At 48.9% G+C, this 141,831-nt stretch overlaps 5 protein-coding genes across 17 annotated transcripts in view; 1 reads left to right on the forward strand and 4 right to left on the reverse strand.

The window, feature by feature from the left end:
• Positions 1–4,018: 4,018 nt before the first annotated feature.
• On the reverse strand, positions 4,019–30,864 carry HPS4 (HPS4 biogenesis of lysosomal organelles complex 3 subunit 2). 4 transcript variants are annotated; one of them, XM_061168882.1, is made up of 15 exons: positions 30,813–30,859; positions 30,047–30,107; positions 28,817–29,321; positions 26,613–26,703; positions 24,634–24,777; positions 19,984–20,091; positions 19,412–19,528; positions 17,815–17,909; positions 16,292–16,364; positions 14,342–14,378; positions 13,572–13,668; positions 12,058–12,970; positions 7,413–7,545; positions 6,850–6,958; positions 4,019–5,195 (listed from the first exon to the last, which is right to left on the reverse strand). In XM_061168882.1, the coding sequence occupies exons 3-15, from the start codon at positions 28,855–28,857 to the stop codon at positions 5,024–5,026; spliced, it is 2,130 nt and encodes a 709-aa protein (XP_061024865.1). In that variant the 5' UTR covers positions 28,858–29,321; positions 30,047–30,107; positions 30,813–30,859; the 3' UTR covers positions 4,019–5,023. The 4 variants fall into 4 exon arrangements, with proteins under 4 accessions (XP_061024865.1, XP_061024863.1, XP_061024864.1 ...); XM_061168880.1 differs by lacking the exon at positions 30,047–30,107 and having other exon boundaries at positions 30,813–30,864; XM_061168881.1 differs by lacking the exon at positions 30,813–30,859 and having other exon boundaries at positions 30,047–30,285.
• A 45-nt stretch (positions 30,865–30,909) lies between these two features.
• Positions 30,910–70,567, forward strand: SRRD (SRR1 domain containing). Of its 6 annotated transcripts, none has more exons than XR_009697397.1 (8): positions 30,910–31,088; positions 45,491–45,531; positions 47,090–47,349; positions 47,436–47,534; positions 49,228–49,382; positions 49,880–49,925; positions 50,343–51,012; positions 70,349–70,567. XR_009697397.1 is itself a non-coding variant. In XM_061170079.1 (7 exons), the coding sequence occupies exons 1-7, from the start codon at positions 30,910–30,912 to the stop codon at positions 50,553–50,555; spliced, it is 993 nt and encodes a 330-aa protein (XP_061026062.1). In that variant the 3' UTR covers positions 50,556–51,509. The 6 variants fall into 6 exon arrangements, 1 of the variants encoding a protein (XP_061026062.1); XR_009697401.1 differs by lacking the exon at positions 70,349–70,567 and adding an exon at positions 57,960–58,010; XR_009697399.1 differs by lacking the exon at positions 70,349–70,567 and adding an exon at positions 57,891–57,951.
• TFIP11 (tuftelin interacting protein 11) lies at positions 45,995–73,674 on the reverse strand. Its single transcript, XM_061170078.1, has 13 exons — positions 73,591–73,674; positions 71,693–71,913; positions 59,839–59,992; positions 59,375–59,531; positions 58,083–58,210; positions 57,540–57,692; positions 55,446–55,973; positions 55,219–55,325; positions 54,395–54,563; positions 53,739–53,982; positions 53,142–53,284; positions 52,532–52,697; positions 45,995–51,053 (listed from the first exon to the last, which is right to left on the reverse strand). Exons 2-13 carry the CDS (start codon positions 71,902–71,904, stop codon positions 50,698–50,700), a joined length of 2,517 nt encoding a protein of 838 aa, XP_061026061.1. The 5' UTR covers positions 71,905–71,913; positions 73,591–73,674; the 3' UTR covers positions 45,995–50,697.
• Positions 73,675–78,494: 4,820 nt separating this feature from the next.
• TPST2 (tyrosylprotein sulfotransferase 2) lies at positions 78,495–134,966 on the reverse strand. 5 transcript variants are annotated; one of them, XM_061169208.1, is made up of 7 exons: positions 134,889–134,966; positions 99,156–99,227; positions 93,837–94,730; positions 89,622–89,820; positions 84,152–84,202; positions 80,558–80,606; positions 78,495–78,979 (listed from the first exon to the last, which is right to left on the reverse strand). In XM_061169208.1, the coding sequence occupies exons 3-6, from the start codon at positions 94,664–94,666 to the stop codon at positions 80,565–80,567; spliced, it is 1,122 nt and encodes a 373-aa protein (XP_061025191.1). In that variant the 5' UTR covers positions 94,667–94,730; positions 99,156–99,227; positions 134,889–134,966; the 3' UTR covers positions 78,495–78,979; positions 80,558–80,564. The 5 variants fall into 5 exon arrangements, with proteins under 5 accessions (XP_061025191.1, XP_061025189.1, XP_061025187.1 ...); XM_061169206.1 differs by lacking the exon at positions 134,889–134,966 and adding an exon at positions 123,737–123,881; XM_061169204.1 differs by lacking the exon at positions 134,889–134,966 and adding an exon at positions 104,918–104,997.
• Positions 134,967–141,690: 6,724 nt separating this feature from the next.
• CRYBB1 (crystallin beta B1) overlaps positions 141,691–141,831 on the reverse strand; it is a 12,951-nt gene continuing 12,810 nt past the window's right edge. The window contains exon 6 of the mRNA XM_061169362.1: positions 141,691–141,831. This exon is cut by the window's right edge and continues 134 nt beyond it. Within this exon, the coding sequence (XP_061025345.1) occupies positions 141,782–141,831 (50 nt within the window). The 3' untranslated portion in view covers positions 141,691–141,781.

Genomic DNA, 141,831 nt, shown 5'->3' on the forward strand with positions numbered 1-141,831 from the left:
ACAGAAGCCAGCTGTCCCAGCTCCCGGCTCAGCATCCCTGGGCTTTTGAACTCCGGTCGTGTGTTCAGGCCTCTCTCTCCACGGCGGGCAGAGGGACCCCCCTGGGGAGGCCGTTTGCCTTCTCAGGACACACACACCGAGCCCCACTTGCTGTGGGTCCACGACATGCCACACTTTTACGTACATCGCCTTTCCTCTCCGTTTTAAAGAAGATACTGAGAGTTTCCAAAGCACTACGTGGTAGAGCTGCGATCTGAACCCTGGTCTCACACCAAAGCCGCGTGCTCCTACTGCCCCAGGAACCAGCTGGGGCTGGTTGGAGAGCAAGGACACACCCTCTGAGCACACGGGAGAGATGGAGCGGGGAGAGGGCTCGTCTCACCCTCCCTGTGCCCCACGCCCTTCCCAGGGATCACTCGGTCCCGCTGAGTAGGAGGGCAGGGCAGAGAAGGGCTAGCACTCAGCTTGGACCCGAGCACACTCAGGCTATCATGAAATGGCCTCTTCTTGGCGCTTGACAGGATTCAAAAGGCACTCTGGGTTTTGTTCCCCAGAGAAACACAGCTGGTTTCAATTTCAGACATTGAAAATAAACAGAGAGGAAGTGTCCTTTTTCAGCCTTGAAGCCCTTAGAATCTTCACCTTAAGCTTCCCAAATTCAATGAATGTACTGAGAAAAGATCCAGAGTGTCTGTCTTTCCTGAGCTAGGATGACGAGTGTGGATCTTACACCCCGCCCTCCCCAGGGGCAGGGGACAGGGTACTTCCCCTCCCGCTGCTCTTTTCCCAGGACAATCCACAGTGAAGGGGGTGTGTGTGTGTGTAAGGCAGGGGGTGGGGGTGAACAGATGCTAGCGTTGCACGCAGTTGGAGAGCGTCAGCCGTCGGTTCCCTGCTCACCCCCGTGGACCCCTTATTAGCAGGGGTCTCCCTCTCTGCCTCGTGGCTTCCTCCGCCTGGAGACAGTGCCCATCATAAAGCAGGCACATCCCTCTATCTGCCCCAAGTGAGGCGCTTCCAGTCTCCCAAGTAGCCCTCAAATCTGCCCATTTCTCTCAGTCATGTCACCTCCCTGCTCCGCGCCACTAACCCTTCCCACCTGGACAGCCACAGCCTCCTGGTGGTTCCACTCCTGCCCTGCTTCTCACCCATCTGAGAGCCAGTGACGCTTCCAACGAGAACCAAATTGAGTCACTGCTCTGCTTAAAGGCTCCCCTTTGCCCAGTGTCTCAGCCACCTTGCAAGGGCCTTCACGGTGCGAGCCCTCGCTCCCCGCCCGCGCTCCGTGGCACCGCACGGTTGAAAGACAGAGGCTTGGAATGGCGGGAAGGACAGACACATCAAGTTTGCAGGGTGGGCGCGTTAGTTTCCCATGGCTGCTCTAACAAACTACTACGAACCTGGTGGCTTAAAACAACCGAACTCGTTCGCTCGTGCTTCTGGAGGCCGAAGTCGGTGCGTTGCCAGAGTCCTGCTCTCCAGGCTAGAGTCCGTCCTTGGCCCCTTCTGCATCTTGTGGCCGCATCACTCAGCCTCTGCCTCCGTCCTCACTTCTCCTTCTCTTCCGTGAGTCACCTTCTGCCTCTCTGACAAGCACACTTGTGAGGGCACTCGGATGACCTGCATCTCAGGATCCTTAATCACACCTGCGCGACCCTGATCACATGACGTAACGCTCACAGGACCCGGTTGGTATCTTTGGGGGCCACCGCTGGGCCCACGACACAGGGCCCGTGGCCTGGTGTGAGGATGCGCGCTCAGCGGGGAGCAGTCGCGCCCCACTTCCTGCAGGAGGGGTGTGAGGAACGCAGTAACTGGGGGAGTGTGAAGAGTGTCTCGGCCACATGAGAAAGGCCCGCCGTGGGGCTTCAGCGCTCGGGAGAGGGTGACTGCAACCCAGAGCCAGTCTCCACTGGCTGTACCGTCAAGGTGACAAGAGCCAGAAGCCTAGATGCTTCCCTCCAGCGGGAGGCGGTTTGATTAGGCTCAACATCCCTCCGGGGACCAGAGAGCCTTTCCCGGCAGGAGTCTGATTGATTGCCACTGTTAATCACGCCATGGGACCTTTTTCCCTGAGGTTCGCAGGTGGCAGCCACTGGGCAGCCGCAGAGACTGAGCCCAAACAGAGCCTCTCACTTCTCTCCCTCCTCCCGTGTTCGCCGCTCACTGGCGGGAGGCAGTTGTCCTGGATGATGGGGGCACTCTGGGGTCTGCCGTAAACCAGGGCGTCCTGCAGACACCGCCGTCCCTGGGGGGCACTGGTGTGCGGGACTGGGGCTCGCCCCCGCGGGAAGGATCGGACTCTGGAACTGGCAGGAAGAAAGGGGAGGGAGCGCTCAGTTTCTGCCTTAGTGGTGCCGCCCGCTGGGCGAGCTGGTGGCTGGGATACGGACCGAGGCTTCGTCCCGCATTTGGCTGAAGGGTCCCCGGGCCAAAGCTGTAGGGAACCTGGTCGGGGGGTAAGATATGGGCTTGCGAGTGTACTGTCCATTTCTGTGACAGATCACCCCAAGAGTGGTTTAAAACAACACACATTTATTATCTCCCACACTTCCTGAGGGCTAGGAGTTCAGAAGTGGTTCGGCTTGATGGTTCTGGTTGTTTCTTACGAGGTTGAGTCACATGTCGGCAGGGGCTGCAGTCCTCTGAAGGCAACTGGGCTGGGAGACCTGCTTCCAAGAAGGCTCACTCACGTGGCCGTGGGCAGGAGACCCTCACCACGAGGGCTTCTCCATAGGGCTGCCTGGATGTCAGCTTCTCCCCAGAATAGGTGAACTGAGAGAGAGGTGGCAGCTGTGATGTTTCATAACCTACTCTCAGAAGTCACACTGTCATTTTTGCCACATTCTAGTCATTAAAAACGAATCACTAAGTACAGCCCACACTCAAGGGGGAGAATCAGGTCCCTAATTTGTAGCAAAGAAATTGTGGACTTATTTTAAAATGGCCGTCGCACGCAGGTCTCACATTCTGCTGTGCGGACCTGAGATCACAGGACCTCATACCTGTGATCGCTGAGACTCAGCTCAGAGGGAAGCACCGGGCTGCCTCGAGCACTGATTCTCAGAAACAAGCATTTTGTATTACACACATTTTAGGCTCAACAGCAGTCCTGGGAAATTAGATGGGAAGAGAGGTTTCTGAAAGCAAAACAGAGGAGATTAAGCTCTGCCAATGGCCTGACAGCCAGGAAAGGGCTCACAGACAGGCAGGAGATTTCCTTGTGAAGCAGATCTTGTTTGGAAGAGTCCTTGAGCCCAGGTAGTTAGCTGAGGTACAGGGGGGCAGATGAAAATGGGCTCGGGGGCTCCAAGTTCTGTCCTTGTGTCAACACGTAACAGGTCAGAATTTCACCAAACTCAGGACTTGGAGATCTCACAATTCTGGAGCATCACAATTCCGGCAAGAGGAAAAAAGTGTGGATGCTTGAAAATACCCCAGGACAGAAAGGGAACATGTTCTGTGTTAAGTCAGTCATGGGAATGTTCCTTGAGAGCTTGGCCCCGGGATTTGTAAGGGACTTTTCCTTGGAGAATCAGGCAGAGAAGTAGGACATTGTACATTTCTTCTAGCCTGAGGTGTGGTCCTCCTCCATCTGGGAAGCTCATCTCTTAGGCCAGCCAGTGGCAGGAGGGACCCCAGAGAGGTGACAGAAAGGGTAACATGGGCCTGGTGTGCGGTCCAGCCACGCTGCAGCTGGTGCTCCCTGGAACAGCCCGCCACCCTCGCCCAGACCGTTCTGACATGCCCTCTTCCTCGCCTGGCCAGGCTGGATCAGGCAGGGCAAAGAGAAACGTGACCACGTGAAATATACACATATGTACATATATACATACATACCTTCATCCTTACTTTGTCACTAGAGATGTTACTGTTACTCAGAACTCATTAGTGTTTTTGGCTATTTTATTTTTAGCCCTTAGAAACTTGTTTCGAGAAAAAGACACCATGTCAGAAACATGAGATAATGGTTCACTGACATGAAGTTATTAACATCACAATTTTCAAATGGAATCTCAGGTACTTCCAGTAAACATCTGGTTAGGATTTTGCAAAATATTTTCATCCTGTGACCTGCATCACATCATCATAAAATGTCAGACTATAAACGTAACAGAACTGACGTTCTAGTACTACTCCAGCCCAGAAACATACAAACGAATGCTGTTCCCTTTCACGCAGCCACCGCTGAAAAGCACAGTTCTGCTTTTGCACCAAAACCTTTTAGAAACTCCCGTTTGGGACACTCACTCGGGAGGAAGCAGCAGCACAGCCCACTTCCAACCAAGGGGCCCAGTCTGGCCTGTCGTCACGCAGCTCTCGGTCCCGGCACCCCAAACTCCCTCCCACGTCATTGAGATGTGCCCCCACTGCGAGTAAGCCGAAGAACAGGCTCCTTGTTTTGAACATAGTTCCAGAAGATCCAAACAAGGTGGTTTCAGCATCCCTGCTGCTTCGCTGCACTAGGCGTCCCGACCTCCCAGAAGGACTGCTCTGAAGATAAGCTGAGAAGTGGGAGCTCCGGTCTGCTCGCTGACAAATCCGTCTCCTGGCTGCGCAGTCACACCTCAGACCGGCCCCCTGGACACAGGGCTGGACAAATACTCTAGACAGGGCCAACCAGGTTCTAGAAAAAACGCCAACCTGGGTTTTTGTGGTCCTAGTTAAGGCTGGGGTGGAACAGCAGCAAGAAATGTCAGGTGCCCGGGGCTCCGTGTGACAGGGGGACTCACTGGCCCTGTGCCCCTTGGGTGTAAGGAGCCAAGGCGCCCAATCTGGCCGCAGTGCTGCCCACATCATCAAGTTCTTTACCACGTGCTCTAGGTCTGCTGACCCGGAGAGCTACCTCCTCCAACCCCAATCTGCAGAAGGGGCAACAAACACTCAAATATCATTACATTCCTAAAAACAAGGGACTATTCCAAGGAAAACAAAATAGAGGGACTTTTCCATTTAACAAGGCAGAGCTTCCTTTGCTGGGATTCGATGTGAGAGTCATCTGCTGGGGTCATGAACCCACGGTTCAAAGTAAGTTCACCCCATGCTTCAGCAGCTTCTGCTTGGCTTTGCCCGGGAGGCTGAAGGCGCTGTCCTGTGGACTCGGGAAGCCGGAGCTCCGCCCCGCCGACGCCAGCTGCTGGAAATAGGTTTCCTGGACGGGGCTGCAGCAGGCGTACACAGCCGTGGAGGCATTCCTGTTGGAGGAAGAAAGGAGACCACAGTCCGACGCTGCCTGTGAGCCCTCAGAGCCCGGAGACCCCCAGAGGCGCTGTCAGTGACCCGGCAGGACGAGTCATGGACCAGTCACTACGGCCATGGAGAGGGGGCACCTCGGCCTGCGGGTAACGAGCACGGATCTGGAGTCACACAGACCTGGGTGCTCATCCCACCCCTGCGACTTCCTGGCTGTGTGCCCTTGACTAAGTTGCTCCAGCTTTCTGAGTCTTAGCTTTCTCATCAGTAAAATGAATATGACAACAGTAAATTCCCTCACTGAGATTTTATAAAGAGAGTAAATGAGTAGGAATATATACAAATTGCTTAGCCCATGGTGAGTGGTTAAGAAATGGAGCCTGTTTTTTCTGTTTCTATTATTCAAATGAGCTACATATCCCAACGCTAAAACCCTCTCAGCTCCAAGGAAGATGAAATACTACAGGGCCACAAGGTGGGTGATGGATCTAGGTTGCCAGCGTGGGGCAGCTGTGACTTAAAGCCAGAGGAGACACATTTATTACGGAAAGATATACAGAAATATTGGCTGGAGATGGCGCTGGGCAGCAGAAGTGCCCGCATTCCTGTGTGGCAGGTGACAGGCATTAGAACCTGGTCAGCACCAGAGCCGAGCCCAGAGCCCACACGCCTCCTTCTCAGCCACACTGTCCCCGGAACTGGAAACGTGTGTGGCGGGGGGGACATGTGCTTAGAGCTGAGACACCTGGGCTCAAATCCTGACTCAGCCAATGAGTAAGAATGCGACCCTGGGGCGAGTCGTTCATTCTGTTTGTGCTTCAATTTCCTCGTCCATAAAATGAGGTTCAAAAGAATGCGCTCGACCAAATCATTCCAAGGACTTAACTGAGTGATATACACAGAGCAGGCACCCCCCTTCTGACCCTCTAACTTGCCTTCTTTTCTGCTACCGGTTTCATAAGAGAAGCGTGTAGAGAGAAAAAGTAGAAATTCGGTTGGTTAAAGATTGTAAATGACAATAGTAATAATAGATCTAGATCCGCTGGCACAGCGGTGTTCAGGGCATGCAACAAGGTGAAAAAAATAAACTTGTAAAACGGCACATTAGTATGCTCCAGTTTTCTAGAAGAAAGACCATTAAATAATCAAAAATTCTAATCGTCTATCTTTTATATGCAAAAAATAAAAACGAAAACCAACGAAACCTGGAGTAACATACACCAAACTATTAACTGTGGGTATCTTTGGGACATATTGTCGGCGATGGGATGACAACATTTGACTTGGGAGACTTGGTCATGAGCACGTGGGACTTGTTAAGTTAGAAGATGGAAGACAGCACTTCAGCATCGTTTATGGCAGAGACCGAGGCCCCTCCTCCCTCCCCAGTGATGGATGGAAGCACTGAGGTGGTGAGGGCCTTAGGTCTCCTCCCTGCTGTACCCCAGTGTGTAAAGCAGTCCGAACCCCAGGATGGGACCCAGCAAATACATGACATGGGAAGCACAGGGGCAGATGAAAGCAGCCACCGGAGCAGATCAAAGTCCTGACTGGTTCCTGGACTGTCCTTCATTCGGTTATGAATGAGGCTCTCTGCCCAGGACCCCGGGAAGGCGGCTCCTGGCGCAGGGCTGTCAGTGAGTTGGGGACGCTCACCTGACGGTCACTTCGTACAGCGCGGGCAGCCGGGCGAAGTCGGAATGCATCAGGCTGACGGCCTGGAGGAAGCGGCGGTCCTGGGCTGTGGCCACCTGCGGCAGGTTGGCTTCCAGAAGAGGACACACAAGTCGTGAGTGGCAGACCGCCCCCCTCCACCAACATCCCCCAAACCCAGAACCATAAACTGGGACAGGGTGAGGCGCTGGCCTGGGGTACGGGTGCCCAGGGGCAGCGGGACAGAGGCCGGGGTGCTGGGCCCTCCAGCTGCGCCCCGCCACGGAGCACACGCTGCCCCCGATGGTGGGCAACACCGATCTCTGCACACGAATGTCCGAATCGGGAGGCGACCTCGTCACAGATATTTGAACGTGTGTGTGCTTCTCTCAAAATGTTGGAGAAACGGCCAAAATAAGATAAACGAGAAAAGAAGTGTTTGCCAGGAGAATTTAAACCCCGTGGGAGCTGGGCTCCAAGTGAGAAAGCAGCATCCTGACTGCAGGGCACTCACCCCGTGTGCTGGGCCCCCATTCCCACTCCCACCCACCGGAGGCGCCCCTTACCCGCCAGCACGTTCTGGACGCGGTCGTAGTGCGCGAAGCCATAGGCTCTGGCCGCGGGGGCCGCCTGGTCCCGGGGCAGCGTCTCGTTCAGGTGCACCTCCAGCCCGTTGAGGGACGCCAGGCTGCCGTGGTACTGCGGGGCAGGGAGGGGACAGGCCGCCGCTGAGCAAGCCACCCAAGGGATATCTGCGTGGCTGCCTGACTTAGCAAGAAGGACTCTGACCAGTGCTTTGACCTGTTGTTAGAGAAGTCCTGACTTCTGCCCTTATGTCCTAATGCATTTCAAACTTGTAGAAAAATCAGAAAATAGGGGGGAGCAGAAAAATAAAAGAAAAAAAAAAAAGCAAGGAAAAATGGCCCAGAATCTCACCATCCAGGCAGAGCCGCTGGTGGCGCCCTGGTGCATCTCCTAACCACGGCTGGCGTTTGTGCCCCCTCTCCTCCTCCCCCATCCCGTGCTTCTAGACTGTCTGCAGCGAGGCCACCTCCCTCCCTGTACCTAGAATGGTACCAGCCACTGTTCTCGAAGGACTGAGAAGTGTGGGTGAAATGGTTTTCTGTGCTCTCTGGCTCAGAGGAGGAACCCAGCTGAGGAAGGCTGTCCGGGAGGTGAGGCCCAAACACCTGTATTTTAAAACACCTCCCAGGGGATGTCACCTGCAGGTGCAGTTGGGAACACTGGACTGTCCCATTTTGTACGATTTGTTGTTTATAAACTAAAGATGGAGTCAGACCATAAATAACGACTGATACTAGTTCTGTGACCTAACGATATAGCATGAACTTTGTCCTTCATCCTTGAACTATTTTCCCGCAACATCATTTTCAAACGGCTGAACTCCATCTTGGGCCCCGCCAAGTACGTCCGTCACGTCCAGATGGACTCAGCCTGAAACAGGGCCTCCTGGGGCTGCCCCAGGCTGCTAAAGCCACAAGGAGGCCGCGGGCTCCGGGCCGCAGCTGGCGCCCAGGTGAAGGACCTCCTGGCTCAGCCTCTTCCCGGCCAGATGACCAGGGGCAAGTTACTGGCTTTTCTGCGCCTCGTTTTTTTTCATCTGCGAAATAGGGATGCTACAGGGCTGCTGAGTGGCTGAGGTCAAATAGCATCTATCCATTCTGTCCGCTCTGAAGTGCCGGGAGCGAACGCATTTTCTTAAAGTCAAGAATATGAAAACTGTCGTTATTAAAGAAGTGGGACCTCTTCCATGAGCTCGCGTCCCTGGACTAATATGACTTGTCTGTGGGTTGACTTATTTCACAACAGCTGTGTAAAAAAATAAGCTCGCATAAAAGGACCAGAGATGCAAAGAGAATGTCCTGAGGTGAATGTCATGAAACTCAAGTGTTATTTTGGGGAGTGTCCTGGACTTAAATTAGCATTTCTATCCCATGTCGTAGAAATGGTACTTAAGGGCATTAGGTTTGGCACCAGGGTTTACGTGACACCCTCATCTCTGCGTCCCCAGGGCCCAGCAGCGAGCCTGGCTCCCAGGAGGTGCCGGGCAACAGCCACTGGGTGACTGGACAGCGAGTGTGACCGACACGAGGCACCGTCCACCACCATCTGTGCGGGCTGAGTCGAGGGTCCACAGTAACGGGACAGGAGGACAGGCACGCTGTCCCCTGCTCAGATCCCTGGAGCGGCCTCACCAGCGCGGTTAACAGAGGCAGATGAGGCCGCGCGCGCGTGTGTGTGCATGTGTGTTTGCGCGTGTGCGCGCATGTGTGTGTGTGTGTGTACGGGATTTACCACGAAGTCAAACCACAGCCTCGCTGAAAGTTTCTGGACCTCAGGAATCTGCAACAGTCATCCCTCCATCCCCAGCGGGTGCCCAGGGGAAGGGGAAACGGGGACAGAATGAGCCATGCCAAACCCTGAGCTTTCTCTGTAGGCACCGAGCCACTTCCGGAATCTTCTGCCTATCTTGTACTCAGGATAAAATCACTTAACCATCGACGCAGTTCATCATAAGATGCTATACCAGATGACACGTGGGCAATTTTCTACTGGTAACCAAGTGCTTTCATATATACGAGGGGTCAGCAAACCATGGCCCGTGGACCAAATCCAGCTTACTGACTGTTTTTGATAGCCTGAGAACTGAGAATGGTTTTTATATTTTTGTATGGTTAGGGGAAAAAAAGTCAAAAGAATAATATTGTTATGTGAAAATTATATCAAGCTTCAATTTTTGTGTCCATAAACAATGTACTGGAACACAGCCACGCCGTTTATTTACATATTGTTTATGGTTGTTTTTGTACTACAACAGCAGATTCGAAGAGTTGTACAAAGCAGAAAACACTTGCTATGTGTTCCTTTACGTTAAAGTTTGCCAACCCAAGACACACTACCACATACGAGATCCTCACAGCAGCCCTAGGAGACACGGAGCCGGGGCTGTTCTTGCATCCTCCGCCTTCTAGCCCACAGCAAAGCGCGTGGCTCAGTGTCAGTGTGCCCCAAACACGCAGAAGAAACGATGCAGGAACACACATTTACTCAGAAGCACCAGTTTCACGGGAGAGGGGTGCTTTTTTGTATTTTATGCTAACACACTAAACCCAGTCTTTGTCTACTGTACACATAGCTCCGTGTCCTACTGTAGTGATGAATAACAACGTCAGTGAGAGGATTATCTTGGGTTTTGAGCAGGAACTATCAGCGGCTCTCTGCTGCCCCCTGGCGTGAGCCTACTCTGCTCCTCTGAATCAGTGCCACCCTCTCCTGGCTGCTCCCTCCATCACCCACTTCACCCAGCTCCCGCCCGCACCCTCAGCAAACAGAAAAGGTGGCAGTTGAGCCACTGAAAGACGTGATGGCAAAATGACCCAGGGAGCCGTGGTGATGTGTCTTTCCCAAGGGGGGCTGTGCTCACGGTCACTTCTGAGCTGTCGTTTACCATGCTGCAGGGGTTGGCTTTTTCTAGACAGCAGCAGAGGGTCTGGAGGGAAATCAGGTCGACTGTTTTGTGTGCAGAACCGGGACAAAAAGGCAGTGAAAGCTCTCTGCTGATTATAAAATAGACGGCCTTTGGGTTTGATCAACCGACTCCACTCGCAAACCAGCAAGCTGATCAAAGTTCGTTAACACCCTACTCTTCTTAGAAAAGACTAGTTTTCTTTTTCCATAAAATTGCGTTCTCTTTCCTGCCCAACACCAAACCCTACTTTCCATGAAAGCCCAGGGAGGTCGTTGCCCTGACAACAAGGATGGGCTGTGACAGACCAAGTCCCATGTCCGAGTATCAAGGGCCACAGAAGGCAGGGCTTTTACTCCTTCACCTTCCCACCTACCATGCCAAGGTCAGATCCATGAGGGACAGAGGGTTGAGGGTGGGAGACAAGAAACAGGCAGGAATCCTGGACCCCACCATGTGCGTTAGGTCTTGATCTCAAAGAGGCGGTTTTCTTAAGGGCAAAATGGGAGTTACCGTGCCTGCCCCCAGAGCTAGCTGTTCCAAGGCTTGGCTAAAGTAGCAGATGTAAAGTATTTACATATAGCGAATGCAGAATACATCTTAATTTACCTTCTTCTCCCAGAGCGGCCTGCACTAGTTTTTCTTTTTCTTTTTGGGGGGAAAGTAAAAATAGAGGGGTGGTATCCACTTTACTGCATGCCAACACTGGGCCTGCAAAATGCCGCGTCTAAGCTCGGCGCTAAGCAGGACAGACCATGAAACCAAGGCATTGGCCGGGAGATGGATGCACAGAACTGCAGCCCTGGACCCCTGAGCTGTTGTAAGGAGGAGGAGCCTTGGGCAAGGAAGTGGCGGGAAGCCCCACTCGGAGAGGGTGCTGCGGGGCCTGTGGAAAGGGGAGAGGAGCCAGGTAGGTGCGAGAGGCGCAGGCTCTGTCTCCAGGCTCCGCGCAGAGGACCTGCCGCCCTCCTCCAGCGCGTTCCAGGGGACCCGCTCATTTACAGAGGGCCACGGGCCCTGCCTGCTAATACGATGGGCTTAGAATAATATAGATTTAAGAACAGAAACAAGGCAAGCCCCAGGACACCATTCACCCTGCAGCAATTTCAACCTGCTGTTTTTATCGCTGCCGTTGCCCGGCCAACTAAAGCAAGGCTGTTACTATGGCAACTGGATCCAGCGTGGGCCCAGGCCCCAGAGAAGGTCAGCTTACCACTCGAAGTGGGGAAGGGGCTGCAAGGGTTTGAGAGGAGCCTTCTGGATCCAGTTAGCATTTCAGACGTCCTGGGCCTTCTAGGAAGGAGCTCCAGACGGAGGGAAAGTCAGGGCTGGCGGAAAACTCCCAATCCAGGCGGTGACACGCACAGACTCCGGCCACACAGAGCCTAGAGCTGCCGGGCTAGGGAGTGAGGCCGTGTGTGGTCATGGCCTGCGTGGCTGCACTGCACCCCACACTGCTGATGATGAACCAGACGCGCTGAGAAAATGGAAGAAGCTGGAAAGGGCAAGACTTGTGGATGCCTTTGCACTTGACTCTGTGCTCAGCACTGGATGCTCACTCACCCCCCACAAACAGCCGAGGAGGTGGGCACCACCGGCACCCCACTGTATGAACAAGGATGTTTGGCACGAGGTTGCAGAGCTGCTGGCCGAGCCCCCCTGCCTATCCCTGCTCCGAGGAGGCGGGGGCGGGCCACCAGGGGCCAGGGGGTCTGCACACTCACCACGTCCTCGACGGCCGCGCCATCTCCCAGCAGCGGCTCCTCAGCCAGCAGCAACAGCACCAGGCCTCTGACGCTGTGAGTGTAGAGGTTCATCCGCACGAGCCGCGTGCGGGACGCGGGGGTCGCCCTGGACCCGGTTCTGTCTGCGGAGGGGCCGTCGCCTGGAGGGTCTGCCGAGCCCGAGGTGCGTTCCGGGCCCGAGGCCGAGCGGCCCTCAGGAACCCCATCGCCACGCTGCCCCTCGCCTTGTTCCCCCACGGGCAGCTCAGTCCCCGTCTGCCTCGAATCCAAGCAAGGCGACGGTAACGGCCCGCTCGCCGGGCCGAGGAGGTGGTCCCTGGGGACGGGGGCTTGGCTGCTGTTGCCGGGAAGGTCTCTGGGCCGTTCTAGGGCTCCGTTCTGGGTGAGCATCCCAGGAGTGGAGGGAGGGAGGGGGCCGCCCATGGCTGTGCCTACAGGCAGGGCCTCGGGTGGCTTGCTTCTGGGGTTGCCAGAGTCACTGACAGATGCCCTGCAGCCAGGAGGCCCTCCATCGGAGGCAGGATAACCCAAGGATGCTCCCGTGTCCTGAGCTTCTGGAACGTGGATTTCAGACAAGCCCAGTTCCTCTTCCCCCCTGGACAAACCGGTTTCCTTCACCAGGGAGAGGCCGAGCCCAGGCCCCTGGCCCCTGGTGGTGTGGTGCGGTGTTGGGGGCTTGATGCTCTTCAGATCACAGCCAGACCAGTGTCCGTTCTCCCCGCTGCCATTTGGCCAGGTGACGTCAGGAGACCTGGGCTCAGGGGTGGTCGCTGAGATCCGAGCCGTGGATCCCACGTGTCTGGGGGCGTTTTCTTTCGGGGCAGATGTGTTCAAACCCTTTGGAGGGCGCTGGGCTGGGGGCTCCGGGAGTCTGGCTGGAGATGCCAGAGTGCTGGCGAACAAGACGGGTGTGAGGAAGGGCAGGCGACTGAGCGTGGGCAAGGGCCCTGCCCTGGGGGAGACTAAAGCAGTGCTTCCCTAAAAAGCACGGGCATTGGTGACAAGTGTGCTGAGGCCACAGAGCCTAAGAGGTCATGGTCAAAGCACAGGAGGAAACCTAGGGCAATGCCTGGGCCTCGGGGCTTCACACAGTGACACCGGGATCACCTACAGGAAACGGCAGAGCCCACTGAATCAGGGACACCCACGTTTGGAGGCCGACTGTGAGTCAGGCCCTATACTGGGTGCTACACACATAATATTCCCAACTTTTCTGGGTCCATTTTACAGATGAAAAAACTGAGGCTCAGGCAGGGAGTGGACTTGCCCAAGGTCACAGAGCTGATAGGCAGCAGATCTGGGATTTGAAACCTACGCTCATCTCACTCTGCCAGATGCCTCTGATCTCTATGCTGAAGCTCCAGATGCCCCTGCCAAGGCAGAGCGCGGAGAAGATGGAATCAGTTATCAGATACCAGGGGCTCACCTGGATAAATCCGTGGGAGGGAGTGCCCAATGCATGGGTTAAGAGGAACCCCTGTGAGCTCCCTTACCTGGTCGTGGGCTCCCGGGGGAACTCACGGAGACTGACGGCTTCCTCTTCGGTCAGGAAAACAGGCACAATCTGGACGTCTGGAGGGAGTGCTGCTCCTAGAATTGCAAAGCAATGTGGCCAGGGCCCTCCCCTGGGCCAGAGAAGACAGAGGGGGCAGGGACTGTTCTTGGGGTGACGCATCCAACCCACAGGCCAGCTCAGAGAGCAGCTCTGGGCTACGTTCCTCAACCCAGAACAAAAGCCACAAAACTGCAGCTACAACTTCAGCCATCAGCAAGGAAAAGCCCGTGTAGGCAACTCTGCACCCAGGGTGATGTTTGGTGGAAGAAAATTTAGTGGCACTTAAAAAAAAGACAGAAGCTGGAAAAAAGCACTTCCACCTGACCAAACGGGTCTGCCCCGACTTATGATTCAAAATAAAACAAATCCCCCTCTTGGGGGCACCTGCACTGCTGCAAAAGGTCTTCCTGGCAGTGGCCGCCGATGGCACCCTCTCCTAATCGTGACCTTCTGGAACTCATCTGAGTAGTCTCATAATGGGGAGTTAAGGAGGATCTGAAAACGGGGATTTAAGAGGTGTGCCTAAATCAGGAGCTTTACAACTGCGATTTTGATGGGTAACTTTGTCCTTGAAGCTCTATATATTTTCCTAATCTCACGAGCCGATGGAATAACCATATAGGACTACTCGGCCTTTCACGTGACTTGGATAGGGCCAGGCAGCTTAAAGACCATTCCCAAGATGTAACAAGGCACCTGATTACTTACCATGTTCCTGCAGGGCATCCCCTCCTATAGGTTTTCTCTGAAAATAAACACACAGAGAAGTTGGTGCTGGGCACCGCGTTCTCCCCCCGACCTAACCATCAGGACCGCGCAGTGCCATCTGTTCGTGAAATGTAGCCAGGCCCAGGATGCTGGTCCCAGCCGCACGCCAACAGCAAAGCAGATGGAACAGAAGCTCCCCGAAGCTGCCTGCCCCCCGCCGTGGCTGGGGTCAGCCAAGAGCCGGGCCCACACTGGCTGGGGCGGCCACACCACCCAGGCTCACACCAGGCTTCTTCCCATTCTGATTTCTCAGTTTCTCCTCTCTGGGAATAACAGCAAGCATTCATTCATGTTACTTCTCAGACCTCCAGGGAAGTCATCTCCTGGAATAAAGCCACATCTGCCACAGCCCTGGCCTAGAGCTCACACAGATCCCATTATAACAAAAGTGTGAAGGGCCTGTGACCCTCACAAGGGAAGGATTCAACCTAAACCAGATGTGAGGTCAGATCTCTTGTTCTGATTTACAATCAAGGTGAGAAACCCAGGAATCTCCTCAAAAGAGCTTTCCAGCCATCTCCACCTAAAGGTTCCAAAAGGACCCACCAAAACAAAACAAAAACTGCTCTTCTCACCAAAATGACTTTCACTCCTAAGAAGTGTTGTGGCTTTCTTTTTTTCTTTACATAAACTAACTCTAGACAAAAATTCTTTTCCAAAAAAATCACATATAATTCCCTCACCCGCAAGCTAATCCTGTTAACATTGGGCACATTTTCCTTTAAGTCTATGCATTTTTTTTATACTCTGAGGCCACATTACGTAAAACTTTTTCTGCTTGAAAGACTGACACACAATTTCTGTCATTAAAGCATCTTTGGCCATTTTCAATGGCTGACTAAAATTTTATGAAGTTTACAGTGGTGGAGGAGAATTCATCGTTTCCCTACTTGAGACCAGCAACTGGCAACCAGTCTGTAAATGGCGAGCTAGTGCATATTTTCGGCTTTGCGGCCATACAGTCTCTGTGCAGCTACTCAACCTGCAGGTGTGGCTCAAAAGCAGGCCAAGAAAATTCTGTCTGTAGGCGACTGGCCCACAGCCCATGGTCTGCCAGCTCCTACCGTAGACATTTAAGTTATATCTGATTTTTCACTTTCGTAAATCCTGTTGCGATAAGTTTTGAGTATAAACCTTCTTCAGCAGTCAGATGATTTCCTTAGTATTGATTCGTAGTGCTGAACTATGAGGAAAAAGGAAAGGGCATCCTCAAGCCTCTCATTATCAAATAGTTTACCAGGAAGGCTGTTCTAACGACCCCTGCATCACGGTGGGAAGGAGCCGGCTAGAGCCACACACGTGTTTTAAATGTCTACTGATTTAATAAGTGTAAAAAGCTAGCCTGATGACACATTTAAAACCAGAGTCTCGCACAGTAAGAATCAACTAGTAAAACAAAAGAAAAAAGAACTCAAAGGAAATATGCCAGATGCTAGCAGTGATTATCTCTGTGCAGTCCAGTTGTGGGCAATTTTATTTCCCATGAGCACATATGACTTTTCCTTCATTATAAAAACAGTTAAGTAAATATAAGATGGAAGTATTTTTAAAGTTTCTGTTGTCCTAAGCCATCTCTTACAGTCTCTCTCTCTCTGAAAAATCCAACATCTCTTTGACATAAAGCCCATCCTTGAGGGAAGTCAAATTCTCATAGCTCCACTTGGATCGAAGAAAAACCAACCAAGTCTACCACGCAGAAGACAACATTTTCTTTCAGCTTTGCCAGTGACCTCACTCGAAGGAAACCACATGGATGGACCTGGGGTCCTGAGAAGGACAAGGCAGCAACAGCCACCCCCATCCATCTAGCACTGGGGATCAGCCTTGCCCGATACAAAGACAGACTCGCCGGATGAAGCATCCCAGCCAGCGGGGCGGGCTTTGCGATACCTGGTCCCGACGTGCAGCTCGATGAAGCAGGACCTTGGCTGTGACAGAGGGTGGGAGCTGGGTGCTAACGATCCTGGGGGGGTCAGACACAGGAACAAGGACACCGTGAGAAGAAACACACTCAGGACTCTGAATTGGAAACATTCCCGACACCCTGTGGTGGCGAGGCTCTCGGGGACACAGCTGGTGGGAGTTTCAACTGGGAAAGCCCTCGTGGAGGGCACCCTGTCTGTTCCCTCAAAGTTTAAAATGTCCAAACCCTTGGACTCGACTTGTATCAAGATGTGTGCTTAAGAATATTCTCGACAGGGGAAATGGTAAAATCATTTTTTAATGGGTAAACAATTTAAATGTCCATCAAAAAGAGAGTAAATTCATCATTTTTTGTTTTATGACACCGAAAAACGTGCAGCTGTTACAAGAGTGAGGTGGACCAATAGGGACTGATAAAGAAATCCCTACTATACACATTAAGGTGAGGGACCATATGATCCCATTTACAAAGACAGCAGAAATAAGCAAAATCAATACACGCGTATATGTGCAGGTGTGTGAAAACACACAGAACAAAAAGGATGCTCAGCAAACCGCTAACGGTGGGGATGGCTGAGAGGGAGGGGGAGGGGAGGGGAAACTTTGTGCGCTGCATGTTTCTCTTGGTTCATTTTTTTTACCATGAGAATGTGTTCACGCATTAGGTGTATGATTTAAAAATAATTAAGAAATGCAAAATAAGAAAAAAAATATTATCTTTGACACCATGTTGCTGGTGAGCCTGGCAGCACCACAAGCTGATTCAGAGCCGTCATTGTGAAAAGAAAGGGGAGGTCATGTGTTGAGGGCCACTGGGAACAGGGACTGCACCCCATCGGTCATCTCATTTCCTTCTCCACCAAGTATGTCTACTTGCCAGAGGAGGGAGTGGAGATGAGGCAAGATCACCGGGGCTGGGAAGAAGCGCAGCCAGATCCCGCTGAGTGCCTGGAGATCTTCTCCAGGGCCCATCCCTCTGGGATCAGAGAGCTCTGGGCACAGAGCACCAGCTCTCCTGCCTCAGGCTGTGAGAGCCGAGCCTCCAGCCTCCGCGGAGCCTGGAAGAGGCGTGGAGAGCTCTTGGATGCGCAAGCTCACTAAGAGGCCCTCCAGCTGTGTGAAGAGCTGCAGTGAGACCTCAGAGGCCAACTGGAGATGGACCCAGCCAAGAGGCTGCAGGAGCCTGAGCTGAAGCTACGGCCAGCACACCAGGGCCCTGGGCAGCAGGGGAAGGTGCTGTGGGCCTCCATGCCCCATCTGAGAATTTCACGGATCTCTTCAAAGCTGCCTTTTATATTCCCAACTCCTTTCTGGACACAACAGTTCGCAATTTCCCAGCTCTGCCCAAAGACAGGCAGGGACACTATATCAAATCTAAAGTACCCGCTAGTTGCCAAACAAGACCACCTGGAACTGGCCACACACCGCGATCGGGGTGGTCAGCCCTGCAGCAGGGGGAGGGCTGGAGGAGCGGCATCCGGATTACTCACAGTCCCTTGTAGAGGATGCAGCCGGCTAGCACGTGGGGCGAGCGCTGGCAGGTCTGCAGAATGAGGGCCGCCTTCAGCAACAACAGGGGCTCCACCTGTGCCGGGCAAGAAGCATGCCACAAAGTCAACATGCGTACCGTCAGCGAAGGAGGAACAGGAAGGGGGCTCTGGAGAGCAGATGCACAGCTCAGAGCCCAAGCCTGGGCGGAGAGCGTGCCGCACAGTGACAGCTACGCCACGCCTCTGACACCCAGAACGGCTGCCACCACAAATGCCAAATGCTGGGGACAAGGAGGCCTCTCTGGAAGCTGGCAGGTACAGCAGATATGGCATATGGCTCTTCACAGGCGACAGTGCAGATGGCCAAGGAGACCCTGACGATCAACGCTGAGACCAAAAGGCAGCAGGAGAGGAGAACCTACCTCTCAAATTCAGGTCATGGTGCCGGTGAACCCACCCACCCATCCTCCACCGTCCGCTGAAGCCCAAGCACCCCTGTGACACAGCTGGCTTGATGTCTGACCAGGTCCCGTAACTCTGTTGTGTAACAGAAAATGATAACATCATGGCCTTTCACTCAGGCGTATATGCCTCAGTCCACGGTCCTTGTAAAAAGTCCCGAAAAAGACCAGAAAAGGATCTGACCCTGGTCAAGAATGGCCAGCAATAACCAAAAGCCTCTTCCTGCTTCCTGCTGGGCAGTGGTTAGAACCGAGTGCTAAGGAGCCAAGCATGCAGTTGAGTTAATTCTTTCACGGCCTCAAGACGCGCCCAGGCCCAGCCAGCCAGTCTGGAAAGCTCTGGGCCAACTCCAAGCAGCCCTCCAAACAGGAGCGGGAAACCCGTCCCTGTTTCTAGCAGCACCCCAGTGCCACATCCCTGTTAAAGGGACATAGTCAACGACAGCAGCGAGACCCAGCCCACACACAGTGGAAGACTCCCGTCCCCCGAGATGCTCAGGGCACGGGCGGGCAGTTCTCAAGGGGCAGTGCCGCGCATCTCCCTTTGGCTACCTGACTGTGAGGATGTGATGCTCATCAAGGCCACTGAGCAAGAGGCAGTGCAGGCGGCCGGGCCAGCCACGCAGGTGGCCTCCTGTCACCGCGTGCCAATGGCAAAAGCGACGGCTCAGGGACAAAACACCTCCCAGCCCCGCAGCCCCAGATATGGCAACCCTGGTTTTAAAATGTCAGCCCTGGGCCTTTTTGGATGTCAAGAATAATTAAATCACATAATGGTACTATCGAGAAGGGGACCTTCAGATTACTGAGTTCAACACTCCTGGGCATTAGCAAAACAGTAACACCCTTTACTGAGTATCTGCTTTCTGTCATTTACGTACTGTCCCATTTCATCATCAGAACAGCTCTGGGAGGCAAGTTTTATGCTGTGGCCATTTTACGGGTAAGGAGAGTGAGGCTCTGGGAGGTGACCTGACTTGTCCAAGCCCACACAGCTCGTGAGGGCTGCGTGGAATCTGAGTACAGGTCTTAACAGCTATGTGCACTGAGATGCAGCTCATTCAAGGAGGAAACATGTGTCCAGAAGCCCTCTTCCTATCCATGCACCGAGCAGGGGGCTGAGCCTAGCCTGTTACTTTCGTTCGGTCCAGGTTCCAGAGGGAGTTGAATATCCTATGCAGGTCACCAGTGTTTCTCAGGATCTGGTCGATGAAGGTGTCCCACTCCCCGCTCAGCTCTTCCCGAGAGCAGCTCTGAAACAGAACAGCTGGGGGTCAGCACGCAAGATTCTGAGAGACACACTCTTCGGCAGGGACTCCGACCACTAACAAAATTGCTCCTACACGAAAACCTGGCCAGAAGGGAGGGCCTGTTCTGAACTTCCCATCCAGGCGAGGCCCCACCTCCTGCCCCTGATAACCTGCCCCCCACAGACCAGGGCCCCTGGGGCGGGGAGTGGGGGGAGGGCGTGACCAGGCCCTGCTCTTCCCAACCATCCTAGGAAGGAGAGAACGGGCATAAACATTTGGGTGAATGGGACTCAGGCCACCGGGGAAGAAAGGCATCTGAGAGGGGCTCCAAGGGCCCATGACCTTGTCGCTGACACGACGTGTTTATGTCAAGCGTACCAGACCCCTGGGTGAAAGCTGTGTTCTGCCGATACCGATTTTGCTACGGAGGTTCCACGTAAGACTCCTCAACACCATACCTTGTAGGCCAGAGAAACAGGCCCGTTGTAAAAATTAAAGAAGCCGATGAGCTGATCCAGAAGCTGCTTGCAGCTGACATCAGGGAGCTCAACAGCACAGCCCAGCACCTGTAAAGGAGGACAGGCATCTTCCTTTTCTCTGAGGCCAAGCTCAGAATCCTGGCATCCAGGGCTCACTAAAGCTGGACTCCACTGGCCCATCAAACTCCATCTTCTGCTGTGTGACCCCACACCCTCCACCAGCCACGCTGGTCTCCACAGGAAACAAATACTTTTTGTACCTACTCATGTTGCCCAAGCTGAAATCGCCCCGCCTCCCATTCTTGTTCATTTGCCTGGGACTCCCCCCCTGCCTTCCCCCCCCACCCCCGTGCCCCCCACAGATGCCAGCCCCCGCAGGATGCCTGTTTTCATCACTCCAGACAATGCCGACCTGTTTCCTGATCCCTTGTATTGTTAGCACTGTTATTTGGACACTGGATGTTTCATTTGGGTTTCACAGCAAACACTGGACCCAGACCGTTTCATGAATGGCCATCCCGTCTCTCCAGCTGGATGGAGTGCTTCCAGAACGGGGACCGACTGCATCATCGCGCCAGCCACAAAAGATAAACACTTGCTCAGTTAGGAAATAATCTGGGCCTATGTTTAAAGAGCCTGAAAAAACTTCGTATTCTTTGACTCAGTAATTCTACCTGTAGGAATCCTTCCTAAGGGACTCATCAGAAACTTAAACAAACCAACCCTGAAAGAAAACAAATAAACAAACAAAAATGCTCTCTGAATGTAAGCTCCACTGAGGCAAGGATCTGCATTTTGTTCACTGATGTAATCCAAGTGCTGACAACAGTCTGGCACCCAGTAGGTGCTTATGTCTCCCCTAATTAATCTATAGAGGGAATGAAATCCTAATAATCCCACCAGCTTTTCTTTAGAAACTGACAAACTGATTCTACAACAGAAATACAAAGGACCTAAAATATCCAAAGCTGGCTTGGAGAAGAATAAGTTTGGAGGACTTCCACCATCTGATTTTAAGACTTATTATAAAGCTACAGACATCAAGACAGAGTAGTACTTGTATAGAATCTTCAGAAAGATCAATGGGAAAGAATAGTGAGCCCAGAAGTAGAGCCACACTTAAATGGTCATTGATCTTCAACAAAGGAGCCACAGGAATCTAATAGGAAAAGGAAAGTTTTCAACAATGGTGCTGCATTAACTGGACATCCATATGGAAAAAAGGACCCTTGACCTCTGCTTCACACCATACACAAAGATATATCCAAGGTGGATTACAGACCTAAATTTAAAAGCTAAAACTGTGAAACTTACAAAAAAAAAAATTGGAGAATGTCTTCTCCAATGGGTTAGGCAATGGTTTTAGACAGAATACAGAAAGCAATAACCATAAAAGATAACACTGATAAATTAGACTTCCTTAAAACTAGGGGTTCCCTGGCGGTGCAGTGGTTAAGAATCCGCGTGCCAATGCAGGGGACATGGGTTTGAGCCCTGGTCCGGGAAGATCCCACATGCCGCAGAGCAACTAAGCCCATGTGCCACAACTACTGAGCCTGAGCTCTAGAGCCCACGAGCCACAACTACTGAGCCCACGCCACACTACTGAAGCCCGCGTGCCTAGAGCCCATGCTCCGCAACAAGAGAAGCCACCGCAGTGAGAAGCCCGCACACCACAACGAAGAGTAGCCCCCCGCTCACTGCAACTAGAGAAAGCCCGCATGCAGCGACGAAGACCCAACGCAGCCAAAAATAAATAAATTTACAAAAAAAAAAAACTAAACTAAAAACTTCTCATCAAAAGACATTATTAAGAAAGTAGGCACACAGACTGGGAGAAAATATCTTTAAAATGTATATCTGACAAAGAACTGGTATCCAGGATGTATGAAGAAACCTACAACTCAAGAAAAAAAGAAAACCCAGTTTAAAAAATGGGCAAGAGCTTTGGACAAATACTTTGCGAAGGAAGATATACAAATGGCCATGAAGCACATGAAAAAGCCTTAATATCACTAGTCATTGGGGAAATGCAAATTGAAACCACAATGAAATACCACTTCACATCCAGCAAAATGGCTAAAATTAAACTAACTGACCACATTACTGCTGATGAAGATGTGGCAGTATCTGGAATTCTCATACACTGTTGGTGGGAATGTAAAATGGTACAACCGCTCTGGGCAAAAGTCTGGGAGTTTCTTGTAAAATCAACACACACCTACCCTATGACCCAGCAATTCCATGCCTAGATATTTACCTATGAGAAATGAAAACATATGTCCACAAAAAGACTTGTATAGGAATGTTTCTAGAGCCTTATTCCTTTTTTAAATTTTATTTTCTTGAAGTACTGTTGATTTACAATGTTGTGTTAATTTCTGCTGTACAGCAAAGTGATTCAGTTATACATATATATACATTCTTTTTCAGATTCTTTACCATTATGGTTTGTCATAGGATATTGAGTATAGTTCCCTGTGCTATACAGTAGGACCTTGTTGTTTATCCATTCTCTGTATAATAGTTTGCATCTGTTAATCCCAAACTCTCAATCCTTCCCTTCCTCTATCCCCCTCCCCCTTGGCATCCACAAGTCCGTTCTCTATGTCTGTGAGTCTGTTTCTGTTTCGTAGATGTTCATTTGTGTCATATTTTAGATTCCACATATAAGTGATATCATATGGTATTTGTCTTTCTCTTTCTGACTTACTTCACTTTCTGACTTACTTAACTTAGTATGATAATCTGTAGTTCGATCCATGTTGCCGCAGATGGCATTATTTCATTCTTTTATGGCTGAGTAGTATTCCGTTGTACATATCTACCACACCTTCTTCATCCATTCATCTGTCGATGGGCATATAGGTTGTTTCCACGTCTTGGTTATTGTAAATAGTGCTGCTATGAACACAGGGGTGCATGTATCTTTTTGAATTAGAGTTTTGTCCAGATATATGCCCAGGAGTGGGATTGCTGGGTCATATGGTAATTCTATTTTTAGTTTTTTAAGGAACCTCCATACTGTTCTCCATAGTGGCTGCACGAACTTACATTCCCACCAATGTAGGAGGGTTCCCTTTTCTCCACACCCTCTCCAGCACTTATTATTGGTAGACTTTTTTTAAAAAATTAATTAATTTATTTATTTTTTGGCTGCGTTGGGTCTTCGTTGCTACGCGCGGGCTTTCTCTAGTTACGGCGAGCGGGGGCTACTCTTCGTTGCAGTGCACGGGCTTCTCATTGCGGTGGCTTCTCTTGTTGCGGAGCTCAGGCTCTAGGCGCACAGGCTTCAGTAGTTGTGGCATACGGGCTCAGTAGCTGTGGCTCAAGGGCTCTAGAGCACAGGCTCAGTAGTTGTGGTGCATAGGCTTAGTTGCTCCGCAGCATGTGGGATCTTCCCCAACCAGGGCTCGGACCCGTGTCCCCTGCATTGGCAGGCGGATTCTTAACCACTGTGCCACCAAGAAAGTCCCATTATTGGTAGACTTTTTGATGATGGCCATTCTCACTGGTGTGAGGTGGTACCTCATTGTAGTTTTGATTTGTATTTCTCTAGAGCCTTATTCTTTTTTTTTTTTTTAATATTTATTTATTTATTTATTTATTTGGCTGCACCACGTCTTAGTTGCAGTGTGCGGGATCTAGTTCCCTGACCAGGGATTGAACCCGGACCCCCTGCATTGGGAGCACGGAGTCTTAACTGCTGGACAACCAAGGAAGTCCCTCTAGAGCCTTATTCTTAAGTGCCCCAAACTGGACACAGTTCATGTGTCCACAAAAAGGAGAATGAATAAGTGATACATTCAGACTATGGAATACTGCCCAGCAATAAATAGGAATGAACCGCCAGTACGTGCAACAATGTGGATGAATCCCACAAATGTTAAAATAGAGGATAAAGGGATGAATATATAAATGTGTGATAAAGCAACTATAATGAAGTATTCTGTAGAATCTAGGAGCTATGTGAGTATTCACTGTAAAATTCTCTCAACTGTTCAGTATGTTAGAAAATTTTCATAACAAAATGTTGGAAATAATACCTACGAAGGTGAAGATACTTCCTCACACTTAAGCATCCCATCCCCTCAGGAATAAGTTTAAAATGAGAGGAGGCATGAGACAACAGTTCTTTAGAGTCCATGGTACTACTAGCTGTAAATTGTTCTTTTTTTTCGTAATGGTTCTTTGAAACCTAACATATATGCACCAGTGTCTTCGAGTTTCTGGCTCCCTTCCCCAGTAAGCGTGGAGAGTATAGGGAAGTATAGGGAGTAGAAACAAGAAAAGATGGAGATTTAAAACTCAATTTGCATCACAGAGCAAAGAGAATTTCCAGAGGATGACCTAAGTCTTTCAAAAGAGAGGAGAGAGCAGGCGTGTGCCATGCAGGATGTGTCAGCAGTGTTTTGGAGAGAGCACTCAGTTCTGACGGGCACCTGCAGAGAGTGACACGGGAAGCGCGGATGACGGGGCGCAGCACACGCGGGGAGAGAAGGAGGTTCTAGGCTCGAGAGCCGCGGCAAGCATTATTTCTAAACCCTAGCATCGCAGTACTTCTCACCAAGACAAAAGACTCCTGGTAGAGGCTGCCCTGCAGGCACTGGTTCAGCCTGGTAAACTTACCCAAAGGTAATCGCCGTCAACCTTTATGGCAAACTTAAGTTTCCGCAGACGGACGACGGTGGGAGGAGAGCCGGAAATGTCAGAAATGCAGTGGACAACCCCGGCGATCTGTCCACAGAGCAGCTCCTGTTGGTCAAGCAGGGTCTAGGGAAAAGAGCCAATTCCAGACATGAAGTTGAAGTTCCCGAACTCCTGTGTCATTCCTTAGAGCAGGGGTTGGCAAACTATAGCCTGGAGGCCAGATCGACTCTGCTGCCTGTTTTTATATAATCCGGGAGCTAATGATGGTTTTTACATTTTTTTAAGGGTTGTCAAAATAACAACAAAGAAGAAGACGTGATAGAGACCTTATACGGCTTGCAGAGACCAAAACATTCCCACATTGGCCCTTTTGAGACAAAGTTTGCCAAACCCTGCCTGAATTGTCACAAAACACCCACAGTGAATGCATAAGATGATTGCCCAGAACTACGTTTTTGTTCCTAGGATTATAGGCCTGTGCATGGGTAGAAGAGTGAGCCTTTATCCCTATTCAAATCCCCTGCAGAGTGGCCAGAGCAGCCTAGACTAATCCCCACTCTCCAAGTCAAGTGTGATCACATGAGTGAATACACAGGCCTCCTAATCGATCTTCGTGTTAACTAAACCGTGGGGCAGACAGACATCATGTGATGCAACGGAAAACGGAGAACTCTTGACTAAAAGAGCTGAACTTGAACCTAATCAAGGCTCTAGATCTTACTACTAGTTTAAAGGAAATGCACTGGGTAGAAAGCATTAAATGATACCATCGTGAGGAAGTAATCAGCCCAATCCGGAGTGGGGGACGTGCTGACATTCTACTGCATAAGAGACCTGGTTTCTTCAATAATTCAGTGGCACAGGGGGAAAAAAGGATGGGGGGAGGGGTGAGGAGTGTTATATGATAAAAGGGACTTGAAACACAAAAGAACCAAATGGGGTATGTGGACCTTGCTTGGATGCTGATTAGGAGAGGGAGGGAGGGAGGGAGAGAGATGGGGGGCAAGGAAGGAAGAACTAAGTAACATATAAGATAATAAAGGCAAAATTTGAATATAGACTGTATCAGATGATATTATTGTTACTAATTATTGTAACTTTTGCTGAGTGGGATGTTAACAAAATACACCCTTTTCAGTTAGAGATGTTACTTGATACTGGTGAGATGACACCATGTCTAGGATTTGCTTCAAAATACTTCAGGAGCAGACTTCCCTGGTGGCGCAGTGCTTAAGAATCCACCTGCCAATGCAGGGGACACGGGTTTGAGCCCTGGTCTAGGAAGATCTCACACGCCGCGGAGCAACTAAGTCCGTGTGCCACAACTACTGAGCCTGTGGTCTAAGGCCTGCAAGCCACAACTACTGAGCCAGTGTGCCACTGCTACTGAAGCCCCCGCGCCTAGAGCCCGTGCTCCGCAACAAGAGGAGCCACTGCAATGAGCAGCCCGCGCACCGCAAAGAAGAGTAGCCCCCGCTCACCACAACTAGAGAAAGCCCACGCGCAGCAATGAAGACCGAACGCAGCCAAAAATAAATAAATACATTTATTTAAAAAAAAATTCTCCAGGAAAAAAAGAGTGGGGAGGAGTTAGGATAGCTCATATCACATTAGTCAAGTGTTGATTATTGTTGAAGCTGGTGATGGGCACGTGAGGGCCGATGATTCTCTCCTCTTTACTTTGGTATATGTTTGGAGAAAAGTTTTTAATCCAGTGGGGCAGACAGAAAATCATGACGGTAACAGAGAGCTAGAGAAGGCGGAAGTACTGGGCTGCCTGGGCACTTCAACACCAGAACAACAACAAATAATACCACTAAGAATAAGAGAGTAGAAGTGGCGAATGCCTGGACTACGCAAAGAAAACTGTCCATATGTAACCCTCCCTAGACCTTTGAAAAGTCACCACTTTGAGGCAGTGGGATCCCCACCAAACAAGAAAATGCGGTGTGGCTTACCTGAGGGGGAAAAAAGTAACAGATGCCAGCTCTGGTTGGATCTCCTTCTCCCTTCACCTTGGAACCATCATAAAGGAAAAAATAATTCCACCTGTCAAGAGAACAGAAGGGAGCCGTGTTTCCTTCCATCCGGTGAGCAGGGCCTTGTAAAACACAGCTTCCTTTTGCCCAGCCGGAGAGGGGCTCATGATTCGGCATTTGAAAAGCCTTCTGGTGGCCCCAGAGGAGAAGGAAGCCAAGAGCTACAAAGAGATAAAACCATTTCATAAGTGCAGCCAAGTCAAACTAAAAATACGCCTCTGTCCAGCCGTCAGACCATCTGCCCCAAAAGACAGAAGAGCAGCTAAGGCAAGACGGGGCACCCACAATGATGCCTCTTATTTGAGACACTGAACCTTAACTCTATAACCATGTGGTTTGATCAAGTGTCTTTTAAGGCTCTGATAATGAAGTAAGTTAGGGATGTCTTAGTTGCCCTCATAACTGCTGGGCACGAGGTCTCTGGAAATTGCCCTTCTACCAGGAATTCATTTAACACACATTTGCTGAGGGCCTGTGGTGTGCGCTGCGTTTGCCAGCCCCGGGGGCCATCGCGAGGAAAGGGAAACAGGAAACATGCAGTTTGCCCACAGGGCAGCGAGTCTATAACGGGAAAAGCGGGGTCATCTGAGAGCTCAGAGAGGCACCACACCCCTCCTTTAACACGATCCCTCATCAAACTTCTGATTCCCTCCCTGCAGAGGAAGCTCTCTCCTCAATACCCATAACCCTCCGCTCCTCCCTACAGACTCGGGGTCTCCTCTCTGGTGTAACTACAATTACTTCTTTAAGACCGCAAAGCAAACTACCCAGGCTGGACCTGGGTTTTAATCTCTCAGTCTCCGAAAGCACACCACCCATCAGGCCAGAGCAGTGACTCCTCTGTCACCTGCACTCTTCTCCCCTGATCTACGCCCTCCCCGGCTCCCACCTTATCTTCCTGATGACAAGCACTAACTCTGTTTCTAGCACAATCCGCTTTCCCGAGTTCTAGGTCCCGACGTGCAGCTGGCTGCAGGGCACGGACAGATCAAAGAGCCTCAAAAATGTTTCAAGCCCAGCTCGGAAACCCCACTGCCAGGTGGTGAGCATATTGTAATGTATAGAAATAGCAAATCACTACGTTGGGCACAGTGTTATAGGTCAATTATACTTGAAACAAACTCATAGAAAAAGAGTTCAGATTTGCAGTCATCAGAGGCAGGAGGTGGGGGAAGGGGGGTTGGATAAAGGTAGTCAGAAGGTACAATCTTCCAGTTATAAAATAAATAAGTACTAGGGATGTAATGTACAACATGATAAATGTAATTAACACCGCTGTATGTTATATATGAAAGTTTTTAAGAGTAAATCCTGAGTTCTCATTACAAGGAAAAAATTTTTCTCCTTTTATTTTGTATCTGTATGAGATGATAGATGTTCACTAAACTTGTGGTGATCTTTTCATGATTATGTGTTACAGTGCCGTATGTCAACTATATGTCACTAAAACTGGAAGCTAGATAGATAGATGAATAGTTGAATGAATGAATGAAACCCCACTGCGGGGCCCCATTCTTCCGTTTCCTTATGTTCCCTGGGTGAAAGCGACCCCACTTTTACGGGCACACAGAAGAAACCCTGAGTGTCGTTTTGAAGTGCACACATACAATCAGTCATAAATCCTGCTCATTCTATTGAAACCATGCCTCTCACTTTCCTCTCCTTGATTAATGTTTGCTGAACCAAATTAAGACAGGCTTAACCCATTTGCGGTTGAGAAGGGAACTGAGTTTCAGGCAGACATTGTGTAATACCCTTGAAGAGCCAGTCTGGCCAGACCTCTTCTCGTGGTGTAATTCTGCACCGCCACAGCTTCTTGTCTCTCACAAGTGAAGACTTCGGTGCCCACGGTATTATCAAGGCCGGCTGCGGGATCCAGCCATGGCTCTCTTTTCTACCTTCTACCAGCCATGCTGGACCCGTCAAACCCTGCAAGAGGCTCGTGTGGTTACAGCACATCAGCTTTGGAGAGAAATGGCCCTTGATTCGCTGCTCTGAGGAAAATGGTATTTTTTTTTTTTCTTAATAAAATCAAGACAATCTGGCTGGGGATTCTCAGTTCACCCAAAACATCCGTGCAGCAGCCTGGCAGGAACTAAACCCCTGCAGGCCCTGCTACTCACCAGGAGGCTGACTTGGTCTCTGTCGAGGTGGAGGTGGCCATTTACTCTTCGGTGGCCTTCATTCTCTTTATTTGGGTTTTCTTTTCCAGTCTGGCTTCTTTCTCCCCAGCAGTGACAGTTCCTCCGCTGAATCCGGATGTGGGACGTTTAGGTGTTTTCAGTCTCCAACAGTCACTTGTCTAGTTTTCATTCAGCATGAAAGTGCTGCTTCCCTTCCTTCCAGGCCCTTCGGTCCCATCAATACCTCCAGCCTCTCAGAGCTCTGGGAAAAAAATCAATAAAGCAAGAGAATTCTACCAGAAAGTCAAATCCACCAATCTGGTTCCGTGAGCATCGGCTCCCTGGCCCTCTGCAGAACGACCCCTTTGCCAGGGAAGCCTGACAGGGCAGATGCATGCTGAAGGCGGCGCTCTGAAGCGATGTCTAGCTTGTCTGGTTCAAAGCCATTCTGAAGGTTTCTTTAAAAAGTTTTGAAGCTTTCCGTTCAAACATCAGTCCCTTGACCCTAAAATAAACAAAAGGAATAGATTATTTCAGAATCCCATGAGTGAGCATGTGACCCAGCAGGGTTAAGCAAATGGTATGCTTCAAAAGAGTTTTCCAGAAAGCTGAAAAGTGTGTTTCAAAATCCAAAAGAGAGGGGAGCAAAACTTCAGAGTAAGTCCCATAGTTAACGTGAAGAGATATGTCACACAGAAGATAGAATTAAATAATCGGTGTGAAAAAGCTCTGGGTGTCAAGGACAGCTATACAAATAAGGCAGTTGGTGTAGTAATAATGGAACTCAAATTAAGGAACTGTCACCTTGACAGCCCAAAATTAATCTTAACATGTAAAATCCCAGAGCTGGGCAAGTTTCCAAGAGACAAAAAGAGAATTTAACAAGTGGCTTTCAAACTCCCACAAGAGGAAAGAGAACTCAGAGTATCAAGAAATTTCAGGCTCAGAAGGGACGCTGGCATCACACACTCTAATCCTTACTCTCCTTCAAAAACTACCTTGACTGGCTCTTGCTTACTCCCTCCAGAGGTAGGCAGTTCTCAGCGTTCAGTTTATCCTTCCACCAAGCTGAAACTGGCCTCGCAGTAACCTCCACACACTCTCCAGGAAGACAAAACAAGGTCTCATCCTTCCACAAGTCAACCCTTTGGTCACTTCAAAACTGTATCCCCACTGTCACTTTCTCCAAGCTTAATGTCCCCAGCGACATGGTTTCAAAAGCTTGCTCACCATCTGCCATCCTCCTGGGAACACGAGAGTTTTTTTAAGCTCCTCTGGTAGAGGGAAGTCCCTAGAGAGGACACCACCGAATCTTTGATGGCCTGTAAAACCTCTATCTTTTCTCAGCTCTGGGTATCTTGGGGTGGGCCTCCCTAGGGTCATACTCATATTCGGATGCCTGTGGAGGCGGCATCTAAGCCCGTGGAACCAAGGACTGCAATCTGAAACCCCCATTCCTTGTTCCCATAGGACTGGGCCCTACGCTGCCAAGGTCCACTCGCTTATCTCTGAAAGGTCCAGAAGAAGCCGGTAATGGTCCGGCGGGGACAGGGCAGGTGTTGGGATGTGGCCAGAGAAGGCTGTGGCCTGGGAAGTGGCAGTAACGATCGGGGGAGTCGAGACGTGGCTGGCAAAGGCCTGGGGGTGGTGGTGATGGTGTAGGAAGTGGCCTCAGTGTGTCAGCAGAGCAGGAAAAGGGGCGCTAATGATTGCGATGGGCCAGGAAGCGATCGGTAACCGCCGGCAGCAGTGGGAAGTGTCTGGCCTCAGCTCCAGGGGTCTGGGACTGGTGGGCAAAGGTGCGGGGATCAATCGGGGCCGGGTCACAGCGCGGAGGGGCCGCCAAAAGGGGCTCTCGGCCGGGGTCCCGCCCTTTGGTGTCCCCGCGCCGCCGGGCGCCGCCCACCCGCCGGAGTAGCCAGGCAGCCCGGGGATCCGGGATCAAGGTTCGGGACTCGGGACCCGGAGGTCCCAGCGACTCCCGCCCGATACCTACGCGCGCGGCGGAGAGGCCCCAGGGTCACGCGCCACCTGCGCTTACCGCCCCCTAAAGTTCCCGCAGAGTTGGCGCGCGCCGATGACGTCAGAGACTAATGGCGGCGGCGGCGGCGCTGGAAGCCTGGCAGGCGGCGTCTCGTCGGAGAAGGGGCTCGGCGGCGATGCGTCCGCGGCGTAGGGAGGCGGCGGCGGCGGCGGCGGCGGCGGCCTGGGCCCCGGGAGCCCAGCCCGAGGTGGACGGCGGAGTCGTGCTTCGTCGCATCCAGGAAGCCAGGTGAGTACGGGCTCGGTCCTGGGTCCGAATCTTCACGCCCGTAGGAACCTCCCCAAGCCCCAGTCTCGCCATCTGTAAAGTGGGAATAACTGCAAACCCTTTAAGGGTTATGGTAGGATTTAACGGAGGTAAAGAGCTCATTACAGACTGGAGCATAGTAAGCGCTCAATAAAGTTTGTCATTCCTCTTATTGCAGTTGTAGCTGCGTGACCTTGGGCAAGGTATGTAATCTTTGTGCCTCAGTTTTCTCATCTGTGAGATGGACGTGGAACTAGTACCTATATAGGCTTGTTTTGAGGATTCAGTGAATTAGTCAATGGTTTACCATCCCCAGTAGTGTCTGGCGTGTGGTAAGCGCAATACCAGTGTTTGGTATTAATATTATGTTAATGTTGGTTACTAGCGGTTTTGCTCACACCATGGCCGCAGCCTGCACACGTGATTGTCATCACGCGTTAATTGAGGAGCTGCTACGTGCCTGGCGCTGGCTTGAGCTCTCAACACACTTTGTCAGAATGAACATCTCAGCCACGCTAGGATCCTGGCAGGGCGCCCAGTCTCAAAGAAACATAGGTAATGTGTGGAACCAGGTTTCAAACCCATGTCTTCGGTAACTTCAAAACCTGTGCTTAAAAGCTCTCCGTTATTCTGGTTTATCCCACCCCTCCCCCCATCATCGCTCCGTGCCTTGCTGTGTACCTTACATAGTGTTGGGGAGGAAAAGTTTTTCCTCTACCCTTCTAGGTTCTTTTGGCTGGTCTAATAAGAAAATTGACACAAGACAGGTTAACAGGAGGGAAAAACAAATTTAATCAGGAATGTGCAGGAGTCCCATAATAACATGGCACCCAAAAAAGTGGCCAAATCAGGCAGCTTTTATATCTTTCAGACAAGGAAACAATTATTTGTTAGAAAACAAAGGGGCTTGGACTTAGGGTAGCAAGTTCATGAAGTAACAAAGTGTGTTTATAAACCGTTCTTAGCCTTGACTCATCTATCTCTGGCGATAAAGATGCCTTCTATTCTCCTGGTATATGAGGATCTTTTCATATGGGAGATTTATTTCCTGCCTTCAGGAGAACAAAGGAGGGTCAAAGTGTTCTTGCAGTGAATGTTTCTCAAGTAACTATAATTCCAAATAATCAATATGCCACAGTGGCATATTGAGGGGCAGCCTGCCCTGAACCCCATCAATAGCACTTAGAACAGTGCCTGACACCCAGGAAGCACTCAATAAATGTTACCTACTTTTGTTATTCAGCATTGTGCCTTTATTTTCAGTCCTTTAAGGGCTCAATAAATAACAGCTTTTGTTAGTGCTTCTTCGGATCAACAGCTGAAGGACCTTCACAACTGAGAGAAATGAGACTAATTTTATGTATTCCCCTCCCCCAGAATTAGGGCCTAGAGTCAATGGTGACTGAGCCTGAAAAAAAAGCATCAGTGACTTTTTCTAGGATCTCAGGTGATGCCAGTGAGAATGAGTGTGCCTCGGGGCTTGGAGATCTCTTAAGAGGTGTCCTGACACTGTTATTCCTCCTCAGCTTCTTCAGTATCCCCTGGAATTCCCTGCTTCTCCCTGTAGCCCCAGGTGTGGTGCAGTCCCCATTGCCCTGAGTAGAGAAGAGCCCAGCACTTTACACTCTGTTCTCCTGTGCACACACTCGCCAGTTTACAAAGCACTCCCTGTACATTACAGCCCTCCTTTACCCTCTGGGCAGAACCTGAGGGCAGCCTCTTCAATTCTGTCTCCTTTCTGAGTCCCCTGAACACTGGCTTCTGGCTTGTCGGTTCAAATCCAACAAGTTCAGTTTTTTTTTTCTTTCAATTTTTTTTTTTTTTTTTTTTTGTGATGAGAGCTTAAGATCTGTCTTAGCAACTTTCAAGTACACCATACAGTATTTTTAACTGTAGTCGCCGTGCTGTACATTACATCCCCATGACTGATTTATTTTATAACTAGAAGTTTGTACCTTTGGGACCCTCTTCACCTGTTTCACAGCGCCACCCCCCTCCCCACCCCCCACCCCCGCCCTTAGCAACCACCAGTCTATTCTCTGTATCTGTGAGCTTCATGTGTGTTTGTTATATTCCTCATATAAGTGGGATACAGTATTTGCCTTTCTCTGACTTATTTCACTTAGCATAATGCCCTCAAGGTCCATCCATGTTGTCACAAATGGCAAGATTTCATTCTTTTATGGATGAATAACATTCCACTACATATATACACATATAGTATGTGTGTGATACATATATATATATATATATATATATATATATATATATATATATATATCACGGTTTCTTTATCCATTCATCCATGATGAACACAAAGGTCGTTTCCACATCTTGGCTATTATAAATAGTGCTGCAATGAACATGGGGGTGCATGTATATTTTCAAGTCAGTGTTTTCATTTTCTTTGGATAAATACCCAGAAGTGGAATTGCTGGCTCAAATAATAGTTCTGTTTTTAACTTTGTGAGGAACCTCATACTGTTTTCCATAGTAGCTGCACCAATTGACATTTCCACCAGTGGTACACCAGGGTTCCCCTTTCTCCACATCCTCACCAACACTTACTATTTCTTGTCTTTTTGATATAGCCATTCTAACAGGTATTAGGTGGTAACTCATGGTGGTTTTGATTTGCACTTCCCTACTGATTAATTATGTTGAGCATCTTTTCATGAACCTGTTGGCAATCTATATGTCTTCTTTAGAAAAATGTGTATTCATATCTTCCGCCCATATTTTAATTGGATTGTTTGGGGTTTTTTGGTATTGAGTTGTGTGAATTCTTTGTTTTGGATATTAACCCCTTATCAGATATATGATTTGCAAATATTTTCTCCCATTCAGTACGTTGCCTTTTCATTTTGTCAATGATTACATTTGCCGTGCAGAAGCTTTTTAGTTTGATGTGGTTCCACTTGTTTATTTTTGCTTTTGTTGCTTTTACTTTTGGTGTCAGATTTTTAAAAATCATCGCCAAAAAAATAAAATTAAATTAAATTAAAATTAAAAATAAAAAATCATCACCAATACCTATGTCAAGGAGTTTACTGCCTGTGTTTTCTTCTAAGAGTTTTATGGTTTCAGGTCTTATATTTAAGTCTTAAGTCCATTTTGAGTTAGGTTTTGTGTATGGTGTAAGATAGTGGTCTAATTTTACTCATTTTTTGTATGTGGCCGTTGATTTTTCCAAACGCTGTTTATTAAAGAGACTGTCTTTTCCATTGTATATTCTTGGCTCCTTTGTCATAAATTAATTGACCATAGATGCATGGGTTTATCTCTGCTCTCCATTCTGTTCCATTGATCTGTGTGTCTGTTTTTAAGCCAGAACCATACTGTTTTAATTAATATAGCTTTGTAATAGAGTTTGAAATCAGAGAATATGATGCTTCTAGGTTTGTTCTTCTTTCTCAGGATTACTTTGGCTATTTGAGGTCTTTTGTGGTTCCATACAAATTTTAGGATTGTTTGTCCTATTTCGTTAAAAATGCCATTGGAATTTTGATAGGGATTGCATTGAATCTGTAAATTGCTTTGGGTAGTGTGGACATTTTAACAATATTAATTCCAATCCCTGAGCAGGGATATCTTTCCATTTCTTTGAGTCATCTTCAGTTTCCTTTATTAATGTTTTATTGTTCTTAGCATATAAGTCTTTTACCTCCTTGGTCAGGTTTATTCCTAAGTATTTTATTTTTGGGGGTGCGATTTTAAAAGGTATTGTTTTTTTCATTCCCTTTCTGAATTTCTTTGTTGGTGTAAAGAGATGCAGCCCATTTCTGTATGTTAATCGCGTATCCTGCTAACTTGCTGAATTCATTTATCAGGTCTCGTAGTTTTTCTATGGAGTCTTTAGGGCTTTCTGTATATAGTGTCATATCATCTGCATATAATGACAATTTTACCTCTTCCTTTCCAATTTGGATACCTTTTATTTCTTTTTCATGTCTGATTCCTGTGGCCAGGACTTCCAATACTGTGTTAAATAGAAAAGGTGAGAGTGGGCATCCTTGTCTTCTTCCAGATTTTAGCTGGAAGGCTTTCAGCTTTTCTCCATTTAGTATTATATTGGCTGTGGGTTTGTCATAAATAGCTTTTATTATATTGAGATGTGTTCCCTCTATACCCACTTTAGTAAGAGTTTTTTTCATGAATGGATATTGAATTTTGTCAAATGCTTTTTCTGTATCTATTGAGATGATCATGTGGTTTTTATCTTATGTTTATGTGGTGTATCACATTGATTGATTTGCATATGTTGAACCATCCTCGTGAACTTGGGATGAATCTCACTTGGTTGTGGTGTATGATCTTTTTTTTAATTAGTTAATTGTATTTATTTATTTATTTATTGGCTGCATTGGGTCTTTGTTGCTGTGTGCGGGCTTTCTCTAGTTGAGGTGAGCAGGAGCTACTCTTCGTTGCAGTGTGTGGGCTTCTCATTGCGGTGGCTTCTCTTGTTGTGGAGCACGGGCTCTAGGCACGTGGGCTTCAGTAATTGTGGCTCGTGGGCTCAGTAGTTGTGGCTTGTGGGCTCTAAAGCACAGGCTCAGTAGTTGTGGCGCACGGGCTTAGTTGCTCTGCGGCATGTGGGATCTTCCCGGACCAGAGCTTGAACCCGTGTCCCCTGCCTTGGCAGGCGGATTCTTAACCACTGTGCCACCAGTGAAGCCCATCTTTTTAATGTGTTGTTGGATTCAGTTTGCTAATATTTTGTTGAGAATTTTTGCATCTATATTCATCAAAGATATTGGCCTGTCATTTTCTTTTTTTGGTGGTGTCTTTGTCTGGTTTTGGTATCAGAGTGATGGTGGCTTCATCAAATGTCTTTGGGAGTTTTCCCTCCTCTTCATTTTTTTGGAAGAGTTTGAGAAGGATTGGTATAAGTTCTTCTTTGTATGTTTGGTAGAATTCACCTGTGAAGCCATGTGGTCCTGGATTTTGTTTGTAGAGAGTTTTAAAATTACAGATTCTATTTCACATCTAGTGATCAGTCTGTTCAAATTATCTATTTCTTCTTGATTCAGTTCTGGTGGGCTCTATGTTTCTAGAAACTTATCCATTTCTTCTAGGTTGTCGAATTTGTCAGCATATAATTGTTCATAGTATTCCCTTACGGTTTTTTGTATTTCTGCCTTATCAGTTGTTATGTCTTGTTTTTCATTTCTTATTTTGTTGATTTGGGTTCTCTCTCTTTTCTTCTTGTTGAGCCTGGCCAGAGGTTTGTCAGTCTTGTTTATCCTTTCAAAGAACCAGCTCTTGGTTTTACTGAGTTTTTCTAATCTCTATTTTATTTATTTCCTCTCTGATCTTTATTATTTCCTTCCTTCTGCTGATTTTAGCTTTTGTTTGTTCTTTTTATAATTCTTTTAAGTGGTAGGTTAGGTTGTTTATTTGAGATTTTTCTTGTTTTTTGAGGAAGGCCTGTATCTCTATGAACTTCCCTCTAAGAACTGCTTTTGCTGCATCACATAGATTTTGTCTGGTTGTGTTTTCATTTTCATTTGTCTCAAGGTATTTTAAAATTTCTTCTTTGATTTCATCGTTGACCCATTGGTTTTTTAGTAGCACGTTGTTTAGTCTCCATGTAATCATTTTTTTCTCATTTCTTTTTCTGTGGTTAATTTCCAGTTTCATGCTTTTGTGGTCAGAAAAGATGCTTGACATAATTTCTGTACTCTTAAATTTGTTGAGGCTTGTTTTGTGCCCTAGTATGTGGTCAATCCTAGAGAATGTTCCATGTGCAATTGAAAAGAATGTGTATTCTGAGTTTTTTTTGGATGTAATGTCCTAAAAATATCAATTAAGTCTAACATTTTCTATTGAATCGTTTAGGATCTCTGTTGCCTTATTGATTTTCTGTATAGAAGATCTGTCCATTGATATGAGTGAGGTGTTAAAGTCTCCTACTATTATTGTATTACTGTCAGTTTCTCCCTTTATGTCTGTTAGTATTTGTTTTGTGTATTTGGGTGCTCCTATATTAGGTGCATATATGTTGATGGGTTTAAAATCCTCTTCTTGTATTGATCCTTTTATCATTATATAGTGTCCTTCTTTATCTTTCTTTATGGCCTTTGTTTTAAAGTCTATTTTGTCTGATATGAGTATTGCAACCTCTGCTTTTCAATCTGTGTGTGTCCTTTGCCCTGAAGTGGGTCTCTCTTGTAGGCAGCATATTGTAGGCTCTTTTTTAAAAAAAATTCAGTCTGCCACTCTGTCTTTTGATTGGAGCATTTAGTCCATTGACATTTAAGGTAATTATTGATAGATATGTATTTATTGCCATTTTAAACCTTGTTTTCCCATTGATTTTATGTTTCTTCTTTGTCCTTTTCTTTTCATTTTTCCTTTTGTGGCTTGATGATTTTCTTTTGTATTATGTTTATGTTCTCTTCTTTTTGGTTTTTGTGAATCTATTGTATGTTTTTGATTTGTGGTTACCCTGTTTTTCATGTATGTTACCCCCTTCCTATATCTACTTGTCTTAGACTAGTACTCATATAGGCTCAAACACTTTCTAAGGAAAAAAAATCTGCATTTTCTTACTCTTCTCCCCCACATTTTATGATTTTGATGTCCTCTATTACATCTTCACGTTCATCCTTTTGCTGTTCACTGTGGTTATCATCACTGTCACAGAAATTTTTTGATTTTTTTTTTTAATCTGTGTACTGGCTTATTTAAGTGATTTACTTTACCATTGTGATTTTTTCTTTCCTATATATTCTTACTTCTTTTCTATTTAGGGAAGACCTTTCAATATTTCCTTTAGGATAGGTTTAGTATTGCTGTATTCTTTTAGTTTTTGCTTGTCTGAGAAATTCTGTATCTCTCCTTCTGTTCTAAATGATAATCTTTCTGGGTGGAGTATCCTAGGTTGCAGATTTTTCCCTTTCAAGACCTTGAATATATCTTGCCACTTCCTTCTGGCCTGCAACATTTATGTAGAGAAATTGACTGATAGCCTTATGGTGGTGTTCCCTTGTAATTAACTCTTTGTTTTTCTCTTGCTGCCTTTAGAATCCTCTCTTTCTCTTTAACTTTTTGCCATTTTTATTATATGTCTTGGCATAGGTCTGTTTGGATTTATCTTGTTTGGGACCCTCTGTGCTTCCTGTACCTGGATATCTGTTTCCTTCTTTGTTTTTTTAAATTAATTTATTTATTTTTGGCTGTGTTGGGTCTTCGTTGCTGCGTGTGGGCTTTGTCTAGTTGCGGTGCACGGGCTTCTCATTGTCGTGGCTTCTCTTGTTGCAGAGCACGGGCTCTAGGCACAGGCTTCAGTAGTTGTGGCACGTGGGCTCAGCAGCTGTGGCTTGCAGGCTCTAGAGCGCAGGCTCGGTAGTTGTGGTGCATGGGCTTAGCTGCTCCGCAGCATGTGGGATCTTCCTGGACCAGGGCTCAAACCTGTGTCCCCTGCAATGGCAGGCGGATTCTTAACCACTGCGCCACCAGGGAAGCCCCTGTTTCCTTCTTTAGGTTTGGGAAGTTTTCAGCCATAATTTCTTCAAATTCATTTTCGATCCCCTTGTCTCTTTCTTCCCCTTCTGGAATCCCTATTATGCATGCTTTATATTATCCTGTAGGTCTCTTATGTTGCTTTCATTTTTTTTCATTTGGCTTTCTGTCTGTTGTCCTGATTGGGTGATTTCCATTATTCTATCTTCAAGGTCACTTATTCTTTCTTCTGCATTATTCATTCTGCTATTCATTGCCTTTCGGTCAGCTTTCTTATCTGTAAATGAGTTTTCTAATTTTTCTTGGTTCCTCTTTATAGTTTTACAGTACTCTGCATTTCTGTCGATAGCCTTTCTTAATTCCTTCAGTATTTTCATTATCTCATTTTTGAAATCGGTATCTATTAGACTGAAGAGGTCTGTTTCATTGTTCTTTCAGGGAATTCTCTTGGTCTTTCAACTGGGAGTTGTTCCTCTGCTTCTTCATTTTACTTACATTTCTCTTACTCTGTGAGTTTAGGAGAAACAGTTGTCTACTGTGGTCTCGGAGGGCTATTTATATGTGGGGGGGTTAATATATTTGGTGCAAGGGTTGTTTTTAGTATGGATGCCTGTCGCCTCTTTCTTCAGCGTGTGCTAGGCGTTGTCCCCTTGATAGGGGTGTGCAGATGTGGTGGCTGATGCCCAGTCCTGGGGTTCTTGGTGGCAGTGTTGGCTTAGGTGCACCCCCCGAGCACACAGCAGGAGCGGAGGCGGCCCTCAACCGCTCCTGGCATCTGGGTGGGTGGCAGCGGCAACTCACGACTGCCCCTGGAACCCATGCAGTGTCCTGCCCTCTGCAAGCACGCACACAGGGAAAAAGGCTACAGTGGTGGGTCCCGCCTCTCCCCGTCACACCCCCCGAACAATGTCACCTGGCCTCTAAGGTGGTCTGGGCTTCCTCTGCATACACCCTCAGTTGTGGTCACACAGATTCCAGCCCCTCACCCCCCGCCCTGAGCTTTTTTCCACACAGCCACCCCCAGCCCTCTCTCAGGGTCTGATCTCTGAAGCCCAAGTTCCAGCACCCAGCCCCTGCCTGTGCCAGCAGACGCACGTCTCAGGCTGGGGAGTGCAGGGCAGCGGCACTGACCGTCTGTGAAGTCCTCTGTCTGCCGCAAACCGGCTGCTGTGTTCTCCCCAAAGCTCTGAAGCTCTCTGTCTGTCCCGGCCAATCTCCCAACCGGTGACGGGGCTTCCCAGGGTGTAGAAACCTTTCCTCATTCACAGCTCCCTCCCAGGGGCACAGGTTCTGTCCCAATTCCTTTCTCACTTTCTTTTTTTTTTTTTTTTCCTTTCGTCCTACCTGGTTACATGGAGATTTTCTTGCTCTTTTAGCAGTCTGAGGTCTTCTGCCAGTGTTCAGTAGATATTCTGTGAGAATCATTCCTCATGTAGATGTATTTTTGATGTACTTGTGGGAGAAGGTGAGCTTCACATCCTACTACTCCGCCATCTTGATCCTCCCTGAGATTGTTTTCCTAATTTCTTTTTTTGATAGTTCATTATTAGTCTATAGAAATGCAACAGATTTTTGTGTACTGATTGTCTGCTGCAACATTACTGAATTTGTTTATTCATTCTGACAGTTTTTTGGTAGAGTCTTTAGGGTTTTCTATTTGTAGTATCATGTCATCTGCAAATAGTGACAATTTTACTTTTTCCTTTCCAAATTGGATTCTTTTTATTTCTTTTTCTTGCCTAACTGCTTTGGCTAGGACTTCCAGTACCTTGTTGAATAAAAGTGTTGATAGTGGGCATTCTTGTCTTGTTTCTGATTGTAGAGGAAAGGCTTTCAGCTTTACATAGTTGAGAATAATGTTAGCTGTGGGGTTGTCATATATGGACTTTATTTTTTTGTGTTTGTGTTTAAAGTACTTTATGATTTTACAGAGCATCTTCATACACGCAGTATCTTATGTGATCCTAACAATAACCCTGGAGGTAGGGGTTACAATGCCAGTTTTACAGGGGAGGGAATGGAAGTGGTGAGATACACACAGGCACGCTACTTAGAATTCTACTAGAACCTTAATGCTGTGAATCCTGGGACTGAGTGTTATCCTTGAAGAAAAGGATGGTTGTGAAAATGTGATCTGTTAATTAATAGAGAGAGATTCAAAAATAATATGGAATCCTACATTTTTCCTTTTTTTTTTTTTTTTTGGTTTGCCTTTTCTTTTTCTCCTTTGTCATTTTTAGCCCTTTCTTCATCTACACAAAATGTCTCCAGCTCTACTGAAATATTTGTTTTTCTCCACGATCTATACTGGATATTTAAGGCATAAAATGCAAAGAGCTTTTTAGAATAATAAACGTCAGCATTTTTGTTTTTTATGATCAAAATATTATTGCTTGAAATTGACAGTTAATTTAAGGAAACAAGTTTTGGTGTTTGGTTCAAATGTGTTGAATGAACTGCCCCAGCTCTACTTTATTTCACTATAAAACTTGAAAAAGATAAGCTGTAATTTGGAGAATAAGACAAGAAGGTATATTAACCAAATATTACTTTGTTAAAATTCTAAGGAATTTAAAAATCTTGATTGCCTCTGAACACCTATAGAGCCCTGTTCTTCCCCGCATATAGCTCTGCTGTGCTGTATAATTGCCTGTTTACATGTCTGTGTCTTTCAGAGACAGTTAGCTCTGTAAGGCCAGAGACAATAACTATCTTTTTTTTTTTTTTTAAACTTTGGGTTTTATTGATTGATTGATTGATTGATTGATTGCTGTATTGGGTCTTCGTTTCTGTGCGAGGGCTTTCTCCAGCCGCGGCAAGTGGGGGCCACTCTTCATCGCGGTGCGCGGGCCTCTCATTATCGCGGCCTCTCTTGTTGCGGAGCACAGGCTCCAGACGCGCAGGCTCAGTAATTGTGGCTCACGGGCCCAGTTGCTCCGCGGCATGTGGGATCTTCCCAGACCAGGGCTCGAACCCGTGTCCCCTGCATTAGCAGGCAGATTCTCAACCACTGCGCCACCAGGGAAGCCCGACAATAACTATCTTATTAGCTGTTAAGTCCAGCCCCAGAAAGGACACCAATGAACATTTGCTGAATGAACAAATGAATGAGTGAACGAATGAATGGATTTTCTTTTCTGGCCTCCCTGTCTCTGGTTGAGACTAGTGTTTTCGATGTAAAGAATCCACATATAGTCAGTACCCATGGGATTTCTCCTAGAACCCAATGGGTTACATCAGGTTCAGTAAGACACCAGGTGCGTGGGTGGCAGAGGACTCCTGGGGACTGGGAGGAGCGGTCCACCAGGCAGGGCATGGGCAGCATCCCAGCTCAGGGTGCTAGGGGGTGGTGGTGATGGTGGGGTATTGGAGTGGGGAGAGATGTGAGTGTGGGAGCAGAGGCCCAAACAGCACCAACAACCAGGAGAGGAAGCCATGTGGAAGCTGGGTACCAAACGGGAACCAAGCGTTGTTTGGAGGAGACACAAAGGGATCTTGGAGTCAGTTGTGCTGATGACTTGTGCAGAGGTGAAGGGCCTTTTAACGAGATGGTAGCACAGGGTGTCCCGCCCAACCCACCTGATCTTTTTTTTTTTTTTTTAATTTATTTTATTTTATTTATTTTTGGCTGTGTTTGGTCTTCGTTGCTGTGCGTGGGCTTTCTGTAGTTAAGGCGAGCGGGGGCTACTCTTCGTTGCGGTGCGCGGGCTTTTCATTGCAGTGCCTTCTCTTGTTGCGGAGCACGGGCTCTAGGCACGCGGGCTTCAATAGTTGCCAACCCACCTGATCTTAAAAGGGCCTGGCCTCCCTGTCTTCCCCATTGGTCCTGGGAATCCTCAACTTCCAGGAAAGCCAGTTGGTCTCCAGTCACCTTTAGGACCTGGTGGACCTATTGGACCTGGAATGCCTCGTGGACCACCACCTCTAGTGGGACCTCTCTCTCCTTTTTCACCTGAGGGTCCAGGCGGACCTTGAATTAAAGTGATATTTTTCAATGTCTGAGAATGTTCCCAGTCTTTTAGCCTGAAATCATTAGTGATGTTATTCAGTAGTTTCACTTCTCCTTTTATTTCCTATTCCAAATGCACCTTTTTTTCCCCCAGAGACATAATTTCTGCTGATGCATTGTACACATGCTCCTTTAATTTACTCATCTCCTGCTACTATTCTGATGATAGGTACAAGAACTGCAAACACAGGGAGATAAAGGGCAATCAATGCAGCTTTGAAAGACTTAGTTTGTCTTGAAGGGCAAGGCCATTTTTAGGATTCAGAGGAAGCAAAGCTGCCATTCAGCAAGCATCAGACTTCACAAATTCTGAACAGCTATCAGTGTTCTCCTGTTGATTGGGAAAGCTATCCCACTGTGTCATACTTCTGAAGCAGCAGCCACTAGAGCCATAAACTGTTGAGAACACTTAAATGATCATTTTGATGAATTCCTGGAAGCTGAGTGAGGACTAGTGTGAGAGTCTCTGAGAGACTTCTGGGGGCTGCAGTCCTAGGGGCACCCCCAAACTTTCCTGGGCTTTACCTCCAGGAACCCAACCAGGGCCTTACGGTGAAGAGCCAAGAAAAATCACCTGGTGCCTCTGGCAGAGGGAGGGGAAAACTAACAATTTAAAATACATCCAGAGCATTCTTCATAATAAAGGCTTACTCTCCAGTGAAAAAGCCGTATGTATATAGCCTTTATTATGTTATGTTCCCTCTATACCTGCTCTGTTCAGAGTTTGTATCATAAATGGAGGTTGAATTTTGTCAAATGCTTTTTCTGCATCTATTGAGATGATCATGTGATTTTTATCCTTCATTTTGTTAATGTGGTGTATTACGTTGACTGATATGCAGATGTTGAGCCAACCTTGCATCCCTGGAATATTAAATCCCACTTAATCGTGGTGTATGATCCTTTTAATGTATTTTTGAATTCGGTTTGCTAATTTTTTTTAAAGATTTATTTATTTAATTTATTTTTGGCTGCGTCGGGTCTTAGTTGCGGCACACAGGATCTTCGTTGAGGCACGCAGGACCTTTCGTTGTGGCGTGCAGGCCCTTCGTTGTGTGTGGGTTTTGTCTCTCTAGTTGTGACTCGCGGGCTCCAAAGCGCATGGGCTCTGTAGTTTGCAACACGTGGGCTCTAGTTGAGGTGCGCCAGTTCAGTAGTTGTGGCGCATGGGCCCAGTTGCACCGCGGCATGTGGGATCTTAGTTCCCTGACCAGGGAATGTGTCCCCTGCATTGTAAGGTGGATTCTCTACCACTGGACCACCAGGGAAGTCCCCGGTTTGCTAATATTTTTGATGAGCATTTTTGTATCTATGTTCATCAGGGGTATTGGCCTGTAATTTCCTTTCCTTATGGCATCCTTGTCTGGTTTTGCTAGGGTTATGCTGGCCTCATAAAATGAGTTTGGAAGTGTTCCCTCCTCCTCTATTTTTGGAAGAGTTTGAGAAAGATCAGTATTAATTCTTTGAATATTTGGTAGAATTCACCAGTGAAGCTATTTGGTCCTGGACTTTTGTTTGTTGGGAGTTTTTTGATTACTGATTCAACCTCCTTACTAGTAATCAGTCTGTTCAGGTTTTCTATTTCTTCATGATTCAGTCTTGGAAGGTTATATGTTTCTAGGAATTTATCCATTTCTTCTGGGTCGTCCAGTTTGTTGGCATGTAATTGTTCCGAGTGGTCTTTATGATCCTTTATATTTCTATGGTATCAGTTGTTATATGTCTCCTCTTTCATTTCTATGGTATCAGTTGTTATGTCTCCTCTTTCATGATCTTCCCGGACCAGCCCTGTTTTTTTTTCTTGGTGAGTCTAGCTAATGGTTTGTCAATTTTTATCTTTTCAAAGAACCAGCTCTTAGTTTTATTGATCTTCTCTATTGTAGTTGTGGCTCATGGGCTCAGTAGTTGTGGCTCTTGGGCTCTAGGGCACAGGCTCAGTAGTTGTGGCACACAGGCTTAGTTGCTCCGCAGCATGTGGGATCTTCCCGGACCAGGGCTTGAACCCGTGTCCCCTGCATTGGCAAGCGGATTCTTAACCACTGCGCCACCAGGGAAGTCCCAAGACTTTTCTTATTTCTTGAGGAAGCCACTTATCACTATGAACATCCCTCTTAGAATAGCTTTTGCTGCATCCCATAAATTTTGGTATGTCTCTGTTTTAAAGTCTATCTTATCTAATAGAAGTATAGCTCTTCTGCTTTCTTTTGGTTTATATTTGCATGGAATATTTTTTCCTAGCCATTCATTTTCAGTCTGTGTGTCCGTACATCAGAAATGATTCTCTTGTAGGTAGCATATAGATGGGTCCTGTTTTTTAATCCATTTAGCAACTCTATGTCTTTTGATTGGAGAATTCATTTATTTCATTTAAATTAACTATTGACTGTGTTTTGCTCTGGTTTGTGGAAAACAGTTGACTTTAAAGGAAGCCTAGACACTTGGTTTTGTCCCTTCTTTTACTTTCACCTTGGAATTATTTGTAATAACAAAGGCCATTTATTGAGTACCTGCTCTGTACGAGGCACTGTGTTGAGTGTTAACCCATTTCACTCCTCCCGTAACCGTCTGTGATGGGTGCAGTTCTTATCCCTATTTTAGAGATGAGGAAACTAAAGTTCAGAGAGGCTAAATCTCTGCATCTAACCACCAATTGTGGAGCTGCACCTGTGTGCCAAGACCCAGACCTGTCCCCAGGGGTCGGGTGCCTCCTCCAGGAAGCCCTTTCTCCTGCCCTCTCTGAGCCCCAGCAGCTCTGCTCTGGCCATATTCACCTGGTACTCTCCTCCAGTCTCACAGGTGGACTCTGTGTCTGAGGGTGCTCCACCATCCCCACATCCCGGCCAGGAGGAAGGTCCCTGTTAGGGCAGCCCTGAAAGGGATGAGAGATGACCACGCCATTTTTTCTCAACAGGGAGGACCTGCTTCTCTCTGATTTCTGGAGTTCAGCACTAGGTGGGTACCATCTGGCTCAGGCTGGAGGCAGTCACGGTGGGAGCAGGGCCTGGATGTGGGCAAAGCACGGAATCCAGCTCTCATTGGATGATGTTTTGCTTCACAGAGTGGTGTGCATGCTGGGTTCTAATTCTGACTTCCCCCTTACAACTGTGTGTCTTTTGGCACTTAACTCTGGTCCTCAGTTTCTTTATCTGTGGAATGGACATGAAAATGTGCATATCCTGTAGTGTAATTTTGAATATTAAATGAGGCATTCAGTAAAGTGCTTACAACAGTGCTTGCCTGCTGCACAGGAGGCAGTAAATGTTAGTCGTCATTATCAGTGTTGTTGAAATTTATATTTATCCTGCTCTTCCCCTTGACGTTACATTGTAGACCCCACCCCATGCTGTTATAATCTCTTCCTAAACATAATGTGTGGCAACATAAATATTAATACACAACGTGAATATTCCATAGTTGTAATTTTTATTGAGGGACACTTTGTTTCCTTTTTTGTTGTTGTTTTTTTTTAAATTTATTGTACATAATTTTTCTTTTTTTTAAACAGTAATCAAAACTTAAAAATTTTTTTTTAATTAAAAAAATTTTTTTAGCCGCACCATGCAGCATGTGGGATCTCAGTTCCCCAACCAGGGATCAAACCCCTGTCCTCTGCGGTGGAAGCGCAGAGTCAACCACTGGACCACCAGGGAAGTCCCAATATACATAATTTTTCAATGAGTACCCTTATGCATAAAGCTTTTACCAAATTTAGGGTAATCTTCTTAGCATATATTCTCAGAGGTGGAAGTGATCAACTTGATATCCACTGTCAAGTTTTCCAAAAAAAGCTTTTACTGATTCTTTGACCAGCATGGATGGAAAAGAGCCAGCTTTTCGTGCAACCTTTCCTAGCCTGGGTCTTATTTAAAGGTATCTTTGCTGATAAGTCAAAACTGGTATCTTATTATGGGAATATAGGGCTGTTTGCTTTTTGTTTTGTTCTACGTACAGATTTTTTCTGCTAAATTCAGTACCAGTATGAGAGGAGAGACAAGAGAACTCACCACTCTGTGAAACGATTTAGACAGAGTATTTTTCATTACTGTCTAGAAGCCCCAGCCTACCTATTTTTCTTTTAGTTTTTTACACATTAAATATTCTTATTCCCAGTTATTTATAGTGTCATTTTGAGAGCTCTGCTCCTCTATTCTTTATTATTTAAAAAAGTAGGTATTTCAGACCATAACTTGCATTTACCAGGTTGCCTCGTATTAAATTAGAATGAGTTGACATGAGCATTAGATGGAAACCGTGCCCATGAATGAAACCTGATTTTTGCTTGAAACGTTCCCTTCGGCTGTAGGCTGTGGGTAGCCAGGGACCGGACAGCCATCAGTTCTGGGTGGACGTGGCAGCTTGTCCCAGGCATGTTCGGGAGCGAGGCCAGCAGCCCTTTTCTCTGAGGAGCTGAAGCCTTTTCAAGCCTGCGCCTCTTCTCCCTGGGTCTGTGGATGATTTCGTTCTCAGGGTCAGAGCGTGCCCTCTGACTGTACTGGGCCTGCTCTTTCAGAAACCGTCAACAGGTGTCTTAGGAAACATCTGGAACAGCTGAAGGCCCCTGTGGGGCCTCTTTCAGAAGCCATTGGAAGCCTGCATCTCGACTCATCACCAGGTGAGTCAGATGTGGCCCCTGGCTCCGTCCCAGAAGAGACCCCAGTCACAGGATCCTGCCGTTTGAAGTGTGTGTGTTACGGCGTTGGGAACTTCGCCACCTGCGTCATAGCTAGAAACCAGCTCGCGTTTTTGCTTCTCTTTCTGGAAAAGTGCCAGGTAAATTTTGGTATCCTTCCTTATTGTCTCCTTCCTTGGCCTTGTGCACACAGATGTTGACTAAGCCACTCATTTGCCCTCTGCAGATACCCAGAAGTCACTGCTGGGTGTATGACCCTCTGTTTAGCCAGCTGGAAATTGCGGTTCTTAGCACCCTTGGTGTGGTTGTTCTCAGTGAGAACGAGGTACGTGGCTTAAGAGAGGGGAGCAGGGAGCGCTGGGCAGCTGCTCACCAAGCTGACCCCGGGCCCTGTCCCTGGGCGCCAGGCTCTGTGTACTAGCGGTGCCTCCTCCCCAGGGCGTCCGTATGTGGCTGGTCTGTTACCCTGTTTGGGCCTATGTTGTGCCTGTCAGAAGAAAAAAATCACACAATGGCACAAACACGCTAGGTTGGCAAAATTCTCGTTAAGAATTGTGTCCCAATTTTATGCTTAGTTGGTATTTACTGTTGCTGCAGGAGAATAAAGAGGGCACAGTCTCCATACCTCAAATGAGGTCCTTCCGGTTGGAACGTGCCCTGTCCTGGGGGAGGAAAGCTGTAGCCCAGTCACACACATAGCACCTGGCTGAGAGGTATGGTAAGTCCTTGGCCTACCCTGCACCCCCTAAAAAGGTTGGGATTCAAGATTTCTGAGACCTCTGGAAAAAACATCATTGCACAAGCCAAGGGCTGGAGCGACTCTAGGCTGATACCTCTACATTTAGTCAGGCATTGTCTTGGGGATCATAGAATCATTTTATTCCTCTCTGTTCTGAACCGCCATCTCATTGCTTATTATGAAACATGAAAATTAGGCCCAGCTGAGAGGAGAGTCAGTCTCTGATGTTGGCGGGGTCCTAAAACACTGCCGTTCAGCTCAGGTCATCCTGAGCTCTGAGTGCCTGCTCTGTGCGAGGCAGGGAGCTCTGGGGAGCCCGAGGGCAGTGGGTGCTGCTCGCCGCCGCTGCAGGGCACGTGGCTGTGGACAGGTGCATGATGAGTGGACACGAGCAGAGCCACGTCTAGGAACTGAGACGGAGGACACCTGTGCTGTTCCAGGGGTCCAGGAAGGCTTCCTGGGTCTGAGCTGGGATTTGAAGGTCTCCCGGGAGTTTGCTGAGAGCCAGGACTGCAGGCAGCCTGGGCAGAGCCGCTGCTCAGGAACCACGGCCAGTGTGTCATGGGCCGGGGAAGCTGCAGGGAGAGAAGAGAGGCCTCGGGTCGCTGGCGCCAGACAGCAAGGGCCAGGGGGCTTGTTCCTGCCGGAGAGGTGGCAGAGATGGCGTAGAGCAGAGGTTCTCAAGAGGCGGTGACTGGACCCCCAGGGCACCTTTGAAAAGGACTGAGTTACGATAGGGATCTGCAGAAAGTGACTCAGGGAAACACAGTACCTGAGGGACAGTGACCTCTGCTGTCCCTCCTGCCCTGCTGTCACGGACCCAAGCTGCCCCTTCATTAGTCCAGAGCCTTCTGCGTTCATGGGACACGCATTTGTTAAGTAAATGCGTGTTCTTTCTGGACTTCATGATTTCTTGACTTTTAGTCCCGTATAATCCTATAGATTTCACGTGCACTACTAATGTGACTATTCCGCAGGAGAACGTAGTAGGAGTTTTTTTCCATTTGATGCTTCAATTTGCCTTCTCCTCAGCTCATTATTTGTCCAGCTACATTGCCCTGTGGTGACATGTAACGTGTGAGTTGAAGGTGCCCTAGTTGATTTGATGCATTTTTCTTTTGTAAGATGACTGCAAGCGAGCTAACACATCCTTCAGCACCACAGAGAATTACATTCATTTTTTGGTGGTGAGAACTCACAGCTCATTATCACCCTGCCCTTCCCTCTCCCTCACCTTGTTGTAAGAAGTGCGTTTACACCTCTGCACGTTGTACCCCAGGAAGGAAAACGGAGTGTGTACGGCGAGCCCACCGTCTTTTACATGCTCCACTGTGGGACAGCGCTCTACAACAACCTTCTGTGGAGGAACTGGTCCATAGATGCCCTTTCCAAGATGGTCATCGTTGGGAACAGTTTCAGAGGACTCGAGGAAAGGTAAGCCTGGGAACGCCGAGGTGCCACCAGGCCCTGAGGTGAACCCATTCCTCAGACTGACCTGCAAGCAGGAAACATTTCACACATGGAAAGCCTTTTCCATGGGAACCTGCACAGAGGGTTGGAGCTGGGAGACGTCAGCCCTGAGTCAAGCTGGGAAGCAAGTTAAGGAGTCTTTCTGCCAATAATTCCTCCCTTCCCTTAGGACAGGCAGAAACAGCTTTTTAAAACGGGGAGAAAACATTTGATTTCTCTTCTTACAGCTACATAACATCCTCCTGCTTCACGATGCCTCGGTGTCTGCTGTCATTTTTCCCTGATGAAACGGGCAGTGACTGGGGCATTCACACCTTCTATTAAATATTTAACCTACTCTGTATCCCACATTTTTAAAAGATTTTTTGATCTATTTCAGTCACCTTGCCCTTCTGTGTCTTAAGTTGAATGAAACCACTCTCAAACCGCCTAATCAGAATTAAAAAAAATTTTTGTTCTAGGTTGTTGACAAGGATTCTGCAGAAACATTATCCGTATGTTGCAAAGGTATCTGCCTGAGTGAAGGGGCTGGGGTGGGACATCATACATACATCTCCATTACCCCGGAGAATTCTGCCTTCACCTGTAGCGGCGGGAGCTCCCGAGGGGCTAACCGAGGCACAGCGAGGTTACAGCACTGTCAGCTCTCGTGAGGGGCCTGTGTTCCAGAAAGCTAGGACGTTTTAGTGCATCGCTTCATTTTTTCTTAATTATTTCCTCTATTCTTAGTATCTAGTCTGCTGTAGGCACTGCCCTTGGGGCTTCCAACTCATTGCACAAAGCACTTAAAATACCTTACTCATTTTTTTAAAAAAGAATAACGTGGGAGGTGGGGGTGAACAGTAAAACGGGAATCTAACCCAGGAGGGTGGGCCTTACTGGGACTCTCAAGGTTTTATTTTACGTCTGAATTTTCCCGCTCAGATTGTGAAAGGAGTGGAGGAGCTGGCATTCCCTCAGACCTCACAGTACACAGACGTATTTAATGACACCTCCGTCCACTGGTTTCCTGTACAAAAGCTAACACAACTCTCCACGGACACTTGGGCCTTTCGGGAAGAACCAGATTACCAGGACTGTGAGGATCTCGAGATCATCAGGAACAAGACGGAGGCTCCTTCAGCCCGACTGACTTGAACCCGCTGTGATGTGTCGGCAGAGGCGGTCGCCATGGAGGGACTGCAGTGAGTCCCCTTTCAGAGCAAGCAGGAAGTACATCGGCTATGATTTAAAATACTGTTTGTTTATTCACAAGTCCGTCCGTGGCAGGTGCCGCGGTCTACTTGGCCATGTCAATCAGGCTCTGCAGGGAGGTGGGCACCCAGGTCTTCTCCCCCTGCACGAACACCACGCCCCGATCGATGTAGATGACGATGCGGCCGAAGGTGTACAGCTGCTTCCCTTCGTGTCGCTTCCCGATGACGGGCATGAAGACGATGTTGTGCTCCTCGGCCTTGGTCTCAATGAGGTCTTTAAAGTTCATGGGCACGGAGCTGGCAGCCACACCGATGCCTCTCTGGGCCATGTTCTCAGCCTCCCGTCGCTCCTGCATGGCCTCGTACTGGAAATCCTTCCTGCGCTCCGTGTGGGTGAGGTAGGCGATGTTCTCCCGTGCTCCGGGCTGCATGTAGGCGCCTGGCAGATACAGAGAGGGGGTGAGGGACAGGTCCCAGCGTGACAGAGCTGGAGACGCCGACTCGGCCTAGGGCTGGGTGTGCCACAGGCACCGTCTCCTAAGGCCTCCTGGTGCCTCAGAGCGCTGGTTTAAAATAAACCAGATGATCGAGCACCTTGGGGGAAGTGTGGCCAGCTGACTGCAGTCGCATAAAAATTTCTGGTTAATACCTAACAACCAGAGGAGATTATTAAATATTCCACATAATAAAAAAGCATCAGCAAGGGATTTATTCTTATGGGCTGGAAACCTTGACAGTCATTAGCCACTGTTCTGTTCCCTTCTTGCTAGAGTTTTCACTCCACACTTGCCCCAGGGCAGCTTTTAGTACCCTGAAGACATATGGCCTATACTAGATATATATTTAACTTACCCATACAGGCCCCCAGCCCTGGAAGAACTTTACTATATCTGGGGAGCTGAAACACAGATGTTTCAGCTTCACAGATGAAGGGATAATACAGGACCACAAATGCCCAGTGGTAACAGGGGGGTACAAATGGGGAACTGTTCCGGTGGCTGAGGAAGGATGGCTAAGAGTATGAGAACAGAGATGGCCCACTGATGTCCCTGGAAGGACCTGGGTAAGTAGAGACCATAGACACATATTTGCCTCATTAAATGCAGGATGTGTCTATGAATTCTAACTAACTAACTCCGTTTTCATGTAATAGGCTAAGTAGAATTAAAGCCTCGGGAAATTACAATCCCAGCTGCCACTCTGTAGTTCTGTGACCTTGAATGAGCTCTTGACCTTGTTGAGCTTCTCTGTGAAACACGGCTGGACTAGGTGCTCCATTGGCCTTTGCTTTGAGATGTGAGCACACGCTTAACACAGGACTGGCTGAGTAGGCTCCCAAAACTGATACAGGCAGAGGGACTTCCCTAGAACTGAGTAGTTTGGGAACAGATAGTAAATGGAACAGTCAGCTGCCTACTTCTGACACACCAAAGACACCACCTACTGAGTACCATCCACGAACAGTAACTTGGGTACCATCCACAAACAGTAACTTGGTCCCCCTCGGTTCTTAATAAAAACCTGGAAGTGGGTCCTTCCTACTGCTTTACAGGTAAAGAAAACGGGCTAAAGAGGTTAAGCAGCTACTAAGTGTTTGTTAGTTAGACCGTCACCCTGCTCCACGCCATGAGCTGTTACACTGGAGTGGCCACAGAGCGCCGGCCGGGCAGACGTGCCGAAGAGCCCAGTACCCAGCTTAAAGTGAGCGTCCATTCAGGAAGAACGCCCCCTCCCAGCCCCAGGGGGTGGGGGAGTGGCTGCTAGCTAAACAACTACGTGATGGGTCTTGTGGGCAAGAGTCTGTGTGCCCTGGAGGCGACGGCGAGCCCACTGGTACCTGAAAACTCTGTGTCATTTCCATGCTCAGAAACGTGGAGCTCAGGCCCAGGACCTCCACAAAATGGAACCCTCACTCACCGACATTGGAGGACACCGCCCTGTTCATGATATCAAGTGCCTCGTTAAATTTGTCCTTGACGGATGGGTGTGCCAGCACTTGGTCTGAGAACATGGACTTCCAACCCAGGTACCACTTGGTGATCTCCTCGTAATTTGGGCTGTTACTGAGCCAGGAGCACAGCACCTGCCAAAAGGGAACAAATAAGAAACCTGCATCCACAGTGGCAACAAATGGGAGCAAAACTTCCAAAGGGGCCACTTGTTTTGTTTGGGTCCTGCTCCTACAAGCTGATGATACCTGCAGGGGTTTTAGGGGGTCAGCTCGGTAGCTAAGTGCCCTGCGTGTAAACTGCACCTCGGCCTCCCACCCACACAAGCGATACCAGCCCCCACCTTACAGGGCTGTTGTGAGGAGGGGGGGTAATCAGACCAAGTGCTTAGAACAGCATCGGGCGCGTGGCAAATGTCCAGTAAAGTGGTAAAGTGCTCGCTCGCTGTTCCTGCCCGCCTCATTCTTACCTTGCCGTGTAGTTTATCTTCACTGTGTGGCCACAGCACTGCCACCCAAGGATCCAGTGACTCCCTCCCTGTCCCCAACGCACCCCCAGCAAAGCGAAACAAAGCGTACCTGAAGCCACTTGGGGAAGAAGTGCTTTTCAAGAAGCCCCACCAGGCTGGAGACAGAGATCATCCCTTCCCAGTCGATGACCCAATAAAAAGCATCCATGTGCTGCTGGTGGGGGTTGATGACCAACTCCCCGAGGCACATCCCTGGAAGAGAAACCCAGCCTCTAAGGCAAAGCCACACAGCAGCGGCGTCACCAATGTCGGCCTTCGATCTGCTTTTAAAGGTCAAGTTGAAGCTCTCGTGGCAATTCTTAAAAATTGTTTTCTTCTCTAATCCAGAAATAGCTCTATTTTTAGCTCTATTTATTTTTAGAATCCAGTATGACAAAAATTTCAGAATACCTGTGGCTATACTGTCAGCAAAGGCCCGAACCGGACCAATCAGGAGGCAGGCAGGGTCTGATGCAGTTAGTGCAGAAAGGGGCCTGGTTACCGTTTATATTCGGCCTCAGTGCACAAAATGCCACCTCTTATACTGAGAAATATCATGCACTCAGAGCTTGAAGGCCATGTTTTTAAGCAGCACCATCGTTACCGCCAGACACAGAAACCAGGCACCGAAGCTGCTCGACTTGGATGCACCTCCCCGGTTCCTTACCCAGTTTGGGCACTATGTTCTTGACCATGAATGCTTCCCAGGAGCCGGGGGTGAAGACATCTTTCCAGGGCTGGAGGATGAGCTTGGCCGAGGAGTCGCTGGGGTGCCACTTCTGCAGGGCGCTGGCCAGCTTGCTGCGGATGGGGGAATAGAGCGGCTCCAGGCGCGCCTGCATGAGAGGCAGCCACGGGTGGATCCACGAGTGGATGGGGACGGTGTCCGTCAGCGGGTTCCAGTTTTCCACCTGCAGGAGGAGCGGGGGAAAGGCAGCAGTTCACGCGGCCTGCGGGGCAGTCACACAATGACCCCCGTGCTCTCCTGGCCGAGGTCCCCGTCCTTGGCGCGTGTATGGGCAACACGGTCTCCATTACATTTTCCCCAAACAGGGACACCGACCCACCCATAGACCCATGCAATTTGTATTAAATCTCAGAAATGGCACAGTTCTGATTTTATTAAAGAAGCCAAGTGAATGGATTCCCTATTAAGGGGGGGTTTTGGGGGAAAGTGCTGAGCAAAGGGCTGGAGTTAACATTACAGAACAGTGGCCGTGTTGGTGAATTCTGGGCATTGTAACAGCAGTGACAGGATGGAGAGAAATGCGAAACGAATCCCCGTGCTTCCTGATGACAACCGTTTCCCACGCCCGGCCCCACCTCCTTCTGCAGCTTGGGGAAGACGAGCTGGTCCAGGATGTTATCCAAGATCCACACGGGAATGATGTGCACCCAGCTATCCAGGAAGTCCACCATCGGGTCACAGTTCCTCGGCTGCCAGTGAGTGACGATATTTCGAACAAATGGCATCCAGACTTCCCATATCAGCCTATGTGAGAAAGGCAGAGGGCGGCTGGCTCAAAGCACTGACCGGTTTCCACGTGTGTGAGGTACACCACCACCCACCTCTAGGGTAAGAATGAAAATGGCAACAGCGGGGCAATCCAGTCACAGAAAACCATCAGACCGGCCCATGTGTTGGCCAGACGTGCGCCTGCCTCGACCCTGCTCTCCCGGCCACCCCGGCCGCCCACTCGGCCTCGGGGCCTGTCTCCTCAGTAGCACCCGCCTCCCTGGCAGGGCTGCTGCCGGGTCCCGCCCCCACCCCCAAGCGTCGTGTGCTTCCCCAGCTGGAGCTCTGTCTGCACAGCCGACGCCCCTCATGCTTTGGGTCACAGCTTCAACGTCACCTCCCCTGAGAGGCCTGTGCCCCCCCCCACAGGTGCACATACACAGGTGGGCACCCTTGTCATTCTCTACTGCTGGACCCAGGTGGCAGCCTGGGTTTATCTGTCCACTTCCTTGGTTACCACCTGCCTTTTCCCCTCACTGGAGACAGGCCGTCTCTTCACTCCCAGGGTACGGCAGCACGCAGCACAGGCAGGTCCTCAACGGCCACTTGACAGGTGTGGGGTGAACCGAGCAACACCGGCACGTGGCCGAGGGCTCATACAGGCAGTACCCCCACCCCCCCCGAGGAGCACCTGTGGAAGGCATCTGCCGAGAGGTCCTGCCCGCCGTGGGACAACAGCTGGTCGTTCTCCAGGAGGCTTTTCCACTTGGAGATGATCTCGGTGCCGTACGTACAGTCCTGAGGAGAAACACAGCAGCTGAGAGGCAGCCGGCTGACGGCCCCCTTGCCCTCTGGACCGTCTCGCACCCAGGCCTGCCCCGGAGGAGAGGCAGCGCGGCGGACTCCCCACCCACTCACCTTGAGGGGGTCCCACTCCTTGAAGTAGTCCTTCATGAGTGGGTAGACGATGGCCACGGCCAGGTCCACGCGGTCGGACATCCTGTACTCCTCGTAGTACTTGTCCTGCAGCGTCTCGAAGATGCGGGCGCACTCGTCCAGGGTGAGGGGGTCACCACAGCCGGGCTGCAGGCGCCGCTCGCACTCCTCCACGAGCTCCAGGACCTTGCTCAGGTTGGAGATGACCCGCTCCTCGTGCTCCAGGACCTCCGACATCTTTTCCAGCTCGTGGGACAGGTTGACCACCATGTCTCGCTCGTACTGCAGCTGCCGGTCGTTCTGGATGATCTCCTGCTCCGTGAGGTCGATGAGCAGCTGCAGGTTGTGCTCCAGCTCGGGCAGCGCGAAGCCGGGGGCCCTGGCCTCCTTGCCGGGCTGCGGCGGCTGCTGTGCCTGCGGCGGGAGCCCATCGTCGGGGACGCTGTGCTTGTGGCTGATCTGGCTGTAGCTGTAGTAGACCTTCTGCTCCCGGCCCGTCATGTCTATGACCTTGGAGAAGCGGCAGAGGGCACGCGGGTTAATGCTCACCACTGCTGCCCTGTTAGACACACGCCTGAGCCCGGGGAAGGCACGACGCTAGTGGGAACGTGTCAAAACCCCACCGTTCAGCAGAGCTGGAGAAGGGCGGTGTTTCTCAAAGTGGGGCCTGGGCTGCGCCAGATTGGAAGAGACTCCAGGGACAAAACAACCAGGTACAACCAACCAACAGGTTCTTGACTCGGTCCCTCTGGACCAACCGGATGGAGAAGACTTTTTAGCAAAACTGATGAAATATGAATGTGGACTATTTAGTTGAGATGAAAGTCTATTTTCATGGAAAAATAGAGGCTGTACTGATCAAAGCAGGCAATGGGACAACATACACAATCAAAATATCGTATTTTGGTTAAAAAAAAATGCATATTTAGACAAAAACACCTGGAAGGATGTACATCACAGGTGTGAAAACCGGTCATTTATGGGAAAGGAAAGTAATTCTAATATTTTTGCCTCTATTTCCTAATTGTCTAAAACGTACTGCATACTGCTCTGTAATAATAGTTGTTTTTTTAATTTAAAAACAACATGAAACATACAGAAGCCACAAAGGCAACCAAGGAAATGAGCTAACTTCAACGTCTGAAGACGACTGAGGAAACGAGAACGTGGCTGTGCTGAAACAGAAGCTTCGCCATCACCTGAGGTGAGAGTGTAATCTCTGAACCACCTGTATTAGAAATACCTGGGGGAAAATAACTGAGCATGAGCCCTCAGGCCCCGTCTAGATCTACAGCCTCAAAATCTCCAGCCGTGACCTGGACATCTGCGCTTCTCACCAGGTCCCCAAGTAACCTGATACACAACACCCTGACCTTTGAGAACCCCACTCGACTTTCTGTAATACACACACACTGTATCTCCTACGCTATGTCCCCTACAACAGACATCTGTCACCAATGTTCTCTGGCCACTAGGGACAGTAATGGACAGTAATGGAAAAGCCTCAGAGACTATCTGTACCGAACAGTGGTAATCATCTTAACTGCAATGCTGGGATGCCCTGAGGGCCCACTCCTGCTCGAGAAGTGAGTTAGTGCAACCTTCCCACGATTTAAGAGCCTTAAAGACTTTAACCTGGTGACTGCACTTCTAGGAATCTATCCTTAACAGCTGTAAAACAAAGACAAGCCTTTAACAGCTGTAAAACAAAGACAAGCCTTTATACACAAACTAACCTGCCCCAAACCAAACCAGAAATGTTAAAGGTCTAGCGACAGAATGACAGGAACATCATTAAATTCACTGACAGCAAGCTCCAGAAAGCTGGGGACATGGTTCGATTTAGCACTCTCATGCCACAAGGAGCCCCTGGCACAGGGCTGGGACGGTGATGAGCCTGAGCGTGCGTGCAGGGAGCGGGCACGGGCTGCGCCACGCCACAGACGCAGCACGCACAGAGCCAGGATGCAAGGCCAGCGGGAACCTTACGCGCAAATGTTCGGTGACTGCTCTGGTGTGCGGGTAACTGTGTCTTCCAAGCCCCCATCCTGGACCAGGCGTCCACGGGCCCCGTACCTTGACCTGAGAAAGCTCCTTCTGGGGAGCAGTGAGCTTCTTGCTAATCCTGCCCTTGGCTTTCAACTCTTCCACTGTCTTGTAAGAGTATTTGGGCTTCTTCTTGCTTCCGCTGGGGTCTTTCCTCCACTGGCTCAGCTCCTTCTGAAATTCCTGAATCAGAGGGATACAGTCCATCACAAGAAGGAAGGGCCACTTTTTACCACAGCTGGGGTCACTGAGAAGGTTCTGTGCCAAGGACCGTGCTGTGTAACACTGAACCCAGCCAAGGACACTGCTTGACACCCGCTCCCCGCCCTTACCAATGCTGAGACCCCCTTCCCCACACACCCACCCTTATGTCCTCCCCAGGACTTCCTGGCACTACTGCTCTTTCCAGCCACACTGTGGCCACTTGTTTCCCGCGTCCCTGTCCACCAGGCTCCGCCCCCGTGCAGCGTGGGACACCAGCCTCCAGCACGGCAGCTGAGCGAGTGAGCGAGCAGATGCACACACACCAGTTGAGAGGGGCACCGACAGCACCCGGCCCGTCTCCCGACTCACCTCCTCGGCTTCCTCTTCGGAGTCAGCCATGGGGAAGTCTTGCAGGGGCTGAGTGGTGCGCTCCGAGCCGTATGCCCCCACGGCGCCCTTCCCCTTTCTCTGCTTGGCTTCGATTGGGTTGATGATACCTGACAAATTTCAGCAAGACAGAGACTTCAGGTCACGGCAGTTGCCGTGTGTGTGAGCCACTCAGGGGGACCGCGCTCCTGGGTCCTTACTCACGACGACGCACCACCCAGGATGGAGAGTGCACTTCCGCCCTCACAACACTGTTCCGCCCCGGTGACCGCACGTGTCTGTGCGTTTATGCTGCCACAGAGCAGTGCGCTGACTTCACCCTATGTATGTCCTAAATACAGATTTCCATTTCCACTTGGATTCATTTTTTTAGTGGATGGGAGTATTCATTTATCACTGGAAACTCTGGCATACTAGAGTCTACACTTTGTTAATTTGGAAGCCTATTAATACGGAAAGGGCAGTAATTCAGATAATATATTAATTCTGATTAAACTGAGGTGAAGCTGCCATTTAATATGAAACTCCATCTGTTTTACTTAGTACTTCATGTCTCCCATGCTTAACTTGTTCTATAACATGTTTAAGCCTTGGAAATAAATGTGTCCTTCCTGTAAAAAAGTTTACAAACAGGACTACAACATTTCAGTGAAGAACTGCCCTCACCCCAAACTTCCCACCACACCCCTTCCAGCTAGTACTGTGGAAATGCCACATTAGAACGTCCCTCACTCTCATTCCAGGTCACCTTTTCCATCTTCACTCAAGTCCATGGATTTTTCATACAGCTAATAGTTACCTGTCCTGCCCCTTTGTGAGCAGGGACCGCAAACTCATATGCCTTGAGGGCCCAGAAACATTAACAGGAACAAGGAAAGTGTGCTGGGGTGTGGAGAAGGCTTCCAGAATAAGGCCGTGGCTGCTACCTGGGGCAGGAAGATTCAGCTAAACCAATCACTGCCAAGCAAATCTAGAATTCAGATTTTAAAATACTGGCAACCAGTTTGATTTTTTAGAAACACTGGGCGGGCCAGAAAGAAGCCTGTTTTCAGCCTATCAGCCTGCAGCCTATTTGAACCCTAACCTCTCCCTCCTGCTGAAGTAAGCGTATTTTATGTAACTTGAGTTCTGATAAAGTGCGGTGGCTTGGAGCACAACTGTCACGTGCTGCCAGAAAAGCGAAAAAGCCGAGAAAAGGCAAAGCACGCCCCAGCTGCTCCTCCGGCCCCTGCCTGGCCGCCCTCGTGTGAGACTGTGGAGCGCGGGTACCGCACCTTGCGCGTTCTTCCCGAGGCCTCTTCCGGGGACATAGCCCATCTTCTGAAGAAGCTTCTGTCCAATTCCTTTTGTGTGTCTTTCCCAGCTGCCAAAATCCATGAAAGACTTGGTGCCTCCTGCAAAACCCTTCTGGCTGGGTTTAAAATTGCCACCCTGAAAAGAAGAAGAAAAATCGAAAGAAGGAAAAACCTAAGAAAGAAAGCTTGGCTGATGGGAACGTGGCCTGGCAGTCACAGAGCATTATGAAAAGTATCCTATTGTACAAAGCAAACATATCTGTGATGTGTCTCAGGAAAGAGACAAGACTGCACTGCACATATCACCCCTCAGGGAAACCTGCCCCACAGGGAGAGACCCACACGACCGGCCACCAGCTGAACCCCTCCCCCAGCAGATGCTTGGGCCAAAGAGGTCTTCCAGGGATATTACTAAGGTCACAATCCTTCAATAAAAATGCTACCGTTTTTAACTTCTTTGGTCCGAAATCCTTAGGAAATTCATCCTGCTTCACAGGTTTCTCCTCATCGTCGGAGCCTTCCAGCTCCGGCTCTTCTGCCGCCCCTTTCTTGAGCCCCGCGCTGATGAAGTTGACTGGCGCCGAGTAGTCGCGGGCCCTGCGGGCAAACACAAGGCCCCACGGGGTCCATAAGAACTCTCTGCAGGCATCCCTTGTAGCAGCTTTGCTGGCCAGAGAACTCCTTAGAGTGGACCTCGTGGGATCCATTTTAAAGACCAACCCATTGACTCATATCAAAAGGGCCCCAATAATCACGTTTGACGTTCTTGCCTGATGTGTTCAAGTCAACTCCGTGGCTTAAGAGTTACCAATAACAGAGTTGACTAAAAATTGTAAATATGATGTGACTGTCCACCTTCCTTTTACGTTTTTGAAAAATTAACTTACTTTAAAAAGCATTTGTGACACTGAGTCAAGATGGCAGAGTAGGAGGATGTGGAGCTCAGCTCTCCCCACAATACATCAGGAATACATGTACAAATGGAACAGTTCTCAGAGAACACCTGCTGAACACCAGCAGAGGACCTCGGACACCAAAAAGGACAAGAAAGAGCTCCGTGTAACCAGGTAGGACAAAAGAAAGACAAAAAAAAAAAAAGGACAGGCCCTGCGCCCCTGGGAGGGAGCTGAAGGAGAGGAGAGGTCCCTGCACCCGGGGAGGTCCCGCCACCGGCGGAGAGATCAGCTGGGACAGAAAAGGAGCTTCGGAGGCTCAGAGGAGAACGCAGCAACCGGTCCGTGACAGGCAGGACAGAGTGAGAACTAGGCGGACGGTCTGTGCCACACCCCTTCGCACCCCAGCCTGAGGCCTGTGTCTGCTGGGACGGGCAGGGGCTGGGTGCCCGCAAGTGAGGTTTAAAGAACAGACCCGGGGAGAGGACTGCTGCTGGCTGTGCAGAGACAGGCTGTAGGGGTGGGAGTGCGGAGCTCTGCAACCAGGAATGCTGGTGGAAGCAGCCCAGGCCGCCACAGAAGTGAAGGCCTGGCTTCAGCAGCCGAGGGCTCTGTGGGCACGTACACGTGGGGCTGGGCCAGGCCGGAGTCCGAGCTGCCCCCACAGCAGGTCCAGGTGCAGCACCGCTGCGGTCCTGGGATTCAGTGCATGTGCGCTGGTGGCCCGGTGAAAACAATGCCTGAGAGTCACCGGGGCCAACTGCCAGCACACCCGCAGTTAAGGTGGGACCAGTGCCAACAACAGCGTACTTTGTGAGCCCACGCAACGGGGGAAGAGTGACACAGCAGAGCACATTCACAGGTGAAAGCTCCAATGGAGGAATACTCAGTGGCTTCTCTCCCAGTGGGAGGGCTCCAATCCCACCTACCTTGCACCGCAGATCAGAAACACAGCTCAGAAACAGATCTGGGGGCTTCTACTCCAACAGCTAGGGAGCAGGCCCTGCCCCTGACACGGCAGTGACAACCACAGAGCAAAGAGGAGGCCTCACTTGATAGCCAGTGTAGGCTCTGGTCACCACATCAGTCACACCACCTATCAAAGGGATAACGGCCAGCATACGCTGAGGAAAGAGGTGGCAGACATCCATACTAAAGGCAGCACTTGCACTAAAAAAATATTAAACCCACGCAGGCTACACAGGGACATTGCCACTTAAAAATAGCCTTGAGGGACTTTCCTGGTGGTCCAGTGATAAAGAATCCACCTCACAATCCAGGGATGTGGGTTTGATCCCTGGTCAGGGAACTAAGATCCCACATGCCGTGGGGCAACTAAGCCCGCACGCCACAACTACTGAGCTCACACACCTCAACCAGGGCCCGCATGCTGCAAACTACAGAGCCCAGCACTCTAGAGCCCGTGCACCACAACGAGAGAGACAAAACCCACATGCCACAACTAGAGAGAAGCCCACGCACCACAACAAAGAGCCCATGCGCCACAACGAAAGATCCCGCATGCCTCAACGAAGATCCCACATGTGCCACAACTAAGACCCGACGCAGCCAAAAATAAATAATAAATGAAATAAATAAATAAATCTTGAGGAAAAAAAAAAATTGCCTTCCAAGACAGTCTGAGGGTCTGGCGCCAGAAGGAGGAACCCCCAGGGCATTTAGCTTTGAAGGCTAGTGGGGCTGGAGTGCAGGAGTTCCACAGGGCTGGGGAAACAGAGACTCTACTCTTGAAGGGCGCACACAAGGTCTCACGTGCACTGGGACCCAGCACAAAGCAGTACCTCCATAGGAACCTGGGCTAGACCTACTTACAGGTCTTGGAGGGTCTCCTGGGGAGGCAGGGGTCAGCTATAGCTCACTGGGGGGGGCAAGGACACTGGTGGCAGAGGCCCCAGGGAACACTGGTCAGTGTGAGCTCTCCTGGAGGTCCCCATTTTGGCACCAAGACCTGCCCCCACCCAACAACCTGCAGGCTCCAGTGCTGGAACGCCTCAGTCCAAACAACCAGCCAGATAGGAACACAGCCTCACCTGTCAGCAGAGAGGCTGCCTGAAGTCCTACTGAGCTTAAAGCCACCTCTTGACACAGCCCTCCCCACCAGAGGGAAAACACCCAGCTCCACCCACCACAGGGCAGGCATCACTCCCTCCCACCAGGAAGCCTGCATAAGTCCCTGGACCAACCTCACCCACCAGGGGGCAGACACCAGAATAAAGAGGAACTACAATCCTGCAGCCTGTGGAAAGATGACCAGAAACACAGAAAGACAAAATGAGATGACAGAGAAATATGTTTCAGATGAAGGAACAAGATAAAACCCACAAGAACTAAATGAAGAGATAGGCAATCTACCTGAAAGAGACTTCAGAGTAATGATAGTAAAGATGATCCAAAATCTCAGGAAAAGAACAGAGGCACAGACCGAGAAGACACAAGAAATGTTTAACAAAGAGCTAGAAGATTTAAAGAACAAACAGATGAAGGATACAACAACTAAAATGAAAAATACACTAGAAGGGGGACTTCCCTGATGGTCCAGTGGTAAAGAATCCGCCTTCCAATGCAGGGTACACGGCTTTGATCCCTGGTCAGGGAACTAAGATCCCTCATGCCACGGGGCAACTAAACCTGCGTGCCTCAATGAGAGAGCCCACGTGCTGCAAACTACAGAGCCCACGCGCTCTGGAGCCCGTGCACCACAACTAGAGAGAGAAAACCCGCACACTACAACTAGAGAGAAGCCCGCGCAGAGAGAAGCCCACACGTCACAACGAAAAGCCCACGTGCAACTAAGGCACAATGCAGCCAAAATAAATAAATAAATAAATAAATAAATAAATAAATATTAAAAAGAGACACTAGAAGGGATCAATAGCAGAATAACTGAGGCAGAAGAACAAATAAGTGAGTTGGAAGACAGAGTGGTGGAAATCACTGCCACAGAACAGAATAAAGAAAAAGAATGAAAGGAAATGAGAACAGTCTCAGAGACCTCTGGGATAACATTAAACACACCAACATTTGCATTATAGGGGTCCCAGAAGGAGACGAGAGAGAGAAAGGGCCTGAGAAAATATTTGAAGAGATTATAGCCAAAAACTTCCCTAACATAAGAAAGGAAACAGTCAACTCCAGGAAGTGTAGAGAGTCCCATACAGGATAAATCCAAGGAGGAACCCACTGAGACACATACCAATCAAACTGGCAAAAATTAAATACAAAGAAAAAATATTAAAAGCAACAAGGGAAAAGCAACAAATAACAAGGGAATCCTCATAAGGTTATCAGCTGATTTTTCAGCAGAAACTCTGCAGGCCAGAAGGGAGTGGCACGATATATTTAAAGTGACAAAAAGGAAAAAAATCTACAACCAAGAATACTCTACCCAGGACTTCCCTGGTAGTGCAGTGGTTAAGACTCTGCACTCCCAATGCAGGGGGCCTGGGTTTGATCCCTGGTCAGGGAACTAGATCCCACATGCAGGCAGAACTAAGACTTCGCATGCCACAACTAAGGAGCCAGCAAGCCTCAACTAGGGAGCCCTCAAGCTGCAACTAAGGAGCCTGCCTGCCACAACTAAGACCCAGCGCCACCAAATAAACAAGCAAATTAATTAATTAATTAAAAAAAAAAAGAATACTTTACCCAGCAAGGCTCCCATTCAGATTTGATGGAGAAATCAAAAGTTTTACAGATAAGCAAAAACTAAGAGAATTCAGTACCACCAAACCAGCTTTACAACAAATGCTAAAGGAACTTCTCGAGGCAGAAAAGGTCACAAACAGAAACAAGAAAATTATGAATGGGAAAGCTCACTGGTAAAGGAAAACATACAGTAAAGGAAAGAAATCATCCACGCACAAATATGATATCAAAACCAGCAACTATGAGAAGAGGATAGTACAAATGCAGGAAATGGGAAATGCATCTGAAATTGAGACCAGCAGCTTAAAATAACCTTGTGTGTGTGTGTAGGCTGCCACATCAAAACCTCATGGGAACTGCAAACCAAAAAACTACAATAGATACACACACAAAAAAGGAAAAGCAATCCAAACACAACACTAAAAATAGTCATCAAAGCACAAGAGAAGAAAACAAAAGAAGGAAATAAAAAAGACCTACAAAAACAAACCTAAAACAATTAAGAAAATGGCAGTAAGAACATACATATTGATAATTACGTTAACTGCAAATGGATTAAATACTCCAACCAAAAGACAAACACTGGCTGAATGGATACAAAAACAAGACCCGTAAATATGCTGTCTACAAGAGACCCACTTCAAATCTAAGGACACATAGAGACTGAAAGTGAGGGGATGGAAAAAGGTATTCCATGCAAATGGAAATCAAAAGAAAGCTGGGGTAGCAATACTCATATAAGACAAAAGAGACTTTAAACACTGTTACAAGAGACAAGGAAGGACACTACATAACGATCAAGGGATCAATCCAAGAAGAAGATATAACAATTGTAAATATTTATGCACCCAACATAGGAGCACCTCAATAGATAAGGCAAATGCTAACAGCCATAAAAGGAGAAATCGACTTTACAGCCCACTTTTATCAATGGACAGATCTTCCAGACAGAAAATCAATACGGAAACACAGGCCTTAAATGACACACTAAACAAGATGGACTTAATTGATATTTATAGAGCATTCCATCCAAAAGGAGCAGAATACACATTCTTCTCAAGTACACATGGAACATTCTCCAGGATTGATCACATGCTGGGCCACAAAGCGAGCCTCAGTAAATTTAAGAAAACTGAAATCATATCAAGCAACTTTTCTGACCACAACGCTATGAGATTAGAAATCAACTACAAGAAACAAACTGTAAAAAACACAAACACACAGAGGCTGAACAATATGCTACTCAACAACCAATGGATCACTGAAGAAATCAGAGAGGAAATCACACAATACCTAGAGACAAATGACAACAAAAACACGACAATCCAAAACCTATGGGACACAGCAAAAGCAGTCCTAAGAGGAAAGTTTATAGCAATACAATCTTACCTCAGGAAACAACAAAAATCTCAAATAAACAACCTAACCTTACACCTAAAGCAACTAGAGAAAGAAGAACAAACAAAACCCAAAGTTAGCCGAAGGAAAGAAATCATAAAGATCAGAGCAGAACTAAATTAAATGGAGACAAAGAAAACAACAGAAAAGATCCATGAAACTAAAAGCTGGTTCTCTGAAAAGGTAAATAAAACTGAAAAACCTTTAGCCAGACTATCAAGAAAAAAAGGGAGAGGGCTCAAATCAATAAAATTAGAAATGAAAAAGAAGAAGTTACAATGGACACCACATAAATACAAAGGATAAGAGACTACTACAAGCAACTATATGTCAATAAAATGGACGACCTAGAAGAAATGGACAAATTCTTAGAAAGGTACAATCTCCCAACACTGAACCAGGAAGAAATAGAAAATATGAACAGACCAATCACAAGTACTGAAATTGAAACTGAATAAAAAATTCCCAACAAACAAAAGCCATCCAGGACCAGATGGCTTCACAGGCAAACTCTATCAAACATTTAGAGAAGAGTTAACATCTATCCTTCTGAAACTATTCCACAAACTTGCAGAGGAAGTAACATTCCCAAACTCACTCTATGAGGCCACCATCACTCTGATATCAAAACCAGACAAAGATATCACCAAAAAAAAAAAAAGAAAAAGAAAAAGAAAGAAAATTACAGACTAGTTTCACTGATGAACATAGACGCAAAATCCTCAGCAAAATTCTAGGAAATCAAATCGAACAATACATTAAAAGGATCATACACTATGATCAAGGGGGATTCATCCCAGGGATGCAAGGATTCTTTAATATCCGCAAATCAATCAGTGTGAAACACATCAACAAGTTGAAGAATAAAAACCATATGACCATCTCAATAGATGCAGAAAAAGCTTTTGACAAAATTCAACACCCATTTATGATAAAAAAAAAAAAAAAAAAACTCTCCAGAAAGTGGGCATAGAGGGAACATACCTCAACATAATAAAGGCCATATATGACAAACCTACAGCTAACATCATACTCAACGGTGAAAATCTGAAAGCATTTCCTCTAAGATCAGGAACAAGACAAGGATGTCCACTCTTGCCACTTTCATTCAACATAGTTTTGGAAGTCCTAGCCATGGCAATCAGAGAAGAAAAAGAAATAAAAGGAATACAAATTGGAAAAGAAGTAAAGCTGTCACTGTTTGCAGATGACATGATACCATACATAGAAAATCCTAAAGATGCTACCAGAAAACTACTAGAGCTCATCAATGAATCTGGTAAAGTTACAGGATACAAAAATTAATACACAGAAATCTGTTGCATTCCTATACAATAACAGAAGATCAGAAAGAGAAAGAAACAACCCCGTTTACCATCATCAAAAAGAATAAAATACCTAGGAATAAACCTACCAAAAGACCTGTACTCCGAAAACTTTAAGATGCTGATGAAAGAAACTGAAGATGACACAAACAGATGGAAAGATATACCATGATCCTGCATTGGAAGAATCAGTATTGTCAAAATGAATACTCTGCCCAAGGCAATCTACAGATTCAATGCAATCCCTATCAAATTACCAATGGCATTTTTCAAAGAACTAGAACAAAACATTTTTAAATTTGTATGGAGACACAAAAGACCCCAAATAGCCAAAGCAATCCTGAGAAAGAAAAATGGAGCTGGAGGAATCAGGCTTCCTGACTTCAGACTATACCACAAAGCTACAGCCATCAAGAGTATGGTACTGGCACAAAACCAGAAATACATATCAGTGGAACAGGATAGAAAGTCCAGAAATAAACCCACACACCTATGGTCAATTAATCTACAACAAAGGAGGCAAGACTCTACAATGGAAAAAAGACAGTCTCTTCAATAAATGGTGCTCAGAATACTGGACAGCTACATGTAAAAGAATGAAATTAGAACATTCTTTAACATCATACACAAAAATAAACTCAAAATGGATTAAAGACCTAAATGTAAGACCTGATACTATAAAACTCTTAGAGAAAAACATAGGCAGAACGCTCTGACATAAATTGCAGCAATATCTTTTTCGATCTGTCTCCTTGAGTAATGGAAATAAAAATAAAATAAACAAATGGGACCCAATTAAACTCAAAAACTTTTGCACAGCAAAGGAAACCATAAACAAAACAAAAAGACAACCCACAGAATGGGAGAAAATATTTGCAAACGATGTGACCGACAAGAGATTAATCTCCAAAATCTACAAACAGCTCATGCAGCTTAATATCAAAAACAACAACAAAAAAAATCAAAAAATGGGCAGAAGACCTAAACAGACACTTTTCCAAGGAAGACATATACATGGCCAAGAGGCAATTGAAAAGGTGCCCACAATCGCTAATTATTAGAGAAATGCAAATCAAAACTACAATGAGATATCACCTCACACCAATCAGAATGGCCATTATCAAAAAATCTAGAAACAATAAATGCTGGAGAGGGTGTGGAGAAAAGGGAATCCTCCTACACTGTTGGTGGGAATGTAAATTGGTACAGCCAGTTTGGAGAAGAGTATGGAGGTTCCTTAAAAAACTAAAAATAGAGCCATCATAATCCAGCAATCCCACTCCTGGGCATATATCTGGGGAAAACCATAACTCAAAAAGATACATGTACCCCAATGTTCACTGCAGCACTATTTACAGTAGCCAAGACATGGAAGCAACCTAAATGTCTACTGACAGATGAATGCATAAAGACGTGGTACACACAATGTTCATTGCAGCTCTATTTACAATAGCCAGGACATGGAAGCAACCTAAGTGTCCATCAACAGATGAATGGATAAAGAAGATGTGGCACATATATACAATGGAATATTACTCAGCCATAAAAAGAAACGAAGGACTTCCCTGGTGGTGCAGTGGTTGAGAACCCACCTGCCAATGCAGGGGACACGGGTTCGAGCCCTGGTCCGGGAAGATCCCACATGGCGTGGAGCAACTAAGCCCGTGCGCCACAACTACTGAGCCTGTGCTCTAGAGCCCACGAGCCATAACTACTGAGCCCGCGTGCCACAACTACTGAGCCCGCACGCCCTAGAGCCCGTGCTCCGCAACAAGAGAAGCCACTGCAATGAGAAGCCCGTGCACTGCAACCAAGAGTAGCCCCCACTCACCGCAACTAGAGAAAGCCCGCACGCAGCAACAGAGACCCAACACAGCCAAAGATAAAATTAAATTAAAAAAAAAAACTAAAAAAAAAAAAAAAGAAACGAAATTGAGTTATTTGTAGTGAGGTGGGTGGACCCAGAGACTGTCATACAGAGTGAAGTAAGTCAGAAAGAGAAAAACAAATACCACATGCTAACACATATATATGGAATCTTAAAAAAAAAAAAAAGGTTCTGAAGAACCTAGGGGCAGGATAAAGATGCAGACGTAGAGAATGGACTTGAGGATGTGGGGAGGGGAAGGGTAAGCTGGGACGAAGTGAGAGAGTAGCACTGACACATATACACTACCAAATGTAAAATAGATAGCTAGTGCGAAGCAGCGGCATCGCAGAGGGAGATCAGCTCGGTGCTTTGTGACCACCTAGAGGGGTGGGAGGGAGACGCAAGAGGGAGGAGATATGGGGATGTATGTATATGTATAGCTGATTCACTTTGTTATACAGCAGAAACTAACACACCATTATAAAGCAATTATACTCCAATAAAGATGATAAAAAAAAAGATGTCGTACATATATACAATGGAATTTTTTTACTCAGCCGTAAAAAATAATGAAATAATGCCATTTGCAGCAACATGGATGGACCTAGAGATTATCATACTAAGTGAACTAAGTCAGACAGACCAGAGAAAGACAAATATCATATGATATCACTTACATGTGGAATCTAATTTAAAAAATGACACAAATGAACTTATTTCCAAAACAGAAACAGACACACAGATCTGGAAATCAAACTTGGTTTGATTATGGTTACCAAAGGGGAAACGTGGGGGGAAGGGATAAATTAGGAGATTGGGATTAACATATACACACTACTGTATATAAAATAGATAACTAATAAGGACCTACTGTGTAGCACAGAGAACTCTACTCAATATTCTGTAATGACCTATATGAGAAAAGAATCTGGAAAAAAAAAAAAAAGCATTTGTTTCAGACACTATTTCAAGTAGAAAAATCAAATAAGAAAGACACTCTCATAAATCAAAATCATAAATAAGTAAAATATATTAAGAGAGATTATATGAATGTAAAGTATATTAGCAATTATATCAATCAGATTCTTAGAAAATCTCATCTCCATTAAATTTGTTTATGAAAACTAAAATACCTAAGAGGGACTTCCCTGGTGGTCCAGTGGCTAAGACTCCGTGCTCCCAGTGCATGGGGCCCAGGTTGGATCCCTGGTCAGGGAACTAGATCCCACATGCTGCAACTAAGAGTTCACACACCACAATAAAGATCCCACATGCCACAACTAAAATACCCCGCATGCCGCAACTAAAAAGATCCTGCGTGCCGCAACTAAGACCCGGCGCAGCCAAATAAATAAATAAATAAAAATAAAAGATTAAATAAATAAATAAAATACCTAGGAAATCAACTCCGTGAGATGGAAAGTATTGATTTTAACCCTGAATGCCTCAAGAACAGTAGTTACAATAAGTCATTAGCAACAGTTCCCTTTTGTATGAACTGGAGCTGATAGCTTTCTATTGTGTAGTTAAAGGGAGAGAAAAGACTCCAAAGAAAAGCCCCGGGAATATTGCAAAATAAGGCGATGCTTTACAAAATGACTAACCTAGTAAATAAACATCCCCATGGCAGCAATAAAATTCAGAGAATTTTTTCCTAAGAGATGCAATATAGAGCCCAACTCTAGAGTCAGATAGGCCCAGATTCTCACAGCTTAGCTGTGTGACTTTTGGCTGCTGTTTCTTAATCTGTAAAATGGGATGATAATAATGGTACCTTTCTCGGACTTTCCCGGTGGTGCAGTGGTTAAGAATCTGCCTGCCAAATGCAGGGGACACGGGTTCAAGCCCTGGTCCGGGAAGATCCCACATGCTGCGGAGCAACTAAGTCTGTGCACCAGAACTACTGAGCCTGCGCTCTGGACCTCGCGAACCACAACTACTTAGCCCGTGTGCCACAACTACTGAAGCCCGCGCACCTAGAGCCCATGCTCCGCAATGAGAAGCAACCGCAATGAGAAGCCCGTGCACCGCAACGAAGAGTAGCCCCTGCTTGCTGCAACTAGAGAAAGCCCGCACACAGCAACGAAGACCCAACGCAGCCAAAAATAAAATAAATAAATAAATTAAATAAATTTATTTATTTATTTATTTTAAAAAAATAAAAATAAAATAATGGTACCATTCTCATAAGGTCAATGAGACCAGGCCTGTGAAGAACCCATAGATTTTGGCTGCTATTATTATCTTATGATCTTGCAATTCTTGACCCCTGAGCTATGCATCGTCTGCTGTTAGATTTCTTGCCAGATGAAAAAAGGTTGAACTGATCTCTGCTCTTTCTCCCCAGTTTCCTTTGTGAAAAATGTACAATATCAATGGGCTGGAGCCTCCAAGCCTCAGGTGGGGACAGGGAGACAAACCCAAATCTACTACACACTCTGGTCAAGTGAGTTGCAGCCAACACACACATGACTTCACACCAAGGAGGAGGCTTTCAGCCTGAATCCTCATCCCTGTGCTGCCATCTTAGCCCCGGTCTCCAGCACCTCTGCCAGGACCACTGCCTGGGCCTCCTCACAGAGCCCCCTCTTCCACTGTGGCTCCCCGCCAACTTTGCACATGAGCAAAAGGGTCTTCTACCCTTCTTCCCAGGTCATACCCTCTCCACACAAACCCACGGCCTCTTCTCAAACTATACTCCCCACTCTCTCCCCGCTTCAGCCCACAAAACCTCTCGTATCCTCATGGGTGCCCTGCTGCCTCCCATCAAGGGCCTTTCCTTACTTGTGCCTCCCCTACCAGCCAATCTTCCCTGACCTCCCAGAATAGGTCATACTCCCTAAAATGTGTTCCCCCTCAGGTCCTACATCAGTTACACCCTTCCATTGTGTGAGCCTGTCTCCATCCACCAGAGTCTGGGCTCCTGGAAGGCAAGGACTGGGTCTACAGCACAAGGCTTAATACACGTAACTGCTCACTTAACACCAACTGATGATCCACCAGTCAGAGAGCAGCGCTCTAACCTAAAGCGGAACTGGGCTCCCGAGCTGATGTCGCAGCTAAGGGACTCAGTGAGGCCGGGAGAGAAATTTACTTAGCGGGGTAGCTCCCCAACTCCTAGGGAAGCAGCCCGTGCCAGCCATACCGTTTGCCTCCAAAGCTGGGCCTCTCTTCATCCGAGTCTCGCTCTGCCCACACTCCGTAGGTGGCCTCTTCCTTGGTCTGCCAGTGGCGCTGCCGGTTGGGGTTGAATTCATTCTGGAGATCCCAGTCGGTGATCTCAAAGTTCTCCCGCTCGTCCTCGTCATCCATGTGGCCTTGGCCTTCCCCGTCCCGGTACAAGTGGGACAGTGACATGCCCTGTCACTAAAGGAAGGGATAAAAAAAGGTACAGCCTGTGACAAGTCCTGGGAGCAGCAGAAGGCTTCCCTGTGAGTTCCTGCTCCTTGCTGCCTTCAGAACCTCCTCCAAACTAAAATTCACTAACATCATTGTTACAATTCAATAAAGCAGACACTAAACACATATTGTAGAAAACAACAGGTACTAAAACAGGTGGAACAAAAGACCTGTCCCAACAGTCCATGTGATTCTTAAGCACGTATTTCCTTGTCAATGTCGTAAGACATCGTAAGACACACTCACATACACACAAACCACATAAAACAGCTAAGGAAGTATGCTGTTCTATGTATTATTGCCTCAGAAATGAAGCAGACATCTTCCTGGACCCCAGATTTTATTAGTTTTTTCTATTGTCGAGTAAAGAGTTTCACCTGGACCTCTGACAGTCGCAGCACAGTGAGTTTTCTTCGAAGACGCTTTCTGAAACACATTATTTGATGAGAACCTCATCAAATGAGCCTTAGTTTTCCTCACGAACCATGAACCTCTTCTGAGGCGCCAGGAGGCAGTAGTAATTATGAACACGACCTTAACAGTACACAGCTGTGAAGTGGAATACAGACATCATCTCAGGGCAGCTGGGTGATGAGATTCAGCTGTCTCTTAAGCGGATTAACTGCAGTACCAACCTTAGAGCATGCTTGTAAGGCAGATTCAACGAGATGGTGCTTTAAAATCACTTAGCTCCCAATAAGTGCTCAAGGAAGAGCTTGTTACGGTAATCCCATGATTAGGTTCAGAGCCCTTCCTATTATTGGATTTGGGAATGAGCCGAGCAAAGTGATCGTGAAACCAGCTGCTAAAATCACAGCCCGAGTTCAAATCCCCACTCTACCAGGTACTCAGTGTATGAGTATTAAATGCAGATGAAGTGCCACGCATGGGCCACCACACAGCAATACATTCAATATATGAGAGCACTGTGATTCGCCTCTAGCAGTTGCTGCAAACAGCCTTCAGGGACGGGGGCTGGCTACTTCCCCAGGCGGTGTTAAACTCTGGTCAGCTCTGTTTGAAACTTTTCCCTGCTTACTCTACTCACTGGTGCACTGGTTGGGTGCTGCCGGTCCCAGCCTCATCCAGGAGCGCAAAAGAGGGAAACATTCTCAGAGGAGGCGGGGAGTCCCAGATACATGGGAGTCACTAACACCGCTGCCTCCTTGGGCACAGAGCATGGGGATAACCACATAGTTGTCACGAGTTATAGAGCCCCCGGGGGGTGCTAAGCACTTGCTGGACGCTTCAGGCCGATAATCTCATGTAGGCATCAAGACACTTCTACGAGAAAGGTACTACTAGCGTCCTCAAGCTTCAGAGTAAGTAAAACGAGGCTAAGTTAAATAATTTGCCCTAGGTTCCACGGCTGGCGGGGCTCGAAACCAGGTGGGCCCTGAAGCCAGGGCTCGGGTGTCTCCCTGCCATGCTGTCCAGGCCCCGCGGCGGAAACTCGGTGCCTAACGCGGCCCAGGCCCCGACTGCCCAGTGACCCCGAGCGGCCCCTCTCCCCGCCTCGGCAGAGCCGTCTGCGAAAGGGGAGCGCAACTGGCGAGGCCGAGGCCCACCTCTCCCGAACCGCAGCCCCCACTCCCACTGGCACGGAATCCCCGAGTCCCCTGCCCAACCCGAGGCCCCGCTCACCTCTCTCCTGCTCAGCGTATCAACCACAAGTGCCCGCTCCGGGATAGAAGCGCGCCGCTTCGGGGACGGAACCCGGATGTGCCGGGACAGGCGGGCCGGAAATGACATTTCTCGACAGCGGAAATGTCGCGCCGGTTGCCATGGCAGCAAGGGAACGCTAGGGCGGCTTTGGATCTAGAGTGGCTGAGCTACTAGGGAGGGTTTTCAGGGCCCGGAATGGCGGAGGGCTGATTTCCCTGTCGCGCCCGCTTCGTGGCGACGCCCAGCCTGTGACGACGGGTGTGGACGTCGTCGAGCCACCCTAGCCTAGGGAGACTCCTTTGCCAGCCTGAGATTCTAAATCTGAAAAATGGGGATATAGGACTAGCTCATGGGATAACTGTGTGTGAGACATTTGCGGGGGGCGGGGGGCGAGTTAGAGGTGAGGAACGGGACATGACATTCAAATAGGAATAATGAAGGTCAAGACTGTCTCCTGGGTCTTTGGGTCTCTCAGTATAAGCACCGTCGTGGGCACAGATCAGTTGCCTTATACAGGTGTTTGAGGGAGTGAAGGAATGAATGGGCAAACTCTAGAATTCCCAAGTATTCCCGCCAGAAAACCTTTCCATTCTCTTCCTTTCCAACAGGTTGGTAAATAAATCCATTCAATGATCTAATAAAAATGTACTGAGGGCCTACACTGTGCTAGGCTCCAGGGATCCAGGGACCAAAAAGGCACCAGGCACTCCCAGAGAATCCCTCACCAGCTCTGGACTCTGTGTGGGTACACAGAGTCCAGAGTTCCGATCTCAGCTCTGCCACTTACAAACTGTGGACCTCGGGCAAGGCATTAATTACACGTTAAGCCTCAGTTTTCTCTTCTGCAAAACGGTTGAGATAAAATATGTAAGCAATTAAAACTGTACCTGGTACGTAACAGGTGCTTAGGGAGTGTTAGCTGCTAATTTTTGCTTTGTTTTCTCTCACTCTCTCTCTCTGTAAGATGAAAAGATCCAGGAGGCATTGTTAGAGTATACACAGAGCACTGGACTTGGAGTCAAAAGACTTGGGTCTAAGTTCCCATGGTTGTTATTAATTAAACGAGAACCTACATGAAGCCAATTACATGCCAGCCTCTTGGGAACAGGGACGGTGACTTAATGGTCTCTGTATCCCAGTGACATGTCCAGTCCATGTGCCTTACACATAGACACACACTACATAGTACGTACTCAGGAAAGAATCTGGAAAGTGAGGTTTTAGTAGAGGAGAAGGCGGGGGAGAGAGTCTTACAGACTGAAAAGTCCACTATGGAGCAGAGTGAGGGAAACACGGAGACAAGATAAACCATGTTGAGCCTGGGTCTGAAAATGTATATGCTTCTATTTGTAAGTCAAAGTCAAAAATAAAAATAAGCCTGGCTTCTCAGTAGCTATGTCCATAGCCTTACAGCAGATTTTTATGGATCTGAGTTACTTCGCTCTTGACGGACTGATGCTAGTGGATTTGTTTCACCAAATGGACCCTACCATGTGGCTTCTGGAAAAGGAAACCTTCTGGATGGTTGTGGGGTCATTGAGAATACAGGCTCTGATCAAGTGTGTGTCCCCTAGAATGGGGCGAATGGGAATCACGTGATAGGATGTCCTGAGAAGATCGAAGCATCACTCCTGTGATTTCCTGCCAAGCTGCATAACCTGAATGGAATCATGAGGATACAGAAGGCAAACTCCATTAAAGGGACTTCTACAAAACAACCGGTCTGTCATCTTCAAAAGTGCCAAGGTCATGAAAATGAAAGACCCTACAACTGTTCCAGACTGAATGTGACTAAAGAGACATGACAACTAAATGCAACACATGACTCTGAACTGGATCTTTTTGCTATAAAGGAAGTTATTGGGGCAGCTGTCAAAACTTAAATGGGGCCTGAGGTTTCCATGGTAGTGATGTGTCCATGTTCATTTCCTTAAATTGATGGTTGTCCTGTGGTTATGATGGAGAATGTCATTGTTTGTTGGAAATACTAAAGTATTTGGTGCAGGGTGGAGGGGCATCACATAGGCAACTTAATCTCAAATGATTAAGAGAAATAATGTTTTCTCTATGTACTTAGAATTTTTTAAAAGTTAAGGTTCTGGAGTAAAACTTTAAGGATCCAAATCTCCACTTTGCTGCTTCCTAGATATGGGACCTGGGGCAGGTTGCTTTGCTTCTCTACACCTCAGTTTTCCCACCTCTAAAATGGAGATAAAGATAGCACTGCTCTAAAAAGGTTGTTCCCAGGACCAAAATAAAAAGGGGGAAGGCTAATTAATGCATGTAAAACTCCTGGCATAATAAGATCTTCTTAAATGGTTGTGGCTATTTTCATTTAAAAGACCCAATCTCATATCTCTGCATAGATGGTCTCTAGCCTCAAAGATCAGTGGTTTTTCCAGACTTTTGGACTCAAATGCACAGCCTCAGGAAAAGCAAGGAGAGAGGCGGCCAGAGGTGTAGTTTCAGGATCTCATACCCAGCCTGGTCTCCTGGCACTGCCCAGATAAACCCTTGATTCGGGACCCAGGGACATCCAGGCCCATGTCTAGATTTCCAATGAGGTGCTCAGACATGTAGCCTTCCCAGGAGGGGGTTGCCAGGCAATAAGGTTCCTCAGCAGAAGCCTGGCAGGGCTCTCGGACAATCATTGGTCCATCCCTCCCTTCTCACAGAAGAGGCAACAGAGGAGGCCACGCCACAGGGGAGGTACCAGGGCCACATAGAGAATTGAAGGACAGAGTCAGACCAGTCCTTTCTCTGCTACACGGTGCATGCACCCACCCACATCATTTCTGTCCACTTACTTGAGCTAATACTTATAGAGTGACTACTGTCTGTTCAGGGTCACAAGGACCTCTGCATATGTCATCTCTTCGATTCCTCAACCTTCCAAGGTCGTTTCTAAGCCGAGTCCACACTCCTAATCACCCCTTAGGCAGCTCACACCATACAGCACTGTTTCCATATTGCCTTCAAAAGATTTGGGGGGGAAAATCCTCACTCAGTTACAACTTTAAATAGGTTGGTACCATAGAAACAATCTGTAAGTGGCATTTCAAAGATGATATATTTAAAGTCTAGCACAAGTACCTTTTCTGGGACATTGACATTCTACAGTTGCACATGGCTTAGTCTTATTTTGAGTTTTGTTCACAAAAATATATATGTCCTGAACTTGGCAGAATTGAAGATCCAGATCAGCTGAGATTAGCAAATTTGGTTTCCTTTTAAGTGTTTCTTACAGATGGTGTCTACCCTACTTATCTTTCAAGAATTTGTGAACACTATCCTTTGATAGAAAGCTGGGACGAGGTTCTGCAGGCCTGGGACATTATCTGTAAAGCAAGCGTCCTCAAAAGGACACAGGTGAGGTGAGCGGAAGTGACACTGCACCAGCTCTAGGCATATCCCTTAACTGCGTGGCATCTACTCTGGGGGAGCCCAGCCACCATATAAGGAGTCTGCCTAACCATGCTACAAGGAAGTCCAGGCTTGCCGCATGGAGAGGCTACATGATAATGACACCTCCAGATGCTACAACCATCCCAGCCCAGGCACCAGACATGTGACTGCAGGAGCCTTCAGTGGACAGAAGCCCCAGCCACCATCTGACTATGAGAACCACTGAGCTCGCTCTAGTTAACTCCTAGAACTGAGAGATTCAACAATAAATGCTTTTAAGTCATGAAGCTGGGGGCTGTTAAGTCACGCAGCAATAGATGGGTGGAACAGTGAATGAGGCCGGATGTCTTCTGTTAACCCTTGAGGGGTGATCATGAGCTTCCTGTGTCCATGACTCCATCAACTACCCATCCCACCTCCATCTCAAGACAAGGAGACAAGAGCTGCCTCACACTGCAGGCTCATCTCACACCAGGCACCACACCCCATGTCACCCATGGGCCCCTCCCACTAAACCCAGGAAGTTCTACCTTCCTCATTTTACAGATGAAGAAACAGGGGAGCAAACCACACAGCTGGTACTTTGGCCTGACTCCAAAACTCCATACCCCACGCCACTGTGAGTCACTACCTTCCCGAAGCCTCACTACTGTCATGACAGCTAAGGCAAGGCAGTGTGGGTAAAACATTTAACCCTTAAAAGACAACAAACTGTTCTGGGCCTGGTTGATCCCTAAGCATTTGTGCAGCCAAGGACTAACTCAGCAGGCTTGGAGAGTTCCAACAAACCCTGCACGTGACAAAGAAAGGACCAGCCTGGACCAGCTCCTGGGAGCTCACCTCTGAGCCCTTGGGATGTCCTCACTAGAAGGAGTGTCTTTGAATACCTAGGACCCTGGACCACAACAGGCCATAGAGTCTATGTTAACAATGTAATTTATGGGGGGTCTTGGATCACACTGTATCATTTGACCTCTGGAAGGGCTGGAGACCAAGTAACTACGGTCAGTTGCTGCATACCTTTGTGACTGATGCCAAGTAAAAAATCCTGGACACTAAGGCTCAGGTGAGCCTTCCTGGCTGGCAATACTTCATACATGTTGTCACACATTGTTGGTGGGAGAATCAAGTGTGTCTGTGAGACTCCAGTGGGAGAGGACATCTGGGAGCTTGTGCCTGGACTCTCCTGGACTCTGCCCTATGTGCCTTTTTCCCTTGCTGATTTTAATCCATATCCTTTCACTGTAATAAACCATAACTCAGAAAACCACCAGGTTTTCTGAGTTCCGTGAGTCCTTGTAGCAAATTGCCAAACCCAAGGGTGGCCTTGGGGCTCCCTGACACAGGAGTTCAGCTGTGCCCTTGCGTGGACCTATTCTCCAGCCTTTGTTCATCATCAATCCACCTGACAAAACTCTACATGGAAGAAAAAAATCTATTCACTCTGTAAAGTAAGGCACAGACAAATGAGTCCCTGTTCAGTTTATTCAAATAATATATATATATTTTTCTCTGTGAGTAGACCCGAGGAGCAATCAAAGAAAGCCTCATATATTAAATTCTTAAATAGATTCTCTGAATTCAAAAGTAAGGGTCAACAGAAGAGGCACGGGTGGTGGGCCTTGTCCCAGCAAACAAAGCCACCAAGGCAGTCCTGCAAATTAAGGAGAATGGAAAATCCATTTCTTAAAAAAAACTTCTCGAGGGGAAAAATATAAAATACCTAAGTTTCAAAAGCCGGACTACCTCCACACTCTTGGTTCTCTACCCCAGACTATCCCAAGATAGAGTGTTTCAAGGTTAAGTTTTCAACGATTCAGCTTTTGCAAACATATGCAATACATTCCTCGGGAGAAGTCCTGTTTTGGCGATTGATGGCAAGCAATATGCTTGGATTAGAGGTCCGATTTCCACTCAAATGCAAAGTTTCTTCTCTTCTGGCAACAAAGCCATTTGCAAAGATCTGAAAGGGGAGAAAACGGGTGTTAGGCCCAGAGTCGCAATTCTGAAACAGATCTTGTATATTTATATGTGTGATTGCAGGACAGATGGTCTTCATGCATTCATGTAAGCATGTGAGATTTTCTATAGCATCCAGATGGCTGGAGAGAATTTACCTTTAAAAATGTTTCTTGGGTCCTTACCCACATCTCAACCTGTCGCCACTTGACCTCAAAGATATCACTTTTCTGATTTATGAAGAGCAGATGGTAAAGATTAGCTAAAGTACCCTGTCTCTGGGACCTCATCTAAAGAGTAAAGCGAGAAATAGATCTGGCTTTCGTCAACGAGAAGGTTCAGGATTCTACTAATGAACCTGCAGAAAGAGAGAGAGGGAAATCGAGTTGGGGAAAAACTTGGAAAAAGACTGCTTTCAACGTGAGACTTCTTAGGAATTAAATGGAAGTCCTGGATCTTAGCACAACTCAAGATGGGAATGCTGATAGTCAGGGTGACTTTGTGTCTCCAGCCTTGTGGGCTGGTGCAAAGTGGATTTCAAGAAAAACTAAAAAATATGCTGATTATTTAAAAATAAGATAAGGAAACTAAAATTAGACTGGAGGCTAGAAGCTCTTTTACAGTTTAAAAGAATAGGCCAAATACCCAGGCAAGTTGGTCCTGGCCTCTCTGACTCCCCCAGGTTTCCCTGAGCCTGATCAGAGAGGCTGGGGAGCATAAGGAAGTGAGCTCACTCGCTGGAGCCTTAACTCCAATGCCCACGTCCACCGCGAGGTCCCAGCACTCCCACCCGGGCCGGCTCACTTCATCTCACGACCACCCTTGGAGGCGGGCAGTGATGAATCCCGATTCTCCAGATGGGGAAAACAGAGGCCAACAGGAGTTGAACCTCGAGTGAGTTCTTAAATCTTTGACTTCGCAAGTTCAGACCCTGTTTCCCTGCCCCTTGGCAAAACGTGGATGGATAAATATGCACTTAAAATCGTTTGTTAAAAGCAAACTCTGGGGGAGATGACTTTTGGTGGCTGTGTGGCCTTAGGCAAGTCAACGCCCTTCTCTGGGCTTTGGTTTTCTCCTCCATAAAATGGGACAGTCATGTCACCTGCCTCCCAGGGATGCTGAGGGTTAAAGGAGCAACACAGGAGGAGCACTCAGCCCAGTGCAGTAGGGGTTATTCTTAGACCAGAACTGCTTGTGACTATTATTACAACATTAATTGCTTTGGGCCAACCTGATGCTGTTTATAGAAGCTGGGTTGGCAGACAGCATTCTGTGCAAAATGGTTCTAGAATCCCCCCATCACACCTGTCCTCTGTACCCCCTCCCCAATGCCAGATAAACCTTTTTCTGGTTGGTTCAGCATTGATCCCTGCCCACACCCCTGATCCAGAGCTAGGAGACTAAGCCTTGCTTCTATAAATAGCTCCCCAGGCTGGGGCCAGGGAAACCTCCTGATGGGGCTGGGTCAGCCCACCTTGGTGGCCACTCCTCCCCAGGGAGGCTCAGGAAGGACAAGCTTTTCAGAAAAGTGACTCCTGGGCTCAGAAGTGTCGGAAGATCCCGGCAAAGTCCGCAGGCCTACCTGGAAATCATGAGCTTCCTAGGTGGGAAGAGGTGCTATTCTGGTTCACCTGGAGGAAGACGACACACAGAGGAAGGGTCACAGCCAAGTGGGTGTGCCAGGGCCTCACTGCCCTGAGCTTCAGCCCTCAGCATCACTGAATCGGGCACACTCCCTCACCGAGTAGTTACCGCACACCTACTATGTGCCGGGTGCTGGGGCTACTGTGAACATGATAGACCCCATCCTATCCCCACCCAGCTCACGTTCTAGTGGGGAGAGCCTGCTCAACAAACACATCCGTAAGATACTATAAAGTCCAGGCAATACAGTGGGCTGATATGAGTGACTGGTGTTGGGGCTCCTTCAGATAAAGTGGTTCGGAGAGGCCACTACAGGGGGATGACATTTAAGGTGGAGTGTAATGAAAAACCTACATGTGATCTTTGCCTTGGGTTCCTGGCACCAAGCTCCTAGAACCCTTGCAATCTCCCTAGTGATAAAAAGCATCTTTTGTATGCAAATGAGATGACTGGTGGCTGGGGGCCCCTAGCTTCAGGATCGGGGGCTTGGTTACCAAAAAGGCCAACGCATGATTAAAAGGTTGGAAATTTCAGCGCCCTCCACCCCAACCTCTGGGGAAGGGAGAAGGCTGGAGATTAATAACCAACAGCCAATGATTTAATCAACCATGCCTACTTAATGAAACCTCCATAAAAATCCATAAATGATAGGGTTCAGGGAGTTGGGGTGTGTGAACACAGGGAGGTGCCGGGAGGGTGGTGCACCCAGAGAGGGCATGGGGGCTCCACGCCCCTCCCCCATACCTCGCCCGACACACCTCTTCCACTTGGCTGTTCCTGAGTTACAGCCTTTATGATAAACTGGTGATCTAGGAAGTAAAGTGTTTTCCTGAGTCCTGTGTGTTGTTCTAGCGAATTACCAAACCTGAGTGTGGGGGGGAGGGGGGCATGGGGACCCCGCAAATGTGTAGTTGGCTGGGCAGAAAGGTAGGTAGCCTGGGCATCTGATAGGTAGGTAGTGGGGGCAGTTTTGTGGGACTGGGCCCTTAACCTGTGGGGTCAGAGGCTATCTCCAGAAATCAGTGTCAGAATTGAACTGAATTACGCAACACCTAGTTGGTGTCCGGATAATCAGAGAATTAGTTGTTGGTGTTGGAAAACACCCCATAAGCAAAGAGCTAAAGGATGAAAACGAAGCCAGCCATGCACGGATGTGGGTAGAAAAGCATTCCCGGCAGAGGGAATAGCAAAGCCCTGGAAAGGAGAGGGTGTTTGGAGTTTAGGGATTGAGTATACATTTTCGCATGAGTTGCCATTCTAATGTGTGAGCAGCTTTGTTTTGCTTGCTTCCTATCTTCCCATTTTTGGGGTTTCACGATTACCATTTTGGATGGCTACATAGTATTCTATACAATGTACACACCACCATTACTCAACTGTTGCCCTCAGATTGTTTCCAAGTTTTGCAATATCCTGCACGAGATCATGTGCACAGTGGGGGACAGTGGAGGAGAAGAGGGCAGAAAGTAGGGGTCTGACGTAATTTGTGGGGCAGCTCTCCAGAGTGTGGGACGGCTCACGATGACAGAGCATATGCCATTCCTCTACATATTGCTCCTAATAGAGCAAAAAACAGTCCCAGGCCAGGTTGAATACGCCACACAGTGCAGGAGAGTGTAAACTGGTCCAACTCTTCTGTAGAGCAATTTTAACCTTGTAGTTCAAGAGTCTCAAAAAAGACCCTCCCATGGGGAATTCCCTGGTGGTCCAGTGGTTAAGAATCCACGATTCCACTGCAAGGGGCACGGGTCTGATCCCTGGTCGAGGAAATAAGATCCCACATGCCACCCGGCCAAAAACAAAAAAAAAACAAAAAAAGACCCTCCCATCCTCTGATTCCACTCCTTAAAAATGTATTTGGGGACTTCCCTGGTGGTGCAGTGGTTAAGAATCCACCTGCCAATGCAGGAGACATCGGTTTGAGCCCTGGTCCGGGAAGATCCCACATGCCGCAGAGCAACTAAGCCCATGCGCCACAACTACTGAGCCTGTGCCCTAGAGCCCGTGAGCCACAACTACAGAGCCCGCATGCCACAACTACTGAAGCCTGTGAGCCTAGAGCCTGAGCTCCGCAACAAGAGAAGCCACCGCAATGAGAAGCCCGTGCACTGCAACGAAGAGTAGCCCCTGCTCGCCGCAACTAGAGAAAGCCCAGGCGCAGCAATGAAAACCCAATGCAACCAAAAATAAATAAATAAATAAATAAATTTATATCAAAAAAATTGTATTCGAAGGGAACAATTCCATAGAGGCCCCCCCAGCCCTCGCCCCACAGAAGACAGGCAAAATCAGGATGATAGGTGCATGACATCATTTGAAATATTGCAAAATATTGCAAATATTACATAGGGCAACAGTTAAGTAATTGGTGGCACATGATGCATTCCAGAGAAAACTATGTAGCCATCTGAAATGGCCACAGTGAGACCCCCAAGATGGAAAAGCAGTAAGAAACTAAAACAAAGCAGCTCATACAATGGAATTGCAAGGAACACAAAAATGGATATCCAGGTGAGCAAAAAAAAGACTGTATGTAAAAATGAAAAGAGTTTCAGATTGTGGCTAATTCCCCTTACCCCACTTCTGTTTGTTGTTCTTGTTACACCCTCTTTGGGTTAAAACAAATAACAAATTAGTGCTAATTCTGGCAATATTTTTTTCACAGTGGCAAGAGATGGGTTTCTGATTCCCACAAAGGGAGTGTGGACTCATCCCCAAAGAACCGAAATCTCATTGCCCGACCCACGAGAGTCCGTGAGTTTGATGACTAAACTGGGCATTAGCATAGGATGGCCCACCCTTTCCTGGCCAAGTTAAATAAAACACACACACAAACTGAAACTACTGATTGTAGCATCACCACCCTTCATTTAAAAAGGAGCACTTTGGCACCAAAAGGAGGATGCTACAATGTCAGTCCTGGGAGCGGTTCTTCTGGACAAGATTCAGGGACAGCCTCCATGGACACGCCCAGGATGCATGGGAGGCCAGCCTGTGGGGATGCATGTGGGGACACAGGACTGTATTATGTCTACATTTGCACACATACCTGCGTCACATGACCCTCATTTTTTGGTAGACTGATGAAATTTTTGTGCTGGGTTGGGAACTGCCACTTTATACTTTTTTTTTTTTTGGCCACACGGTGCGGCACGCGGAACTTCCCTGACCAGGGATCGAACCCATGCCCCCTGCAGTGAAAACACGGAATCTTAACCACTGGACCGCCAGGGAAGTCCAGGAACTGCCACTTTAAATGAAGATGAATTTAAGGCTAGAGGCAGAAAGTTTGACAGAAAGTCCCCACTAAGTTCCTCCAACTGCTTTCAAGCCAGGGGACAAGGAAGGGGCTCAGGCTGAAGGGCTACTGAGATGTGGCCCAGGTGGATCAGACACTTGACAGCCTCTGACCGGAATCCCACCCCCATCCAATTTTCTGATGGGCAAACCATCAACCATATGAGAGAAGTGAAGTGTTCAAGGGCACAGAGGAAGCTAGTGGTGCCTCAGAATTCCCCCTGGGGTTTCTGACCTGAAGATAGCCTTTCAGATTGGCTGGTGTTTTATAGTCCCCTTTCAAGACCTAGGAAAGAAAAAAATATCGCTATTGTAGAAATGATCAAAAAATAAAATTTAGTCCATCACTTGCACACCCACCCATCCATCCGGTACCCACCCATCCACCCTCCCATCCACCTACCTCTCCATCCACCCACACCGCCCCCATCCACCCTCCCATCCACCCCCCCATCCACCCTCCCATCCACCCCCCCATCTAACCTCCCGTCCACCTACTCACCCATCCACCCTCCCATCCATCTACCTCTCCATCCACCCACACCGCCCCCATCCACCCTCCCATCCACGCCCCCATCCACCCACCCATCCACGCCCCCATCCACGCCCCCATCCACCCTCCCATCCACCCCCTCATCCACCCTCCCATCCACCCTCCCGTCCACCTACCCACCCATCCACACACCCTCCCATCCATCTATCCACCCAACCCACCCATCCACTTATCCAACTGCTCATCCATGCATCCATCCAACAAACATGTATTAATAAGCTCCTCTTATTCCGGGCATTATTCTAAGCTCGGGGGTGGGGAGGGGGTTGGGGGCCATTACAACATTGCCCAGACAATTAGAAGTCTCATCCTCCTGGAGCTTCCATTCTGGAGTGGGGAGGGTCAGACAATCCACAAGTGACAACAAACACAATTAAACAAGAACATATCAAACCACGGGAAGTACTACAAGGAAAGTGTGTGATTAGGAGTGCCCAGGGGGCTTCTTCTGAATGGGTGGTCAGAAAGGGCCCCTTGGAACGCATGGCCTTTGTGCTGAGACCTGAGTGACAAGGAAATCCTGCCAGGCTAAGCTCTGAAGGAGAAGCATTCCAGCCAGAGGGCACAGGGAGGGCAAAGGCCCTGAGGTGGGCACCAGAAAATTCCAGGCCTTTCCACTATCTCCCGAAATACAAGGCACTGGATAGACCAGCACTGTCCAACAGAATATAATGTGAACCGAGTCAGTAATTTAAAATTTTCTAGTAGCCACATTTAACAAAAAAAGTGAAACAGGTGAAATTAATTCTAGTGGGGTTTTTTTTTTTTTTTTTTTTTTTTTTTTTGGCCGCATCGCGCAGCTTCTGTGATCTTAGTTCCCCGACCAGGGATTGAACCTGGACCCTCAGCAGTGAGAGCGTGGAGTCCTAACCACTGGACCTACAGGGAATTCCCTCTAGTGGTATTTTTTATTTAACCTGATATAGCTAAAATATTAATACTTCAACATGTAATTGATGGGGTTCAGGGCAGGTCGCCCCCAAATCTACCACTTTGGCATATTCATTATTTTGAATTAAAGTTATTTAAGAAACAGCCGGTGCCAGAAGGACACTCTGACCCTCCTTTGTGCCCTTGAGAGCAGCGAATAAATCTCCCAGGTGAAAGGTACCCTCCACGCAACAGGAGGTAGAGAGCCATCCTTATCACCAGAGATGGAGAAATCAGGGCCAAGAGGGCTGTGTACACAAACCTTGTTACTTCTTCAGTAATTTACTACCCCAAGCCCAAATGTCTTTGTCTTATCAGTACTTCACAAATGTATTGTTTCTTCGTCTAAAAGGTATGAAAGATGCCTGCTTTGGCCCCTTCTTATGAATCTCCTATTTTTATGAGTCCCTGTATGTACGATATTAAATTTGTTTTCTCTCCTATTAATCTGTCTTATGTCAATTTCATTATCAGACCAGCCAAAGAACCTAGAAGGGAAAAAGGGAAAAGTTTTCCTCCCCTATGTAATCAATATAAAAATGATTAAGGAGAAGTTTTACATGCTTTTTTGGGGTACGAGGACCTCAAAATCCAGTGTGTGTTTCACACTTATACGGCACCTTTCAATTTGGACTCATCACATTTCACTGGTTACATTTCAGTGGTCACACAAGCCTAGTGGCTGTAATGGACAGCACAGGTATAGACAGTTTTATTAGCACTGGGATCCTTTCAGAACTGAGTGTACTGCCCAGGATCCAGTACAGGAACATTCTGTGCCTTCAGTACACACACACACACACACACACACACACGTGCACACCCTTGTGGCTTTCAACGAGGGGACTTATCTTTGTAGTTACAGCAAAACCACTGTAAAGACTAAACAAGGTGTCTGGCACTTGTTAAAACTTGTGGAACCCCCAAGGAGTAAAGCTCTTTTGTTTTGTTTTTGTTTTTCCTTTTTTTGCTTTCTTGATTTTATTTTAAAAGTACACAGGGTCACAAAACTAGAGCAAGTTTTTGGCTTTTTTTAAACCAAATTTAGTTCTTACAAATGTAAAAATCTGCACCGTTGGATATTTAAGCCAGAAACTTGAAATACAAAGAATCATTTTTGAAAGTGACCCTATCAATTCTCTACTTGCATAGATAGATGAAGTGTCAAAATATTTCTTCGCAGTAGTACAAGTGTATTTGTCACAAAAATTCACAGTTAGGGATGAGAATAAGTGAATCAGGGAATTGTGGTTCTCTTAACACTTGTGTCATCAAATAAGTTAGTAGAAAACAGAGTTTTTCTTTGGAAGAAACCCAGAGACATCTTCTGTTTTAAATAAACAACAGAGCCCCAAAGAGCTGTTCTTACCCATCACTGCTCATCAGAAATTTTTTATACAACACCCAAGGTCAGGCCTTACTCTGGGAGCTTCTGACCCATAGTCTAGGACCTGCCAGGGGCCTCTGCCTTTTAGAGAGACTTCAGAGGAGCTGCTGCTGGGCCCCTGGTTAAGAAAGCAGGTAAGGAGAGGCCAGCTTTCTCTGATGCCCTCATCCTGTCCCAGCCACCCCTTCTGAGAAGCATTTGGGGGCTGGATTTCAAGGTCATCACCAGTTGCTGCTGCTTCTTTTTAATCCCGTTAATGAATTTTAAAAAAAAATAAATTTATTTATTTATTTTTGGCTGTGTTGGGTCTTCATTGCTGCGCGCGGGCTTTCTCTAGTTGCGGTGAGTGGGGGGCTACTCTTTGTTGCAGTGCGCGGGCTTCTCATTGCGGTGGCTTCTCTTGCTGTGCAGCACGTGCTCTAGGCACGCAGGCTTCAGTAGTTGTGGCGGGGGCTCAGTAGTTGTGGCACATGGGCTTAGTTGCTCCGCGGCATGTGGGATCTTCCTGCACCAGGGCTCGAACCCGTGTCCCCTGCATTGGCAGGTGGATTCTTAACCACTGCACCACCAGGGAAGTCCCTAATCCTGTTAATGAATTTTTTTTTATGAAATATAGCATATATACAGGAAAGTATATAAAACACCTAAGTACAGTTTAAAGAATAATAACTATTATTAAATAGTAAACATTAAAATTAATAATAAATATTTAAAACAAAAATAATAAGAATAAGCCACATCCAGGTTGCCAACACCCACGCTCTCCATACACTCTGGGTATCTACCTTGGATCCCTGAGTATTTCCACAAGTAGATGTTTACAAAATCAACTGATGTTGGGGGAAGAGGAAGTGATAAGACCTATAGATGGGCTTGCATTTCAAGGACAAGGGCAGAGCCGCCTACGCTCAGTGTTAGTAAATTCTCTCCGTTAAAAAGAAAGCTTGCAAGAATTCCCTGGTGGTCCAGTGGTTAAGACTCCTCACTTCCAATGCAGGGCACATGGGTTCGAGCCCTGATCAGGGAACTAAGATCCCACATGCCGCACGGCGTGGCCAAAACATAGAAAAAGAGAGAGAGAGAGAGAGAAAGAAAGCAAGCTTGCACGTGTTAAGGACTTGTTGGCATCAAATGGAGTCTTTCTCCTTGAGTCCACTGAAGAATTAAAGGAGAATAAAGAGGAATGACTCTCTCCCTTTCTGATTCAGTACAAGAATTGTTGGGTTGGGAGGGGGGGAGGTGAAATGGGTGAAGGGGGTCAAGATAATATAAAATAAATAAGCCACAGGGATGTAATGTACAGCACGGTGATTACAGTCAGGAATATTGTACTGCATATGTTGTAAATTTGTACGGTGACAGACAGTGGGTAACTAGACTCAAATTGTGGTGATCGTTTTGCCATGTGCACAAATATCAAATCATTCTGTCGTACACCTGAAACTACAATAATATAATACGTCAGTTATAAGGCAATAAAAAAAAGAGAAAGAAAAAAAAGAACTGTTTACTTTCTAAAATCAGCATGTGCTCAGAAATGTCAAACTCGGGCTTCCCTGGTGGCGCAGTGGTAAAGAATCCGCCTGCCAGTGCAGGGGACACGGGTTCGAGCCCTGGTCCGGGAAGATCCCACATGCTGCAGAGCAACTAAGCCCATGAGCCACAACTACTGGGCCTGCGCTCTACAGCCTGCGTGCCACAACTACTGAAGCCCGTGCTCCGCAACAAAACAAGCCAACAAGAGAAGCCCGCGTACCGCAAGAAGAGTAGCCCCTTCTCATCACAACTAGAGAAAGCCCGCGCGCAGCAATGAAGACCCAATGCAGCCAAAAATAAATAAATTAAATAAATAAGTTTAAGATGTGTGCCCTTTCTTCTCTAGTTCAACAGACCGAACACAAAGTAGTTCTCTGAAAGTAGAATCAGAGGACTTTAGAATTAATTTTTAAAAAAAAAAGAAATGCCAAACTCAGATTAAATTAAAACTCTGGCTCTCAATGACATAAGGGGTAGGAGGGCTCTTCCTCAGGCCTGGGTCCCATTTTCAGATATTTTCATTAACTTAGTGTCTCTGAGGAAGTCAGAACACAGCAACCAGAGTAAAGGAGAAGCTGTGACAGTGACATGTAAATAATATCGACTTGTTAACTGTTCCACCCAGCATTAGCCTACTTCTATGCTCCAAAATCATCTTCTCAAAGTCATTTCCCCTTGACCACCTACACTAAGGAGAACTTCAAAAGTAATTTAAACCACCCTAAACTTACATTTGTCTGAGAAGTGAACATTAAACCTTATGGGGGCAGGGACCTCCCTGGCGGTCCAGTGGTTAAGACTCTGTGCTTCCCCTGCAGGGGGCATGGTTTCGATCCCTGGTTGGGGAATTAAGATCCCACATGCCTCGAGGCAGGGCCAAAAATAAATAAAGAAAATTAAAAATTAAACCTTATGGGGGCAATAAAGGGACCATTCGTTGATTTATTCACACCCAGTCTCAACAGAGACTTGAAGTGCTTTACAAACAGACGAACAAACAGCCAGGAAAGCAGGGGGAAAAGGGTAAATCAAAGTAGAGAAATAGGATGGAATTAGCACACAGATGGGCCTGCCATGAGATGCTATACAGTGTGAGAGGCAGGCTACCAGTTGGTTTCGAGCTTCCTTGTGGCCCAAGCAAAAATGGAAATACAAGCAGCCGTACGAATCACCGTGTCCCTGAGACAGAAACAAATCAGCTGCATAGGAATCAAGAAACTAAGTGTTTTCTGCGGTAGCTGGAGCCTCCACCCCCACCGCAGCGTGAGCACGCATCTCCCTGTGTGCACGTGCACTCACCCGGTGTGTGTTGTTGATGACGATGGGATCGGGGTTGCCGTAGTTGGGCGGGTTTGCATAGGGGTCATAGCCGAGCCGAGCCAGCATGGGGGCGATCTGGGCCATGTCCCTCAACACATCCCCAGGGATGTGGCCAGTCCACTTGGAGAGAGCTTCCAGGTTCACGGGCTTGATGACCTGGTCTGTGGATCGCTCGATCCTGGGGAGAGAGGATGGGCTGGACGGGGCACGGGCAGACCCAGGTGGTGCTCAGGCAGGCTCCCTGCTCAGGGACTCTGGGGCAGCAGGAAAGGTTGGGGGGACTGGTCCCCAGGGCCCGCTTGGCTCTTATCAAGTATAAGAATGCAGGCAAGTCATATGGCCTCATCATACCTGCTCTGTACAATGGGGATAAAAGCACAGGGTGGGAAGCTGGGAGAAAGGGCTAGACAGTGCACACCACTTCAGTGGTGCTGAAATTCTGCTTCCTTGACCTCTCTGACTTTTTTAAAATTACTTTTTATTTATATGACTAAGATGGACATTTTGTTCTTGAGAAGTAATTCTAAGGCACAAATGGTAAGGCGAATAGCCCCTGGGGTCACCACTCGAGTCCTTCAGCTCCCTACAGGGACCTGACCGTAGCATTCTGAAGCGTACCCTATCAATCTGTTTTCTGTGCATTTAAAAATAGAGTGGCTAAGTGCAGACTCAGGGGCCAGACTGCCTGGGTGCAGATGCCAGCTGTATCAACACCGGCTGTGTGGCCTTGGGAGACTGACTGAACCTCTCTGAGCCTCAGTGTCCTCACCTGTAAAATGGGAATCATAATAGTACTTACCTCACGGGGCTGTTCTGGGGAGTAAATGAGTTAATAATAAAAGAGTATCTGGTACATTTTAAGGTCTCAGTGTTAGCTCCCTCTCTCTCCCACACATATACACACTGAAAATCTATGGTTTTGCTTGCAGATTTAAAAACAGAAATTATATGCTATACATAGTACTGGTTTGTAGGTGGGGTTTTTTTTTTTTCCCCCACTCTCTCAATACCTCATTCTTTTTCCATTCCCCTAAAGATGGACATTTAGGTTGTTTTCATTTTGCTGTTAGGATGAAACAGTCATCATCTTATATGTGCTTCCTTGCTCTCCCATATAACAGGGTTACCAAGCTGTGTGAATCATGACGATCTTACCAATTATAGTTCAGAGGCTTTATAGGATAGAGGGTGGGGAACTCCTAGGATCGAGGACCTATTTCTAGATGCTTCCATCCCAACTAAGCGATAACTTGGGAACGAAGAACAGAAGCAAACAGATGGAGCAGAAGGAAGATGGGGGGGGCGGTGAGGGGAAGCGGGGAGGGGAAAGGATGTGGACTGGTGGGGAGGGCACGGATCTGGAGTCTGCAGACCCAGATTTAAATCTCAACTCTAGCCAGTGTGTCAAAAATCACAATACGGTTCTAGGTATTTTCACCATAAACATCTTTGCTGCAAGCAGTTTCACCCCACAATTGGCCATAGGCCATTCTGCCATAAAGCATAAAATCACTGGTTGACAGTTACCTTACACGAGAAAATGATAACATATCAGTTTCTGCAAATCCTTCGGTGAGCTAATCTAAGCCAGATTCTGTTAGAATTTTCACCGTTTTCAAGACACATCAGGAATCAAGTAACCATTCCTTTTTGAGGGGATAGGAGGAGCTTGATTCTTCTTTTGCCTCTTTTTTTTTTGGATTGAAGTATAGTTGATTTACAATGTTGTGTTAGTATCTGGTATACAGCAAAGTGATTCAGTTATACATACGTGTGTGTGTGTGTGTGTGTGTGTGTATGTATTCTTTTTCATATTCTTTTCCATTATGGTTATTACAGGATATTGAATATAGTTACCTGTGCTATGCTGTAGGTCCTTGTTGTTTACCTATTTTATATACAGTAGTGTGTATCTATTAATCCAAAACTCCCAATCCATCCCTCCCCTACACCCTTTCCCCTTTGGTAATCATAAGTTTGTTTTCTACATCTGTGAGTTTGTTTCTTTTTCATGAATTAAGTTCATTTGTGTCATATTTTAGATTCCACATATAAGTGATATCATACGGTATTTGCCTTTCTCTGTCTGACTTACTTCACTTAGCATGATAATCTCTAGGTCCAACCATGTGGCTGCAAATGGCATTATTTCATTCTTTTTTATGGCTGAGTACTATTCTATTGTATGTACACCACATCTTTATCCATTCCTCTGTCGATGGACACTTAGGCTGCTTCCATGTCTTGGCTATTGTGAGTAGTGCTGCTATGAACATGGCCTCCAATGTCTAATACTGTGTGATAAATCTGGTAAAGATGGCAGGAGAGAGAAAGTAAGTGTATCTAAATTAGCTAAAGAATCATCATTAATGCTCTCAAAGGCTGGTGAGAATTAGCAGCTGTCCCTTTCCTATGAACCACAGCTCAGTACCCTTCTGGTTTTGACAGGCGGGAGGGGTGACTGTGCTCACTGAAGTATTTGCAGAAACTGATATGTTATCATTTCCTAGAGTAATGAAACCAGAACTGTCAATCAACCAGTTATTTCATCTTTCATAACAAAATGCTTGCTGCAAAGATGTTTACAGTGAACATACCAGACACAATCAAACATGTGCCTGCCTTGTGTCTCCACAACCCTTGTGTCTCCAGGACTTCACAGGACAGAAATCGCATACATACATCCCAGAACTTGGATAGGAGCCAGGCTTGATACGAGTCAATAACCAAAGTGTCCAAAAATAGATGTTAAATAGAATATGGTGATCGTGTAGTGGAATATTATGCAGCCATTCAAAACGATGTCACTGCAGAGTGCTGGGGGCCATAGGCAAGTGTCCCAAATACAAGGTGAAGAAAGGTTACACAGGAACATGACCAGCAGGACCCCAGTTTTATCAATATACCCTGATCAAGGACCAGCAAGCCACAAATCAAAATCTGGGTGTTGGGATTGTGGGTGGTTTTTCTTTCCTGTTTTATGTATTTTCCCAATTTCCTGCAATCAGGATGTATTCCTTTGGTCATCTGATGTCTTGTCATGATGATTTACAAAAATCCCAGCTCCAGCACCAACTGGTGGGGGTACCTAGCCCATGGGCACTTCGCTGCCAGGAGCTGCTGAGAGCCCCCCGCTCTGCTCAGGGATCAGGAGCTCTTGGGGGCAGAGCCTGGGAGGGTCCAGCCATGAAAGAAATGGGAGGCGCTGTCCCAGGAAGGACCGCCCTTCCACTGGGCTGTTAAGGATGCTTGCAACTGACCAGGATGGAGACACGGGGATGGCACACTCTGGTCCTGCACTGTCTCAGGAAAGGGACAGCTTCCTCAAAGGAGGAAGGCAGACAGCAACGGACAGAAAGAGAGGGAGGATGGGTCCCAGCCACGGAGAGCTTGAGAACACAGGCACTGGAGTCCAACAGACCTGCGTTCAAATCCTGGCACCACCCTCTGCTAGCTGTGTGGCCTTAGGCGAGTAACTTTCCTGAGACTCAGTTTCTCCATCTGTAAAATGGGGATAAGAGCAGTTCCTATGTTCTAGGTGGCTGTGGGGATTAAAGGAATAATGATTGTTTGTGGCTTCACTCAGTGCTGGCCACACAGCAGACACTCAATAAATGAGAGTGAAGGTGAGCCTGATGAGTATTCCAATAAAAGCAAGATCAACACTGAAACGATGATAACGGGAATAAACCACCTAATGTGTATTAACCCATTTGATGTTCACACGTGAACATAGGTAGATTCTATCCCTATGCTACAGATGAGGAAATGGAAGCACAGAGAGGGAGAATTACTTGCTCAAGGTGACACAGCTAAAAAGTGGCAGACCTGGGATTCAAACCCAGACAGCCTGGTTCCAGAAACTATACTCTCAACCTTTACCTGCTACAGCTCAAAAGCATATTCACAGTTTGGAGAGGAGTGACTGCCCCATTTTTTGGATAATAAAGCCGAAGTTCAGAGAGGTACAGCGACTTATTCAATGCCACAGAGCTATGAGGTGGGAGATCTGGTTCAAGGCTGTGCTCTTAACCACTCTCTTCCCAGATCTTCTCCAGTACAACAGAGGAGGCTCAGAGAGGCACAGTGACTTGCCCAAGGCCACACAGCTTGGAGGGGCAGAGCCGACCTTCCCACTGAGCGCCTCTGACTCCGGGACCGGGGGTCTGAGCGGAAGGTGGGGGCTCCACTCACTTGGACAGGGAGACGCCGCCGGGCTTGCCGATGAGGTCCTCATGGTGCAGGACGGCGTCGCTCCAGGCGATGCCGAGGAAGTCGAGGATGAGCTTGAGGGAGCGCCGGGGGTGCAGCACCAGCTGCTCGTAGTACACGGGCAGGCACTTGTCCTTGCCCACCTCCATGCACTGGGCGTACATCACCTCAATGGCCTTGTTCCACTTGGCGAGGCAGTCACGGTAGCTGCTGAGGTCGAAGCCGGCAATGGTGACCTTGCGGGTGATCATGGAGTGCACGGAGGCCCGGCCGTCCCGCACCATCAGCAGGAACTTGGAGTTGGGGAACAGGCGCGACAGGTAGACAGAGGACTTGAGCGTGAAGGGGTCTTTGTTGCAGAGGATGCGGGCCGGCTCTCCGTGCTTGGCGATCACCTCCAGGATGAAGGCCTGCATGGCGGCGTCCAGCACCTCGTCTGTCACACCCGCCTCGTCCAGCCGCAGCTTCTCCCGGCCCGACTTGGACCAGGCCTGGCGCATGGCCAGCACGCGGGGGATGATGCGGGTCTCCTCCCCGCAGCGCACCTCGGGGTGGGCGTCCAGCATCGCACGCATGAGCGTGGTGCCACTCCGGGGCACGCCCCCCACGAAGATGAGCGGCATGGCCTTGCCGTAGCGGTACTCCACGTGGTCCGTGCCCACCATCACCAGGTCCTCCTGCTCCGGCCGCATGGCCCGCCGGGGGCCCAGCGCCGCCCGGCACTCCAGCACCTGCTGCCCCAGTTGGACCGCCAGCACCAGGGTCAGGGCGAAGCCGGCTGCCAGCAGTGCCCTCCGCACCGACAGGCGCATGCTGGGCCCGGGGCGGGGGGCGCGCTTCAGCGACAGGTGCGCGGGAGCCCCGCCGGGCTCACATCTGGGGAGAGAGAGGGACACGGGCGGTCAGGGAGGCCTGCGGGCTGCAGGCGCTTTACCATCCAGACCCTAAGGGCGGCAAGTATGAGGGTGCTGACATTCAGAGCAGAACGCTGCGGGGCACTGCATCCATCTTAACTCATGAGATCCTCCAACAACCCTAAGCGTAGCTGCTGTTATTACCTCAGCGGGCCCGATGGCCTGGGTTCAAATGCCTCCTGGCTACTTCCTAGCTGTGAGATCTTGCCCAGTTCCTTAACCACTCAATGCCTCAGTTTCCCCAACTGATAAATGGAAAGAGTAATAATTCTTTCAAAAATGGACTTTCTTGAAATACATTTATGTGAAATTCTTTAAAATGTGAAAATCATAAAGCACTAGAACATCAGATTTCAGCAGCACACTCGTTTGATAAAGACAGGGGTTTTGCCTGTTTTGTTCATGGCTGTCTCCCCAGCTCCTAGCACGGTGCCTGGCCCCTAGTAGATGCTTAACAAATATTTACAGAACGTGCTTGGGTCCAATGAGCAGGGCCTGGCACAGAGTAAGTGCTAGGAAATGATTATGGTACAGCGAGGAGGAAAGCAAGGCACAGAGGGACTGTTCACAGCTGTCCAGCTGGAAAGCGGACAAGCCAGGGTCCGTGATTTTGACCCAGGCCAGCAGGCCCATCAGCCGGCTCTGTGTCTGCTCTGAGTGACCACAGTCTGCCTCTGCAGGAGAGGCTTTGCAGAAGGTGCAAAATATCCTGGTCTGGGTTTCTTCCAGAATCGCCGTCCATTCATTCAGTCTTCACTCAGAAGCAATAAAAGGTGTCAGGCACCTGCTCGACGCTGGAGACAGGACAGTGGACGAGACAGCCAGGCCTCTGGCCTCAAGGAGCTTACAACCGAGTGGGGGATGTGGATGGTACACAAGCTACCGCCAGACCGTGATAACGGCTTGCGAAGAAATAAGCTGGACACCATGAGAGAGATCAAGAAGGGGAAGGAAGAGGGAGGTTAAGGAGGACTTCTTGGAGGAGGTGACGTCCAAGCTGAGACCTGGATGAGAGGGAGCTGGCGGTGTGAAAATGTGTGGAAAAGGTACTCCAGGAAGAGGGAATGGAGGGTGCAAAACCCCGAGATGGGAGAGGGTTTGGCGTGTTCAAGAACCTGAGAGGAGGCTTCTGGGGCTGGAGCGGAGGGAAGGGGAAGATGGGGCGCAGCTGCCAGGCATGTCCTCAGGGGATGGGGAAGGAGCTGGACTTACTCTAAGGGCAGCCCCTGGGGAGAGGGCCTGCAGGGGTGGGAATGGAGGCGGGGAGGTCAGTCAGGAGGCTCCTGCCCGTGTCCTGGGGAGACTTGGGGATGCTCAGACTGGGGGGGTGACGTGCGAACAGGGGGAGGGGATGACTTAGACATGAATTATGACCCTGAGCCTAGCTCCTCACCCCTCCCAAATGTCACTAATAAAGATGATGAGACCTCAATGCCAATTCTTTAGGTAGGGGCTGGTTTCAAAAAGTAGGGGTCCACCCAGCCCAGCCACCTCTTCTCGAGTCACTCAAATGTCAGATCTGTCCTCCTCCCCAGTTTACCCTCGAGGCCCTTTGATTATGCAACCTCAGCCCAACGCAAAAGGTGCAGACTCAGATGCTGGACAGACAGCCCACCTCTGACCACCCAGCCCTTCTCTGCCTCACCTCCGCTGTGTTTCAGAACCTTCGTTTCCTCTCTCACCTCTTTCTAGAATCCAAGTGAGGGGTTGAGGTCTCTGGGCATTCAAGGAGTCAGATAGACCTGGGTTCAAATCCCAGCTCTGCCATTTCCTGTGTGGCTGTGTGAGCTTGGGCAACAGACTTCACTTCTCTGAGCCTCATCTGTAAAATGGGTCTAAGAGTGTCCACCTCAAAGGGCTATTATGAACATTAAATGACCCCCTTTAAGAACTTAAGAATGTGCCCGGCACATAGGGAGCATTTGAAAGAATATTAGCCATGATCACTGACTGGTTATTCGTTTACCCCAACATTTCATGAGTTCCTACTGTGTGCGGGAGTTGGGCTATGGAGTTAAGAGACACAGCCTCAGCCCCCCGAGTCTACTCATACTGTGGACCCACACTAGGGAGGGGGTGACAGGTTCGACTTGTGTAGGTGAGGGAAGGCTTCCTGTAGAAGGCAGCCCTTGTGCCGAGTTCTGAGCAGTGGACAGGGAAGAGTTTTGAACAGCCAGGTGGAGAAGAGAGAGAAGGGAGTTCCTGGCAAAGGGAACAGCCAGTGCAAAGTCACAGGCAGGAAAGAGCCCAGCATGATGGGGGCTTCAGGTGGCTTGGCGAATGGGACAGGGTCTGGAGGGAAAGGAGTGGGAGGCGGCTTTCTTCTTTGGATGGGAGGTTCAGCCGAAACCACTAAAGGACCTGGTTGGCAGCTGGACCAATCCACCCACAAGGGCCTGGGCTGCCTGGGGCCCCTGAGGCCATAGCAAGTGGAAAATAAACATCAAAGCTGAAGAAGCACACAGCCTCGGGGCCTGGGGTCGAAACTGCTAAGAGGCCCTGGCATTTCCTGGCCATGTATCTTTGGGAGAGTCACTTCCTCCATCTAAGCCACAGTTTCCTCAGCTGCAAAGAGGGGTGGGTCCACTGACCTCAAAGGCTGCTGTGAGGGTTCTAGAAGCAACTGACAAAGCAAAGATGAGTCTCATCCGGGGGTTGCTGGCTTCTCTGAGCATCGGAAAATAGCGGGGGACCCTCTCCCCAGAAACCTGAGCCTATCATATACTGCTGAAACTGCTGGCAGTTCGTGTACACTGGATTCATGTCTGGGATGGGGAAATCTAATTCCAGGGCTACTTTCAGGGGGGAGGCAGGCTGGACAGGAAACAAAGTCCCTCAGAAATCCCTCTATGGAGCCCTCGGCTTCTTTAAATGCTCACTGAAATTCTCCCCTTAGACCTGAGAGTAGAATTCTGCCAATGATTATTATTTCAGCGTCAAAACCCTGGGGGACTGTCAATCACACTTTAGCTTGAATTAGTACAATCACCCTTTCTTCCTGACACTTGGTGGGGAGTGAGAGACTGAAGCTTTGGGGAACAGATGGCGATGGGGGATGCAGAGAAAGGGAGAAAAGGGGATAATTTGGGAAAGTGGTTTCCACAAAGGATAGACACAGTGTGCCTGCCCGTGTGTGTGTGTGTGTGTGTGTGTGTGTGTGTGTGTGTGTACGTACTCTTTGAGCTTCTTTTTGGGGTTGGAAGTGATTTGGATACTAAATACCAGGGGAAAAGGCCTGGAAGAAAGGATAGACAGAATTTTTAAAAATGTCATCAACTCATGAGTTTTGCTTAATACCGAGCATTCATCTGGCTACAGCACTTCAAAACAAAGCACTGAGTTGTGTGTTTTACATTTACAGAGCACGTCCTCTGCTAAAGCTTATTCCATGCCTCACGTAGCGGGATGCTCTCCGCCACCTCTGGGGTAGGGACGCCTCCTGCCCAGCAAGCAGCTCCGAGGGAAGAGGCAACTTGCCCGAGATAGATGGCCTGGCTGGAGTGGCAGGCCTGGGTCAGGCCAGGCTGAGGCTGAACTGTCCACTGTCCTTGGACAGGACCCAGCGAAGGGCTCATCTCAGTCGCCAGGAGAAAACAGCTCAAAGCGGGCAAGTCAGACGTGAGCAGGAGACTGCACAGACCTGGAGGATGGCTTGAGAAGCAAAGGCAGGGCCACTTGGCAGAGGGAAAGCAGCTGGGAGCCTACGAAGCAGAAGGTGGCTTCCGGACCACCCGGAATCAGAGACTCCGCCCATTCCAGGAAGGGCCAGAGGGCCCAGCCCAGGGACTCCGGCCTGCCCTCCGTCCCCACCACCCTGTTGGACGCTGTGGAGGGAGGTGTCCCGGCATCCTGGCAGTGAGGATGGTGGCTAAGACCCTCAGACTTGGAGTCTTACAGCCCCAGGTTCAAATCCAGCCCCTGTCACTTGCCAGCTGGAGAGCCGGACAAGGGACTTCGCCTCTCTGAGCTTCTGTTTTCTCCTCCAAAAAAGGGGGGATGATAAGAACCTTTTCTCAGGGAGCTATTATGAGGTTCAGGGAGCTTTTGTGTGAAGCGCAAAGCGAGCACACCAAGAACACTGACGCTGGAAGGTAGCACGCAGAGGGTTTGATCCTGGCCGTGCCTTGAATCTGCTCACTAATGCCGGGTAAGTCCTGCCTGCTCTGGGACTCAGCCTTCTCCCATCACCAGAAGAATCATTTTCCTAAGGGATGAGGAAGAGCAGAGGCCTGCCCTCTCCACGCTGCTGGGATCCAGCTTTGTCTGGCACCGGATTTCTAACAGAGGAGAGAGCTGCCTGGGGGAGTTTGCTCGGCTGCCCAATCAGGAGGCTGGGGGCTGTCCCTGGAGGAGCCAGGTCTCTGGGGGACCTTCGGAAAGCACTTACCTCCCCTGGACAGTCTCATCCCTGGGATCTAGCCCTCGTGGCTGCTTGCTAAGACTCTCCACGGGTTGAGCCCTGCAGAGGCAGAAGAGACGCTGCATTAGGTGCATTAGGGGTGGGTGCTATGGAGAGGGGCTGGGCCCCCTCGGAGGGGCAGAAGGGGATGCTGGGCTTCCCAAGGGTGCCCGGCAGTGACTCTGGAGGATGAGCGGCAAGGCAGGGACAGGCCACCTCAGCCCAAGATGTTGAAGCTGGGGTCTAAATTCACTGATTCAGCCAGGGAGTGAACTGGCCCACTTCTCAGGCAGAGGGGGGTGAGCTGAGAATCTGAGCTAAGGCACTGCTGCCTTAGGAAGTAATGGGTCTCTTACAGCCGGGCTCTCCCTTCTTCTTGGCCCAGGGACCTTGGACTTCAGGAAAAGTAAATATAACAAGAGGCAACAACCACCACCACTGTACCACTAATCACCATCTGGAACTGCTGGGTATGGTTGAACAGGCTGTGCACTGCCCAACTGCAAAGGGCACTGCGTACCCAGCCTATGTCAAATATGGCGTCCCCTGGAGTTGGACAATGCCGTGCCACCGCTGCCACCTAACACTGACCAAATGCCTGCTATGAGTGCCTTGTGCCATTTAATCCCCCAACAAGGAAAGTACGATACTCTCAATTTTACAGGTGAGGAAATGACACCAAGAGGAAGAGCAACTGACCCGGGGAACCAGGATCACCATCCACATCTGTGAGACTCTGACGCCCAGCTCTTAAGCACTGGGTTAAAGGAATGGGCCGTGAACTCACAGGGTATGGCATGAAGCCTGGGTGATGTGGAACCAAGGGGATCCTGGTGTACATGTCACTACTATGTCCTTACCATTTACTGGGGGAGGGGGTGGGTGGCAGATTTTTAGTCCAATTCTCGCCTTCTCCCATTTTACAGATGTGAAAATTGAGGCTTGGGAGCAAAAATCTCTTCACAGAGTCAGAGAGTCTGAGGCTCAACTTCCCTCTGCTTAGTCCCAGCCCAAGAGGTGGGGTGGGGGGGTTTAAGGATGCAGCTCTGGAGTTGGATGATTCCCTGACTAGGTAGATTGTTGTTCTTCTGAGCCTCGGTTTTCCTATGCTGTGAAATGGGCTATTGGGAGGTTTAAACAAGACAATAGCAAATACTCAAAAATCTCAGTGATTATTTTATTTGTGCCATGATGCAAATACATTGGGCATAGGACCATTTTTGGGGTCCTCTCTCCCTTCCTATTCGCTCTCTCCTTGCCTCTATACAGTTTTTTTTCCCCTCCCTGAAATACCAGGGATTAGTATATCTAACCCCAGGAGGAGAAGGGTTCCCAGCCCCTCCCCCTCCCCCTCCTCCCAGCTACAGAATACACAGGCCTGGCATTCCCAGGGCATATGGGTGGCCAGTGAAGAGAAGCCTGGTTCTTGGAATAACAACAACAAACACAATTAGGGACCAGGGCCCTTGAAGCTTTTCCGGAGACGGGATGGCTCAGGCCCAGCTGCCCTCAGGCAGCCCTTGAAATGCCAGAGAGTTCAAGAGGCCTGCCAGGCGGGCAGCTCCCACGGCCCCTTTCAGGGCGGTGAAACGGGGCTGTCAGAGCCTTCACTCACTCAGACCTGCGATGCCAAGACTCCGACATGACGCATTAGCCACAGGTCAGTATTTAAATTTAAATTAAGTAAAATGGGGACCTCCCTGGTGGCGCAGTGGTTAAGAATCCACCTGCCAATGCAGGGGACACGGGTTCGAGCCCTGGTCCAGGAAGATCCCACATGCCACGGAGCAACTAAGCCCGTGTGCCACAACTACTGAGCCTGCACTCAAGAGCCTGCGAGCCATAACTACTGAGCCCGTGCTCCACAACAAGAGAAGCCACCGCAATGAGAAGCCCACGCACCTCAACGAAGAGTAGCCCACGCTCGCTGCAACTAGAGAAAGCCAGTGCGCAGCAACGAAGACCCAACGCAGCCAAAATAAAATAAAATTTAAAAAATTAATTAAAAATAAATAAATAAAGTAAAATTAAATAAAATTTAAAATTCAGCTCCTCATTGGCACTGGTCACAATTCAAGAGCCCAGTGGCCCCCTGGGGGCTACCATACTGGGCAGAGCAGATTTAGGATGGAGTCAGCATATGATGGCCCTTGGGCGAAATCCACCCCTCAGCCTGTTTTGTAAGGCCTGCAAGCTAAGAATGACTTTTATATATTTTTTTTTAAGGGAAAGAGGAGGAAGAGGACGAGGGGCGGGGCGGGGCAGGGTGGGGGAGGGGGAGGGGGAAGCAGCAGCAATAAGAAAAATTCTACGTGTTCCGCAAAACCTGAAATATTTACTATCTGGTCATTTATAGAAAAAGTTTTCAGGCCCCTGATCTAGAATATTCCCACCATTCACACAAAGTTCTATTGGATAACAGACTTGGAAGACACATGAGAGGCATGGGGAGGGGTCATTGAGCCCTCCTTTTCTTGTAGGAGGAACATCAGCATTTATTAAGCACCACTGTATATTTAACACCAGACCAAGGGTGTTCCACACCGCTGCCTCATTTTATCCTCACAACAACTCAATGGCAGGGCGGAGCGGGGAGGGGGCGCCTTGGTTCTCCAGTTTACGGATGACAAAGGCCCATGGGGGTGCAGGGTAAGCACGACTATGCCAAAAAGCGAAACCACCAAGTCAACCGAACCAACCAGCAAACACAAACCCCATGTACGAAAAATGAGAAGGATGAGAAGGGAACAGACTCAAAATGCCACAGGGGTGGTAGGTGGTAATATTTTTCTCCTAAAAACACATGGTGTTGTTATATTACCTTCATCTATATAATAATAAAATGGCTAGTATTTTTTGAACTGTATGCCAGCCATAGCAGGGGGTCAGACTGCTTGGGCTCAAATCCTGGCTCCACCAGTTACTGGCTGTGTGATCTTGGCAAGTCACTTAACCTCTCTGAGCCTCAGTTTCCTTCTGTAAAATGGAGATGACAACAATACCTCCTAGGAGGCTCACGTATGGCACCAGGGCACTAGAAATGTGGCCAGCGTAAATGTGGAACTAGCGTCATACGAGTATTGGGAAGTATAAATGTTAGACCATGTTAGAACAGAACCTGGCACATAGCAAGTGTGCTTTACTAAGAGGGAAAGCCAGTTTCCAAATCTGGTTCTGTCTTAGCAATAACATCCTTGGTCTCGTGTCACCTGGCTCATAAAATGGGGGCAGCAGGAGAGGATGGGAGAGGACTTTGCTCCCTTCCCACTGACCCATGGGCTGCCCTGAATGACCACTGGAAGGAAGGGGAGGGGAGGGGGCTGGTCAGTCTTCAAGATGCCCTTAGGCCAGATTCATTCATTCCCCAAATGCTTACTGAGCACGTACTATGCTTGGAAGTAGATGCCGGAACACGTCAAGGGCGGCACACCAAGGCCTCTGCCCTTACGGAGATGATGTTCTAGTGGGGACCCAGGAAACCAGCATGTCAGATAATCACGATTGTGACTGTGTAATGCCCCCGGTGGGGGGGAAGACATGCCCTAAGGGGTCAGACTCATTTGAACTTTCCAATTCTGCATGATTTCTCCAAGCTCGGCAGATCAAGAGGTTCCCAAGATTGGGGGGCAGGGGTGGGGGGCTGGAGCACAGGACGCCAGCTCAGGGGGCAGGTCATGGCACTTGCAGAGGAGCCTTGGAGGGGTACCTGGTAGCCACATGCCAGAAGCTCAGCTAGCGGCCTTGCAAGCCCTCTCAGTGGGAACCAGCTCCCAAACATTCCATCACCATGGTGACCACCTACCCCGCTGGGCCCTGCGACCTCACTGCCCCAAGCCTCCCAAGCAGAGTAGGGGAGACCGGAGTTCCCCCTTCAGGATCCCTGGGGATCAGAGACCTCCAACCCACTCTGGAGGGAAGCCAGCCAAGAAGAGCCTGCCAGAATCCAATGGGGCAAGAGGAAGAGGCAAAAGAATAATTCCGAGGTTTTGGATGAGGCTTGAGCATAAGAAGCACCATGGGGTGACTCAAGAGGAAAGGAGAAAAGCCAGGCTGCAGCGCAGCCTTAGAAATATTAGCTCATACTTACCAAGCACTTTCTGTGCACCAGGTACTGAGCTAAGGGTTTTACATATATCACGGAATTTTGTCCTCACTACCCTGTCCATGACCCCATCTGACTCTCTCTTATTAACCATCTCTTTACTGGGGCTCAGAGAGGTAGGTTCACCTGCCCAAGGCCACACAGCTGGTAAGCGGGGGAGCTAAAAGGAAAACCCGAATCTCCCTCTCTCTCCATAGCCCATGCTCCTAGATCCAGGATCTCTCTTTCCTGACGAGCTTTGCATTTTTTTTTTACCTAAAATGATCAAAGCTGGACCCCCACGTGCCACCCTGCCTCCCTCTCAGAGGCCCAGTTCAGCACCCTGTTGGCACAAGCTCAGGGTGGGGAGCGATTAGGGCGGAGGTTACTTCTTGGCTCTTGTACTCAGAGGCTGGGTGCCCTGCGTCAATCCAGCTCTCCAAGCCTCAGTGTTGCCATCTGAGAAATGGGAGTAACACTTGGGACAAAGAGAGTCATGAGGAATTCCGTAACTTCATCGTGCCCAGCAAGGACGTGCAAAAACGTTAGCACTGAATATTATGATCACTGTCATCACAGCACGCGGATGAAGACTGGAAGGAACCCGAAGACGAAGAAGCCAGTGGCCCGGTGAGGCGGGGTTGGCAAACTTCTGTGAAGGGCCAGGAAGCTAATGATTTTGGCCCCGTGGCTCAGAGGGTCTGTGACAGCTACCCACTCTGCCTCTGCACCGTGAAAGCAGCCAGAAACAACACATCCAGGAACGCACATGGCTGGGTTCCAGCCAAGACTATTTACGAAATCAGGCGGCAACCTCGATGCGTCCCTCAGGCCATCGTGGGCCAGGCCCCTGCTCTGTATGAGCTCCCAGGGGAACTGGGACAAACCCACAAAACGCAAATGCCACGGGTGACCGTGGAAGCGGTGTATATTCGGGTTCTGGGCCCAATCTCGGAAGGACTAGTGGGAGGACTCAGGCAGCCGGCCTCTGGTGAGAAAAATGGGCAACTCGGGAAAATATTTGACATTTTTTAGAAAAAGAAATGCACGTGCGCACACGGAATCATCCGGTGTCTGGCCTGTTGCCAAGTAAAGATTTAAGGAGAGAGACTTGTGTGTGCCTGGCACTTTGCTGTGCATTTTGCCCCTAACAACCTGGGGAGTAGGGGGAGGCATGCTTATTAGCCCCGTTTTTTGTTTTTTGTTTTTAATTTTATTTATTTATTTATTTATTTTTGGCTGTGTTGGGTCTTCGTTTCTGTGCGAGGGCTTTCTCTAGTTGCGGCAAGTGGGGGCCACTCTTCATCGCGGTGCGCGGGCCTCTCACTATCGCAACCTCTCTTGTTGCAGAGCACGGGCTCCAGAGGCGCAGGCTCAGTAGCTGTGGCTCACTGGCCCAGTTGCTCCGCGGCATGTGGGATCTTCCCAGACCAGGGCTCGAACCCGTGTCCCCTGCATTGGCAGGCAGATTCTCAACCACTGCGCCACCAGGGAAGCCCCATTAGCCCCGTTTGACAGAGGCGGAAGCTGAGGCTCAGAGAGGTGAAGTGTGCAGCCCGAGGTCACACAGATAGGAACAGTCTGAGCCTGAAGTGGAACCCAGCTCTGTCTGATGCCAGAAGCCAAGCTTTTAACCATCACCCCCAAACCACTACCCTGCCCAACTCACGGATGGGGGCGATGCATGTCCAAGGTCATGCAGCTGCCCGGGGCAGTAACCAGCTCAGCCTCTTGGCTCCCATGTCCCAGCCTGGCCCCCAGCGACTGGCGCAGCCCTCCCTCTGGGTTTCCTGTTCGGGAACACACGGGCCCCTGCCTGATAAAGAGTATAAACAGGAAAGGGCCAGGGTGACCTTGCAAGGCCCGGGCTTCCTGCACCCACGCCACACAACACACACACACACACACACACACGACCTGTCTCCATTCCTCTGTCTAGAAGCTTCCAGAAGTAGGGGTGGGGGGGGTGGGATGAGCACTGTAGTGGGAGTTGTACACACTGGGCTTGGAGTCCCGGTTCTGGTGGTTACTAGCAATGCAGCCTTGGTTGGAGCAGGGGAGGTAAAGAGCGATGCTACCTAACTCCTCTGTGCCTCAGTTTTCTCATCTGTGGATGCTAACATGAACTGATAGCACTCAGAGCTTTGTTACTGTATCACTGTTATTTCTCCCCTTTAAGGTGGTTCGAAACCTCTGCGCGCATCAGAATCACCTGAAATTCTTAAAAGACAGATTCCTGGGTCCTGCCCCCAAATATTCTGATTTGGAAGTTTCCCGACGGAGCCCAGGGATCTGCATTTACCGAGCGCTGCTCCTCCCCCTGAGCTATGAAACACTGCGTGGGGCACTGAATTCAGCATTTGAGGGCTATTTACTGGCCAGGCTCGGGGACTGCAGTGGTCCCAGCATGGAGGCCAAGAGCCGGACAGGCCCAGGTGCAATCTGGGCTCACCCACCCACCAGTTGTGTGACCTTGAGCCAGCGACTTCTCCTTTCTGGGCCTTACTTGCCTCCTCTCCAGGATAAGGGTGCAAAGCGCACCCGCCTGGTGGGCTGTCGTGAGGCTGGCACACGGCGTGAACTTAGTGACGTCGTTTCTTAGGAGAGACACAGGTCTGCCAGTGAGGAGTGTCAGGGCAACAGACACAGGACAGACAGACAAGCCACCCAGAGGGGGATGGACCCCAGGACAGGGGGCGTGCACATCCGGGTGCTAGAGCTCCCAGGGCCACACCCAACGGTCAGCCGGACGGACCCCGCATGGGGCAGCGTCCAGCACCATCACTGACTCTCCCACAACCTCTCTGATCAGGGCACAAATAAGAAATGCAGACTAGGGAAGCGGCTGCCCATGCTCTCAGGGCGGTGCCGGGCAGCGGTAGGACTTGAACCCGCGCCCAGTCGGGTCTTTGATCTTTCCACTGCCATGGACCCCGTCAGCCATCTGGTGAAACCTATGGACCCCTTCCCAGAAGAGTGTTTTTAAATGGAATCAATTACGTAGGAGTAAAAGGAAAGCATTTATAGTCGAGTCTGGCTAAGAACACACTGATGAAGACGCTGTGATACTGTCACCTATACGCTGCTTGATTAAAGCCATGAATAACTAGATCGAGGGCCTCATAACGACTGTCATTTGCATGTTGTGATGGGTAGAGGTGTCTGCGGCAACAGAAATATGATATGAAGATACACATGGTTTCTATTGGTGACCAAGGCCCAACTGCAGCTGCTACTACTATGACTGCCATTTGTCACCTACAATGATGCCTGGAGATGTTAATTAGTATAAATAAAGATGTCATTTTTTTTCCTATCCAGATTCCCGGGCCCCTGGGAACCAAAGACTGTGACTCGGGGAGCCAGGAGCTGCACCCCTGCCTCAGGAGGGCCCTGGGCTCCCATTCCTCCCTCTCCCTGCCCATTTCCTCGCTCCACCATCGAACAAGAGCATGGAAAGGGTGTGTACCAGGAAAAGCTCAATGGCATATTCTGGGGTGTGGTTTAGCTGTTTTGATTTTATTTAGAAAATAACAGGGACTTCCCTGGAGGTCCAGTGGTTAAGACTCTGCGCTTCCACTGCAAGGGGCCCAGGTTCGATCCCTGGTCAGGGAACTAAGATCCTACATGCCGTGTGGCACGGGCAAAAAATAAATAAATAAATTTTAAAAATAAATAAATAAAAATCAGAGACGATAGAACTATTATGAAAGGCATGTGACGTCCACCCATGCTGGCCTCACACGCCAGCACGTGACCTTGGAGAGTAACTCCAGTCAGAAGTGGGTGGAGGACATCAGGGACCAGAGTGGGGGTGACCTTGGCCTCAGACACTGCACACAGGGCCCTGAGGGGAAGCAGAAACAAGGCGTCTGCATCTCCGTCACCAGCAGAGGACAGAGTCCCAGGTATGCAGTCAGTCGGCCCGGGTGTACACCTGCCTCTGCTCCAGGCTCCTAGCAGTGTCCTCTCCTCTCCCTGGGCCTCAGTTTCCTCATCTGTAAAATGGGTCCACCAACTCTCACTAGCAAAGCTGCGGCGAGGATTTAACTGAGATGGAGGCTTAACTGTGAGAAAGCACAGAGGCTGAGGCTGATGCTGTAGCTCTTGGATAAATATGGCTTCCAACGAACCTGCGAGACAGAAGTCAGCAATGGGGGGCAAGAGGGTGGGGAAAGGAGGTTGGCGGGGCCCAGGCTGTAAGTAAGGAGCTTGGGGTTATCCTGGGGGCAGTGGGAAGTGGTGAGTGCTGGTGAAGTTGGGGCTCTGGGGGTGGACACGGCTTTTTCTAGTGTAGGATGGCTTAGAAGGCGAGGGCTGGAGGCCAGGTGAGAGGTGCCGGGGGATCCAGGGACCACCTCAAAGGAGAGGAGACAGAGGACAGAGGGAAGAAGGTGGCCAAGAGGCCAAATGCTCTGGGCCAGAGGAGGTGACACGGAGACCCCACTCTAGCCTCAGGCCAGGCAAACTCACAGCCTTTCTTGCCATGGGCCTCACCGGCCTCATCTGTCCAATGGGAGCCGGAAGGGAGAAAGTGGCCAGGGAGTGCCTGGCCACCCAACGGAGAGCGAGAGGTTTGCCTGGCAGGGCCGGGATGATGAGGCCTTGACCTCAAACTCAGTAATCAAGATCAATAACATTTTAATGCAACGTTTAAAAACGAATGCCCAAAAACAATGACGAACAAAACATCACATTTTTAAATAGGATAAATAATGGCGCTATGCTAAGCTGTATTAGAGCCTGAGACAAAAGGGAAACAAATCAGTAATACTGATCCTGTCTTTGTTTAAAATGTGGACATATTGTTCATCATGGATAGTTTTTCATCGATTTAGATTTTTTTTTGCTAACGGCTTTACTGAGCTCTAATTCATATATTGTAAATTCACCTATTTAAAGCGTACAATTCAATGGTTTTTCGTGCATTCACAGAGTTGTGCAAACATCACCACGATCAATTTTAGAATATCTTCATCACCCCATGAAGAAGCCCCGCACTCAAGCTACACCCCCTACCCCTCCTCCCCCCAGCCCCTGGCAACCACTAATCTATTGGGTTGGCCAAAAAGTTGGTTCTGGTTTTTCCATAACATTTTAGGGAAAGACCCGAACAAACTTTATGGCCAACCCAATACTTTCTGTCTCTATGGATTTGCCTCTTCTGAACATTTCACATAAACGGAATAACATAAAACAGGGTCTTTCGCTTCTTTCCTTTAGCATAATGTTTTCAAGGTTCACCCATTGGTTTTGATTTTTTTTTTTAATTTGCATTAAAACAGTATTTATCTTGATTGCTGAGCTTTGGGGCACTCCCTTAAATTCTGTACCCAAGTCAAGTGCCTCATATACCTAATCTCAGCCCTGGGTCTTGGGATCCCTCCAGACTAAACCCGGTTATCTGCAAACCCTAAATAGAGAACACAGTTCTCCCCAGGAGCTGGGGAGCTTGGGACACCCCTCAAACCACCCCTGACCTTGACAGCAGAGGCTGCTGGGAGTCCCTTGAGGAAATCCATGTGTAGTGGTGGAAATGGGTCCCCACAAAGCCCCACTCCTCCTGGAGTGATTCTGTCTCCACCTGCCCTGAGAAATCCTACTGCAACTTCTGCTTTGAGATGAGCATTTATTGAGCTCTGGCTGTATACATCATGTGTCACCTCTCCACACACTGGGCTCAGTGGGCAGCCACTTCATTCCCTTTCCTTGAACAGTCACAGCGCACCCACCTCAAAGACACAGGGCATCTGAGAACACGGGAGGTGAGGCACATGGCAGGGTGGCCCAGTGGTTAAGGGCCTGCATGGAGGGCTCGGGAGGGGCTGGGGCCGCATCCGGCTCTGCCAAGGACAGGCCAGGAGACCTGGGCCTGGTTAACTTCAACAGCCTCAGTTTCCTCATCTGTAAAATGGGGCTGAACTGCCCACCTCAGAGGGTTGCTGTGATGACCACTGAGGCAAGTGCTTAGGGCAGGACCCGGCAGGAGGAGGATTTCGGTAAATGCCAGCTCTTAATTTATCATCATCTCTAACTAGACACCCTAATTAAATATTCCACGGTACAACAATAACAGACCTGTTATTTTTTACGGATACGACCGTAAAAAAAGAAGGATTCATTACCCTATGGGTCATCTAGGATGTGATGTTAGGTGATAAAAAGGTTATCTGATTCCACTCTGGTAGATATTTATGTTGGGAAAATACTCCAGAAAGGTATACCCTAAACGGCTAACTGAAGCTTCATTAATTTCTCCTTTTTTCCCTCTGAATTTTCTAACTATTCTACAGTGGATATTTATCAATGGTGTGATGTAAAATAAAAGAATGGAAAAAAGAAATTGGGTGATTTCTAGGTTTGTTGCACAATATTGAGACCTCAAGCCTCGGAATGTAGAGCTGGCCTTGGAGGAAGCCTGGTGAATAGAGCTGGCCTTGGAGGAAGCCTGGTGAAAGCCCAGAGAGTCTGGCCAAGGTCACACAGCAAGGTCATGGTGCAGCCAGGCCTGGGCCCAGCTCTCCAGACACCCCGATCCAGGCTCCTCCCTGCTGGCATCATGCTGGTTCATTCTCCTAGTAAGATGAGGTAGGCTGGCCTCCTGGTTAAGAGCCTGGCTCTGGAGTCAGGCTGCAGATCCTGGCGGGGCCATGAGCTACATGACCCTGGGCAAGACGCTTAACTTCTGTGGGCATCAGTTTCCTCCTCTGTACAATGAGAATCATACTTGCAGCAGTGCCATAGGGCTTTTGTAAGGGTTAAATAAGATAATGCATGAAAAGCACTTTGTACCATGCCTACCAAACAGTAGGTACTCTAGGCCCTATTATTATTAATTATTATTGTTACTATTATTATTACTACCAGTATTAGTATTTGGAATCTAGCAATGTCATAGAGAATCTTTTGTAGGGCATAGAATGCTAACTCAACAGGAAGGAAATTTCGACTTGGGTACTAGGGAGCCATGGCAGGTGTTTGAGCAGGAGAGGAGCAGTACGACTCTGCAGCTGCACAGGGCTGGCAGCCAGCGCCCACCTACAGGGACTGTCTCCGCCAAGGTCCTCCATCACAGGCTCCACATCCTTGGCAGTCCTCCCAGTGCTGCTGGGCCAAACCACAGTGCAACTGCCACAGGCTACAGCTCTGCCACCTCCGGCCTTGCCCGCTTCCTGGGTGCCAGTTGGGCTGGTGAACATCAAGTGATCAACAAGCTGGGGGACTTGAAGCAGCCCACACAGCCTCACATGTGATGACCAGGAGGTCCAGATGCCTGGCAGGGAACACAGGGTGGCAGAGGAGAAGTAGCCCCTACATCAGAGCCATGAAGACCGATTTCCAGTCAAGCCTAGCTTCTACTTTGCTGTGTGACCTTGGGAAAGTCCCTTCCCATCTCTGAGCTCAAGTTTGCCCATATGGAAAGAAGAGCTTAACTGCTTCATATGCTTAGGGGCTGCCAGAGGGATGCAACACAATAAAACAACAATGGTTTCCTCTGACTGCGCTCCTGCTAGGTGTCAGGCGCTGTGCTGAGCACTTCAGGTGTGTACTCTCACTAAATCCCTGCACTCTAGAAGTGGGTCCCTGGACCATCCCTGTTGTTTAAATTTATTTAATTACTCAAGTCACAGTTATAACCTCCATATTTAAAAATAATAGAAAAGGCTTAAGTCTCCTTGGAGCAAAATCTCCAGTCTTGTCCTCTTCCCTCATTTCTAAGAGGTAACTGCTGTCGATCATCTTAGGGAGGAGCCCCCCACACCTGCTTTCTATGAAGTTACAGCCAAAATCATATCTGAATGGAAATTACATAGGGCCTCTCTCCCACCCTCCCAGACACCCATCTTTTCGTCCTTCCATTCACCCTTCCTCCTTCTAGCCACATACTGTCCTATCACACAGTAGATCTCAACTGGGCCTGATTTTGCCCCTCTGGGGCAAACTGGCGATGTCTGGAGACAGTCTGGGCTGTCACAACTAGGGGTCATCTGATGGGTAGAGGCCAGGGATGCTACAATGCCCAGCACCCACCACAAAGAATCATCCAGTCCCAAATGTCGGTAATGCTAGGGCTGAGAGGCCCTGGATCACACATAACCTGAAACTGCCTCGGTTCACTCCACACCAGGTTGGGGAGATCTTCCCATGTCAGCATACTGATTCTGTCATTCAGTAAACACTGCCTGAGCACCTACTGTGTGCCAGGCCCTGTTTAGCACGGGGCCACATCAGTTAATGACACAGGCAAAGCCCTGGCACTCAGAGACTACAGCCATCCTCTTGGGAGACAAGACACATCAATGTGCAGGACCCCAATGGGTCTCCCTCCCTCTTTTTAACTGCTCCAGAGCATCCCCGGCAGGGATGGCTGACCATTCATTTGGCCAAAGCCTTCCTGATGGACATTTAGGCTATTTTCATCTTTGACGCAACACGCCCCATCACAAAGGGACATGCCTCCTTGTGCTCATGAGTGAGAGGCACCCCACGGCCTTGATAATGCATCAGCAGGGTTCCCTGGAAGCTTGCTAGTCCCACTCCAGAGGTACAGGATCAGAGTCTGCATTTTACCCAGCCCCCAGGCATCCCCACGCACATTAAAACTGGAGAAGCACGGCTCCACTCTAAGTAGCCACCTAAAAGCAGTTGGCTGGCTTGGGGGCCAGGCATCCTCTACGTTTCAGCACAAGTGCCTTCCAAAGACCCTCCTGCCAACGGTCTGCAATTCCCCCGTCTGCACCAACTCTGTATTGTCAGATGTTACTGCTTTTGCTGAGCTGATGATTCCTCCCATTTTCCAGATGTGGAGACTGAGGCTAGACAACCAAAACCCGGGGCTGATGACTTCTAAGGCCTCTGCCATCTCTGGCTTTTAGCATTTGGCCACATCCTGGGCATGTTCCATGCCAGCTTCCCACCCAAGCACTCTGGCTCTCAGAAAGCAAAGCTGCTCACCTAGCAAAGGAAGACATCCTGTGGGAGAGCAGCTCTGTAGAGGGAAGGGGAGCTTCTGTAAATACCACCGGGGAGGCTGCCCTGTGCCCATTCATGTCCAGTCATCCAGGACAAAGGACCAGCTGGATCCTGGTGCCCACCTGCCCCTTAATGCACAGGAGGTGACGCCAGGACTCCGGGATAAGGGCAAGGATGGGGGAAGGAAAGGGCTCTGGAGCCAAGGAGCTGGTGCGGACCCCAGCTTTGCTCTCACTAGCTGCACATCAGTTTCCTCTCCTGAAAAATGGGCTCATGCCACTCACTTTGGAGAGCTGCCGTGAGGACTTATGTGCAGGTCAGTCAACAAACAGTAGCAGCCATCTGGAGCCCTGCCTTGGGCTGGCACTGCGCTGCTGCACTCAACTTACTACCGCTACACGGCAATCGGCTGTGCTCAGCATCGCCACGCTCCCCACTTGACAGATGAGGAAGCTGAGGCTGAGAGAGGTGCCGCACCCTGCCCTTCATCACACACTGAGCTATGGCCATGGGAGCGGTGGCCTCGGGCCTTACAGGGTCAGACTCCTCATCAGAATCCTGCCTCTGTTGTGCCGTGTGACACTGGGCAAGCTGCTTCGCCTCTCTGAGCTTCAGCTTCCAAAGCTGTGAAATGGGAACACAGTGCAGGGATCGGAGATGGGAAACGCATGCAAACTGGAGAACGTACCAGATGTTCCTCCCCCCGGGCTCCATGCTGTCATCCCCAAAAGACCCAGCCCAGGAAGACCCGTCACCTGTCAGCACCTATAATCTCTCCTGTACTCTCCGTACAACATGGGTGAGGCCAGGCAGAGCCGGTGGCTCACTGGGAGGGAAAGCCACCTGCTCAGGGTCGCACAACTGGTAAGCAGTGGAGAGCAGGGCCAGGCAGCAAGAGGCGGGGTATCCAACCTGAGTGGGGTGCAAGCAGCAGCCAGGGTAGGGGTGCAGGCCAGGCTGGGGCTGGTGGGTGTCTGGAGCGGTGGCCACCAGGAACAGGTGGACCTCTACCGGCCGAGGTCTCTCCTACCGGCTCTTAGCAGTGAGGCCCCTTTGAAGGATTGATCAGTCCCAGGATGTGCCCGCTTCTCCCCAAACGCTCCTCCTCCCTGGGGGCCCAGCCTGGCCACCTGTTCATGGATTGGCAGTGGACACTACCTGTCTGGGACATCACAGCTTCTCTCTGCGGCCAGAGCTCAGGCCTTCCAGGCTATTCGGTCTCCCTATGGCTGGTCTTGACCTGTCCTCTGGAATCTTCTCTCGCCACTGTGACCAGAGGGTGTAGCTGCCACAGAAACCTGACCATGTCACCCCCTGTCTAAACCCTTCCATGAGCCCTCAGCCTCGGCACGATGCTCCAGCTCCTCCCCAGGGTTTATAACAGCAACATCCAGTAGAAGTTCAAGGTCAGCCACACAAGAAAGTCAATTTTCCAGCACCCACTTTAAAAAGGTAAGAAGAAAAAGGTGAACTTAAACTTCATAATAGATTTTATTTCACCCAGTATATCCAAAAATATTATTAATCAATATAAAAATGATTAATGAGACAATTTACTTGCTTTCTTAGTACTAATTCTTTGGAATTGGGGCTGTATCTTCTATCATCAATGCATCTCAATTTGGATGACCAACTGTCAGTAGAAATACCCAATCTGTAGCTAAAGTTCATAAAATTCACAGATGGAAAAGTACATCCACATCCCCGAATGGTTCTACACATATTTAAAAGTTTTCCAAGAATGGAATGGAGTATCTGCTTTGAAATCTAAATTTAAATTATGTTAATAGAAAATTCAGTGCCTCAGCTGCATCAGCCACATTTCGAGGGCTCAACAGCCACAAGTGGCTTGTGGCTCCCGAAGCAGACACACAGGCTCAGTCCTTAACTGCCTGGTCCCCACAGCCCTCTCACACCTCCTTTCCAGGCCTGGCCTAGACACGAGTGGAATCTCCAAGCACGCCCTGAGCTCCCATCACCGTGATTCATCCGTGTCCTTCCTCAGCATCCCCTATTTCCTGCCAATTCCACTTCCTTCATCCGCGCCCTTCCTCAGCATCCCCCACTTCAAGCCTTCTCTGACATCCAAGATGACATTCCTGGTCCCTCTGTTCATCCCCCTTATAATAATTTCACATGGCATTGGCATTGTCCATCTAGAGGTTCCCCAACCTCAGCACTATCGACATTTGGGCCAGATAATTCTTGTTATGGGGCTGTCCTGTGCATTGTTTAGCAGCATCCCTGGCCTCTACTTATTAGATGCCAGTAGCGTCCCCTCCCCAAGTGGTGACGGCCAAAACTATCTCCAAGTGTCCCCTGGGGACACAATCATTCCTGACTGGAAACCAGTGCCTGGTACACAGAAAGCACCCAAGCGTGCACCTAAACAGAAGAGGCTTACCCAAGTATACTCTACTATGAAGCTCGCCTACTCTGGGAAGCCTTCCATGATGCCCTAGCCCAGTTCGTGTTCTTCTGGGCTCCCACAGCCCCCCTGCACTCACCCCGGTGCAACCTCCTCCAAGGGCAGGAACTGGGTCTTGTTCACTGCCATATTTTCAATCCCTAGTTCGGCGACTGGTATATAGTAGATGCTTAATAGATATTTATAGAACTGACCCAAGAAACAGGGATGACTTATGCTGAAAAGCCCCACGGGGCTAGTTTTGCCTGTTTTAGTTCAGGGCTTTCATCCCTGCAAAGATGCTAATAACAGTGCCAGCTCCGTTTACACACCAAGCACTAGGCTAAACACTCTAGCCTAGCAGAGTGTTGAGAGAGGGAAACTGAGGCTCAGACAGGTGAGGGCTTGACCTGTGTTCAAATCAATGACTTGGAGGCTCAAAACTCCTGGTTCTACCTCTTACTGATCAAAAGAAGTTACACGTGGAAGAAGATATTTGCAATATATATGGCAAACAAGATATCTGTATCCAGAATGTATAAAGAACTCTGGGAAAGCAATAAGAACAGGAGAGGCAACCCATTAGGAAAAGGGGCAAATTTTAAGAGACACGTCATCCAAGACGTTATCTATATAGTTAATAAGCATGTGAAAAGGCGCTCAATCTCATTATCCAGCAGGGAAATAAATGCAAAATAAAAGTACAATGTGGGGCCACTATACCTCTGAATGGTTTAAAAAAAGAAAAAAAAAGAGGATAATACCAAGCGTTAGCAAGGATGTGATTCGATCAGAACTTTCATGTTCCACGGGTGGGAGAGTAACCTGGCACAATCTCTTTGGAAAAGCTCTTTGGCATAAGACACAAAAACTGACCTTGCACCTTCCCTATGACCAGCAATTCCACCGTTAAGTATATATCATCAGAAATGCATCTAACTGTTCACCGCAGAGCACATGTCATGTTCCTGGCAGCATTATTTGCAACCGCCCTCAACTGGAAACTACTCAAATGCTCATTAACAAGAAGATGGATAAATAAGCAAATACAAATAAATCCATCCATACTGAACAGCCAGGAGCGAAAACGAGCCAGAACTTCACAAAATATGGGTAAATCGCTCAGATATTACGCTGAGATATTAGCCCCAAAAGCCAGTACAAAAGAGAACACAAGTTTTTATGTATGTAAAGCATTTTTATGTATGTAAAGCACTTTGTATGTAAATAAAGTACAAAGACAGGTGAAATTAATCTCTAGTAGGAGACTTTGGGATGGTGGTCACCCTTTGTGGAGACTGGAGGGGGCAAAGATGTCTTGGGGGGCGGGTGCTGGGCATGTGTTTTTCTTGATCTGGGTACTGTCACAGGGGCATGTTTATCTTTTGAAAATTCATCGAGCGGTCCACTTATGATGTGTGCACCTTTCTGTATGTCTGCTTGATTTCAATAAAAATAGTCTTAAAGAATCACACTTTGCCAAATGCAGCTGGGCGTCCTCCCACCCACACACCTTTCCTGTCTGTTCCAGAGGAACACACAGGACTCCATTCATTCATTCAAGGACCTCTGGCTGCCAGGCACTCTCCCAGGGCCCGGCTTGGTGCCAGGTGACAGGGACAGAAAAGTGGATTGAACCTCGGCCCCCGATTTTGCCACTCACACCCCAGTGCCTGGCACACGTACCCCCAAAACCCACATGCAAAAAATGAGCCACCAGGCTGTGGTGGCTTCTGATCAGGGGCCAAGGAGGTGATGTCTGCTTGTTTTGCTCTCTCTCTCCCGCTTGGTGTGAGAAAGTTTTCAGGCTTTTTCCTTATACTGGACCAATCCCGGCCATTCTGGCACAGGTAGAAAAGGTTTCGTACTCTGCTACTTGTCTGCCACCGTCTTCCCTCCCTCCTGCCAGGCTTTCCTCTGCTCCCCACAGGCTGATGACTCCTGTGTTGTCATCTCCAGCCCAAATCTCTCTCCTCGACACCAGACTTGGCCATCAACTGTCTCCGCGTCACCTCCACTTGGCGTTGAGCTGGGACCTCAAACTTAACGTATCCAAAGCTAATCTCCTCGTTTCTCCCCCTAACTCACTCCACTCCAGTTGTGCGCAGCTCATTATGCCCAGGCCAAAAGCCTCAGAGGCAGCAAGAAGCCCTGACCCCTCTCTGTCTCTTCCACCCCAACCCAACCTTGCAGCCAATCCTGTCAACTGCATCTTCAAAACAGAGCCAGGCAATGATTTCTTGGATCTGACACCAAAGGCATAGGTAATAAAAGAAAAGAAATAAACAAACTGGACTTCATGAAAATGAAAACATTCTGTGCTTCAAAAGACACTATCCACAGAGTAATAAGGCAAACCACAGAACGGGAAAATAATATTTGCAAATCATAGAATTGATAAGGGATTCATATCCAGAATCTATAGAGAACTCCTAAAACTCAACAACCAAAACCAAGCAACACGATTCAAAAATTGCTAAAGGACTTGAAGAACATTTCTCCAAAGAAGATATACAAATGGCCAACAAGCACATGAAAAGATGCTCAGCATCACTAATCATCAGGGAAATGCAAATCAAAACTACAATGAGATGCCACCTCACACGGATTAGGATGGCTAGTGTTAAAAACAAACAAAACCCAGAAAAACAGAAAATAACAAGTGTTGGTCAGGATGTTGAAAAACTGGAACCCTTGTGCACTGTTGGTGGGGATGTAAAATGGTACAGCCGCTGTGAAAAACAGTATGGAGGGTCCGCAAAAAATTAAAAATATAATTACCATATGATCCAGCAATTCCAGGTCTGGGTATCTACCCAAAAGAATTGAAAGCAGGGTCTCAAAGAGGTATTTTTACTCACAGCATTACTCACGATAGCTAAAATGTGGAAGCAACCCAAGTGTCCATCGATAGATGAATCTATCAACAAAATGTGGTAGTTTATACAACGGAATATTATTCAGCATTAAAAAGGAAGGCAATCCTGACACATGTTACAACATGGATGAACCTTGAGGACATTATGCTAAATGAAATAAGCCAGTCACAAAAAGACAAATACTGGATGATTCCACTTATATGAGGTCCCTAGAGCAGCCAAATTCATAGAGACAGAAAGTAGAATGGTGGCTGCCAGGGGCTGGGGGAGGGAGGATGCGAAGCCAGTGTTTGATGAGTACAGAGCTTCAGTTTACAAGACGGATGAAAGAGTTACTGGGGTGATGGGTGCTGGTGATGGTTGAACAGCAATGTGAAGACATTTAATACCACTTAACTGCACATTTAAAGATGGTTAAGATGATAAATTTTATGTTGTGCGTATTCTAACACAATAAAAAAAGAGAAAAAAACCCCCACCAAACCAGAGCCAGAAGCCACTTGCTCCACATCACTCACACTTGCTGGGCGTTTGTATTTTGTGTATCCATGTCTCATCACCCTGGACCAAGGTACCCAGGTCTCTTGCCTGCCTAATTGCTAACTGGCCTCGCTGATTCCGCCCTAGTCTCCTCCGTCCATTGTCAGCGAGCAGCCAGAGTGACTGGATGAAGATGGAAATCAGGTCTCGGCCCTCCTCTGCTCTGAATCTTCCCATGGCTCCCACTTCACTCGGGAGAAGCCAGTCCCCACACAGCCCACAGGCTCTAGAAGCTCAACCCTGCCCACTGCCTTCTGTCCTCATTCCGCACCTGCCCTGCCTCGCTCTCCTCCAGCCACACGGCCCCCTTGCTGGTCTGTACACGCACGCGCATGCGCGCATACACACACGCACACTGCCTGGACGCCCTTTCCCCAGACATCCACTTGGCCTTCCTGTCCTCGTTCACGCCCCCTCCCCAGCACCCATTTCACACTGCACCCTGCCCCCACCAACACAGCACCCCAGACCCCCCTAACCTGCATCATTTGTCTTTTCTCCCCAGCACTTCCCATTAGCTAACATGGCCCGTAACTGACTTCCCGTACTTACTGTCTGGGGTCCTTGAGTGCTTTGCTCGCCAGAGTGGAGCGTAGTGCATACTTAGCACTAAATGCTTACTGAACAGAATTCTCGCCCTGGGCCCCTCTCCGGGCCCCTCTCTGCACAGTAACCATGAAATACCCGACCTCCCAGGGCGACCTCAACTCACCACGTTATCTCCTGACCCTGGTTCCCTTCCAGGCTTCCCTGTCGTACAAGCCAGAGAATCCAGATCCCTGTGAACCCCTTCCCCTCCATGAGCCTGATCCAGCTCACCACTCAGCCCTGTCCAGCACCCCAAACCGCCATCACCTCCTACCTGGCCCCCTGCTCTTGCCCCTCTCTGCACAGCGGGCCTGTCGCTTTCTGCTTGTACGACACTGCTGAGACTCCCCAAGGCTCCCCACTACCTTCAGGAGGTAATTATTCACATGGCTTATGGGGGGGCCTTGCAATCTGACCCCGAGCTCTGGCCAAACAGAACTACTATCAGCCCGGAGGGTGCCACGCACCCCTGATTTTCCTATCCACATTCTCAGGCTACCTTAGACTCCAGGTGCAGACACCTGACCCAGGCCTGGATAATGATAGCATTCTGCTCCCAGGTCACAGTACTGGTTCAGGGATGGATACATGACTCAATCTAGGTCAAAGGCAGTTGGCTAGAGACTCTTGCAAGATCCTCTGGGAAGGCGAAACAAGTAGGGTACGGGGCCATTTCTAGTCACCACTTCAGAGCCTTCCTGAGACTGACGCCAACCCAAGAATGTGGAGCTGAGAGATAGAGACATGAATCTCTGATATTAGTTGGGCTCCTGGATCCAGCCATGCCTGAAGCCATCACTACCCCTCAACTTTTTACATGAGCCTATAAATTTACTTTTTTGCTTAATTCCATGGAAACTGGGTTTCTGGCTCTGTTACTCAAGAGCCCCAACTAACTGGTACCTACATACCCTCTCCTCATCCTTACCTTGGCCTGTTTGTTATTGCCTTTGCTTAAGCATCACCTTTTCCAGGAAATCTTCCCTGAACACCCAGCCTGTAGTAAGCACTCCACTATGTCTCCCAGTCCCTTGTCTACCCCTTACCATTCTCTATGATAACTGCTGTTTGCACCTCCTTGAATGTCGGGAGCTCACGGGCTGAGGGGTCTTGCAGTCTTAAAAAAATTTTTTTTTCTCTTCCCAACCTTAACACAGAGCTTGGCCCACCCAAAGGCATTCATATTTTATTTTTTGAGCTCACTTTGCAGGTTACTAAGTTTCCCCAGGTATCAGGGAGCTGTGGAAAAAAATGGGTTTTGCAGGAAGATGGAGGTGAGTTTGAATTCTCCACCTGTCAGCTTTGTGACCTTAGGTGAGTCACTTAACCTCTCTGAGCCTCATTTTCTTACCTGTGAAAGAGGAGAGCCGCTAAATACACATAAAGGCTTTAATACCATATTGGAGCAGATTAAATACTCCATTAAGGGCAGTGCCTGCTTCCACTTTCTCCCCCAGGACATAAACCCTGCCTTTCCGTTTCATTGCTGCTCCACCACTGGTGTGGGCATCTGTCAACCTGCCTGCTGAGAATGCATTCTCCAGTCTTCTGGGATCTGTCCTTGTGACTGGGGTAGGGCTGACCCCATGCCCAAGACCAGCAGCTGAGGTCTGGTCAGTAAGAGGGTACAGATGCTCATGGATGGGTAAGAGACTACAGGTGGATGAATAGGAATCAATCCCAGGATTTGCAAGAATTATTAGAGAAATAGTTCTCTTATAGCTGAGATAGCTAAATTAGCAGGATGTATGCCTGGAGATGTTACTGGGGAGAGCATGCCTGAGAAAGAAGCTGTCACAGAAGAAAGCCCATCTGAGAGACAGAGAGCAAAAGAGAGAGCGCTCTGAGACAGTGGAGCACCTGGATACAGCTGTACCTGAAGGCAGTCTACCTTTGGACTTAACCATTTACCTAACTCAATAAATTCCCTTATTTTCCACCTTAACTATTTTAAATTCGGATTTTACCACTCAAAGCCAACTGATTCAGACACATAATAGACTCTTTTTGACCTTTGCACACTTACCTCTCAAGTGGTCTTCTCCCAGGCCCCAGCATGACTTTTTTAAAAATTTGTTTTGACAATCTAAGCAACATTGATTTCCAAAGTCTTATTTGAAGACTCACAGTGATGGCTGGAGCCAGCCAACCACTCTCACTTCTGCCCCAAGGGTGTGGATCTGAGTTTTCCTCAAGCGAAACTAACCGGAGAATATCCTTACCAGAGGCCAGAAGGTTGTTCTGATACTTTATGCTTAGAAAGTCTTTGATTAACTTCCCCCTTCCCCTGCCCCTTAATTGTAGTTTATGGCTTTTCTGATTGCACTTCTTTGTTGTAGAGGTTTTGCAGTGGCTGACAGCCAAAAAGGTAGAAAGGCTTGACCAAGAACAAAGCAAGCGGGTAATAAATACTTGCTGATGTAATGTTCCCAGATAAGACAGGTCTTTCGTCCAGGTGATCTTTAGGGCATCTGAGCAGGGGACAGGGGTGGGATTTGGGTGGGGGTCTTAAGAGCACAATTTGCAAGCAGCACATCCCTGGGAATCTAGTTTCCTGGGACATCAACCTGCCCTGCTGCTTCCCTCTTGGACAAACACAGCCCAGGACTGGGAGACCCTCCTCCCTCTCACGTGCTCCTGAAGCAGGTGGAAGAGAAAGAATTTCAAAGAGCTTCAAGAGCTGCTCAGAACAAGAACACTTAAAAAATCAAAGGGAGGAACCCATCAGAAGAACCGTCTCCTCACAGTTCACTGACTTCTGGAAGCCAGATTCAGAGTGAGTGAATGGCCTTTCTTCAAAGGAAAATGGTTTGGGGCTCTGAGGGGGCCTGGGATCTTGCTGGAGAGTATCTGAATCTGCAGACTTGCCCAGACATCAGTAGGAACAGAGCCAGGGAGCAAGATGCTGTGGAGAGAGTCCCTGAACTTCTCTGAGCCTCAGTTTCCTCATCTATAAAATGGGTGAACAACACAGTCCTGATCGCTGTGAATTACTGAGCACGTCTATGCATCAGGCACCACATAACCTTATCTATAATCGTGCCAGGAACTCAAGAGATGGTCACTAATATGATCCCCATTTTACAGGTGAGGAAACTGAGGCCCAGAGAGGGGAAGGGGCTGGCCCAAGGTTTCACAGCTTGTGCACGAGCCAACTCAAGTGCGTCTGACCCAAAAGCCCCATCTTTCCACCAAATAAGGGCTCCTCTTGATGCCTGCCTCATGGGTCATTGTGAGGTGTCAATGACATCACACACAAAAAGATAAAGATGCAGCTGTTTGCTCAGAAACTGGCAAGTCATAGGGATTTAGGTATTTGAGAAATGAATGGATGGAGACACAGAGAAACCTCGAGTCCTCATTACCCGCTTCATCTGGGCTCCTGCTGTCCCTCGTCCTAAGTGGAGAAGGTCCCAGACAGCGGAGCTGGGAGACAGTGACAGTAAGCAATCACATCCTTTCAGTAAAGGTGCACACACCTGGGTGTTCTCACCCTCCACAATGTAGGCTTTCCGCCATGGGTCTGGCTGTGCCCACCACTTCCTGCCACACCCCCGGCCCCACGGGGAACTGCCACCCACCAGCCGACCTCACCAGAAGCGGGCCAGGGAAGAGCCATCCCTTCTCACCCATCCGTGTGGGGCTTTACCCCACACTGGTTTTTCTGGACCATAAGGTGAAAAGATGATGTGCTGTGGACCTCCCCGCCCCATGCAGCCCAGGACCACCCAGGGTCTCCAGCAGGAAGACATGCTAAACGACCTCTGGGGTCCAAGGCAAGAGTCCAGCCTTCCCCACCTGCCCCGGCCCCACCAGTTTCACCTCCCACCACTCACCCGCAGGCCCCCCGAAGAAGGGCCGGGTTCAAATCCCATCCCTCCACTTCCCCAGATAAGAGGCCCAATTCCCCTCATCTGAAAATGGGGATAAAAATGCACCTCCCTGGAGGGTGAGATGACTTTTGTCCCTAGGAGGCCCTTAGCGCAATACCTGGCACACACTGGGGCATCAGTAAACACTGGCTACGAATATCATGATTGTGACACCAAATGCCTTCTTGTCCCTATACTGTCACTGACACTACACCTTCTTCCTATGACACCTCCCTTCCCTTCTCATCTCCTCTAATAATTACAGTAATAACAATAGTAATAATCACAATTATCAATTGCTGAGGGCCTCTTATTTGCCAGACTGTGCCCAGAGTTCTTCACACAGACCACCTCCTTCCCAGCACACCCTCCTGGAACAATGCCACTGTGATTCCTGTACTTCTCCTGTGATGGTTAATTGTATGTGTCAACCTGTTAATTGTATGGGCAACCTAAGGGATGCCCACATAGCTGGTCAAACATTCTGGGTGTGTTTGTGAGGGTGTTTCTGGAAAGGATTAATGTCTGAATTGTTAGACGGAGTAAAGATCGCCCTCAGCAATGTGGGTGGGAATCGTCCAATCCACTGAGAAAAAAAACGTGGAGGAAGGAATTTGCTCTTTTTCTGCTGGAGATGCATGCTTGACATCCATCTCCTGTCCTCACACACAGATGCTCCCGGTTCTCAGACCTTCAGACTCGGACTGAATTACACCAGCAGCGTTCCTCGGTCTCCAGCCTGCAGATGGCAGATCATGGGATTTCTCAGCCCCCATAACTGGGTGAGCTAATTCCTGCAATAAATCTCCTCTTAAAATACATCTATCTCTCTATATATGTCCCATTGGTTCTGTTTCTCTGGCAAACCCTAATACATCTCCCTGTGCGTCCGTCTTTCCCCCTAAAACGTCAGCGCCCCAAGGGCAGGGATGGTGTGTCTCGCTCACTGCTGGATCCCCAGTGCCTAGCATGGAGTCTGGCATACAGAAGGTGCTCAATATTCGCTGCATAAATGAGACCCCATTGAATCCTCACAAAAACCTACTGACATCAATGATGACAGATAGTGTCACTTTAAACTGAAGATGTGAAGGGTACAAATAACCAAGAAAATTACCCAAGGCGGCACAGCACTAAATGGTAAAACTCAGATTTGAACTGGGGCTTTCAGACGCCAAGCTCATGCTCTTACGAATTAGGGAAATCCCACATCCCAAACAGGGCTCCACCTCGCAACCCGGGAAGCTGCCGATGGGGCCGGCCTTCTTGAAACACATCATGGCTGTACTTTGGGGGTAACGTTTCCAAGGGGACCTTCTTTGTGCCATCAAAGCCTGGAGAAGTCGGATCTGAAGGAACTTGTGGGTCACCGCGGGAGACTGATGCCCAAGTAACTGGATGATGGGCTGAAAGAAGTGAGAGCTGGATTAGGGAAGTAAGTCATGTGATCAGGGAAGTCAGAAGGCTGTGGATTCTTGCTGGGGCAGGGCGGGGGCGTGGTGAGGCCCAAGCAGGAATCTGCGCTGAGTCTAAAAGGATGGGCTGCGTTTTAGCAGGTGCAGAGGGGAGGGGAAGCACCCCAGGGGGAGGGCAGAGCTTGATCAGAGAGTCCTGGAGGTGTGAATGTGCGCTGGAAATTAGGAGACTGGCAAAGGATTCCCCGTAAGCAGAACAGTCTGTGGGTGGGGGTGGGGGAGAAGGGAAATTATAATGGTAATAAAAATAACAACAACAGTAATTGTAGTAACAGCAAACACGGATATAGCGCTTACTCCGTGCCCGGGCACTGTTCTACGCAGTATACACGTATTAGCTCATTTAATTCTCACAGCTAATCTACGAGACTGGTGCTGTTATTATCCCATTTTACAGATGAGGAAGCCGAGGCACAGAGAGGTAAAGTCCTCGCCTGAGGGCTCAAGGCAGGGAGATAGTGGAGCAGGGTCTTAAGCCTACACTGCCTGGTTTTAGAGCATGCACTACTATGGTGGTTCTCAAACTGGGTTCCCAGACAGCTGCATCCTGCAGCACCTGGGAACCGGTAAGAAATGCAAATTCTCGGGCCCCTTGCAGACCTGCTGGATGGGGGATTCTGGGTATGGGGTGTAGCAAGCTGTGTAGAACAAGCCCTCCAGGGGGTGCTGCTGCTTGTTCAAAGGCACTGCACTACCAGGAACCCTCTCACAAGGGGTGGGGAGGCGAGAGGCGGGCGGGGGCCGATCTCAGGGCCTAGAGTCGGGGGAGGAGGAGTACCCCTCCGTCCTCTGCAGGCAATAGGGAGCTATGTCTTCTCCTTCTGGGTTTCCCCAGCAAACCCACAATAGGCCTGTGATTACAACAGCATCCTCCGTGTGACCCAGACCAGGCAACATATAACCAGAGGACTGAGGTTCCCAAGGCCAGGGCAGCCACAGCCCCTGCTGAGAACAAGCACGCTGTCCACCCGCTGTGAGGTCAGCAGCCTCCGACCCCAGAGACCTGACCCCGTCTGCAATCCTCAGGACTGTGCATCATCACCTGGAGGGTATGTAGAGACCGAGAGGATGTCCAGGGAGGAAAAGCTTGCCCAGGGTCCCCCAGCAGGAGGGCAAGGTGGCCTCAAACCCGAGTCTCCCGCCTCCTAAGAGGCGGTTTTCACAGGACACCTACAGAGGGCCACTAGAGCACCCACCTGCTCTCCCTGTCTTGCTGGGGGTCGGGGACCCAGACTCTGCTCTGTGCTCCAAACCTGTTTGCACGATCCTCAGCCAATCACCTCAACTCTCTAGACATCAGTTTCCGCATTGGCGAAAGGAAGGGGCTGGACTCAATCTCTAATCTGGCTATGCTCCCCCAAACTCTCAGCCCTTAAATATGCACTGCTGGCCTACTGTGTGCTCAAGGGGAGCCAAGGACACACTGCGTGGTGCCTGCCCGTGGAGCTCACAGCCTCTCGGTGGCCCAAGGAAGGGCGAAGGCGACATCCCGTGGGCCTCGCACCTACTCCTGGGAGCCAGGATCCTCGATCAAACCCAAAGCGGCGTTCAGCCCTCTTGCTGTCAACCCAGGCTTCCTCTCCGCACCCCTGGGCCCCACGGCCCCGGGGCCAGCTGGGCCAGGCGAGGGGCCCGGGGCCAGGGATGGATTCCAAACCCTGGACTATGGCATGGCCTCCGCAGATCTCCTAATCTCCCTCTCTTCACCGGGGAAGTGGCCCACACCAAGTCTCCCACACCTCCACTGGGGATGCTTGGCCGGGTCCCCGGGCTCTGCAAGAGCTCTGGTGATTCTGAGGCAGGATATCACTCACGGCCAAAGGAAGTGGGATGGAGATGGAGGAAGGGAAAGCAAGGAAGAGAGGTGTTAGGGTGTGTGCGTGGGGGGAGGAGAAGGGGAAGTAGTGCAGGTGGGGGAGGGAGACGACAGACAGACAGGGATAGAGATGGGGGAACCAGGGATGTGGAGAGACAGAGGTGGGAGAGAGACGTGGGGAGAGAGAAACAAGGAGAGACAGAGATGAAGGGAGACAGAGACAGGGGAGACAGAGTCAGGGGAGAGACATAAACAAGAGGGAGACAGGGATGGGAAAGAGAGACAGACAGGGAGCAACAAAAATAGAGACCAAGACAGACACAGGGCGTGGGGGAGGAGGAGCAAGATGGGGAGAGGGAGTAGCCTGGAACAGGAACCTCAGCTGCCCAGCGAGAACCAGGACCCACGCCTGCACCACCATGGCTAACGGAGTCCTTCCCCACCCCCACCCCAGGTCAGGGCCCCTGGGGCTTCAGAGAAAGAGCAGAATATTAAGAGGAAGGCTGCTGCTGGTCTGGCCCCCTCTTGCCACGGGGCTCCCCAAATTCCCACCTGCTGAAGACCACCTTCATGACGCTGGCTACAGCCAGAACCCCCTTTACTCTCACCTACTTAATATTTTTGTTAAATGGATTCAATATCGTTAAAACATTTTCAAAGGAAACTCTAACCCCCCAGCTTAAATTAAAAACACACCCTAATTAAAAAGTAACTGCAAAAACACACGCAAAGGAAGCCATCCTTCTGCCTCCTAGCTGGAGACTGCCGCCTGCCCAAGGACCCCAGGGGGGCCCAGTGGGGGCCTGCTCTTTGTTAATCCACAGGACTCTGGAGAGAAACACTGAGGTAGCACCTAGTGAAGACTCTGTCCAGGAAGTCATCAGAGGGTAGAAGGGGACTTGGAGAGGAAAACTCTTTCATTCTCCAGGGTAAAATCCAGGTTCTCTGACCTGGCCAATTTTAACACCCTCCCACCCCCAACAAACACACGCAAACATACTAAAATCTCAGTACCATGAACTCTAACCTACAAAGCCCCCAGTTTTGTGGATGTGGTTCCCTTCCCCTAGAAAACCTTTCCTGCCTTCTTCTACCCAGCTAACTCCTATTGGTATAGTTTATACCCCCTCCTCCAGGAAGCCTTCCCTGACTGCCTCCCATCCCTGTGTCAATGTCCCTCAAAGCGCTTAGCAGCCTGCATGGCCTCCTCCACCGGAAGGCAAAGGGCTGGGCATCCCCCACATCTTCTCAGGACTCAGCAAGGCCCCCAACTCCCAGCATGGGCTGCGAGGATATTTGTTGACTCAACGGAAGAACAGACAAATAAAGAAATGAAGGTACCTGAGCACCCTTGGACGGGTTGAAATCAAAACAAAAGCTTCTCTGTGCTCCGTGAAAAATGTCCAGGCAGAAGCTCTCATGTAAAAAGAATGAGCTGACCTGGTTCCAACCGGCCTCACCCAGCTCCTGGCCCCCCAGTCTCTGGGCCAGCGACCCAATCCCTATGAGCCTCAGTTTTCTCACCTATAAAATGGATACAGCAGTGAACTACCCGTAAAGAGCTAAGTACCCAGGAGGCCCTCAAATGTTAACTGCAATCATTCTTTTTATTACCACCTTACACTCACCAAATCACAAAATATTATTACTTGAAGGAACCCAAGAGATGAGTAGATTGAGACGGCCAGACTTTCTGTAAAGGGCCCAATAACTGTTGTATTTTCAGTCCTGTGGACCACAGGGTCTCTGTTGGAACTACTCTACTCTGCCGTTGTAGCACGGAAGCAGCCAGACAAAATGTAAGTAAAAGCGTGGCTGTGTTCCAATAAAACTTTACTTACAAAAACCAGCAAATGGGCCGGATTTGGCCCAGGGGCTGTAGTTTCCTGACCTCTGACATAGGCTGTCACTGCTCCAAGTGTGGTCTTTAGGCAAGCAGCACTGGAGTGTGCTAGGAGCTGGCTAGAAAGGCAGTCACAGGCCCTGTCCCCACCCCACTCAATCAGAATCTACACTTTGGCAAGAGCTCTAGGGGATTCGTGAAAGTGTTTAAGTTTGAGAGGTGTGGTCCCCAATTTCCCAGCTCGGCACCTCGGGTCAGAGATGTGATTTACCCTTTTTCTTGTTTGCTGCCTCCACCAGAAGGTGCACTCTGGAAAAAGTGGGACCTGGTGGCTTCCTGAATCCTGCACCCAGCCTCTAGCTGAGAACCTGTAGCATGTCCCTATTCAGCAAGTTACTGAGTGCCCAGTATGACCCAGGCCCAGGGCCAGGTGCAGGGGACACGCCAATTACTGCAGACATCACTCCGTGGCTCTCCGTGCAGTGATGGGATGGATGGATGACTCCCTCGGGCAGCCACTGGAGTTGGGCAGATCTGGGTTCGAATCCCGGTGTTGTCACTTCAGGCCTGTGTGACCTCGGGAAAGTGACTCGAGTCTCAGTTTCCAGGAAATGGAGTTGTCAATAACAAAAATGTCTCCCTGGTACCCTGTGAGGACAGGGAGAGGGTATGGGATGGTATCCCAGCAGCTGTGCAGGTGGTGTGGATGCGCTGGTACACAGACACACACACCCGCCAGTGCTCACGGCAGAGGGGCCTCAGCTGGCCCCGAATAACTCTGTGGGTTAACCAGGGACCTGGACCAGGTAAGGCGGGACCCTGGGGCCCAGAGACAGGGGCTCCTCACCCGGGGAGTGTGGGATGGGGACAAGGGTGTGTTAAAAGCCTTGAGGGTTTACAGTGGCAGAAGAGGTATCAGAGGCCTCAGACAGCCTCCAATGACCTAGAAAAGCAGAGCTGGAAAGACTCTTGGAGAACATCGAAACCAGTGGTTTAAAAAATATATCAATTTTTTTTAAACTTTCTTTTTTAAAATAAGTAATTAATTAATTATTTTTTTGGCTGTGTTGGGTCTTTGTTGCTGCGTGTGGGCTTTCACTAGTTGCGGCAAGTGGCGGCTACCCTTCATTGCGGTGTGTGCGCTTCTCATTGCGGTGGCTTCTCTTGTTGCGGAGCATGGGCTCTAGGGCGCTCGGGCTTCAGTAGCTGTAGTGCGTGGGCTTCAGTAGTTGTGGCTCACAGGCTCTAGAGTGCAGGCTCAGTAGTTGTGGCACACGGGCTTAGTTGCTCTGCGGCATGTGGGATCTTCCCGGACCAGGGCTCGAACTCGTGTCCCCTGCATTGGCAGGCGGATTCTTAACCACTGCACCACCAGGGAAGCCCTATATTATTTTTTAAAGCAACGGATCTGCTTGTTCAAGTGACACCCAGGCAGGTCCCTGGTGTCCTCAGAGCCCTGAAGGCGTGCACTGGGCCAGGGGGGCTCTCGGGGCCAGGGGAACATGGGGAGCGACCAGGACAGCCCAGGCCATCGATGGGGCAGCTTCAGGCCACTCTAGTTTGGCCCAAGCTCTTGAGTTTCCATAAGAAGTGAGACACTGGAATTATTCTCTAAAAATATCTGAATGTTTTCTCGTTTTAAAATACAGCACTAGATTGGGATTGACACATATACACTATTGATACTATGTATAAAATAGACAACTGATGGGAACATACTGTATAGCACTGGGAACTCTACCTAATGCACTGGTAGTGTCCTAAATGGAGGGGATATATATGTATATGTATGGCTGATTCATTTTGCTCTGCAGCAGAAGCTAACACAACATTGTAAAGCAACTACACTCCAATAAAAATTAATTAAAATAAAATAAAATACAGCACTGTGGGAGCTACACAAAAATCAACCTGCAGGGTGAAGCCACTGACTGGCAGCTTGTTACAGCACTACCTGCCCATTTCACAGGTGGGGAAACTGAGTCTCAGAGAGGGGAAGCACCTTGCCCAATGTCACACAGCAATGTGGAGGCAGAGCTGGGACTCAGTTGCCTCCAAGCTCTTGTCCAGCCCCCAACTGCTCATGAGAGTGGGGAGCGTGGGGGGACATTGGGGAGGGGGGTAGGAATCTAGTCTTCACAAGCCAAGAGCCCTGCTTGTTCTGTCCGTCCAGGAAAGAATGTGGACAAAGAGGCAGGAAAAGGGATGAACAATTATTAATAACATAATTTTACAATCATATAATACGTAAGAATAATTCTATAATAATGTAATAATAGCAACTGACATTTTCTGAGCGTTTTCTGTGTGCTAGGCATTAAGACAGGGTATCGAGAAGGGGGTAAGATGAAAATTAAGAGTGTAGACTCTGGATTCAAACCCTGTCTCTCCCACTTCCCAGCTGGGTGACCTTATGCAAATTACTTCACCTCTCTGTGCCTCAGTGTGTACATCTTAGAGGGCCTCTGGGAGAATGAAATGAGTTCAAGTACATAAAGTACCTAGAACATTGCCTGGCACCCAGTAAGCCCTGTTGACATTTTATTTATAATTATTGCCTCTGGACAGATGGGGAAGCCGAGGCTCACAAAGGGACACGTTCAAGTGTCTCCGAAGATCCTGTCTGACCTTGGGGCCTTGCATTTTGCCTGGTAGAAGGGTAGGTATTAGGTTGGCGAAAAAGTTCATTTGGGTTTTTCCATAAGATGTTACGAAAAGGGACTTCCCTGGTTGCGCAGTGGTTAAGAATCCGCCTGCCAATGCAGGGGACATGGGTTCAAGCCCTGGTCTGGGAAGATCCCACATGCCGCGGAGCAACTAAGCCTGTGCACCACAACTACTGAGCCTGCGCTATAGAGTCCGCGAGCCACAACTACGGAGCCTGAGTGCCACAGCTACTGAAGCCTGTGCACCTACAGCCCAAGCTCCGCAACAAGAGAAGCCACAGCAATGAGAAGCCTGCGCACCGCAACGAAGAGTAGCCCCCGCTCGCCACAACTAGAGAAAGCGTGTGCGCAGCAACGAAGACCCAACGCAGCCAAAAATAAAAATAAATAAAATAAAATTAAGAAAAATAAAAAGTTATGGAAAACCCCAGACGAACATTTTGGCCAACCCCAATACTTTATCCCCGATCCCTCCCGTCAACAACTGCAGGAGGTAGGTCCCATTTGCACTTCTATTCTGCAGATGAGAAAACTGAGGCATAGGAAGGCAGCTAGGGAACCCAGACCCATCGCCCCTAAGGGGACTGGCCGGATCCTAACACAGGCCTGGGCCCTGGAGGATGCTATCACCCAGCCCGCTTTCTGGCCACCTGCCCACCTTCTGGCTACAGCCACGTGGGTCAAAAGTCTGGCTGATGCAAAATTCACTTGGCAGCCAGGGCAGCTGCCCTGCCCTTGCTGCCCACCTTCTGAGCACGCAGGATAACAAGCAGCTTCTCCGGGCGGCAGCCCCAGATGCTCCCCAGGGCACGTGGGCGCTGCCCTCTTCGGTCCTTCCCTGCAATTTCTGGGGCTTGGCCCAGCTCTCGGGCTGCTCTGAATGAATCATTCCCACAAATCCTCCTCAGGCCACGGCAGCCCAGGATGGAGGAGACCCAAGCAGGGGCATGGGAAGGGGCAGGCATCCCAGAACCTTCTCTGGAGCAGCCCCATTCAGGGTGGATGTGTCTGCAGAGAGCAAGGGGCTTTGCAGGCAGTAGGAATGGGCGGTAAGTGGGGAGGCCAGGAGCCAGCTACCCAGACAAGCTTCCACGCCGCCACATGGCAAATCAAAGCCACGCAGGCCACACCCGGGCTTTCAAGTCATCAATACCAGCCACTTCTGACCTGCCACTCCTGCTACAAATTGATCCACGAAGTCACGTCGATAAAGCATCTGAACACTTTATGATTCCCAAGGTGGTACTGCATTCAGTCCATGCCCATTCCCCAGCAGGGTACACTGAGGCCCAGCAAGGGGCAGCCCCTTGACTAGCCTCCTCAACCCTGTTTCCGTTTCCCCAGGCTGCCTTCTTCGTGCACAGGAAATCAGGACTTTAAAAGGCCAAGAGAGGGAAAGTACACACAAGTGAATAAAAGCAGGAGGGGCTGGACACGGCCACCAGAAGGCCTGGTCTCCACAACCCTCCCAAAGAGCAGCTGCCCAGGTAGGAGGAGGCCGGTGGCTGGGACCCAGGAACACAGAGCCCAAGGCTGGTTGAAGTTCCCGAACCAGCAGGTTACAGGTTGAACCTCGGGAAGAACAGATGACTTTCAAGCCCCTTTGTTATCCTGTGATGCTGCCACCCTCTGACCTAGGATCTTCCCTGCAGCCTGGCCTCATGGAAGGCAAAGAGCATGTGGGAAGAGGTGGGCGTCCCAGGTTGGGGGACAACACCCGAGAGGAGGGACGGGGGTGTCTGTGTGTCCAGCGTGTCACGGGTGGGGCATCTGTCGCTCAGGACTGCTGGCCTCAGGCCTAGGGGTGGCATCTCTGGAAATAAGCAGTGGCTCACTTAGGGTATATCTAAGGGAACCACATGGCCACCAGGGGAGGTCACCTTCAGAATGAGCATAGTGGTAGCGGGTGGAACACAGGCAGGACCAGACCCCACTTCCGAGCCAAGGGACAGGCCTTCTCTTAGGGCTGCAGTCTAGGAAAGCCGCTAAGGGTCTCCCTGGCCTCCACATGGAGCCTCAGCTGTCAAGGGACCCCCGCTGGCCTGGTGTGGGAAGGTCTGAGCTGTCCCCCTCGCTTTACCTTCCTCCCATGCAGAGGTCCCTAAAGGCACCACCAGATCCTGTGCTGGGTCCTGGGTTGGGCACTGCGAGCCCCTGGGTTCCTCATGGCCTCCCCTGGTCCCGCTCAGGAACAGAAGGGACACAGTGCACACGTACCTCGTCTAAGAGGCCCACAGGCTTGATCTGTTTCCCTAACTGATGGTCCCAGAGGCATTCCCAGTTACTCTGCTAAGGAGGAGCTTAATTTCATGTGTGTTAGTTTCATGTATGTTAATTTCATGTGTGTTAATTTCTAACTAGCACATCAAAGCCAGTGATTTCAAAGATTAGGACTGCTGAAAACTAAATTTGTTTTAAGATTATATCCCAACCCTCAACTGCTGCTGGTGGGATTGTAAAATGGTGAAGCTGCTTTGGAAAATGTTTTAGCGGTTCCTCAAAAGGTGGAACACAGAATTACCATATGACCCCACAATTCCACTCCTAGGGCTGTACCCCCAGAGAACTGAAAACATACGCCACACAAAGTCTTGTACATGAATGCTCACAGCAGCACTACTCGTAACAGCCCCATAAGTAGTAACAACCCAAATGCCCAACAACTGATAAATGGATAAATAAAGTGTGTTATAACCATACAATGGAATATTATTCAGCCATTAAAAAGAATGAAATGCTGAAATAAAACAGTAATGAAGTACTGCATACTAGCATATGGACAAACCTTGGAAACATTCTAAGTGAAAAGCACCAATCACAAAAGGCCATAGTGCATGATTCCATTTATAGGAAATGTCCAGAACAGGCAAATCCACAGAGGTGGAAAGTAGATTAGTGGTTGCCAGGGGCTGGGGTGGGGTGGTGGGGGGATTGGGAGTGACCACTGATGGGCCCAGGGTTTCCTTCTGGGTGATGACAATGTTCTAGAATTAGACAGTGGTGATGGTTGCACAACTCTGAAAATCCTAAAAACCAATAAATTGAATACTTTAAAAGGGTGAATTGTATGGCATATGAGTTACATCTCAATAAGGCTACTATAAAAAAATTACATGAGATTTTAAAAAAGAAGGTGATATATACATTAAGTAAATAATAGTATCAATATTATAGAATTGGGATTCGATGGGTTAAAACGGTTCATTTATAAATGACACAATAAACCCGATTTCACAGTCATGGAAACTGAGGCTGAGTGAGGGGGAATGACTCGCCCAGGCCACATCACTACTAAACCAGAGTGAGTCACACCAAAATTTGTCCAAACACAGAAGCTTGGCCTAACCATCTAGACATGCAGCTGAATGAAGGGATTTGAGATGGGATATGGGGAGATATGCCCACAGCCCAGAATGGGGGACAGACCTGCAAAGAGGTTAATAAGTGAGGGAAAGGGCCAGATACCTCTGTGGGATTCAAAACACGAAGCACCTAACAATGCCTGGGGAGTGCCAGGGAAGGCTTCCAGGAGGAGGTGCTGCCCAAGCAGGCTTCTGAAGGATGAGTAGGAGTTTATCAGCCCTCCCTCCGCAACACCTCTATAAGACGCATGAAGTCAGGGGGCCTAAGGGTGAGTTTCAGCTCTGCCACATCCTAGCTGTTGGACCTAGGGCCGTGGGCACAAGACGTCTCTGAGCCTCAGTTTCCCCGTCTGTAAAAGGGGAAGCAGACAAGGTGATCAGCCCTTCTAACTACTGCACTCAATCGGATGGTTCCCACCCTTCCTCCCGAGGGGACCAGCCTTTGTGTGGAAAAGCAAGACCTCGACTTCTGTCCCACATAATAATAACAGGCTTTGCCAGGTCAGGCATGCCCAACCTTGGTGACCATGCCCCCTTTCCCTTGCTGCCACTCAACGTCCCAGCTTTACGAGGCACCTCCCGTTCAGCTCACACTGAGAAGGGGAGGTTACTGGGCGGTGGGATCCTCTGGTCAAATTCCGCCCCCTCTCCTTGCGGGTGACCCCCAAGTTCACCAGGGCTGCCCCTATCCCATGCTCTCGGCGCCCCCTCCCCAGGCAGCGATTTCCGCCCCCCAATCCCTTCACTTTAGATACGCCTCGTAACTCCACGGCGGCTGCAAGTTAACTTCAACGCGCCCCCCGCGCGTCCAGGCGCCCGCGTGTGGGGCGCGCCGGGGAGGGGTCGGGGGCTCAGACAGCGGAGACACGCCGCCTCCCCCCCCCAAAACACACACACAAACACACACAGACACACACACACACGCTGAGCGTCTCCCCCGCGCAGGGTCCGAAGCGAGAATCGCGGTCACGGGGGCCGGGTCTCCGCCGCACCCGGGGGAAAGCTCTCGCAGCGCCGGGCGGGTGCGAATCCGCGAACCTCCCGCCCGCCCGCGCCGCCTCCCTCCCAGCACCCAGCCGCGGAACCCGAGCAGCTGCGCCGGGCCCGGGAAGAAGCCGCAAGGGCCGAGGGCTCCCCGCCGCCCGAGGCCGACCCGCAGGCGGCCCCCTGCCGACAGCTGCAGCCCAGACCCCCCCCTCGCCGCCCCGGAGCCACCTACCACGAGAGGCGCGCCGCGGCAGCCCCGCGTGCCCAGCGACTCAGTGCTCGCCAGCCGCCCCGGCCGGGGGAGGCGGGGCCATGGCGCCGTGACGTCGCGCGGGGGCGGTCCGGGATGTGGCCCCGCCCCCAAGCCCGCCCACGGCCGCTCCTCGCCCCCCGTCCCGCCTCCAGACCGCGCTGTGGGGCGGGGCGTCCCTGGTAGCTGACTGCCCGCCCCGGAAACTCTGGTCTGCCGGCCGGCTTACCCACAGGGCGGGCAGCTTACCGCTTCCCCCACCCCCTGCTACTGCTCTGCTTAAGAGAAGTTCCCTCTGTCTACAAGCAGGGGAGTGGGATGATCGCCAAGAAGTGGTGTAAAAGAAGAAAACTAGACCCTGAGCAGAGAGTTTTAATGCTGCTGTCTGTAGAAAGCAAAGAGAAAACTGGGAAGGGCTATCATGCAATTCATATACATCAGTGGTTCTCAAGGAGGGTGTGATTTCGCCCTGCGGGCCACCACCCTCCCAGGAAGACATTTGGCAATGTCTGAAGACATTTTGGGTTGTCACAACTGGGGGGTTGGAGGGGATACGTTTCTACTGGAATCTAGTGGATAGAGGCCTAGGATGCTGCTAAACATCCTACAATGATCAGGACAGCCCTCCACCCTGCCAACCAAGAGCCATCCAGCCTAAAATGTCAGTAGTGCAGGGTTGAGAAACCCTGTTAGATAAGAATAAAATAAAACTCCAGGCTGGTAGAGCTCAACTCAGTCTAACCTCTCTGTGCCTCTGTTTCTCCATCTGTAAAACTGGGAAGATAATAGATCTAACTACGCATCATATGCATATGCATTGAATACCTGAAGGAAGGGGAGGAAAGGATGCAGGCTTACTTTTCACTGTGAACCTTTGTTCTTTGTTCTGTTTGAATTTTTTTTTTTTTTTTTTTTTTTTTTTTTTTTTTTTTACCATTTGTATATATTACCTATTTAAAATAAATTTCTAGGATTTCCCTGGTGGCGCAGTGCTTAAGAATCCGCCTGCCAATGCAGGGGACATGGGTTCGAGCCCTGGTCCGGGAAGATCCAACATGCGGAGCAACTAAGCCCGTGTGCCACAACTACTGAGGCTGTGCTCTAGAGCCCGCGAGCCACAACTACTGAGGCCACGTGCCTAGAGCCCGTGCTCTACAACAAGAGAAGCCACCGTGCTCCACAACAAGAGAAGCCACCGCAATGAGAAGCCCGCGCACCACAACAAAGAGTAGCCTCTGCTTGCCGCAACTAGAGAAATGCCGCGTGCAGCAACGAAGACCCAACACAGCCAAAAATAAATTAATTTTAAAAAATTAAAACAAAAAATAAAATATATTTCTATAGTAGTTACCACCAAAACAGCAAATGCATATATATATTATATCTATATACTTACCTTTATAGTGTATCTATATAATTACATACTATTTAGGCATTGCTCTAAGCACTCTATCTACATTTACACACTTAAACCTTTAATAACCTTGTGAGAGGTCTATTATCATCCCCATCTTACAGATAAGGAAAAGATGACATACAGATATTAAGTATTTTGTCCATGGCCAACCATGTGTTTATTCATAGCTCATTAATTCATTCATTTATATGTCTAATAAATAGTAACTGCCATGTACAAAGTGCTGGAACTGACAAAATGAAATCTCCTGCTTCCATGGAGCCAGCTATTACTGGCCTGGAAACAATGGAATAACGTTATATAGTGTTTATTGTGCACATATCACAGGCTTTGTATGACTCACTATGGGGTAGCCCTGCTGGGTGTTTTATAATGTCCCTTTCTGGGTGGAGAAATGGAGATCAAAGGAAGAGGTCTGAATGGGGCATGTGTTTAAGAACATTCTAGCAACATGCATTTCCTGAGCGCCCTGTGCTGGGCGTTGGGAGTCAGCAGGTAACAGGAGGACTAGGGTCCTGCATCCAGTTGGGGTAATCTGGACCCTCCAACAAGCATCGTGGAGTTGGGAACAGGGTGATCAACCTGGTCCAAGGAGGGAGGGCCGGGGGTGTTTACACTGAAGCCTGAAGCACGGCTGAGGGTTCATAGGAGATTGTGCTAATCACAGGGACCCGCAGGTGCAAAGGTCTGGCAGGAAGGACCTTTGTCAAGGGGCCCTGCATGAAGTGCAGAGTGGGCAGGATGTGGGGTGGGTGAGAGGAGGTTGTGGGGGTCTGCAGGGGCTGGATGCTGCAGGGCTTTGTGGGCTAGAATGAGTCAGGACTTTATCTTGCAGAGGTGGAGAGATATGGAAGGCGTTCAGTGGGGGAAGTACGTGCCAGCTTTGCTTTCTGCAGAGATCCTCTGGCTATTGTGCAGAAGAGGACAGGCAGGGAGACTGGTTTGGAGGCTGTTAAAATTCTCCAGGGGAAGCTGGTCAACCCAGGTGGGGCTGGGGACATAGCGGTGTGTTCGGGTTCCAGAGATATCTGGAAGACAAAACTGGCAGATCTCAGCGGTGGCGCTAAAGAAGGGGACCAGAATGATCGCCTGGTTTCTAGGTTGGACCTCTCCTCTCAGCACCCCAACTCAGCGAACCCCTTCAGGTCTCAAGCTGGCTGTCCCCTCCTTGAGGAAGCCTAACCCCACCTCCCTACCCCTGGCGAATGTCCTGATGAGACGGGCACTGGACCAGGCAGCTGGGGAAATTGATGTGACTTTGTAGGCAGATGAACGAGCTCATTACTGTTTGCTCCTCCAGCCTGTGAACAACTGGGGCAGGGGCCTCTTCTCTGTTCCCCAACCTGTCTCCCCAGCTTCTAGACAAAGCCTGGCATATGGGAGCCCCTCAGTCAATATTCATCGAAAGCAGGAAGAATAAATGTAGCATAAAGCACGTGGATTCTGGGACTTCCTGGTGGTCCAGCGGTTAAGACTCCGAGCTCTCAATGCAGGGGGCACAGGTTCGATCCCTGGTCAGGGAACTAAGATCCTGCATGCTGCACGGCGTGGCTAAATCAATCAATCAATCAATCACGTGGATTGTAAACCCCTTTCCATCTCTGACATTCAAGAAGATGATGCCGATGATGATTCAGATGCTTGCTATGCTCTAAGCACCTTATAAGAATTACATTCAAGCTAATCATTTACTCCTTCCAACAACCTCTAAGATTTTATTACCATTACTCCCATTTTTACAGATGAGGAAACAGAGGCTCCATCAGGTAAGTGGGCTCGACCAAGGGCAAGGGCTAGTAAATGTCAGAGCTGAGATGCAAACTCAGGACAGTGGGGGAAGGAGGTGGTCCAGCAGCAGGCAGGAAGCTAGGATAGAGGGGCAGGTTCCCTCCTCTTGCCGGAAGGATGTGGGGTTATCCTTCCTAGTTGGGTACCCAGGCTTCACAAAGTACCCTGATCTTGGGTTCTTGATCCTGATGACTGGCTGTCATGGCAACATGGCCCTAAAAATATGCTCATCTCTCTAGAACCTCCTCAGGGCACCCTGGCACCATGCTCTTTTTCCAAAACTCAGTTGCTGTGTATCCATCACCATCTAGCACTGGCACAAAAGGGATCACGCCTCAGGTGGTCCTCCCGTCCCCATCCTGCTCTTGCACACACATCGCTGACTTTGTGTCGATGTCTCTATGCCGAAAAGGCTGTGGGCTGTCTCCGGTCACTGTGGGTGGGAGATGATGTTCCATAACCAAGGTGCTTTATTTTCCCAAAGGCCTGAGACTCAAAGATTCATGAGCTGAGATCTAGCGTGGAAACATGGTGATGTCCCAGCTTGCCCAGGCATTGCATCCTGAAGCCAGCGCTTACAGCAAAACTCATGCAGAATCAAAACAGCGCTGAGAAGCCCCCGAGAAGGCTGTGGGCACCACGGCCACTCAGTCAAGTCCAGCTCTACTGCTATCCTCCAGCATCGTACCCATCATCACTTCTGCTAAGCACCTGATGAAGTCGAAACTGAAAGTTTCTGTTTTGAGGCAAATATGTGACATCTTTAAGCTCTGAAATTCTGTTCCAGGTGGTGAGATGCTCACATTTCAAGAGACGTTTTGGAACTAGGACCCACGGAAGGAACAATAGGTTTATAACTCTCATGTCACAATCCTGGCCCTTTTAGATGTTCTTTTCTTTTACTTGTTTCTTTTTATCTTTGTTACTTATTTTTGCTTGTAATTTTTATTTGTTCTCTGTTTTCTATTACCGTGTTTTGTTTATTCATAAATTCAGTAGCAAAAGTTACATAAATGTATGGATAAAACAAATTAAATATAAAATAATTGCTTTGTTATTTACTTCCAAGTTATGTTGGTTTGTTTTGCCAAGTGTGTATATTGTTTCAGCAATGCTAACATGCATATTTTTTAAATAACACCTGTGAGAAAATAAGGACATCAACAGCTTTGAGTTGAAAGCAATCTGGAAGGTCTAGACTATGAATGCAAAGAAATTTAAGGACTCACTTCATTGATGGATGTCTATTGTGTTTTTCTTTTTTTTTAATATTTACTTATTTATTTATGGCTGCATTGGGTCTTAGCTGTGGCGCGTGGGCTCCAGAGCGTGTGGGCTTTGTAGTTGTGACACGTGGGCTCTCTAGTTGTGGCACACAGGCTCAGTAGTTGCCTGAGGCCCGCGTGCAGGCCCCGCGGCATGTGGGATCTTAGTTCCCAGACCAGGGATCGAACCCGTGTCCCCTGCTTTGGAAGGCAGATCCTTAACCACTGGACCACCAGGGAAGTCCCCTATTGTGTTTTTCTTTTATAGGACTCACAAGATTGATACACTGAAAAAGTTATGTCTAAATAAGTTTAAAATAGTTCTTTCAATAAGGATGAAATAAAAATTCTAAGTGATCAGAAAGCAGCTGTGTTATATTTGAATGGATAGTAATTCTCTTTTCCTTTCTCGAATCATAAAATCATAGGGCATCTTGCCATCGATGAAGTCTTAGCATTGAAGAAATGTGAAAGTTGGTTTTGTGTGATTCCACCACAGGAGAATTTTAGAGCTGCACTCACACACCTTAGGAACCGAGGATGGGAATCTATGTAGCTTGACACTGGAATCAGAGAATAGTGGACACTTAGACATAAATTACAGAATTTTGGAGAATCACAGAATTTTGGAACCATAGAATCCCAGCATCAGAATCTTGAGGCTGGATGGACATTGGAGCTGTCATTTTACAGATGAGAAGAATAAGTCCCCGGGAATGGAAATGATTTGCCCAACACTTGGTAGCTTCTAGCAGTAGAGCAGGGCTGACACCCACATCTCCTGATTCCTACCCAGGAATCCTATCTTCTGGTCCAAGACAAGACAGCCTGTCTTCTAACACAAGATGCTGGTCAAATTGGAGGGTGGAGGTTGGGAGAACTAGGGTGGGAGGAAGATGGAAAATGCATGTCCCAGAGGGTAAGATCTGAGGTGGTGCTTCAACTTTGAAGCTCAGCAAAACCATGGAGCGGGGTGTCATGAGGCCCCACTTTTCTTTCCGGCTTCCTCTTCTGCCACACTTAGCATTCCCTTCCCACCCCCGACATCCACCCACACAACCACCAAACTACTCCTCCCACCTTAATAAGCTTGGACCCATCACACGCTCTCTCAGCCTCTGTGCCTTTGCACATGGTGCTCCACGGCTGCCAAGTACAGCTGTGCAGGTTGGGCACTGCACAAGGGTACCATAATGACATCGTAGACATCACAGATTTATACCAATACTTTCTGGCAGATGACAGTCAAATGTCCTGAGGAAGTAGCATCTTTTTATCATTTGCACAAAGGTGCCATATGGGGTAGCAGGGACCATACTGTTTGCTCTGCCTGGGATGTCATCTCCCTCATTCACCACCAAGCAAGCTCCTGCTCCATCCTTCAAGGCCCTCTTCAAATATCCCTTCCTCCAGGAAGATACCCATGGCAACACCTCCCCTAGGCTTCCTGCATAGATTAATGGTTAATAACATCAATCAATGCTACTTGTTGATTCAGGAGTCAATACTGCCTGATGTAGATTTCCAGAGCAGGGCATGTGCCCTTTGTAGCAGGAGAGATGATTCTAGGTGGAACTTGGACCCAGGATTAAATAACACTAAATCAGATACAAGAAAATAAACCTCTTTTTACTCTTCTTTGATTAAATCAGGGAGAAACATCTCAGTTTGGGCAAGCGTGTCTTTCAGACCTCTCTCTGACTCTTGCTAATCACCCATTTTGTCAAAGAGCGAGCAGGTTGCAGGCTAAAACCTTCAGCAAGCGGTGGTGTCTGCTGAGAATTCAATACTTGGCCTTTTAAAAATTGTATTTACTTATATGACTGCTTTCTATCTATGCCATATGATACCTGTTTTCCACATCCTGTAGTGTTATCAAGTTTTATTTACAAGTCAGTGCATTTAAGCACACAATATTATTTATTTAAATAAAAATATTAAGTAACTAACAAAACAGGTGGTAAGCAGAGAAGGCAAAGATCAGGAGAGTGGTACCTGAAGGAGTAGAATTTGAAAACACAGATTTGTTTAAGAGCGCGGCTCTGGAACCAGACTGCCTGGGTTCAGATTTTGACTTGACACCTGTGTGACCTTGGGCAAGTCACTTTCCCTCTCTGAGCCTCAATGTCCTCACTTGTTAAATAGGAATAATTATATCATACTGGCCTCCTACAGTAGTCCAAAATATACACTAAGAGAATGTAAAGAACTTAGCAGTGCTCACTGTTTTGATTATTATTATAATTATCAGGACAGAGGAAGTCACATGCCAGCAATGACAGGGGACCTTGAGGCATCCCTCTGTTCACAGACCCAGGAGACATTTTGGCTTCAGGAACTTTTATTTGCATGGGGAAGATGAGCCTCCGGAAGGGTGGGCCACGAGAGAAGAGTGGTGTGTAGACTCACTTGGGGGGCTCAGCAGCCAGCGCGGGGAAGCAGCCTTCACGGTGCC

The sequence above is a fragment of the Eubalaena glacialis genome, chromosome 15, assembly GCF_028564815.1.
Source record: "Eubalaena glacialis isolate mEubGla1 chromosome 15, mEubGla1.1.hap2.+ XY, whole genome shotgun sequence".
Lineage (NCBI taxonomy): Eukaryota > Metazoa > Chordata > Mammalia > Artiodactyla > Balaenidae > Eubalaena > Eubalaena glacialis.

Excerpts from the sequence above, each read along its gene's own strand:
- HPS4 (XM_061168880.1), bottom strand. The coding sequence starts at position 28,857 with ATGGCCACCTCCACCTCGACAGAGACCAAGTCAGCCTCCTG. Across the intron at positions 12,971-13,571 it reads CCCCGGGAGCCCACGACCAG|CACTCTGGCATCTCCAGCCA; the intron begins GTAAGGGAGCTC and ends CTTGTTCGCCAG. Across the intron at positions 6,959-7,412 it reads CGTCCAGAACGTGCTGGCGG|CCAACCTGCCGCAGGTGGCC; the intron begins GTAAGGGGCGCC and ends CTCTTCTGGAAG.
- SRRD (XM_061170079.1), top strand. The coding sequence starts at position 30,910 with ATGGCGGCGGCGGCGGCGCTGGAAGCCTGGCAGGCGGCGTCTCGTCGG. Across the intron at positions 47,350-47,435 it reads TCTTTCTGGAAAAGTGCCAG|ATACCCAGAAGTCACTGCTG; the intron begins GTAAATTTTGGT and ends TGCCCTCTGCAG. Across the intron at positions 49,383-49,879 it reads TTCAGAGGACTCGAGGAAAG|GTTGTTGACAAGGATTCTGC; the intron begins GTAAGCCTGGGA and ends TTTTTGTTCTAG.
- TFIP11 (XM_061170078.1), bottom strand. The coding sequence starts at position 71,904 with ATGTCACTGTCCCACTTGTACCGGGACGGGGAAGGCCAAGGCCACATG. Across the intron at positions 54,564-55,218 it reads TCGGCAGATGCCTTCCACAG|GCTGATATGGGAAGTCTGGA; the intron begins GTGCTCCTCGGG and ends TTTCTCACATAG. Across the intron at positions 51,054-52,531 it reads GGCGGTGTCCTCCAATGTCG|GCGCCTACATGCAGCCCGGA; the intron begins GTGAGTGAGGGT and ends TGTATCTGCCAG.
- TPST2 (XM_061169204.1), bottom strand. The coding sequence starts at position 104,946 with ATGACCTTGGACATGCATCGCCCCCATCC. Across the intron at positions 89,821-93,836 it reads GGCGGCGTCTCCCTGTCCAA|GATCGAGCGATCCACAGACC; the intron begins GTGAGTGGAGCC and ends CTCTCTCCCCAG. Across the intron at positions 84,203-89,621 it reads TCATCAACAACACACACCGG|GTCTTGAAAGGGGACTATAA; the intron begins GTGAGTGCACGT and ends TTTCTTTCCTAG.